This window comes from Eschrichtius robustus, chromosome 9 (genome assembly GCF_028021215.1).
Source record: "Eschrichtius robustus isolate mEscRob2 chromosome 9, mEscRob2.pri, whole genome shotgun sequence".
Classification (NCBI taxonomy): Eukaryota; Metazoa; Chordata; class Mammalia; order Artiodactyla; family Eschrichtiidae; genus Eschrichtius; species Eschrichtius robustus.
The window spans coordinates 67,541,887-67,686,065 of record NC_090832.1 but is presented as its reverse complement, the minus strand read 5'-3'; the positions used below and the strand labels follow the sequence as shown (position 1 = coordinate 67,686,065).

Sequence of the window (144,179 nt, the reverse complement as noted above, 5' to 3'; positions counted from 1 at the left end):
TTAGCTTTGCAATGGGGTTGTGAAAACTTGTTTTTATTTTGATTGTTGTGGGTTTGCACCCCTGGAGTTTCGTTTTGACTTTTCGGGTTAAATGAGTTTCAAAATGAAACTCATCCGATTGTCAAATTTTCCCCCTTGTTTTAATTTAAAAACTGGAGGCTCTCTTATTCCAGAGGTTCTGACTATTAGTGTTTCTCCAGAATTCCTCTCCTTTCTCTGTAGCAAGCTATTGCCCCTCGCCTGCGTGTTTAACACCTCTTTTCCCCCTTCTTAATGCCTTTAAAACAAAGAGCTGAGGCCAAGGGAACGCCCTTGGTTGACGGGTCAAAAGAGCTGAGCTCATATTCTTGCTCGTGGGTGGCGAAGCAAACTTGATCAGATCTGTGCTTGTTTCCTCATTGGAGAAATGGGATGCAAATAAGATCTTCTCTCTCTTTTTTAGGGTGCTGTAACCAAAAATCCAAGTTGAACTTGACTGTCAATTAAGGAACACTATCCCTCCTAAGTAAAAGTTGTTATTATAGGGAGGGATTTTATATCAAAATGTTTTTCATAAGCATTTGGAGCCTCAGGACCTGATGTTGGAAGCTGCGAAGTGAATTGCTACGCCCCCAGAGAGGTACAGCCTCAGACAGTTACTCTGACTGGCGAAGAGAAGAATGAATTATTAAGCCAACCTGTGAAGAGAGAATCGACATTCTATACTTTCTCTATTATCATAATTTATTGGGATTACTTTTTTAATGTCTGTTATGCTTTATACAAAATAGTTAATAAGCTACAACTCTATTCATCTTATATTCATGTCCTATTGCTGCTGTAACATATTACCATAAACCGAGTGGCTTTAAACACAACATAAGGCTTCCCTGGTGGCGCAGTGGTTAAGAATCCACCTGCCAATGCAGGGGACATGGGTTCAAGCCCTGGTCCAGGAAGATCCCACATGCAGCGGAGCAACTAAGCCCGTGGGCCACAACTACTGAGCCTGCGCTCTACAGCCCGCAAGCCACAACTACTGAGCCCACACTCCACAACTACTGAAGCCCACGCACCTAGAGCCGGTGCTCCGCAACAAGAGAAGCCACCGCAATGAGAAGCCCTTGCACTGCAACAAAGAGTAGCCCCCGCTCACCGCAACTAGAGAAAAAGCCTGCGCATAACAAAGACCCAACACAGCCATAAACAAACAAACAAACAAACAAACACACACAACACAAACTTATTATCTTCCAGATCTGGAGGTCAGAAGTCTGAAAGCAGTTTTCCAGAGTAAAATCAAGTTGTCAGCAGGGCAGTGATCTTTCTCAAGGATTCAGGGGAGAATCTGTTTCCTGCCTTTTCCAGCTTCTTACGGCCGCCTGTATTCCTTGGCTTGTGGGCCTGCATCACTGTGACCTCTCATAAGAACCTCAGTGAGTACATTCGGCCCACCTGGATAATGCAGGATGATCTCCCCATCTCAAGATCCTTAACTTCATGATGTCTGAAAAGTCCCTTTTGCCATGTCAGGTAACAACATACTCAAGGTTCCAGGGATTAGGATGTTGGCACTTTGGTGGGCCAGTATTCAGTCTGCCACAAGGTACAAAGGCAGGGACCCAACCTCCCAGCCCTCTGTTGATCCAGTACTTAGCACACACCCACATTGCAGCAGACACTTGATTACTACGTGTAGAATGAATGCAGGAGGTTATGCCTGCTCTTGGCAGTTCTACTCATTAGATGCTTATTGAGCACCTACTATGAGCCAGACCTAAGGGCTGCAGAGCTGTCTAGGGTCACAGACAGCTGAGGAGAAGACTGAAAGGGGCACAAGTGAGCCCTGGGTGTCCAGAGCCCGGGGAGCAAGGGCACCGTAGCAAGTCCGTTTGTACCCTTGCAATTTCTTCCTTTAATTATTGGCTGCTGTCTTATCTAAGCATTCTTTGAATACATCCCCTTGGCAAATGTGATTAATTATATTCAGATTTCTTTCTTTATTTCTAGTTTTTCCCCCCTGGGTCCTCTTCTGATGTGTTAAGGAATTTCTACTGGGAATTATTAAAAGAATCAGTGATTAAGTCCCTGCAGAACCTCCCCATCCCCACCATGTGCCCCACTCAGCGAAAGCTCAGGTGGCTCAAAGGAGGTCCAAAGTGCAGCTCAGAAACACAGAAGAGGTTAAATGGGTTTTCTGAGCCAGCCTGAGAACCTAAGCACTGTAGCTCATTGGTTTTATGTGTAAATGTATTTCAAATTTCAACTAGAGCTAATATACGTGTAACCTTTCAGAATACAACCCGTTAGCAAGTTATAGCCTGTCAGCTCGCGCACCAGTGTCCAGAACCTGAATCCCCTGACTCAATTCAGGACAACTCAGGTGAGTTACAGAACACCATGTGGTTTAAGGCCCTTCTACACAAGGTCTTCTGGGGTTTGGAAGGGCTGTGCAGGCCTTCTAAGGAAGCAACCCCGTCTCCTGTCTACCCTAGACGTGACTTCTGCATTTCTCCCCTTTCCCCTTGCTCTCCCTCTAGCAGTCTGAAACGAGCTAGAGGATGAGCAGCCAGCTTGGAGGAGGTCAGCAGGAGGCTGCAGATAGAGAACTCCAGAGGCTGCGGCAGCCGTGAAGGACAGAGGTGGGATATACCAGCTGCTACTGGCAGCCACCTCTACACATAGGTCACTCCAAAGGTCAGGCCTGTCTGATATTTGCAAACCCACATTTCCTGCCACGCTCCCAAGTACACCAGGCGCCTGCAGAAATCTACACTCACCCGTTTCTGAAAGGTTGATGCGTCCTCCCAGAGTTGGAAGGGATGCCTCTGTGGTTCAAAAGGTATGAGCTAAATTGGGAACACATTTGGTTCAAGTTTAGTCTTGAAAGCTTCTCCTCTTCAACTTCTCACGTCCTATTAGCTGACTGCACTCCTGAGCACGAACGGCTCTGTGCTGCTGCCCTTTTGAGGGTGGATGTGGGAAAAAAATAGAGTGCTAATCCCACACAACTGCTTTCAATTCTGCCCACGTGGGTTGGGAGTAGGAGGGCTGTTCACTCCGAATCTTTCTACACAGTTTTCAAAACCTGCATTTTTCCATGCTAACATATCTCTGCTTGTCGGCATCTAATTGAGTTCACACACACACACACACCCCTTGTGTTCATACACACTATTTTCTCAAAGGGAGGAATCAGCAAGCGTGAGCCGGGATGACCACTAGATGGCAGTATATGAAACACTCCTAAGGTGCTCAGGGGAGCGAAGTTTGAGGACCACCCAGAGCTGGGGTTCCCAGATATTAATCTGTAAAATTTTTTAATGAAGAAGAAGAAAAGGGGAGCGCTCTGTAGGTCTGTCAAGTTTTTATTTTTCCGGGGAACATTATTAAGATATAAATCAACTTCCACTGCTTCCTAAGAGAAACATTTTAACCATAGAGAAATAGGAAGGGCAGAATCTCAAAATTAGGGATTGTCTTCTCAATGTAATAAATGTCGTTTTATGAAAAACTCACCACATTGTCCTGTGTTCTCATTTTCATGCAGACCCGTGGAAGAGTCATCATGATCAAGCCTTTGGGAAATAACCTAGAGGAAAATGTGCCATTCCAGAGTGAAATCAAGATCCTCGCATTATCTTACTTCCAAACTGATCCTAAGACTTAAGTAGGGTTTCCATCTGGAGGCACAAAGGAGAAGCAGGGATTGCCATTCAGTCAAGCTGGGTTTGATAAAAGGCACTAGGGAAGCACGTGTCTAGACAAGCACATGGGCTACCTGCCCCCATGTTGGCTGCATTGCTGTTGAACTACCTGCCTCATGGTCTAGACTACCTCTGTCTTTGCCTGTGTCAGGCCAACCTCGCCTTCGGGATGGGCCCTGTCTAGCTGAATGTCGCTGAGCCAGGCCTCTGGGGACTTCCCGCCAGTCCCAGCTGGGTGGGCATCTTTGCATCTTGCTCTACCTCATCAAAGAATTTGCACTAGAACCCGAGTCCCCTTCTGTGGCAGAGCTGGGGTGAGACACTATACATGGTGAAAGAATGTGCTCACCCCTCACAGAGCGACACAGATGGTAGGCTTTCAATCCGAGAGACCCTCATGCAGATTCCATGGCTTGGATAGATCACTTCCCCTCTCTAATCCTCAGTCTCCTCATCTGAAGGTCGGGATCATGATGACATATACCTCTGTTAGCCACTGTCAGAGTAAAGGAGGTCATCTATAGTTAAGTGTATAACACAGTGCTTCCTGTGTGCTCAATATGCATTAACTAATATGAATAATATAATTAATTTTGGTGCAGGGTGCTCGTTTCTAGAGTTAGGCAGGCTAGGTCACACCCCAAAGATGCCCTTCTTTGCAATGAGAATGTTACACACTGCATTTTGGGAGAAATTAGCTCACCACCTCTGAGTCTCTGATTTCCTATTAACAGCACTTAACTCTGTAACTGGTCGCAACTGAAAGTGACCAAGATGTTACATAGCCTGAGGATTTGGTTTTGAGGCACAGAGCAGGAGACCTGGAATTTTCCTTCTAGGATCCCGGGCAGCCCTGCTTACTCAGAAGGATGGCAACTACTTAGTATTCAAAGGGTGGGCAGCCCCGTTAAGCATCTCCGTCATTCACTAATTCTACTTAATTCAGTAGAAGGTCCCACAGCAGGTATGTCTATGCAGATAGAGCAGCCTCTGGTGAGGTTGGAGAGCACAGAGAAAACTCCAGATAATCAGACACACTGAAACTGATACCACGACACAGGAGTTGTGGGATGACTCATCCCAGCCTGGTGTAGGAAACTCCACTTGTCACCGCCCGGGATCGTCATTGGTAAGGGGACCCTGGAAGGCTGTGCTTGCACTGCCACCTAGTGGTTACAAAAAGCAAGACTCAGTCTGGGAAGGATTCTGGACCCACAGACAGACCCACCTGGGCAATGATCACCAACATCCTCCTCACAGAAATGTTATAAGTTGAACATTTTATTCACAGATTTACAACCCAATTTCCTAATTTAATTTTATTTAATTTGATCACCCCGACCAAAGCACTGAAACGCTGTGACATTCAAGGTAGGGGCAAAAGCACCAGCCTAGGAGTCTAAAGGCTCGTTTGAGTCACTAGCTCACTGTTCAACTTTGGGGAAGTGGCTTAAATCTTCCATTTTCTCTTAGAAAAATGGAATCTAACAATACCCAGGGTTTAGGCGGCTGTGAGGTCTGAGTGTGAAGCCCCTTTATAAACCATATGGTGTTCTCCCCTTTCTAGCATCCTGCTCCTGCGTCCCCGGGATTCTGCCTCTTTGCATCCCGATGCCCACATCCCCGTTTCAGTAAAACCTGAAACCGTATCAGCCAACCCCTCTTCTCCCCCAGGAAGTGGAGGACCCCTCTCCCTTAGTAGTGCTGAAAATAGAAAGCACACAAAAACCAAACAAAAACAAAAAATGGGAAAGATCCAGCCCCGGATGTGCTTATGGGACAGTTAACAATGAAAAGAGTCAAGGGAGACCCCTGCCATTCACAGCCCGCATTACCAGGAGAAAACTTCATTCAGAGGGCAACGCACACCCTGAGGTGCACACCCGGACCCTGACAGGTCATGCTGCGTTTACACAGAGTGATGGCTCCCCAAGCAGAGACAAGCAGAGGGTTCTGCTTGTTCCCCAGCCTCAGCCCTGGCCCTGGGCCTGGGCCTTCCTGCCTGACCTGGGTGGAGGCCTCCTCAGAACCACTTCCTGCTCTGCTCAGCCCTTCTCTGATCTCTGAAATTCTCCAGGGATCTGAGATTCTGCACACCTGAATGGGCTCCCCTAGCTCAGCCCCCTACCCCTCATCTTCTGAGGGGCTGGCTGGGCCTCACTGTGTGTCCTCCATCCCCAGCTGACCTCTAGGGCAGAGGTCTCCAAACTTGATGATGAGGCACCCCTATCTGTAAAATCATTTTAAGCACACACCTCACTATGAATATTGATTTCAGTATATATATGCACTACTGTATTAATACATCATGTATATTATAGGACTTCCACAAAGACAGATATTTTAAAAGGATGAGAAATTAAAATATAATGTATATATCATCATCACGCCTATGCCCTGGAGTGGGTGCGGCCCCACGGGCTTAGGTTTTTTAAAATATATTTGTAAATATTCCCTACGAGCACAAAACACTTGAAAAGTTTTAAAAATTAGCTACAAGTATGTTTACAGACTCAACTCTCAGGAAGGATTTTGAAACTATCACTTAAATACATCTCCCAAACTTTGAAATAGAAATAGGATATATGAGGTGGACCCTCTCCTGAAGCCCCATCATGAACGCAGAGATGGAGGAGACCTCTGCCAGGAGGGGAGTCAGGCATGAGGAGGAACCATGATTCTCTTCGCAAATTACACCTTCCTCATCAGCCATCTCAGAAGACTGCGGCCATGCACGGTGAGAACCTCGGACACAGAGGCCAGCTTTCTTGCTTTGTGTTCCAGCATCTTCTGACTCTCCTGAGAGGACTCTTGTCAGGATTTGCTGAAGTAAGAGGAGCAGCCCTCCAGCAGCTACTAGACACAAGTGCTACTGGTTCATGTACATACATTGTGCCATTTAATCCCCAAAGCCATCCTGAGAGACAGGTGCGCGCCCTGCACTGCAGAGGGAAGCTGAGCTAGGAGAGGTTAGGTAATGCCCTCAAGGCCCCAGACGTAGAGTCTGCCTGCTTCTAAAGCCCCAGACTAATCGTACAAGTTCACAATAGTCAACTTTTGATAGTAATAGTAATATAAAATAAGTTGACATTTATGGAGTGCTTAATCTTTATAAAGGCTTTACTGCTGCATTTGTTCCTCACAAAAGCATTATGAGTTGATTGTATTATTTAAAAAGGAAACAAAAACTTAGTGAAGTTAAGTAATTTGCTCAGAGTTGCCAGTTCTAGAAACTTGTGGAAATGTGATGTTTGACCTCAAATTTGGAAACTGTAACCTCTACCTCCTTGTCCAAGTCAGTCCGGCTCTGCTGACTGGGAAGTGGGAAAGCAGGACCCAAACAGCAGCATTCGGGGTTTGCTGAAGGGTTTCTTCCACAGCTGAAGATTTCCTGGACCGGGAGGGGTTACATCAAGCAGGATTAGTTTGTCAGGTTGGCCGAAGGCCAGACAGAGCTGGGACTCCCTGCTCAGAGTCTATGTGAACCTCTGAACTTCTGTTTTCTTGCTGTGAAATGGAGGGGCTGGACAAAACACTCCCCAAGATCTCCTGACCTCTGACTTCCATGGTTCTATGATGGAATATGGACATTTTTGTGTGGGGAAGGGAAAGGTCTGAGAACAAAGATATGCCCTCCATTTAACAGGGATCCACCCGGCCTCCAGCCTGGAGGACGCCCACCTCCCCCGCTCCACAACCCCAACTGTGTTCTCCAACTTCTAAGCACAGGCTGTTTGTTTTTTTAATTGAACTATCATGTAAAACATCAATCCTTCATTTAATTCCTGAATTTCAGGGAAATATCCTTTGTTTCTGGAGACTCCTTGGTTTCAGCATGTGGGGTTGTTCCCTTGAATCAGCTTCCTTAAGAATATCAAGCAATGCTCACCTGGCCTTGTCCTCTGTGCAGGTTTTCTCCTTGACTCAGCAGCAATTAATCCAGAATTTTACTCCACAATGCGCCAATTTCCTGAGACCCAAAATTTGGGAGATGTATTTAAGTGATAGTTTCAGAATTCCTCCTGACAGTTAATAGTCTGTAAACACACTTCTGGCTAATTTTTTAAATTATTCTTTTATTTTTTATTTTTTTTGCCACACCATGCGGCACGTGGGATCTTAGGTTCCCCCGACCAGGGATCGAACCCGACCCCCCTGCAGTGGAAGCACGGAGTCTTAACCACTGGACCGCCAGGGAAGTTGCATTAGCTAATTTTAGAAACGTATCAAGTGTTTTGTGGTCATAGGGAATATTTACAAATGTATATATAAAAAAATCTAAGCCTGTTTATAAACTTCCCATAATAGTCTGTTGCCTCTAACCAGTAGCACAGGGCCGTGAATTCTCACTCATCCCCTAGATAGTTCCTGACTAAAGGTCAGGGGTCAGGTCTCATACATGTCTCATGTTTTGTATTTCTACAGCCTTGGTTCAGTGCTGTCCCTATTTGTTGAATTGAATGGATTTTAGTAAAGGAGTTCACAGGTTTGTTTAGTCTATTTGTTGCTGGACAGCTCTAATAGAATGTCATTCCCCAGCAGAACGAAGACATGTTTCCGGGTAATGCATTCCTCATAGCTGGGTAGAAGGGAGAGGAGCTCACCAGATCCTTACTGACAGGCAGCAGGAGGAAAGAACAAGAGTACTGGGAGCCTCTGTAAGCAAACGGTTCTGAAGACTCATCCCTGCTCACTTGTTGATATTTTAGCAGATACACCACACCAGCTGTGTGTAGTAGGAACTACCTACGTATGAACGTTGAACTGGGCTTCCTTGGCCCAAACTCAACTGGAAATAGAGAAAAAGTCTTCTTACACCATCCTCCACCTTAAAAGCAAAGATGTATTTTGTGTCTAATCTCCGGGAGCTTGTAGTTTTCCATTTGGCTGGATATAAGGGTCATTACTAGGTCTACATCCACTCCCCCATCTTTCCCACTATCTACTATCATATGAGCTAGAGATTCTCACCTTTAGATTTTATTCTATATAGAGCTCTAGTGATGAAGGAGGCTGATGAGGTCATTGACTTTCTTTGTCCAACACTGCAGCCACTAGCCACATGTGGCTATCTAAATTGAAACTAATTAAAGTTAAATAAGAAGTTTTAAAAGATGGTTTCTCACTGGCACTAGCCATATTTCAAGGGCTTAATGGCCACTTGTGGCTAGTGGCTACCATATTTAAAGCACAGAAGTAGAACATTTCCATTATCACAGAATTTCTATCAGATAGTGCTGGTAGACAAAAGCACTGATTTTAAAAACAGAGGAGAGATTAAACGCTTCACTCAAGGGCCTCGGCAGAACTATGAATGAAACCCATTTTTCCATACTTGAAAGCTACTCTTCTCTTCACTACACTGGAGGAGGTGTCATTTAAACTACCCAGGGGAGGAGTTTCTCAGTGGCATGTTAATACACATCATCACAAGTTAACAGATAGGACCATCTAGTCCTCCCTGGAAGAAGCCAGGTCAGGCAGTGTGGAGAGCCAGGAAGAATGAGTCACAGGAGATGAGGGTCCATCATGACTCAGGGCATGGGTCAGGCAAAGCCAGAGGCAGGGCGTGTGTCATCCACATCTGTATTTCCCGGCCTGGACCAGAGTTGGGACTCCATTGTGCCAAAGGAAACAAGAGGAGCCAGGGGTGGCCTGAGTGGCTGGGTATTAAGCCAAAGGACAGTTAGGGAAGACTGGAGAACTCTAACCAAGATCTTCGATAAGAAGAGAGTGTCGTTGTGCCAGCTTTTCACTCTGTCTTGTCTTGGCCCTCCAGATTTAGGCTCTGCTTACTGGGATGTACAACACCGTTCCGGAGTTGTTAAACTTTGCCTTAGTTCATATCCTAGGAAACTTGGTAATGAATTTCAACCCGTTGTGAAAACATAGACAAGGTATAGGTTAAAAATTTAGTTTAGTTTTGTCTTCAGTAGCTGTAGAGCTGAGCCATAGAAGGAGTGCAGGATGGGAATTCAGAAGACCTGGGTCTGTTCTCCAGCACTCTTTGATCCTGGGTACCTCACTTAACCTCAGTACCCTCATCTGTGAAATGGGACAACAGTAAGGATTTCTTGTCAGGATTGTTGAGGAGATCAAGTGAGGTAATATTCAAGACAATTCTGTGCAAAGCAGAGGGCTCTGTACAATTGTGGATTAGTTATCATCTTTATTATTGTTCCCTCATTTGGCACCTCTTTCACACAATTATGGTGCTCAATTCTGGGTGGCCACATTATCTTAGGTTTGCCAGACGTACGTGTTTTTCCCCCAAGATGTACTGTGTTTAAACAATCGATGGATCTACCTAACATCCTTATTTGAAGATGAGGTAGTCAGCCTATGTGGTTTTGTGAGCCAGCAAAGAATAGTTTAATGGTTCAATCAGCTCCTTGAGGAGCTACATGGTGCTTGAGATATGCCAAATAAGCAGCATGCAACCTCTGTGGGGAGAAGAGAAGTCAGCCTACTTCGTGTGAAGACACAGCTTCCTGCGGAGCCAGATGTAGCTCGCATTTTCCTCTTGCTTTTTCCCAATAGCAGTGCTCAGGGGGGATAAACTTTACTTAACCTAATTAATTTTAATCACAGCTTTCAAATCTCATACTGTGAAAAGAATTACAAATTGGAATACATTAATAGAAGCCATAGTTTATGCTGTAAGCTAATCATGAAATGTGCATTTACATTTTCTGCATGAGTTTGCAATTACCATTAAAATAAAATTCTGTTATATCCTTTTAAATTACCAAAATGTGAAGAACAGATTGAGCCAGGCCCATTTTTGTGCTAAATTACTAGAAGAATGTCTAAATTTCCAAGAATTAGACAGCTTCCTCCATTTGAGTTGCAGCGAGGAATGATTTCCAGTCATCTGCTCCAAGCTATTTCCATTTTTAAATAATAATCTTTTAAACTAATTGTGCAGATGTCTCACCTGCTTTAACAAGTAGTTCTTTGAGTTTAGTACAGAAGAAAAATTATATATATATATATATGTGTGTGTGTGTGTGTGTGTGTGTGTATATATACACATATATATGTCTGTATACATACATACATATGTCTATATACATATTAGGTGTATTTATATCTATACATAAGATCTATCTATAAGTTTGTTTTTAGGTTCCATGTAGACTTTTATGGATATAAGTATGTTAGTAAATGCTACCTTATTCCTCAAAGGATCGAGGCAGTTTAGAAGAAACAGAGAGGATATTAGAACAATAATAACATTAATAAAGAATTCATTCCCAAATTAGAATAGAATGGCAAGACATCGTCAGGGTAATATCACAGCTTCTCTGTGTGTAGGGCTCGGCAGTCTTTACCTCCTTCTACTCACTGCATCTCCTTTGGTCCTGAGGCAGGTACCACAGGTGCAGTCGTCTCCATTTCAAGGGTAAAGAGAAAGAGAGAGTGTCAGTGAGGAGGAGAGTGGGTCTTTCAGCTCCAGTCTGAGGCTCTTTCTATAGGAAGGCTCCTGGCATTTAGAAATACAATTTTTGAACTATGATAGCCCAACGAGGAGGAAGCAGTGGGCATAAGCAGCGACCATGTGCAAACTGCATCCTGATATCTGAATATTAGTGACTACAAAACGCTGGGGGGATGAATGCCCCTCCCTCATACAGCATGAAGCTTCAGCTGGTTTGTTTAGTTACCTGGCTGGACTCCTTTAGACTTTGGTTTCCTGGGAATATTTCATATCTAATTATGCCTGGAATGTTCCTAGTATATCGCTGGTTGGTTCTGCAGCAATGCACAGAAACAGCACCCCATAACAACAATAATAATAGTAACAGCAGCTCCCAATTACTGATCACTGTGTTCAGGACAATTTGTCGGATGACAGTCCTTCCCATTTAGTGCTCTGTCTTCCTTCTTCTCAGGCACATATTCCATTTCTGCCAAGATTTCTATCCAAGATGGCTTTAAGATGCCCACTAACCAGTTTGTCTACCTCTGCACATACCAAGACCATGAGGGCCGTGTTGGACCCCTGGCTGGCCTACATGGAGGCAGATCTCCTTCAGGACCAGGAGGGCTGGGCCTCTTTGTCCAAGGGTGGTCCAGTTCCAGATACCAGGTCTTCTTCAGATGCCGACTTCTCTTGACCTGCTTCCTCCTGACAGCCTGACACTCATGGCTGACATCACTTGCTTTTGGATTCAGATATCGAAAGACCCTAGCCTAGGGCCCCTTAGGCCCAGGCACAGGGCCTGGATCTCGTCCATCGTTAAAGCAGGCAGTGTGTGGTCCCTGGAAGACCTGGGCTTTCAGATCCTGCAGAGCTGGGTGTGAGCTGTGGCTCCACTGTGTGCCTGCTGGGTAGTCGGGTGATTCACTGAACTGCTCTGCACTTCAAGTGCCTCATCTGTGAGAAGGGATTTACAGTCTGCTTTGCAAGGGCTTTGGGTGAAGATGAATGTGACATCTATGTAAAGCATGAAGACAGTCCCTGGCACATGATCAGTGTTCATTGCCCTGACACTGAGGCTCTGCCTGGGCCCTTGTCTGAGCTCCTGCTTCCTTTTCTTGTGGCCCTAGTGTCTCACTTAATTCCTGTCACAGGAGCACTCTGGGCCTATTTTCTGAGCAAGTGCCAGCCCCATCTCACCATTTCTGCCTCCTTCCTCCCCACTTCCACCCTTCAATTCTAGGTCTGTGGTCTCTCAGACCAGAGGGCCTGGACTCCTGCTGGATGGGGCCCTGTGCCTGGTTGAAGGGAGGATCTGAATACGGTCCTCTGGAGGTCTCTGCGCTGAGCTGAGGGCAGTGAATCCCCTGTGGCAGGTCTAGGTTGGCAGGCTATCGGGCAACAAGTGCATTTGATCTCGCTACTCAAAGTGTGCTCCGCGGACCAGCAGCACTCGCATCACCTGGGAGCTGGATGGAAATGCAGAATCCAGGCCAGAGTCAGAATCTGCACCTTGACAAGATCTCCAGTGATACATATGGACATCAAAGCTTGAGCAGCCCTGGATCGCGCCTCCGCGTCACCTCTACAGGAGAACTCGGATCCTTCTTTCCAGGGTCAGCGCTGGTGTCTGCAGAGCCTCCAACAGGTGTGTGTTCAAAACATGCATTAAAGTCAAATTTAGTTTAACATTCCATGTAGGAGTGTTTTATTCTTCTTTCTAGGTTGTCTAAAGCAAATTTTTGAATCTCTTTCCCCGAGACCCACAGCGAATATAGGCTGCTGCCAGCTTGCTTCAGGTTAACTTGCCTGTCCCCACGCCACGCAGTAGAGTCTCCTGATGATACCTACTCCAGCCCTTTCCTATTCTGGAAACACAATCACACACACACAAACACAGGCATGCACACATACATCGATGCATACATATACATATACATGGACATGATCACATACATACGTGCACATACACCAGAGGCCATGCCATTTCCCACCCCTGGACCTGTTGTCTCTTCTGCCTGGGATGTCCTTCATGCCTTCTTTTGATTAAATTTTAGTCACTTTAAGTTTCATTTAAAGTGTCAGCTTAGCCAGGGCTGCCACTTTGCTCCCACAAGACCCTACAGAAGATGGCTGTGTGGTGGTGTTTCTACTGTCATCCCATTGCATTACAATGTTTTGTCTGTGGCTTGATCAGGTCCTGGAAACACTGAACCCAGCGAGGGCAAGGGCCGAGTTGTATTTATTCATCTTTGTATCTGCAACACTCAGCACAATGTCAGGCACGTTGCAGATGCCCCGAGAATGCTTACTGAATAAATGAAGTGGAAAAAAGCTGAGCTTGTTCTGGTGGCTTGGTGTTTTCTCCTTTGAAGTTTAATCAGAATGAAATAAAATTACTGCAGACTCCAAGCGTTTGGGGAAAATTCTGTAAAACCTTGCAACCCAAGTGGAAAAAACAGATCAAAGGGAAATTAGATGGCAATTTGTTTTAAAAAAATTTCTGCGGCACCATTTTAATTAGAGAATATTCTTCTCATTAAAATTAGGAACTCCCAGGGAAATACTTGGGATGTCCCTCCTCACGTTTTTCACCAGCTATTTACAGGGCCCACTGAGCAGTCTTTGTGAGGGAAAGCTACGAGGATGCAGCAATAAGACACTCAGCACTTACACAGCTCTCTACACTTTCCACAATTAAGCCTTTCACCCCCTCTTGCTCTGTGGAGAAGGCCAGCGTTGTGGACTGGATTTGATGGCTGAAGAGGCTCTGAGCATAAATGATGTGCTCAAGGCCACACAACTGGACCATCACAAGCAGAGCCCAGAGTTTTGCATCCTCTTCCCATGTCAAGCAGTTTTTTTCCCCAACCTCAGAGTATAATCCCGTTTGACAAATAATGTACATCACACCCAAAGGCTCTTCATAAGGAGACGGGATCAGTGTTTCTCAGAATTCGGGATGTCACAGATCAGTCAGATGATTGAAACTAAGTTTAGATTTGCCAACTTTTTACCTTGCTAATTAGGAATGCTAAGAAAATCTATGTTCAGAATTATGTTATAAAATATTGACATTTTTATTTTTATTTTATTTATTTATTCCTTTATTTTGGCTGTGCGGCTTGTGAGATCTTAGTTCCCTGACCAGGGATTGAACCTGGGCCACGGCAGTGAAAATGCCAAGTCCTAACCACTGGACCACCAGGGAATTCCCAATATTGACATTTTTAAAAGAGGAATGATCTCTGAATAAAGCCCAGCTTTTAAAAAATTGAATCCATTTCGCTTCATGAAAAACTCACCCCACTGTTGTTATTTTTCTCATTTCACAGCAGGCCAATGAAAACCAGCGATAGTTTGGAGTTGAGTTTGGGAGACACAGGCTTTGCCGAACTTTACTTGCTAGATCCACGTATTTTGTTGAAACCCCAAAGCCAAGCCTTTGTAGCAGAGAACAGTGAAAGGTCACCAGCTGGTATTCCACACCGAGGTCAGTCGCCTGCTCCTTACACAAGCGTGGCAGAAGGCACAGCTCACTCATGACATTACTTTTCTGGAGTTAGTGTGTTATGCCTCTGCTTTATGCTCCTTAGAAAGAAGATGGAAGACTTGAAGCCTTGATGTGATTTTTCCTAGTAGTTGTCAGTAGGATTAGGCTAAACAAGTCCCTACCTGAAGACCTTATCCCGTGGTGTACCCTACTCTTATTTTTGCTTTGTCCACACAAGAAAAATACAGAAGATAACTTAATGTTGAGATGTGAATTTGGGGGCTTATGTGCTAAGGGGAAAATTTAAAAAACAAACATAAACTCTATGAACATTATGAGGAAATTATGGAATAAAAAGTCTAAAAATGATTACCATGATTGGTTGAAGGGGGGGAATTGTAAGAGATTTTTATGTTTTCCAAGTTTTGTTCCTATACTTGTATTACTTTTAGAATTTAAAGTAGTTTTGTCATTATAAAGAAATGAGAAAAATTGAAAAATTACATCTTTACTGACTTTTAGGGATTGTCAATGAGATATTGTAAAAGCAGGTAGAAGATGAATCAATGTGCTATGGCAGGTTGTATTTTCCAAAGAGGGCACAATGGCATCGCCCCTCCATCAACCAATTGAGTATACCGAACGATGCAATGTGACTTTTGGGGCTACGTTGTAAAAAGCCATGTTCTCTGCTCTGCTCTCTTGGAATGCTGCCCTTGGAATTCAGCTGCCATGCTATGAGGGAGCTCAAAGGAGCAGCCCAGGTGGAGAGCCCACATGTGGACGTTCTGGTCAACAGCCCAAGTGAGGATCCAACAGCAACTGCCGGATAGTCAAGTGAAGAAGCCTCCAGATGATTCTTGCTCCAGCCTTTGCGTCTTCCCGGAGGAGGCCTCAGACACCATGAAGAAGAGACAGCTGTCCCTTCTCTGCCCAGGTCAAATTCCTGATCCATAGAATCCTTAATTCAAAGCATAATTAAACGGTCGCTTTATACCATTAAGGTTTGGGGTTTGTTACATAAGGAACACGTGTGTAGTATAATTCTTTTAGCAAAAGTAAGCAATCAAGGGCAAAAACAAAATCCCTGTACATCTACATATACGAAACATCTGTGTATACAAAAGAACTCCTGTACATATATATATGTAAATATATATTTACCTAAAAATTTTTATTGTGTTAAAATTCACATAAAATTTACCTCTTTAACATGTACAGTTTTATGGCATTAAGTATATTCACATTGCTGTACAACCATCACCACTATCCATCTCTTTATCTTTTTCCTCTTCCCAGATTGAAACTCTGTACCCATTTAACACTAGCTTCCCACTCTCACCTCCCCTCAGCCCCAGGCAACCACCCTTCTACCCTCTTTCTCTGTGACTTTGACTAATCTAGGTACCTCATATAAGTGGAATCATACAGTATTATGGCTGCCTTAGACCACTTAGCATAATGTCTTATAGGTTCAACCATACTGTAGCATGTGTCAGAATTTTCTTCCTTTTTAAGGTTGAATAATATTCCATTGTATATATATACCGCATTTTGTTTATCCATTCACCCATCAATGGACATTTGGGTTGCTTCCACTCTTTACCTATTGTAAATACTGTTGCTATGAACATGGGTATGCAAACATCTGTTCAAGTCTCTGTTTCCAATTCTTTGGGGTATATACTCAGAAGTGGAATTGTTGGATCATGTGGTAATTCTGTTTAATTTTTTGAGGAAGTATCATACTATTTTCCATAGTGGCTGCACCATCAGTGTGTAAAGTTTCCAATTTCCCCACATCTTTAACAACACTTCTTTTCTATTTTTTTCTTTTTCTTTTTTTAATAATAGCTCTCCTAGCGGGTGTGAAGTGGCATCTCATTGTGATATCTTTGATTTGTATTTCCCTAATGGTTAGTGATGTTGAGCATCGTTTAATGTGCTTATTGGTCATTTGTATATCTTTTTTGGAGAAACAGCTATTTAAGTCCTTTGTCCAATTTTTAAATTAGGTTTTTTGTATATATTCTTTTAAATGTATGTATACACACACACACACAAATATATATATATATATATATATATATATATATATATATATATATATATATATATATATATATAAAAACAGGGAAGAGGCAGAGAAAAGCAGCCAATGGCGTGTTACCTCAATGGTATGTGTTGGTGACAGAAGACCAGGAAAAGCGAGTCCTCTTTGCCTTTTATGTCAGGTACTGGAAGGTTTCACTTGTCACCAGCATGTGTCACTAATTGAATAAAGGAAAAAAATTAAAGAAACTACCAATAAAATGTCATTTTGCTTAAGTGTCTCAAAATATCTGATGAGGTTTTTTCAATAGTACAGCCAAGAAAAAAAAAAATTGTCTTGTGCTGACCCTCCAAGCTTATTTCATTGCTAAGATTTTAATGAGAAGACTTCCCTTCATTGTTCTAGTCGCAGATGCTTGGCCTGCGTTTTCCCACCTCCCTCCACCCTCCTCCCTTGTGGAACAAGCTCAGACCAGGAGAGGAGCCTCTCTCTCTTTAAAGAGACTATTTGTTTCCATGGTAACCTGCCTTCTTCATCTTCAGAGTTGTAAACTGGGAAATTCTATTAAAGGCTTATCCAAGCAGTTGCTTTTGAAATGGTGTCTGATATTAGCTCTTTGCTTCACTCACCTTTGCTGCCCAGTAATCTTTTGAATTTGGTGATTCTAGCAAATGGAGGAAGTAAAATGAAACAATGTGAAGCTGATTATAATCGGTCTGACTGGCCCCGCTGTGCACGCTCGTCAGGTACTGTCATGGGCTGTCTTATGGAGCACCCTGGGGGTCTGTGATTTCTGTGGCCCAGGCCCACCTCTGCACTGGTCTCTGGCAGCGGAGACCAGCATGCAAGCAGACCTGCGTGGAGAGGCCCCCGTGAGGTCAGCTGGAGAAGAGATAGAAACTAGCTCTGTTGTCAAAAATGACTTTGATTGTTAATGCATTTCAAGTCTTATCTCTGAGATTCTGCTATGGGCACGTGGAGTTCATTATACCCCTGCTGTGAAAGCAACTGTAGTTCAAACAGGTGCAAAAAAAGCAAGTAACCAAATTACATGAGGCTGATGATTTAAGATTTTCCAGGAGAACCTATGCTTGTAAAGCTTCATGTATTGACTCTGGGAATAGAAGGTGTTTGGGGGTTTTATTGACCAGTGTGATTGATAGGCATGAAATCTATATGGTTTTTAATCTCTGGATACTCAAATAAATGTCATTTAAATCAGTTTACAAACATAGAAAATACCTTGAAAGCTCTGTTCCTACTCAGGAAATGCAGCTATTTTATTCCTTTTGAAAGCAACTTCATTTGATTTTAGCAAAAAATAACATTCTATTGGTTTTCCTGTTTTTTTTTGTGTTTTTTTTTTAAAGCTAATTGTTGATTAATAGCTTACCTCTAACTTTTGAACACATTTGCTAGGTAAAATATTAATATTTAAAAATATTTAGATTGGGATGATGAAAAAGTTTTGGAGATGGATAGTGGTGAGGTTGTATAATGTGAATGGACTTAATGCTACTGAACTGTACACTTAAAAATGGTTAAAATGGTACACTTTATGTTATGTATGTTTTACCACAATGAAAATAATACTTGAAATTTTCCAATTGGAAAATATGAAAGTTTCTGCAGTTGCTAAAGAAAAGCCCATTAAGCAAAACATAATTATATGAGAGTCTCAGGTTTCTAGCTTCCCCACACACACTTTTTTGAAGTATAATTTAAAAATTAAAATCGTATAAAAGTTGTAAGGGGGCTTCCCTGGTGGCGCAGTGGTTGAGAATCTGCCTGCTAATGCAGGGGACACGGGTTCGAGCCCTGGTCTGGGAAGATCCCACATGCCGCGGAGCAACTAGGCCTGTGAGCCACAACTACTGAGCCTGCGCGTCTGGAGCCTGTGCTCCGCAACAAGAGAGACCGCGATAGTGAGAGGCCTGTGCACCGTGATGAAGAGTGGCCCCTGCTTGCCGCAACTAGAGAAAGCCCTCGCACAGAAACGAAGACCCAACACAGCCAAAAAAAAAAAAAAAAAAAAAAAAAAAAAAGTTGTAAGATATACAACTTGATGTTTTGCTATATGTATATATTGTGAAAAGATCATTACAATAAAGCCAGTTAACATATTCATCTCCTTACACAGTTACTATTTTCTTTCTCTCCTTTACTATTTTTTTTTTTTGTGGTGAGAACTTTTAAGATCTACCCTCTTAGTGAATTTCAAGTATGCAATACAATATTAGTTTTAGTCACCATGCTATACATTACGTCCCCATAACTTACACATCTTATACCTGAAAGTTTGTATCCTTTGACCAACATCTCCCCATTCCCCTCCCAGCTCACCCCAAGTCCCTGGCAACCACCATCCTACTCTGTGCTCCTATGAGTTTGACTATTTTAGATCCCACATATAAGAAAATATTTGTATTGTAGTATTTGTGTCTGGCCTATTTTGCTTATTAGCATAATGTCCTTCGGGTTCATCCATGTTGTTGCAATTGGCAGAATTTCCTTCTTTTTTCAAGGCTGAATAATATTCCATCTCACACACACACACACACACACACACACACACATTTATCCATTCATCTATGGGTGGACACTTAGGTTGCTTCCACGTTTTGGGTACTGTGAATAACGCTGCCATGAACATGGGTGTGCAAGTATCTTTTTGAGATTCAGGCTGCTAGCTTTCTGTGAAGCTTTCCTTTATCTTTAAACTTAGACTCCTGAGAAAATCCCAAATTTCACTTTCTTTCATCATATTCAGTTTTGAGTCATTTTGAATGTCTTTCTTTTCCCATGAGAGATAATAAAAGTACTATGTTTGGTAGCCCTTATCTCTAGAGACACTGTTTTATTTCTTCATTCCCAATTCTTGCCCTGGAGGAATTTGCTGTCTCACAAGGGTCATCAAAGAACACAAAGCATCCCAGAATTGTAAGGGGTCTCTGCGGTCAATGCGTCTGTGGTCCTACCAGGGCAGGCTTCCCTCTCCTGCGTCTTGGGCAGGTGGACATTCAATGTTGGCCTGATTACTTCCAGTGATGAGTGGCTCTCGACCTCACAGGCTGCCCATTCCACCTTTGTCAGTCTCACTTACTACACATTCAGTCAACAGTGTGTCCTCACCCTGTGGCGGGCACTGGGGATACCAAAGGGAACAACATGGACGTGGTCCTGCTCTCACAGAGCTTACATGAGAGCATTGTTCTTTTAGGCTGAAATCTTGTCCCCTTACCTTGGACCCATTTGTTCTGATTATGTCTGCAGAGTCATAAAGAGTGCACGGCATTATTTAGTGAGTGATTGCCATCGGCAGCCTGGAGGAGGTGAGGATTTGTAGGCATGTAAAGTGTCTCAGATCTTAATGAAGTGAGTTAAGCCAGGGGCAGTCACAATACAATCTTACCCTTGCTGCTTCCTGGGAATGGACTGCAGGGGAACGGGAGCAGAGGAGGGATGCAGGAAGAATGCGACCACAGCAGCTCAAGTGAGGAATGACAGTGACTTGGACTAAGGCTCCCTGGGGCTGTCAATTTGGTCCACATCCCTCCAGGGACACGCGGGCACATCATGACCACCTTGTCCCTTCCTGGTTCCTCGGGCTCGCCTCTCACCCTGCCTCTGCTCCAGCCATAAGGAAGGGCCCTCAGTACTTCTGAGTCCAAAAGGTATCACAATCTCTTCTGCTTCAGGCCTTTGAACATCTTACTCCTACTTCGGGACCATTTCTCCACTATATTTGCCTGGCCAACTTCTCTGCAACCATCAGCATTCAGCTAAGGCATCACTTCTTCCCAGATGCTGTCCAGTTCCCAGGCTACCCACAGGGCCTCCCTTTGGAGCTCCCTCTAGCACCCTGACCTCATACCATGATGGCTCACATCACAATGGGTGGTCCTTTCCTGTTTTACCACTTTGGTTTTTTTCCATTAATCTGCGATCGCCTTGAGGCAGGCACGCCTTTATCCTGGTGTCCCCAGTGCCATGCCTGGGGGTAGATGCAGGAATGCTCTCAACAGCCATGAGTCAGGACTCTAGGTGGCTCTCCTCGAGCTTTCCCTAGAGTTCTCAGTTAACATTTCTTTTTTTCCTGAAGATGTTCATTCCCACCCGCCCACAGATACTGTCCCTTGTCTTCACTTTTCAGAATCTCCATCCTTATCAAATACTAATCACATTTCAGTGCTCCAGACTTCTCGATGGTGAACAAGCCTCTCACCATTGCTTTTGTTCAGAAAGAGCACAAAATGGAAAATGCTGACATACTTTTCTAGGATAGTTTCCTTCCTTTTTAAATGACATTTCTAGTTCTTTAATCTGAAATTATCAGCTTAGAACGGATTTTAATAACGACATTACAGTTCTAATGGACATCTCATGCTCGCATTGCAAGTGCTTGTCCAGTTTTTACTCTCTTGAGGATCTGATTTTTAAAATATATTCATTTCATTGTTACTTGGGACCTTATACCTTTTTTCAAAACATTGGCCTTTGTCTCCCTGAGTGATGTTCAGACTTCAGCAAAATGTCAAGAGCCCAAGCTGCCTGCCACTGCACCCCACCTTGGCCATGCCCTAGCTGGGTCGCCTCAGGCAAAAGATTCCACCTCTCCGTGCCTTCTGTCCTCCTCGGGTATGAACTGGGGATAACAGTGCCTACCTCAGAAAGTTCGTGAACCCTGAGCAGGTTAATACTTGTAACACGCTCAGGACAGTGGCTGGTGTTTGCAGTGGCAACAAATACCTTCCGAGGGAGGGGAAAGAGAACAGGAGGAGCTGTGTGTGCTGGGGCAGCCGGGACCTCCCCTCCGCACAGGGCCACGGGCAGGAGGAGGACAGGCCAGCCGACGTCCCACATGGGAAGACGGGGCTCCACCTGGGGAGCGGGCTCCGGCAACACCCTTGAGAACGGAACCTATCTTTCTGAGCCACGGTAGCTTCAGGAGCTCTGATCTGATTGTCCTGGTGCTTTCCCACTGATCGAACAGATAAAAATAGTTTCTTGAAGGCCTAGGCTGTTTTGAAAATATCATCACCCACTGAAAAAAAGGAAAAAAAAAAAGAACATTCCCTGACATTATAGCTTTAACTTAATTTTCATAGCAGTTAAAAACTTAATTAACTTAAAACTTAATTAAAAACAACTGTTATGAAAAAGCTAAAATTTGGGACAGTCTGGGACAGTACCAGGAATACTTAGAAATGGAAAATACTTCTTTTGGATGATTTTTTCTTCAGCTAAGAAAAACTGACATGATTGAGCCATTGCTACTTTTTGCCTCTATTAACTTTCTCATTAACCTTTATTGGTATTTATATTGGTATTTTTATATACTTTATATACATTGGTATAATATTTTATAAAGAGCATTTATGCCCTGCTTGCCTCAAAATGTAGAAGCAGTCCATAATCTCACTATAGTGGGTAATAGGATGAGGGACTAAATGTAGACTAGCAACCATATAGGGGATGCAGATGGCTCAGACACCATCTACTCGACACCTGTGATTCTACTCAGGGGGCAGGACATGGGGCCAGACACCTTGCTGGGGTTTGGGAGAGGAAAGGTCAGCAAATTCAGCTGAAGGTCAGGAAGGCAGTTCAGCCAGGCAGGTGGAGCCTGGTGTACAGACAGCAGGGTGCCCAACAGAAGGTAAGGCAAGTAGCTGAGCTTGGAAAGTTCTAGCAAGAGGTGACAGGGTGCCATGAGCTCCAGAACAGAGCATCTGGGAACAGACCGTATTTGGATGTCAGATAAGCAGGAACCGGCCAGCCCAAGAAGCTTAGGTCAGCTGCTAACAGGGTCCAGATTCCACGGTGCGGGTTGGTGGGATTAGCGTCTGCAATGGCCAAGATCAAGGCAGGAATCCAGCGCTAAAGGGGAGCTGTCCTCCTACTAGGGCACCACCTCAGAGTCCTATAAGCAGTAAGGGGGCCCTGATGTTGAGTCCCTGAATGGCCCACACTCCCCGTCTGTGGACAGGACTGAGCCGAGCTGCATGGAGGAGCATGGCTGAGCGTGGTGGTAGGAAAAGCTATGTAGGCATCGTTTAGGCAAGCTTTCAACTGCAAGTTGAAAATTCGAGTTGCTGTGGCTTATTGCATAGGGACATTTATTGCTTCTGTCTGGAGAGTGTGATCTCAGGGTTGGTGGGGCAACCCATCAAGGTCATTCCCATCCTCAGCTCCATCATCCTGACATGTGGGCTCTCTGTCACCACTGTCATATGCTAGTTCTATGTATTAGGTCCTCACACTGGGTCCTATGCAGGAAGGAGACATGGGAGCAGAAGCCTTCTTTCTTCCAAGCCTCTGCTGTCTGGAAAGAGAAGGCCTTTTCAGAAGCCTCCTAGCAGTCTTCCCCTTCAACTGCCCATTGGCCTTATATAGGTCACTTAGCCACTCCAAGCAGTAACAAGAGCTTGAAATGCAAATCTTATGTTTCCCGCTTCTATAGAAGGAAGCAGGCAAGGGAGAAGCATGGTGGAGACAGTGGTTGCTGGAGATCTTTTTTACACAATTTTTTTTACATAAATCTTTCCCCCCCCTTCCCCCTTAATTTGAGCAGCACCCTAGAAAAACTTTCCCTCTTCCTTGTCAGAAGCACCTTAATTGCTTTGGCTCCTTTAGGAAAAAATGGTATGGATGTTCTCACAGGTTTACAGCTCACTCCCCTCTGAGAATGGCCAATCCTGACTCTTCAGGGTCAGGTGTTTTGCATATGAGCCCCCAGAACGCGTGACCCACGGTGAGGTGGGACACCAACGCCTGGACAAGGGGCAGCCCAAGAGAATACTACCTTACACTCTCTTTGAAAACTGTCAAGCCTTCCTAGGCCAAGGAGAGTCAATTTCAGGCAGTTGAGTTCTTAGGCCTCCTCCCTCCCCTTATGCCAATCCACGTCCTTAAACAGAAAAAGCCCAAGGATATAATGAAAAAAGAAGTATGTAACTATAAGGCAGGAAGAATTTCCTTACACACTAAGAGTGGGGACCCTTGAATGCTGAAAAGATCAGTTCTTCTAGCTTAAAATGGTCCAGAAAACAGTTGAGCAAGAGGGACATTTTAGGGTCCTTTGATCTGGAGGTACCCGGTCTTCAGGGGATGCAGAGATTATAGAACAGGGTGCACCCTGGGGAGAAATATATGGGTCATTGGGCGCTTTCAAACACATAATGAATCATAAAGTTTACCTCGCTTGTGTTCTTTCTGAAGGTGTTGGATGATATACTTCAGCAAAATGAGGGAGTAGATCATGAAACAGACAGACATGAAGTCCAGGAAACAGGGATCCAGCCCGAGAAAGCAGCGAAGGCGGGGCTCACAGGATGACAGCTCAGCACTGGCCTGGAAAGCACCAAGCCTCTGCGGCAGCTGGAGGAACTGAACTGGGCAGGGAGAACGTTGGCTCCACAGGGGAAACGGATCTGTAACTGTGTTTGAGAACATGAAAAGTTATTGATGGGTGTGGGTGATACTTCTGTTGGAAGCATTTATTTAAAAAGGTGATAAATCTACAGGCAAATGAAAAAAAGTACTAGGAGAAACATGTTTTTTAGAGACAGGCAATATAAGTATAGTCATGCTTTACTTGGCTCAGCAGTGAACACTAGTTACACAGTCATGATAATGTAATTTTGGCTGATTTAATCCAAAATTGTGATGTGCTATGTTGGGATAAAAGAGTAGGGGAAACTGAGAGCCGTGTGTGTAACGCAGCTAAATCCTCCGCAACCGTAATACAAAGTCAGAATTTTGGTATGCAAATTTGATAAATGAAGAAATAGCAGTATAACTTATTATTTACAAACATGGGGCAAATATTTAGAATGGGTTGAGAGCAGGGGGTGGGACAGCAGCTGTTCATTTTGTATAAGATAAATTTGATTTAAAGCTATGTGCACGTTTTACCTTAAAAAATTAAAACTCATCTTTAAAAATGCATTTTTAAAAAGTCAGGCAAACTGTTGATTTACTTGCTGAGGTGTGTTCTGCTCCTTTGCTCTGAGAATTCCTGCCTCTGATCTATGGCCAGGCCGCTGTGGAGGTGCTCTCCAATCATGACCCTTAATGAGCCCACCCAGCAGGCAGAAGTAGAGGAGGTGTCAGCATTTCAGGGTTGGTTTTGCCCTCTTGTTAAGCAGAGCCAAGTTCTGAGGAGTTTATTTTTTTAGGAGTTTTAATTAAGCTCAAATTGGGAGTGAAGGGGGAAGGGTTGGGAGAAGAGATGAAAACCCCGTTCCTGGTTACAGCATCCTTGTCACACATTACCGCTTACATAGCAGTGAGCCGCCCCACTCAGCTACCACGGGGGAAATTACCATATGAAAATATGATACTTGGATTACAAAAGGTCCTTGAATACTCCAAGTGATTAGTGTTCAGCTTAATCTTTAGGGATTAGTATTTATGCCAAGTTAATAACTGAAAGGATATTCCGTAAATGACTCATTTAGTCATAGTGTACATTTATGGTTTTACACAAATAATCACTACAATTTATGGTGATTAGAGTATTAAGTTCAATTTCCACTTATGTTTGGAGGCAGCTTTTTCTCTGAGCGTCCCTCAGGTTTAATACAGCAAGACTTAAAATGGGTCACACGTTGTATCTGGGAATGCCATTTTACTGAGAGAGACTCTTCCCATTGTGCTGAGCTTGCAAACGTGTCTCTGGAGCAGAGCAGCAGCAACTTGCCCCCAATCCAGGACTCTCCCTACAGTCCTAGAGGTCTTCCATGGGGAGCCTGACTTTTACTTTTGTTCCCAGAACGTTCACTGATTCCTAAATCCAGGTAACATTTTCTAAAGGCCTACGAAGAATTTATGGTAACACTGGTGTTATTGTAAATCAGAGGATTTAGAATCTTTTCTGAAAGAAGGAATCCACAAATAAACATTCAATTCTATTTTCCCCAACATTTTGAATCATTCTTCTCTCATCAACACCTGAGGTATAATGTGACAAGACGATATGAATCAGCCCTAGCAGAGAATGGGGAAGGTAATATTAAATACTGAGATTACAGGCATTTAGAATTGGATTTAGGCCATTCCCGTGTTTACCAATGATGAAACTTGGGGCCCAGCCTCCCACTTCTCCCAACAGCAAGGTGGCGTCCAGCCAGGACCAGAGCCAGTCTGCCTCCCAGGTCTTTGCCAGCTCTCACACAGCCAGCTACAACCCTCCCGTTTTCTGGCTCCAAGGTAAAGCTCATTTGATGACTGCAGCGTCTTCCCTACATCAAGGAGCGATCTGATGAATGCTGACGTTAAGACAAAGCAGAAATGTACCTATTACCACTACATCTATAGTTGGCATGCCTACCTTGGAATTATGAATAATACAAACTCGAGACGGTTATGTCAGTAAATAGTCTGACCTTGTCCCCATTACTTCAGCTCTTTTCTTTTTCCGCCTTTTCTTTACACTAAAAAAAAAAAAAAAAAAAAAAAAAAAACACTTAAAAAATAGACGGCTGTTCACCAAGGAAAAGTTAAAGCAGCATATCCATGTGTTCTTGAAGTCAGTTTGTAGAGGACAGTCCTGTGGGATGACATATCATGTCTTAATGGATAATAAAATGTCTCATTCCTAACAGCCAGCAGAATAAGAGCTCTTGGGACAAAGGTGGTACAGGAAATCTTTTAAGTAACAAATACTTAAGTCCCATTTGGCTATTTTTAAGTGTAAAATAAGATCTTTTTTCCCCACAGAGCCAAAGCACTGCGTCTGGGGGCACATGTGGCTGTCCCACGTTAGTGGATGGGCCTCATGCTCTTGCGCGGGACCGTCTGCTGAGACCTGCTCACATCGTCGACCAACCACCTCCACATGTGTCACTGTGACAGGCTCTTATTTAAGGGGAATGGCACGTTGTTCGGATCCTAAATGAAGTTCCAAGGAACAATTATAGCAATGCTGAAACATTTCAGGCAGCAAAACTGGCTCGGGTACTACCTTGTTTGGGCAAGGAAGGAAATTAAATGCAGATTTCCTGTACTTTTTGATTTACAGACCTGCCCAAAGACGACCAGCATTTCCCCCTTGCCCACGGTTTTGCTTTCTGTGGTTTCAGTTACCAGAAGTCAACCACAGTCCCAAATATTAAATAGGAAATTTCAGAAACGAACAATTCGTAAGTTTTAAACTTCAAGCCATTCTGAGTAGTGTGATGAAATTTTGTGCTGTCCTGCCGGGGACTTGAGTCACCTATCCTTCCAGTGTACCCTCTGTGACGTTAGTCACTTAATAGCCCTTTCCTCTGTCGGACTGACTGTTGCGGTATCTCCGTGCTCGTGCCCAAGTGACCCTTATTTTACTTAATGATGGCCCCAAAGCACAAGAGTAGCAATGCTGGCAATTCGGATATGCCAAAGAGAGGCCATAAACTGCTTCCTCTAAGTGATAAGGGTGAAAGTTTCTGACTTAATAAGGAAAAAAAAAATCATACGCTAAGGTCGCTAAGATCTATGGTAGGAACAAATCTTCTATCTGTGAAATTATAAAGAAGGAAAAAGAAATTTGTGCTAGCATGGTAAGTGTATAGTTAAGACAGAAAAAGCATCAAATTTGTAAAATAAGGTATTTTGAGAGAGAGACCACATTCACTTAACTTTTATTACAGTATGTTGTTATAATTGTTCTATTTTATTATTAGTTATTGTTGTTAATATCCTACTGTACATAATTTATAAATTAAACTTTGTGACAGGTATGTATGTATAAGAAAAAAAGGGTTCGGTAGTATCTGCGGTTTCAGGCATCCACTGGGCGTCTTGGAACGCATCCCCTGCGGATAAGGGGGGACTGCTGCACGTGATTCCTGTTGGTTTTAAGAAAGTCACTTAAGTTAGTATCACGTAGTTTGAACTGTGATAGTTGGCATGGCTAATACTGGAAAAAACAGACTCACCTGATGCCTTGTAAATGTGAGAATAAGCTGAAGTAGCTTTAAAACTGAGGCATCTCTCTAGTTCTTTCTCTGTTCTTTTGTCATGCTCATCACATTTTAGATGTATATTTAGTTAAGTATCTTTGTAGGAAACAGATTAAAAGTCAGAAGGGTTCTAGAGTGTCTGCGGAAGAAGTATCACCATTTTTCCTTCAACCACAGAAAAAGTTGCACACATTTTCAGGTTTCTTTAGTCTCTATTTTGAATTTAGTAAATGTATCAATCAATGACTAATATAGTCATTCCTGTAATAACTAAAGAAGAGGCAGGTATCCACAAAGAGAAACAAGCAATAAGGCTGCAAGGTAATTTCATTTTGTGAATTACTTTTGCTTTTCAGAAGATAAATATTCAGCATTTGCTCAATAATTTCTGGTGCTTTCAAAGCAATTATCCTGCTGCCATATGGCATTTACAAGATATCACTAACCATCAAATTACAGAATAAAGAATGCATTTCACTACTTGGAAATGTAAAAGTACCATGAAACTCAGATAAAGTTAAATAACCATTTGTTTCTCAGAACAGTTTCACTGAAAAAACTGACATGAAGGGCAGGTCATTTAAACAGTAGTTTTAAGTTTTAGTGGGACCTTGTGGCAGGGGCCTAAGATACACTGGAGCAGTGATTAGCCACTGATGGAAAAGGAGTACAGGTCCTGGTGGTAAGCAGTACACAGTCTGCCAATGCACTCTTACTTATGTCTATGGGCACCACTATACCAGGTAGGACCACTGGTAGGCACCTGAATGAGATACCATGTCAAATACTTTTTAAAGAAGATTGTTTTCATTGGTATTTAAAATATTTTTCTGCGTATTGTTTTGTGGTATAATCAACCTAATCTTTCCTTTTTTGAGCAAGCAAAAAGCAGCTACAACCTAAAAAAAAAAAAGGAGAAAACTTTAAAAAAATTACATTTATGAAGCATATTTGCTGAAAACCACCAAGTACTTACTAATGTTACTTGCCATGTCCATTCACATTTCTAACACCTGAAGCAATACATATACAAATATACTTACTTTAACAAACAAATGCAAGGGATTTTGTGAGCGAAGTATTAAGGTTCTGTGAGAACATAAAAATAAAGTGATCTTAAATGTTTCAGAAGATGGTAACATCGCACAATCAAGCAGGCCATACTGGACATACCTACAGCCCTCTAAGACCTACATTTGCCCTCAAAAACTGATACTGAAAGATTTTCAAGCATCACTAAAAATGGTCTAATTAAAAATTCCTGGGACTTCCCTAGCGGTCCCGTGGTTAAAACTTCACCTTCCAATGCAGGGGGTGTGGGCTCGATCCCCGGTCAGGGAGCTAAGATCCCTCATGCCTCGTGGCCAAGAAACCAAAAACGTAAAACAGAATCAATATTATAACAAATTCAATAAAGACTTTAAAAATGGTCCACATCAAAATATTCTTAAAAAAAAAAAAATCCTCTCAAAGGAGTTAAAATAACCCTTCGAGAGGAGAAAAAAGCTTAAAAAAAGTACATATTGTATCATTTATGTAAAATTCTAGAAAATGAGAACTACTTTATATTGTTAGAGAGCAGACCAGTGTCTGGGGCTTGGAGTGAAGGGAGAGATAGATGGCAAGAGATGAGAGAACTTCTGGAGGTGATGGCAATGACCAGGATGTTGGCTGCTGGGTGGTTTTACAAGTGTATACAATATGTCAAACTCAATAAATTGCATGCTTTAAATGGATGCAGTTTACCGTATAAAAATTATACCCCAATTATTCTTTAATAAGACCCCCACACCCGCAAAAGGGGCAAAAAACAAAACAAACCAAAAACAAGAAAACCTGGGCTAAGTCTCATTTTCCTGCAGAGTGGAGAACGAGTCTAAAGACCAAGCCTCACAGCCCCACGACCTGTAGTTCCATTTGCAGCGCATCCTTCAGGTATGTGGGTGCAGGGTGGGGCGGAAGACTGGAGATAACCTCACCCATCCAATAAGTGAGTGAAAGAGCCGAAGCACCTCGGGACTTGGTGAGCATTTTAAGTTACAGCGTAGCCAAGTGGCTTAAAACACAGACTTGGCTTTAAAAGACGAATATGGGTCTCAATGTTGGGTTTAAAAGTGGTCACAAAGTCCCTGTGCCTGCAAGTTTAAAGTTACCTCACGTTCCCCTTCCTTTGTTTGCCATTCCATTTTCCTTCATGTGGGCTGATAGTGGCTGCTGAGTCTCCAGGCATGTAATTCTGCTGAAATCAGATGATGATGGAAAAGCAGACTCAGGCACAAGTCTTAACCTTGAGAAGCCTATTTTCCCACCTGTGAAATGGGAACACCATCGAACTACCATGTGACTGAAATGGACATGTCACTTGGCATTAGCCACAGCAGCTTGGCTTGTCACAGGTGTCCAATAAATATTTGTTGAGGAATGAGTGAATAAGCAGGTACATTTACTAAAGTGAAGGCAGAGTTTATAAGAATGTGTGTGTGCACAGATGTGTTAGAGGGCTAGTAGGTTGATAAAGAAATGAAATACTTAATGTAATTTAGATAGACTACAAGAAATCAGGTTTCTAATGAGCAGAAGTGTAGTGATGTACACCGTGTTATACTTCATACAAATCAGGATTCACTGAAACTGTGAAGAGAATCCATTTAACCAAAAATTAGAATTGGAGGGAATGATGTATTAACTGGCCAATCACCCAGCCTCTCAAAAATCATGATTATGTTACAACAGCACTGAGTATTAGGATTACTGACTTTTCAGTTTTTATTCGATTTTGTATAACGTAAACATGCTGCTCGAGCAGAACACCTCACAGCTCATTTGCTGATATAAATCATTCACCATTTTTATGACCAAGTTTAGAGTAACAATCTGAATTTTATTACAAACAAAAATAAATCTAAAAAGCTTCCTTCAATTATACAGTATGCACAAGGACTTCTGCATCACATCATTTTACATAAAATGTTCTGCACGACAGAAGTAGAACTTCCTACCATTTGAAGAAAGGAGCTGACCACTGAAAACCACACACACTTACAGAAAGAAACAAAAGTTTCACAGGGAAGGCCTGTGATCTGGCTACAGGCAGGAGCTGAAACTAGGAACATAAAAGAAACTTGCAGAAAAAAAAAAAGACATTTGATGCTCTAAAATACTTCACCAAAAATAGTCAAACATTTGTAAACAGCTTTTAAACAGATCTCTTCAATATGCTATGTTGCTATAAGGTAAATATTCTTAACTGATTTTTATTTGACTCAAAAACCTATTTTTACTGCTGAGGAGTATTTCCCTGTAAGTCAGATAAAAGCTTTGTTTTCCTTCCCTGGAGGTAAAAATAAAATGTAATTAGGGCTTATTCAAGGATTGTCTGTGAATTTTTCAGACTGGGGCCTCTTAGATACTTGCTTGTCTGTTTGCTATTTCCACCCCAAAAAACGAGGGTTAGAATAAATGGTAAGACCAGAATTAATAACAAATTTGGCTCCTTGGTAATATCTCTGTTTGAAGGGTTGATGGGTGAGAACACTGATGAAACTGGCTGTGGATTTTAATCATCCCTGCTATCCTTTTCTCCCATCATCAAGGATAATAAGGACTTAAAAAATATGAGCTTGGCAACGCAAGTACTTAAAAACCAAGTAAGGCTGAATTGCACTCAGTGTACAGGACAGCTACAGTACTGAAAATCCCCAGGAACATACTGTAAACAAGCGAGCAAGTGTTCAACAGCCTTTTTTGCATTTGGCATCATGACTTAAAACTACTATTTTCTTCCATTTACTTATTTGGGATATTTTAATGAAGTGATTGCATGTAGTAATAACAATAATAAACTTTCTCTTTAAGTGTGTAGTGTATAGCAAAAACACATTCGTGACTAGAAATAAAATCTGAAATCTAAAATGATAAATCCTAATGGAAAAGTTCAGCCTTAGCATCCACGCTTGGCTACCTCATGCTCTGCGATAATTAGAAAAGTCTCTAAACATTGACTAGGTCCCTTTTGGTGGAGTGACAGATGTACAGACAAGCAGCAATACTATGGAAGAGTGAAGCTTTTCCTTAGAGTTATTTTCTGTGCCAATTTTATTTTACTATTAATACATTAAGCCTAATAACACTTTCAGCTAGGTAATTAAATTATTTGGGAATGAAAACCTCCTTTTATTTAAATGAAGTGATGGTCGATATTTATTTACCAGAAACTTTTTAATAATAGATTCTGAAGAAGCTAAAAATGACACAGTTTAGTACAAACTGTCCTTTACCTTTATTGCTTGTATACACAAGGAATACATTATAAAACTCAGTGGGAAGAAGAAAAAATAATGGAAGAAAAAGTTACCTGCTTTAGTATTTTTAAGAATAGTTTTGATAACTTCTTAGATCAACTTGCTTATCTGAAATAGAGCAAAACTACAATACAATCACAATATAATTCTAATAATCACAGCAATTATGCTTTCATTTAAAATTTTCTCTTCATAAAACATTAATGCTATAAAAATGAGGTCGATGACATCCCTACTTAAAAGACACCTTGTACTGGTATCAAAATGTAATTAATTTTAATACCAACTGAAAAAATAGAGCTTATATAGTTTATTATTTCAATGAAGTTTTATTATTACTTTTATTTTCAAAGTTGGTAGCAAAGTTACTGTTAACAATATAAATTTTCTATTTATAAGTGAAATTCCTTTAAAAGTGTTGAAAGGCAGCAGGCATCCTAGGGTGGGCTTGCAAGGAAAATCAATCATTCCAGTATCAATAATAGGATACTTGATGAATTTAGATTTACTCCTTTAACTTCCTCATTAACTTGTCCTGATTTGCCAGGTTTTTTGCTCATTTGGTACTGTAAAAGAAATCTAGGCCCAAGCCTTTTGGCTGGAGCAATTATTTCCAATTTCCATGATTTCTCTTCAGTTTTTCAAATATACAGTAGAACAATCCAATAATCATTGCAGGAAGGAATGATCATTTAAGCTGGATCATGTTCATTTATCTTTTAATTTCATTTGAGGGATATTAATATTAGAGTCATAAAAGCTTTACAGTTTCAGCACACATACACGCAATCACAGAATTAAAAATCTTTATACCTTTAAAAAAAAAAGGGTTCCATTTTGTTCAATGTATCATAGACAAAGTTTAGTCTAATGAAATATGCTTTTATTAAATACAGCAGCCGCCACTTACCTTTAAATATTTCATGGATAAAGTTCAGTACTGATCCAAGGATGCTGGCATCAAAGCCCTCACTCTCAACTATCCCTAAAGGTTCTGTATTTCTATAATGTACCACCAATTATTCTAGATTTATAATACCCTGTCTTTATCTTGGTATATACCATCTTTTGGAAAAAAAAAATTATTGGTTTTTTGAGATGAGATACAAGAACAAAATCATTCTTGAGGTTCCACCTCGAAAAAAAGACGATGATTGCTCATAGCAGCTAGTTTTTGATACCCCTTTTGTTAGGCTAGCCTTCACACAACGAGCATGCATATACAGCCACGGTTTACTGCATCTGTTTTGAAGTTGAGAACTGCTGCTTATTCAAGTACAGATGCCCCCATGTTATATAAGGAGACAGTTGAATTGCATGTCCACCATGAGAAAAGAAAATAAACGATGAAACAAATGCAGCAAATATAGGCAGCTGGCATTCAGAACACGCCAAAAAGCTAACACTCATGAATTGTCATTATAAGAGTTTTTCTTTCCTTTAAAAAAAAAGTCTTTCTTTGCATATTTTAAAATTTAACGGTCCCAGAGAATCATGAAGTGCCTTGTCGTTTTTGCTGCTGACTCCTGATGACCTCTAGTTGTTTTTTGCACTGCTGGTAGTAAGTAGAAAGGCTTTTGTTTTCATCTAAAAGCTTTTTATGTTCCTGTACCAGACGAGATGTATTTTGCTGGTCCTTTTCATCCTGGTCCAGTTCTGCAACTAGTTCTTGCCTAAAAACAAATACCACATATTACACACGATGGAAATATTCATACCTTAATAGCTGATGATGGGAGCTCAATTAATTAGAACTTTTATTCTGGGTCTATCATTATGCATCTGAGGTACACTACTCAAATATAATTATGGGCTGGAATGGAAACTATCATCTGTTCTTCTGGCGTAACCATACAAATATCATAATCCTTTTAATAAGCAACTGTACTTAGATAAGTAGTGAAAACAGATAAAATGGTATAATAAAAGTGGCAGAAATTTCATTTGGTATCCCTTTTGTGTAGGAAGGAAGAAAAAAAGGCTGGGAAGGGCTTTATCTAGCTATGCTTGAAAATAACACTTGAAGCTTTAATCATTCACATTCTACTTTTATACTCACGTATTCGTATTCATATTCTGAAACCACAATTCTATTTAACTACAGTGCAAAGTGGTAGCTAACAAAACATTTGCAAGCTAATTAAAATAGGTGCTATCCAACCTAAATCTCTTTCCTATTTTAAAATAATGAGAAGAATACAAAATACCACTTTTGAACCACTTACTCTTGCAAACGTTTTCGGGAAAAACCAGAGTCTTTTATAGGCTGATAATTTTTTTTTGTTTTTTAAAAAATTTATTTATTTATTTATTTATGGCTGTGCTGGGTCTTTGTTGATACGCATGGGCTTTCTCTAGTTGTGGCTAGTGGGGGCTGCTCTTCGTTGTGGTGCACAGGCTTCTCATTGTCGTGGCTTCTCTTGTTGCGGAGCACGGGCTCTAGGCGCATGGGCTTCAGTAGTTGTGGCATGCGGGCTCAGTAGTTGTGGCTCGCGGGCTCTAGAGCGCAGGCTCAGTAGTTATGGCGCATGGGCTTAGTTGTTCCGTGGCATGTGGGATCTTCCCGGACCAGGGCTCGAACCCGTGTCCCCTGCATTGGCAGGCAGATTCTTAACCACTGCGCCACCAGGGAAGCCCCCCAGCCTGATAAACTTCTTTAAGTGCCTTTTATTTGGGGGATATTATGTATTAGCTCCTAAAGTGAGGCTGCTGGAAATAACTGAATAATTAATGAAAAGTCCTCAAACAAAAAGTTACTAGTAACATTTCTCATTTAAAGTATTTAAAAATCAATTAAAACTATCATATTTTTCACAGTGCCCACAACTCACCATTTGTTTTCCTCTAGCACAGAACTCCTCTTTCAAATGATTAAAGTATGAAAAAGTATAGGTTAAGTGTAAGAAATACATATTCAGACATAAGAAATACAGTTTTTTTCTTATCATAAAGTGCCACAGAGTTCCATAATTAGTTCTACAGTTTGCAGACTCTAATACTTAATCTCCTATTTAGCCTTTAAAATATTAAGTTGAATTCATCTACATCACTGTATTAGTGAACTGTAAAAAAACTACCTACCACCATAAATCAGCTTCATAGGTTATTTCATGAAGGTCACGTTTAAGAAAACTGAAATACTGTTTTTTAAAGAATCTCAAATAGAGAAGTATGGAAATGGGACTGTATTTCTTTAAAAGGGGAGTAAAGCAGTCTCTGTATCTCCCAGAAAAATGCGTGTAAGTACAAAACTCCCTAGAAAAACACTCACAGATATGAAATAAAGCCCTCTAATAAGTAATTCTACTCTCCTAAACATACACCTGGCAAGAATATATCTACATATATGTTTCTAAGATAAAGCACAACTGAACATTAGTAAATCAAATTATTTTACCTTTGTCCAAAGAAACAATAAATCTTTGTAACAATAAATCTAAACAGCTTTTAACTTTAAAATTCTGAGAACATAAAACACATGGTTATGAACACTGGTTTATTTCCCTTAGTTATATTTTTCCTAATATAATAAGAAATAGTCAAAAGAGATGAGTTTTGCAGGGAAAATTGGCCGAAGGGTACTTAAAACTTAAACATAAACGTAGAGAAAATCTCCACGTTAGAAATATGCTTAGTGATTAATTCTAAAAATTATTAAGTTTTCATGTCTTTAAACAATATTGCACCTTAACACATTTTAAACTCAAAATACTAATGATTTATTTTTATTCATAAAAGATAACTTACTTTCTCTGTAATAACAATGCAATTTCTGTTTGGACTTTCATATATTCTTGTGCCATTTTACAGTGCTGTTCAAACACTGCCATAGATTCTTTGGAGTTTGGGCATGGTGCTAGAGGCTGAAAATAAATCAGGAATGTTAAAACATAATTAAATCAAACTCAGTATCTAACTGAGAGTTAAGACAGAGACTGTGATATATTTTTATAGCACTAAAGCAATGATCTTTTAAAAATAAGTGTCAAACCAGGCCTAGAAAATCTCAGTGCCCTTTTGTCAGCGTTAACTCAGATCTTAAATTTACACTTGCTGCTTTAACACTTTCTCGTTGTTACAGAGAACCATGACTAGAGTACTCTTGGCCTCTGGTTTTACATTTCAGGTTGCCAGACTTTATTATACTGAAAGATGTTTATAGCTCTCACACTCATGAGGAGACACTGAACTACATTACTTGTATTTTCAGTCACCATGAACATGCCAAAGTACCACAAAATCTATTAAGCAGAAATGAGCTTATATGGCTTTTACATTTTAATGCACTAAAAATAAAGAGCAAAATGCTATTTTTGGCAGTCTTGAACAAAGATATGAGTATTTCAAGATGATTGTTAGAACAGGAACATATGATTTTGGCAATTTTCATTTTGATTGACTTAACTGAGAATCAGTTATTTCGGCTTGATTTTTAAAAGTTTAAGGAGGTCAACTAAAAGCATAAATAAACGAATACACAATAACAGATAGGAACACAACCATCAGCTTTAAAGATAAACTTCTGTAAAAGGAAAAAGCAAACTTTGCTGAGAAAGTACTCCTTTACCTGTAGTTGGTGATCCAGTGTAAGATAAGCCATTGGGATGGAATTATCTGATCCATTGGTATCTGAAATTAAAGCATGTATTTTATTTATTTTCTGTCACAAATGATTAGAAACAAAAAGCAAGAAAGCATGCATGAGATAATGGTATTGTTTTTCTTAGAGTAAAATAAAAGTTATTGCCGCTGGTAATTTTTGAATTCTAAAAGTAAACAGAGGACATCCAATTACAGATCATTGGAATACAACCATACTCTCACACCTACAATTTAAGTTGGCTATAAGTTGAATAGAACACAGTATATTAAAGCATGTAAGCCCTTGTTTAATTAAAAACAAAAACAGTGATATGGGACGTTTATATTTTAAATTCAGTCGTAACTGACTCTACCTAATCAAATCCCACATTCTTTCTTTCCTTGATCATGCTAAGTTTACTCTAAGGCTGTGTCAACTCCGGCAACATCAGTGTTCCTTCACAGGGAAAGGGGGAAAGCAAGAGGCACTTTCTCTTCCAGTGGATCACCTTCAATTAGTATAGATTCTAACATGAGCTGCCCATCCCACTCCTCCCAATGAGAATCACTGCAGAAAATGAGCGATGTTATTGACGGGAGTATATTACACACATTGACAGTATGGAAACTGTGACTCAGTATCATGCCAAAAACAGTTAAAAGGGTTAATTCAAACAACCAGCCAATTTCATCACACTATTTGAACAGATAGGTTTTGTTTGTATTTCAAAAGAGGTAAAACTGCCATAACAACTTGCAAGAGAAGCATGGGATGGTTGCTTCCCAATATTAACATTTGTGTACAACAGTTCCAGAAGCAGGAAGAATCACTGTGAAGTAATATGGACTTTTCTACTTCAGAAGTAGCTGCTTTCCCATCGTTTATAATAGAGAACAAGTGAGCTAAACAAGTGAGCTGTTCAGCCCTTTTTCTGATAAGCGACTCCTTGAAAGAGTGGTGCGGATGAAGGCAGGCAAGGTCAGGACGGCCGCAAGGCTCTGCCTCAAGTGCAATAGGAAACCAAGACAGTTTGACGGTTCAGTAACCTCCTAATTTACTGCTGACTGATATTCTAGCTTCAGTTTTTTTTTAAAAGGCCATGAAGAATGTGCTTGCAAATAACTCCAGAAGCGAAGCTAAATCAGACCAAATGAGATAATGCATGTAAGGAATACCGTGCAGTGCTAGCTAGCCTATGGTGAGCACTCAACACACGGTGCTGGTGGTGGTTATTATTATTGTTTTAAAATTATTGTTATTGATACTAAACGAAGAATTGGGAAAGGAGGGCAATTTTAAACACTCAAGTTTACATTTCAGATTAAAAAAGTAATGTTAATCAAATACTGGAGTGCAATAAAGAAGGAATAACAGAGGATTGCCTAAGAGAGCCTTTACCCTAAAATTATATATTAACATAAAGGTTTTTCTGAAATGGCTAAATAAGAAATACATTTATTTCTCTGACGAAACCTCTCCCCACCCCATTACAATAGTTTCAAATAATGCTCCCACCAAACACTGCTTTCCACAAAATTAAACTGATTAAAAGTGACTTCCCTCTGACCTTACTGGAAAAATTAAGTGTCTTGAAAGAGTTTTTTCAACTTAATATTTCCACTCCTATTGCTCTTTCTTAAATCTTTGATACTTGATATATCCTATTAAATCAGTCCCCTATATCCGATACATATTTCAGAATTAAATATATCAGTGTTTCACAGTATTCTGGGGGTGAAAAAAAAAGTCCAGGGATTGTGCTAGTCAAACAATTTTAAAGCCCTTTGAGAGTGGGGAACTTAAGGTCCTTTATTGAATTTCATCTGTTCTCTGAAACCAAGACGTGAGATTTTCTCACTTAAACTGAAATTTAGCTTTCAGTTTCTGGTTACAAGACAGCAAGGCTATGCCACAAAAGTCTGTCTTTTAATTGCTGATCAAATGTAACCTCTTTTCCTAAATGTCCAGATTCACACTGATTTGGTTAAGTTAGGTGGAATCCCTTTTCTAGCCCCTTAAACACAATACTTATAACTATCTCATATTCTCTATGTGCTCCCTTCATGTGGAATGCTGTCTTCTCCTTTCTGCTTTATGACTAAAGAACAATAGTGACTAATCTCACTATTTTACAAAAAAGTCACAGACTATGCCAGGATTATGCTTATTTATAACTATTAAAACATTCGGTGTAGTAGTTTGTTATACAGCATGATGAATTTATTTTTAATGTGTCGGTATTATAACTGTAATCAGAATGCAAGCAATGGGGCATGTCTTATATTTCTATCTTTGCAAAGTACTAAGAACAGGACAAACTCTTGAGTGAATGTTCCCCCTGTGCACCGTTCCCCGCCCACTGTGGGACCCTCTACTGGGTCTAGGCATCTCTTTCACTAGCTGCTTTTGGGTATGTATGTCTTTCTCTATCCCCAATACATTCTAAGTAGAAACCCAAGAGTACTTATGTGTTATGATTATTAAATCATTGTGCTCTTTTTCTCTGAAAAAGCACAAAAACCTCTGCCCTTTTAAATTAAAAAATCTAATTAATTACATTGTTTTAACTTATGTAGGCACTTCTAATTTTTTTCTGGGTCAGTGGGCCTTCAAAGAAAAAGGTTTTACCTGTCTCTTTTCCTACAATTTATTCTGTTAGCTTGATTATCAATATTTTTCTTAGAAACAGTGCAAAGCTGAACTTCATTAATTATAAACTTAAACCAGATTCTCAACTTCTAAAATTGTATTCAAAATATTTAAAAACGATAACCACACATTTGCAGTGTATTTCAAGGCGAAGTCAAAATTCAGTTGATACTGCAACCTGGACCTATGTATGATGTCTAGCTATTGCTATTTTGTGGTATTTTAGGTCCCAGAAAAGAAACAAAATGCAGCAGTTAAGTGAGAGGGACTTAGGAGAATTTTGATTTTTCCCTCATGAATTCACTATCTGCCACACGTTGACTGGCATGTCTAGATTAGTCCAGGCTGAAGTGAGGAGACCCGCCAAATGCTGTAATGTCAGGGCGAGCACGCCCTCACCGAAGGATGTAGGAACCAAAAAGAGCTGACACTACCTGAATGTTAATGATCAAATCTGTCGAGAGCATTTCCCTGCCCACCTCTGAGGAGAAGTACGTCATGATAAATTCTGCACGTGTGCTGAGTAGTGGTGAATGTTCTGGATAATCCTAGGCTGTGCTGTGCTGAGGGTGCAACTTAGGAGTTTTTGCCGCCAATGAATTTAAACTTACTGAAACTAGTGAGTACACCCAAGGCTAAACATAGTTCTATCTTACATGACGTGGAGAAAAGCCACCCAGTTAATTTTTTAAATTAAATTATGAACTTGACTAAACCATGACAAGTATCTATAAACACTTGTAAGCAGAATTTTAGTTTGTAAAGACAGAAAGCTGACTTTTTAATTGCCACAATTAATAACATAGTTGACCTTATATAAAATCCCAAATTGTTTAATTTTCCAAGATCTAAGAGATCATCTTCCTTCTCTGACATAGTAACATATAGATAATTTTTACAGAAGTATATTGCTGTGTATTTATCAAGGTATCCCCTTAATGCTAAAGAAAAGTTAATTCTATTGTGGCACATAATTTCCTGCTTACCCATAATGAAACTATTCCCTTACTACCTTCAGACAGGCAGGTTTTAATACTAATATTTTGATTCTGACCAGTTAGTTTTTCATGCTGGGAGTTTTAATAACTCTTACAAGGCTTTTAAAAGTCTATTTAACAGAATATTTACGTAACTGAAATGAGGTCTCCCTCTCAGTTAAAAATGATTCAAAAGGTCAATGGTCAGAAATGTTTTTCTTATCAAGGTACATAATATCTTGTATTTTTAAAACAAGACTGAGATGAAGATGATTATTTTACCATTCTGGTTTTAGTTATCAAAAGATGAGAATTTACTACTATCATTGAGAAGGATGGATTGCAATAGGACAATCAGACTGAAATATCAAGAATAGAGTATCTTCCTATTTGAAAAAAGTCCCCAAACAAACCATCTTCAAAATACATGTTTAGTATCTGGGGGAAAAAAACACATGGGGCAAGGTAGTCTCTGTCTTAGCACTCAAAAAGGCATTTTAAAATTTATTGCTAAATATTTGATCTTATTAACAGGAAAATCTAAACTACTGTATAATGCCCGCCTTTGTAAGCATTAGAGTAATGACATGATTAAATGAACATAAACATGATAAATTCAACTTTATAATTATAATGAGGAAATAAACTGGTCACCTGTGGAATCATCAGGGGTCCATGGATGACTGCGAGCTGGCTTTTCTGAGGTTGGTCCTGAGGTAGTGATCATTCTGACGCTAGGACTGGATGACCTACTGCTCACCTGCAAGAAGTGACAGGAGGAACAAAGTGTGATTTTGATATGAAAACAAAAATAACAAGAGAAAATTTCCATTCTAAGACACAGGAGAGACTTCCATTTCTATCAGAAGAGGTCCCAAAACACTTGCAAAAAACAAATAAATCCTCTAAGAATATTAGATAAATATACATATGTTAAAAAAATGTATATGCACTCACATAAAATACCTCTTAAAAAACTGATAAGCTTGCAAGGAAGTAAGGGAAAAGCTCTGAGACCAGAAATAAAGTCTAGCAAGTGCTTAAGCTGCTAGCCCTGGGAATTTCAATTGAACCCCAATGGCATGTAGCTTTTGTTCTGACTGCCTGCAGCACTCAGAGAAACAGGCATAAAGTCTTGCGTCTTTGTTGGATGTGAGTAGGACTGGCGAACCCCCTGCTTAAAGCCAAAACCCAGGAAAGGCTTCACTCTCAGTAAACTAGGGAAAAAAACCTACCCTACAAAAGCAATAGCAGGACTTCCCTGGGGGCGCAGTGGTTAAGAATCCGCCTGCCAATGCAGGGGACACGGGTTTGAGTCCTGGTCCGGGAAGACTCCACATGCCGTGGAGCACCTAAGCCCGTGCACCACAATTACTGAGCCTGTGCTCTAGAGCCCGTGTGCCACAACTACTGAAGCCCGTGTGCCTAGAGCCCGTGCTCCACGACAAGAGAAGCCACAGCAATGAGAAGCCCACGCACCACAACGAAGAGTAGCCCCCGCTTGCTGCAACTAGAGAAAGCCCGTGTGCAGCAACGAAGACCCAATGCAGCCAAAAATAAATAAATAAGTAAATTTAAAAAAAAAGAAATTTATTATCAAGGTGGGTTAGCCTTGCTCAACAATATAATACAGCAAAAAATGATCATCAATAAACAATATTTAAATAACTAATGATGATGCAGACCACCTGAAGGCAAAACACTTGAAACTGAAGAGGTCTAGGATTACTTTACCCTGCACTGCATTCAGTTTTATATGCAAGACAGAGTGATAGAGTATATTGTGTGCTTTTGGAATCGGATCTGGATTCAAAACTTGGTTACAGCAATTACTGGCCAGTGTAAGGGAAGTAAAGACTTAGGTAAGTTCCTCTAACCCTCAGTTTATCCACCTGCAAAATGGGGCAAATAAAAAGTACCAAACTTATAGGGTTAAGATTTAAATAATATATATTAAAGGCCTGACATTAAAGGCACGAAATGGGTGCACAATAAATAAAAGGCAGCCGTTACTGTTGAAGTTCTCTAGTTGATCTGGGCATAAGTCTGATCTGCCCAAATAAGCTCCTGGGAGACTGGGCCTTTTTGGTACTGTCAATGCACCCTGGCCAACGGCTACCACAAACACACCGGTAGTGGAGTGAGTTGGGTTTAGTATTTGTTGCAGTGAAGCAAAGCGCTCACCCTGGGGCACTTTGGGGTGTAAGAGGGTTTTAGAAAGAGCTTACTAGAGGATCTGGGCTTTTGCTGAATGATCTTGAGGAGGCTCCAAGGAAAGAGGCGTTCACTCTAGATTGGCTACTGTCAGCAAGCAGTGGCAATTCTACAGGGAGGGCAGTCTAGAGTCAGGGTAAAGAAGCATCAGTCACTCATATCCGCTTGGAGAGGGCAATGTTTGTATTTTGTGGGTGGCACAGTGACCTTGTTTTTGTCTGTGCTTAGACAACACTATAAAATGGTCTTGTTTCGTCTCATTTTATCATGGTCTCAGAGTCACTTTGTCTATTGGTGTTCTGAGATATTCTTTATGTCCAGCTTCTAACAACACCAAGGCTTTAGTATCAGTTCCTGGATATCAGGGGCAGCTTTTTTCTCAGTATCTTCTCAAATGGAGGCCAAATCCATTACATGTGCTTAATGAGCTTCCTGAATTAATAAAAACCTTAATCAATTAATTTAAAAGTGAGTTGTATGTTGTGTGGATGCAATCTTTTACATGAATACTTACACAACCACTTTTAATTAAGAAGCTTGCTACGTTCACTATTCCTCCTCTCAATAGAAATGGCAGTATAAAAACAACCAATTTAATTTTAGTTGACAGATGAAAAGTTTAAGTGATTTTATTAAGATCAGTCTCGAATCAAGAGTCATAGCAGAAACTCTCGTCAGATCACTTTCCCCTATGAGATGTGGCAGTAAACTTCATTAGTAAGCTCTCTCTTTTCCTCTGATGATTGTACTGACTGGGCAAATACTTTTATGTTCTTTATCAATTTCCATGGCCAAAACAAACAAACAAAAAACTGCTATGCATCTGTTTAATCACTGCTTAGCCAGATTTTAAAAAGAACTATACCTTCAATTTTGAAAATCCAGATTATGCACATTTTTCTTCTTCAAATAATGAATGTTATTTTCAGTAGTAATTAAAAAGATTTAATGGTCATTTATCGTAACATTTTCAGGGGAAAATGTTTTCATAGTATATAAGGATTACCATTTGTCATTCTCACCCCAAACTGGATATTAGGCATTTTAAGTTTGTAATACTTAAGTAATTCTGAAAGAGCAGATCAATTTTAAAAACTGGCTAGACAAGGGCTACACAGCACCTGCTTTAGAATAGGTTTTACCACCATAACAAACTCCCCCTCACTCTGAATCTTTTGGAGTAGTCCATGACAATTCATGCAGGTGACCGTCCCACAATCAAAGTCTGCCTCAGTTCCAGTGTTTTATAGAAGAAAATGGTAATGATCAAAGTCTCAAGTAATACGGAGTTTGTGAGGAAATAAGCAAGGCTTGGTATGGTGAGGTCAGTGCTGAAATATAGCAATGCCTTTATTACAGAATACAGAGAAGAGCACTGGCACTGGCAGATGCTCCTGAACTGTCTCAGAGCAAGCCGCTCATTCCTAGTCAAAGGGAGAACACTTGGCTAGAGTTTCTCATAACTGGAATGTCAATGGCAATAGTAAATAGCATTAAAAAGACTGAGCTCGTCAAGCCTCTAAGGAATCAAAGCAAATACCAGATGTCAAGCTATCTGTTACTAAATGCCCTGCTTATTAATACTTTAAGTATTTGAGGGGGGAGAAAGTGGGAAACTTCATTCAAAACTTCTGGCGTCTCACGAAAGCAGATATACTGAAAGAGCTGCTATTAAATAAATAAAACCAAGATTTAAGGTCACCTAATATCATAAAATATATAATAAATTAATATGTATTATGTATATATATTATATGTACATATGTGTGTATGTATGTATTTGATTGTGTGTATGGGTATTGCGAGAAATAAAAATATTTCCAGATATAAATGAAGATCAAGGCTATCTATCATTTAAATATCTCAAGTGGTTTTGTTAGTTAAGTTAGCTGATGGCTAGAAAAGGTTTTCAAATTTTTATTAATGACTACAAAGAATCTCTAAAATTTCAAGTGTGTTATAAAAATGAAATAATAATAAAACACCTTTTAGATGAAAAGCACTAATACATTTTACCAAAAATTAAATCCCATTGTTTATAACATATAATCCTATAATTTTTCATGAATATGGACCATATGTGGTATTCTTATTACTTCAGATGCATGCTATAGTCTTAAAATTTATTTATTTCAGCAAAACTGAAAGTAACAACAAAACCTCATAATTAGTTTTCAATTCATTTTAAGAATGTGATATAAATTATATATGTTAAGTCTATTGACCTGAGTAACAGAAAAAGCAATGACTGCTACTTTTATATACTTGGTTGGTTAAAACTCTGCACTCGTCAGAAATGGCTTAAATTATAGCACTGTCTGGGTCATCTACAGAGAGGTAAGGGGCATTCAGAAGAACATCCAGAAATATAAAGATGAAGAATAAAAACCTGAACAACTGGGATAGAAGACTTTCTAGAGTTTATCCATCTGCTTAGTAAATACTGTCCTAAGGATGTTACACAAAAATATAAATCTAGGGGATATGCCGAATTAAAAGATGTTAAGAGTCCACCCAAGTATGTCAGTGCCTGTGATCCTGGAGGAGCTGACATCTTTTGGGGAGATATTTATTCCCCTCATTAGTAAAAAGGAGATAATACTAATGATTCATTTTAGAGAACAATGTTAATGACAAATTGTTAAATTACAAAATTGAATACTTCCTTATTAAAGCATATATAAAAACCACATAACATACATAGAGCACTATTGAATTAATCAACCTATTTTCACAAATTTTCCTTCAAGTTAAATCAATAATGGCATCTATACATTTTTTCCCTTAAGTATTTAAGTTCTGGTGATAATGAATTTCTCTATCATAATTTTAGTCAACTCATAAAACTAATTTTGCAGACTATATATATATATATATATATATATATATACATAGTATAGTTAATTCTTGATTTCTGCCCATTACTATTCTTCAAAGACAGAGAATTCAAATATTAAGTCTTACCTGACCAGGTTCTGTTCCAGTAACAGTCAAGTCTTGGATGGATCTACGTCTTGGCTGCCCGTTGCCTTTTAAAAAATAAAAGAAGTAAAATACTGAAATTTACTTGAAGAGACAATATGGGTTTAACTGCTACAGGAGGAAGTTGGAATCTTTTGCTCCTTGGATCTACACAAAATGTTTGTGAGAAAAATAAGTGAGTTTATTGCCTAAAAAAAAAAAAAGAGTGAAAGAAAGATGTAAGGAGAGGAAGAGAAACAGCTATAGTATTTTAACTCAAAAGTTGCTGGCCTACAACAAAGTATGTCCTGATACAATAACCACTCCTACTACACGAAGAGCTGCTGAATTCTCTTCTACCATCTTCTGTCATGTGTTTAAATAGATGAATGCTTGGGGGCTGGGGCTGATGACGGCATCTATTTCAAGGGCCTTACGTTACAGTTTCTACAGCAAGACAGCTAGCAGGTTGTAAGCCATGACTGACTTTAACCAACAGCAGTACCTGGTTTGATTCAGGTCCTGAAAGGATGCTTAGGCTTGAATTTATTACACTGAGTCACACTTAGCTAATCCCATTAGTCTTTGTCAGAATCTAGTAGTTTATTATTTGTGAACAACAAGTCTTAATTTCCTAGTGGAGATGAATGACTCTCATTCCATTCCCAAATATACAGCTTGTTGAAATGGGCTAGTGTGTTAATCCTGCTTCAGGAACGTCTATGCTAAAAATAATTTAATTAAAAATCAGTTTATGAAAGAACTCTACAAATGTAAGTCTTCAGTAAAACGGAATGAATTAAACAACAGCTTCACTCAGCACTTTTACTTGGGAATAGGGCTGTTTATACAGTATCTTCTAAGATGAGAGATCAGCTGTCTAAAAGGAAACACCAAGATATTATGAGTAACAGCTGACAAAAAAGTCAAAATTCTTTTGACTCTGAAAGCTATATTATGTAATTTCTTAACTAGTGGGCAGCACTCAGATCTTGTACTCGAATAGTTGTGGCCTGATTAGCAGACAGAATTCATTCTTAAAATTTTGTATTTCCATAACCTTCAGTATCTTATTTTAAACCAATCAGCAATATAAGTTAGCATCTTAATCAAGGTGACCCTATTGTTCTGCACATAAACTAAAAGGACCTTACAACAGAAGAATAATGTTTAATGCAATAATACGTGTAGTGAACAGAAAAACTCAAATTTACAGCCACCTTGAAAGTGTAACTCTTTTCTATTTAAAGCTATGTTTTAGAATTCTTTGCATAATCTTAACTCAAATTTACTTCGAGTTTCATTTTATTCCAAGCTCCAACTTTCAATTAAATTTGACATAACAACAAACTGCACATTTACTGAATCAGGCACATTAAGATATTTCTGTGAAAACTTTTAATTATCCCTGTTTCCCGGGGACAAAAAGGATCCCTACCACCATGACGAATAAGCAATTTCAGGCACATTTCATTCGACACAATCATTCTAAAATTAGCTGAGATGAGACAGGCTTGTAAAAGTGTCTGGAATTCTCTTTTTAGATTAGCAACATTTGTGAATCTCGGGAACCACCCAGCACACGTGTCTAAAAATCAGTACATCACCATTGCAATAACAACAAAAACAAGCTCCAATCTAGGTCAGGGAAGGAGGAAAGGGGAATAAAAGCTTTTAAGTAGGGTAAAGGAGAGCTGACAGTTAACAAATGCCATAAAATGAGAAATCTTCAAGCTACAATATGAGTCAAAGCAAGCAATACTAGGTAATGCATTTTCATTAGCATAACCATGGCAGAAACCATCTGGCAAACAGTTCAGACAAAGCAAAAAAGGACTACAATCAACAAATACTTGTTGCTCCAATATTAAGTTTTAAGTCATAATTTAGAAATATGAATGTAAAAAACATCAAGCTCCTATTATCGCAAATGAAAATTACTGGGTGTGTACTCAGTAAATTTAGATTGATTTTGAATTTTTTGGTAACTAAACACTAATTTAGAAACTCGCTAACTTTACACTTTTTCAGGGTTCTTTGATATGTGCATAACTATATTACACATGGCAGTATAAAGGAAAAAAGAAGTAGAAATGAGGGACAATATGATGTTAACAGATGCTTAATCAAGGAATATGAAACCTGTAAATCATGTCGTAAGTATTTTATTCTGTAATGAATTCTGGAACTTTCACGACTTCGGGTAGGGAACAAATGATATTTTTAAGAATAACTTTTCTAAGTAAGAGCAACAAAAGGAATACACTATAGCCCTAAGCCCCTCCCCCACCCAACAGGGTGGTTGGAATGGCAGCTGATAGGTTGATCATTTCTACCACACTAAAACAAAATCCATCTCTTCAAAAAGCTGCTCTTTTTAAGTACAACTGACTTCCTGAGCTGGTATTTGAAAGTCATCACAGAGTCTCTCCAGAGACTGCTGGATCAGGTCCCAGAGAGTAATTCTTGAGGTTTTTCTTATCGGTTTCCTTACCTTAACTACTTATATTTTCCTATGTTCCAACTTCCTGAAGACTCTCTTCATGTAAAAATCAACACATTTTCCTGGAGACATCTCTTAAACAAAATGTTGGAAATTCTGATATTCATAAGTTTTGAATACTAAAAATTATGGGACACTAACCTTATGTGTAAAACACACAAGATTTAAAAAATTCACACAGCACTATACACTGCAGGATTATACTAATGCTTCATGGTAAACTGAATACGTAATTTAAAAATATATGTTAACTGACACTGCAGAAATACAAAGGATCATGAGAGATTACTACAAGCAACTATATGCCAATAAAATGGACAACCTGGAAGAAACGGGCAAATTCTTAGAAAGGTATAACCTTCCAAGACTGAACCAGGAAGAAACAGAAAATATAAACAGACCAATCACAAGCACTGAAATTGAAACTGTGATTAAAAATCTTCCAGCAAACAAAAGCCCAAGACCAGATGGCTTCACAGGCGAATTCTGTCAAACATTTAGAGAAGGGCTAACACCTATCCTTCTCTAACTCTTCCAAAATATAGCAGAGAGAGGAACACTCCCAAATTCATTGTGAGGCCACCATCACCCTGATACCAAAACCAGACAAAGATGTCACAAAAAAAGAAAACTACAGGCCAATATCGCCGATGAACGTAGATGCAAAAATCCTCAACAAAATACTAGCAAACAGAAGCCAACAGCACATTAAAAGGATCATACACCATGATCAAGTGGGATTTATCCCAGGAATGCAAGGATTCTTCAATATACGCAAATCAATGTGACACACCATATTAACAAATTGAAGGATAAAAACCACGTAATAGTCTCAATAGATGCAGAAAAACCTTTTGACAAAATTCAACACCCATTTATGATAAAAACTCTCCAGAAAGTAAGCATAGAGGGAACCTACCTCAACATAATAAAGGTCATATATGACAAACCCACAGCCAACAGCGTTCTCAATGGTGAAAAACTGAAACCGTTTCCACTAAGATCAGGAACAAGACAAGGTTGCCCACTCTCACCACTATTATTCAACATAGTTTTGGAAGTTTTAGCCACAGCAATCAGAGAAGAAAAAGAAATAAAAGAAGTAAAACTGTCACTGTTTGCAGATGACATGATACTATACATAGAGAATCCTAAAGATGCTACCAGAAAACTACCAGAGCTAATCAATGAATCTGGTAAAGTAGCAGGATACAAAATTAATGCACAGAAATCTCTTGCATTCCTATATACTAATGATGAAAAATCTGAAAGAGAAATTAAGGAAACACTCCCATTTACCACTGCAACAAAAAGAATAAAATACCTAGGAATAAACCTACCTAAGGAGACAAAAGACCTGTATGCAGAAAACTATAAGACACTGATGAAAGAAATTAAAGATGATACAAACAGATGCAGAGATATACCATGTTCTTGGATTGGAAGAATCAACATTGTGAAAATGACTCTACTACCCAAAGCGATCTACAGATTCAATGCAATCCCTATCAAACTACCAATGGCATTTTTCACAGAACTAGAACAAAAAATTTCACAATTCATATGGAAACACAAAAGACCCCGAATAGCCAAATCAATCTTGAGAAAGAAAAATGGAGCTGGAGGAATCAGGCTCCCAGAGTTCAGACTATACTACAAAGCTACAGTTATCAAGACAGTATGGTACTGGCACAAAAACAGAAATACAGATCAGTGGAACAGGATAGAAAGCCCAGAGATAAACCCATGCACATATGGTCACCCTATCTTTGATAAAAGAGGCAAGAATACACAATGGAGAAAAGACAGTCTCTTCAATAAGCGGTGCTGGGAAAACTGGACAGCTACATGTAAAAGAATGAAATTAGAACACTTCCTAACACCATACACAAAAATAAACTCAAAATGGATTAAAGACCTAAATGTAAGGCCAGATACTCTAAAACTCTTAGAGGAAAACATAGGAGGAACACTCTTTGACATAAATCACAGCAAGATCCTTTTTGACCCACCTCCTAGAGAAATGGAAATAAAAACAGAAATAAACAAATGGGACCTAATGAAACTTAAAAGCTTTTGCACAGCAAAGGAAACCATAAACAAGATGAAAAGACAACCCTCAGAATGGGAGAAAATACTTGCAAACGAAGCAAGTGACAAAGGATTAATCTCCAAAATATACAAGCAGCTCATGCAGCTCAATATCAAAAAAACAAACAACCCAATCCAAAAATGGCCAGAAGACCTAAACAGACATTTCTCCAAAGAAGATATACAGACTGCCAATGAACACATGAAAGGATGCTCAACATCACTAATCATTAGAGAAATGCAAATCAAAAGTACAACGAGGTGTCATCTCACACCGGTCAGAACGGCCATCATCAAAAAATCTACAAACAATAAATGCTGGAGAGGGTGTGGAGAAAAGGGAACCCTCTTGCACTGTTGGTGGGAATGTAAATTGATACAGCCACTATGGAGAACAGTATGGAGGTTCCTTAAAAAAATTAAAAATAGAACTACCATATGAGGGGGAAAACTGTGGTGGGGTGGGGATGGTGGTGTGCTGAATTGGACGATTGGGATTGACATGTATACACTGATTTGTATAAAATTGATGACTAGTAAGAACCTGCAGTATAAAAAAACAAACAAACAAAACAACTAATACTAAACTTTCATTGGGTTATCTGTATGGAAATATGTTAATATAAATGTTTCAGACATTACGTGAAATTTCTAAAAATCTTATATGTTCTGGTATAATGTTATAAGTCATAATTCTAGTTATTACTTTAAAATGTATATCTCAGAAAAAACTAAATTTCCTTGTCAATTGCACTATTATGAACTTTCATCAAATCTTTAACTGTGGTCATTTTTAAGTCGTTTGTCAGTTACAGACAGTTCTGGGTGTACTCTGATGCTTTTGCAAATATGTTCCTATAAAAGGGTTTCATCTTCAAGGAATTCATAGAAAAGACTCTGACAAGTACAGGTTTCTGGTAACTGACTGTAGTGCTGAACTGAATGAATAAGCATTTTCACAACTCTAATGAAAAACTGATGAACTCATAAAAGTGCTAACAAAAGATCAAGATGAAAAAAAAAATTAATTACGTGGGACTGAGCGAACTGATGAGGATGATTATAATCTTTGTGACTTTCTGCTTGAATTAAAAAAAAAAAAATTCCACAAGGACTCAGAGGCAAAGAACATAGAAATCAATTTTCACTGCAAAGTAAAGGAGCTGTTACAGTGGAGGATTACTGGACTGAATGTCAATATTATGACATAGTATGAGTGTGTTTCATGTTTGGTAATTGCAATCATTGTTGCTTTTGTTGTGGTCAAAAAAAAAAAAAAAGAACTACCATATGACCCAAAAATCCCACTACTGGGTGTATACCCTGAGAAAACCATAATTCAAAAAGAGTCATATATCACAATGTTCATTGCAGCCCTATTTACAATAGTCAGGACATGGAAGCAACCTAAGTGTCCATCGACAGATGAATGGATAAAGAAGATGTGGCACATATATACAATGGAATATTACTCAGCCATAAAAAGAAACGAAATTGAGTTATTTGTAGTGAGGTGGATGGACCTAGAGTCTGTCATACAGAGTGAAGTAAGTCAGAAAGAGAAAAACAAATGCTGTATGCTAACACATATATATGGAATCTAAAAAAAAAAAAAAAAGACTGAAGAACCTAGGGGCAGGACAGGAATAAAGACGCAGACATAGAGAATGGACTTGAGGACATGGGGAGGAGGAAGGGTAAGCTGGGACGAAGTGAGTCACAAGAGGGAGGGGATATGGGGTATATGTACACATATAACTAATTCAGTTTGTTATAAACCAGAAACTAACACAACATTGTAAAGCAATTATACTCCAATAAAGATGTTAAAATATATATATATATATATATATATATATATATATATATATATATATATTTTTTTTTTTTTTAAAGTTGGCACAAGTTTCATATTCCTTTACTAGTTTCAACAATTCTGGCTGGTTTTTTTTTTTTTTAAAGATTTTTTTGATGTGGACCATTTTTAAAGTCTTTATTGAATCTGTTACAGTACTGCTTCTGTTTTTTTTTTTTTTTTATGTTTTGGTTTTTTGGCTGCGAGGCATGTGGGATCTTAGCTCCCCGACCAGAGATCGAACCTGCACCCCCTGCATTGGAAGGCCAAGTCTTAACCACTGGACCGCCAGGGAAGTACCTGGCTGGTTTCTTAGAATAAAGCCTCCTTTAGGGTGGGGTTTTTTTCCCCCCTACCAAAGGAAAGCAATTATTATTGATGAGTTTTGCTTTCTAATAAACCTACTTCATTAGGTTAGAGTTCAATTATTTAGATTAAAAAAAAATGATCTTGGTAGACCACAATATGGTGCAAAGAGACTACCTAAATATTCACTGTAAGGTTAGATGCACTTGCTTATTTAATTAGCCACAAATATAGAATTCTGCTGAAGGTGAGGTGGCTACTCTTGGCAGAAGTAGGTATAGTATATCTCAGTAGCGCTCTCCTTGGGCCTCAGTGTCCCTAAATAAAGGTTTACAGCTGTTAATGACACTGTGCAAGGTAGGAACTTGAAGATCTAGAAAAGCTCAGTTCTTTCTATCTCATGCTCTCTTCATATTGGCGCTGCACTATTTAAAAAGGGGAAGAACTGCACTAATAATTTACATACATACAGTTATAGGAATGTTTACAAACAGTATCTACTGGTTCTTGAACCAAATATAGTATTAGAAGGTTATATTTCCGTCCTGATGGAAAAAGCAAAGTGGTGCCCAGGTGTCTCTGCACAGTATCTCGGCCTCCAGCTGCCCAGCATTCTACAAGGTCCTCACCACTCCCCTCCACCCCCGGCACCCCCATCTAAATTACCTAAGATATTTGAAACTTCTGAAGGAGGAAAACAACACATAGGTATTAGAAAGCTAACTACCCATTTACTTTCTGTTAAATATTATGTTTGGCCCTTGGTCCTTTCTATATTCTACTTAACTATATATTAACATTTACTTTTGGAAAATACCCAATATACAATAGAGCTAAATGTACCTGACTGAAATTAAAAGTGAATGAATAGTCATTAAAATTTTCTCAGTTAAGAGATCTAAATGCAGCTGAAATCATAAGGATTCGTAACGTTTCTTTTCAGCTTCAAGAATATTATAAACAAGAAATATCAATTAAATTCAGGGACCTGGGCAAAAATATTTTATATATATTAACAAGATTGACTCAAAACATTTGCATATTCAATCTTCTTTATCAAATCCTTAAGAACAGTATGTAAGACAGTACGTAATGCTCTTTGGTCAAAGCATTCTAAAATCCAAGTAAAAGAACCGAATAAACAAAAATCCATGTTCTTATTAAAGTCTTAAAGGGAAAAAAAAATAGAAACATTTAAAGCAATCCAATAGTATGCCACCCATTCTTTTTTCTTCAAATAAAAGTAATACAAATTAAAATGTACTGGTTGAAAAGGAGAAAGGATTATGCTTTTAAAACTCCAAGTTTTAATGGAAAACATTTAAGAAAGCCTATTTCCTTTCCTGGAAGTCTTATAATGTTCAATAAACAAATGGATTAGAAAACTAGATCAAATGGTTTAAATTCTGGGCAAGAGACTTCTACATTTACATTAACTTTGCTTAGGTAGCACACCGTTAGTGGGCAGGACCTTCTTCACAAATGAAGAGTTAGCAAAATGTCATACTCTATTGGTAATTTGCTCATAATTAATGTGTCTTGCTTGGTAAAAAGGAGCCAGATCGATCTATAGCCACTCTCTGTGGGCAGGGGAAAGTGGAAGGAAGGTTTATCCATACCAAAGTTTGCCAATACCTCTTTAGAGCCAGGGCCAAGGTAGAAGGGGTACAAAAAATTGTGTAGTCTGATCCATAGGAAGCCCTGAGGTATTAAAGGTTCATTTTTGCACAACCTGAGAGACTGTTAAATTGATGAATATTGGTGTTAGCTGTAAGTTGCTTGTTCTTCCTCATTTGTTGGTGACAGAGTGTATAATAGTGTTGAAAAGCAGGCAAAACACAAGATTTAAATTTGCTGACCTATGACTAGGTTAGGCATTTTAGTCATTATAAAGATGTATTAAAAAAAAATCTTTAGAGTAATAGTGTGTATTTAAAAACTTTTAAAACTTGGTAAGGTTTTAAAAAATGCAAGAAACAACAAACACTTCAGAAAAGATACATTTGTACACTGCCAATAAATACACATAAAAATTTACGTGATGCTTAAATGAGCACTCCTACTAAAAAGAGGCCGTTTATTCCAAGAGGTACATTAGACAGTATACTGCACTTGGCCAAAGGAAAATATTATTGCAACTACTTATCCATGACAGATAAGATAAAAAGTACAGCTATATTTAAAAAAATGCTTACAAATGGGATCCAATGCTAATTAATGCCAGTTTGGATATATCAAGAAGTATCTGGTAATATAACCACAGAGCTTGTAGGGAAACCAACCTCGAGGAAAAAAATTCTAGGAGGTATTAAAAAACTTGGGGGAATTAAATTTCGTCCTCCTTTACAATTAAAATGGCCATGTAAGACATGTGAGATATTCCCAAAGCACGGATTGTATCTTTATGTTTAACTTAAAAATATAACCTAAGAACAAATTAATGTTTAGCTTTTATGTCCAATTGTTTCAATTCCAGTGCTTGCATCCTTTTATTAAAGGAAGTGAAACTGATTAGGTTAATGTTTGAATATCTGGGAAAAAACCCCAACAAGAATATTTAATGAAATGTATTACCGAATAACATTTCCATTTGAACAGCATTGTTACTCTGGCAATTAAGAGCAGAATTAAGCTTTCCTGACTCCGTTAAGTATCCAATGTCATAAAAAAGCGTCTCCTGGCTGAAGAGCTCACTTAAATTTAATACGAACCCGAGTGAAGTGCAAGGCAGAGTTATTCTAACTTCTCTGACTCAAACAAAACAAGAGAACACGGATGTAATTTGGCATCAGAAGATCTAGGATGGGATCCTGGCTGTGTGACTCTGGGAAAACCATTCAACATCATCAGATCTAAGATTTTCATCTGTAAAATGGCTATAATTTTATCTGATAACCTAGTTATAAGACTTACGAAGGTTAATTAAGATGATGTGCTTTAAACTACTTTATGGGCCACACAGCACATCTAACGAGGGTTTCTCAACCTTGGCACTGCTGACACTTGCGGCTGGATAATTCTTGCCTGTGGAAAGCTGCCCGGGACATTGCAGAACGTGTAGCAGCATTCCTGGCTTCTGTCCACCATATGCCAGTAGCACCTATCAGTTTTGACAATCAAGAATGTTTCCAGATGTTGCCAAATGTCCCCTGGGGGGCAAATTCACCCTGGAGGAGAACCACTGAGACTATTATTCTTTCTCCTCTTCTCTCTCCCTCCCTATCTTGTACACCATTGGCTATTTCACCCACTATGTGTGGGTGTATCTGTTCTTAATGCTTACCCATAAGACCCAGGTTAAGATGATTGTGCCATGTGCCTAAATTTTCCTGATTCCCTCAAACGTTTAAAGATAATCACAGCTCAGCAGTATGTATGTTTAAATGTTGCCACTTCCTCAGTCAGAGTATTATTCCCTTACACTTGGGACCTTTCAGTGTAGAGGGAAAATGATCCTAAGTACTTTGCTAATTTTGAAAGCAGCTCATGACTCAATAAATAAAATTACTATGTGAAGAATGGGTTAACGGTATTCTCTGAACGGCAACAGTGAAAATGTTGTAAAATAAACCACTTTGATAACTAGAATAAAAGTTAATTACTCTATAAATAAAATGGTTTTGTATAGACAAAATGGCCCCTAAGAATTGTATAACTTATACTTTACACATATCTGTTATATACAAAGTTTACATGTATCATAGTTCCTAGCTGCTGGAGCTCAGTAATAGTTTGTTCATTTATGTAATAGGCACATATTTATTAGACACAACGTGTGAGGCACTGAGCCAGATACTGCTGGTGCCATCAATAATAAATCACAAAGGCATGGCCTCTATCCTCAGGTTTCAGTTTACTGGAGGAGAAAAGAACTACTAGGCATTCATATATAATCCAATACGATGCTAAAAGCACAATCACAGGCAAAGGACAGTGTGCTGGAGCATTCACCTAACTACGCCCATGATTGTGCGGGGAAAACTGTATTTCCCTGTCAAAATTTCAGGGGAAGAGGTGGAGGAAAACCTAAAGCAGAAGGGTAAATAAATGATGATTTTGATAACATATATTAACCAATACTGAAGGTCACATATGCCATTTAAGTTTCTATTGAAAATGGTGATTTAGATGCATCTGTGAAATGATCACCATAAGAAATAAAAGCAATTTGCCAATATGAGACACGGAGATACCATGTGTGAGTTAGGTATAAAAACACGTAATTTGCAAGAAGATTCTCCTGATAATACACAGGAATCAGAACTGACCATAATTCTTTGGCAGGATACCAAACAAAACAGCAAATCTCATTTAGTTTTACTTCATTTCTGTTTTCCAGGTTAAGGCAAAACGGTATTTAGCAACTCTTTTCTCAACTTCATATTTCACTTGCTCCCAACAGAAAGAGGCTGGGATAGAATGCTTAGAGGGAGCCCCAAAGTAGTAACGAAGGAAGGAAAGGAGCGAAGGACAACAAATATTTTTAAAGGATCGTTTCCTCTTTCTGCTGGGTGCAAAAAAGGTCTGGGTTCAGCTCTTCCGCTCACTTAAAAGATGAGAGGAACTTGGTGGAATTCTGGACTGGTATTCTCCCTTCCGTGAAAACGTTCACTTTACCTTCTATTTTATCCTCAGTTTTGGAGATGTGAGGTTTCCTGCCAAGCCCACTTCAGTGTAGATAAACGTATACCGTTTTTAATCTGTCTCCCTAATGACTGCATGCAAGATATCTATTTTCACGTTCTATTAAATTGGAGCAAGAAGCATTTTTTAAGTACCAGGGATCATTATTCCAGTTCCACAGCTATTAGACCGACTCAGGTGGTCTATGATACCTGATATGACGATCTCAGGGACATCCAGAATGTTGCCAAATGAAGCAGTTTTACGGTGGCCCCGTTTAGGCTTGGAAAAGGCTGCAAAAACACATATATACAGTATACATGCAAACAACTACAAATAGTAATAGAAAACGATGAACAAAAACAGAATACTTTTCAAATAGTTATGTTAATAACACTTCATGCAGAATGGCATGCAGAACTATCTAACTTTTCATCCATGCTTAGAAAAGGCGTGATTAAGGAGCAAACAACTACCAATACAAGATGTTTCACATACTGGCTTTAATTAGCAGGAAAAAAAAATAGGGCCGAGACAAACAAAGCTGCAGGGTAATGAGAAAGCTAGATTTCAAACATGTTCATAGAAATAATCTACCTAAGTAAAACCACTGAAATGCAATGGGGGGGGGGGTCTAGGATGAAACTGGGAAGGAAAAGAGGAGTTAAAAAGAAATAAGCTGCCATATTTATTTTAAATGAACAAACACAGGAATGTATGTCCAATTAGGTGTTTCTTGAAGTGTGCTATAAAGTAAAATTCAGTGATTAAATGATAATTACTGAATCAAAGTATGAAATGTTTATGCTTTTATAATTATAAATATTTGAACATACTTCTGGTAAACTGAATATTTATTGTAGTTTCCCAAGTTTAGGGTATATTCCTGCTAAACTTGAAAAGTACTGAAAGGCTGGAAAATATGAACCTTTCAAAGTAAGACAGTTCACCAACGGATGTTCAACCATCTGTTTTACATTTAGGCAGAGAAAGGATAGGGTAATTCAAATGTGTGTGGTTATCTTTAATCTAGTGAAATACCACTTCTGTAAAGAATACTTATAAACCAGTACCTGACTAAAAAATTGACACGAGAAGATATAAAATTACTGTTATTACATTACAGAGCATTTCCTGTTTTAGGGTAGCAACCACTATTTGGCAGGTCTAACTTGAATGATATTCCTGAAATGAAAAAGGCTGCCAAAGTGTAAGCATGTGTTCCTGTGTACACTGTTCATTGGACACTACGCTGCGACACCCCGACTCCACACAGAAACGCTTGACTCATGGAGGCCAGGAAAGCTCGACAGTGGCTGGTGACCTCCATTCAACTTGATCGTTTCTAAAGACCCATCTGTGTGGCAGAGACTCCTGGTCACCAGCTCAACAGAACCCCAACTTTACTCAGGACAGCAATGCTCCTAGATAAAAGATTGCAGATCCTTCCTTCCCATGGAGCCACAGGGCTCTCCCTTCCCATCTGACCCTATCACTATGGCCAATGACATCTATGTGGGAGTTGTTAGGAGGGACTTCCGGGAAAGCTCCTTAAAAAAGCCTGGGCATGTGCCCTTCCCCTAATTCTTGCTTCCTGATGCCAGGACTGTGGATGTGATGATTGGAACTGTAATAGCCATTATGGAGTACAAAGTAACCTTCAGGATGAAAGCCACACAATAGGGATTACGACACAGAGAGACAGAAGAAACCCAGTTACCTAATGATCATGGAGCCTACCTCCAGATTTGTTTGTGTGTGAAAAATAAAGCTTATATGTTAGACACTGTTATTTTGGATATTATGTAATATCTAACTGATTCTAATGCTAACTGATAAAATAAGTGGTTAGTTGAAGACAAGTATAGTTAGGATGGTCCTCTGGACAACTTCTTTCTGAAAAGAGCTTCACACAAAATGAAAATATTCTATTTAGAAAAAAACCATAAAGACCTAAAAAAAAGAGAACAAAAACAAAAAACCAACCAAACAAAACCCAAAAACCTGGTTAGCTAAGGTAAAAAAAAAAATAGGCTAATACACTTGGAAATATACTTGTATACACATATGTAGTTAAAAGACTAGAGGTAAATACACAAAAATGTTGTGTTTATCTCTGAGTGGGACAATTACGGAAGACTGGTATTTTTATTTGTTTATATTTCCACCTTTTCCACAATAGAAATGTATTTGTAATCAGTTCCTCTCCACCCCTGGGGGAATCAGAAAGAAAACAATTTAACCCAGCATTACTAAATGAACCTGGTTAGAAAAGGTTAGAAATTTACTCAGGTAACAAAACATGTAATTATTTTTGTGCTGACCAGTCTTTCTGACAAAATGGAATATAAATGCTAGCTTTTTCAAGATCAAATAAAATTACCGTGATCTTTTATTTTACAATTAAAAGAATCAATCATAAACTTAGCTACTTTTTGCCACTGAAAGTAGGAGCAGCAGCAGATAGTAAGGCCAAATTATATTTGGATCTGGAGTACATTTTCCTGCTAATTTCAAAGCAAAACATCTGCTATTACTTGAGTTCAGCACAAAATTCTAGTAGAATCACTCAATCCTCCAAAACATCCTGGTTTTGGCAAAATGTCAATTTCTCGCTTAGATTTTCAGCTTGTGCTTGAGCTGAATTACATTTGATAAAATCTGTAATTAGGAAGGTATATTTTATAATCCAAATAATTTTACAAATCATGCTTTCCTTATTTGGAATTTGAGACACTTTTTGCTAGAAGCATAGGAAGTATATTGTAAACTAACTTCCTACTTTAAAAAAAATTTAGGACGCGCACAAATAAACCACTGACATTCCCACTACTGAAGCAATTGAAACTACCATTTTCACTCCTCTTTAGACTTTTATTTTCATTTTACCTGTGGTTGCAGCAATTCTGGCTTCTATTTCAGACATGTCAGCACTCATCCTCTTGCCTTCAGAGGTTGGGGGCAAGCTCTCCACACTGCTCCCACGAGAAGCTCCCAAGCTCAAACGTCCAGATTCGCTCTGTTAAAAATACAGGTCAATTTGAATTACTACAGCTCTTTATATTTAAAAATCCTGGACAGCCTAGAAGGAGGAATATACCAACTGGGATTCTTAGGGGTTCTGTTCTGAAAGAAATAGAAAGTTTTCAGGGAGAGGGAGCTGTAAGGCTGAGGGAGAACAAGCTGCAGATACCGGCCTTTAGGATAGGCTGGTCACTAGAGCTGGGAGTTAAATGCCCCGAATATTGGTTAACCTAAATGCATCGGACAAGATGAATAAAATCACTCCTTAAAATGTTTTAAAACCAATAATAGCAAAAATATAATAAATCTGGATAATATGAAACGAGAGATCTAAAACAATTCCTGTAACTGGGAAAGGAATATGCATTTTACGTCTGTAACCATCAACCGTTCAAGTTAGGGATCACTGTAAGGCGAGAGTTGCACAAGTGGCAAAGGCAGCAATCATCAGAAGGGGAAATGATTTGACTGGTAGTGAATTCTAGAAGAAAATCATTACACATCTCCACTCTTAAGCTTGCCTGTCTGTTTCAGGAAAAAGATTCAGGACTTGTATAGTGGAAGATGAGAAACAATTAACTTGTTAGTATAATGCTCATGACTACTGGTTAGGTTACCAAAAGATTTTACTTCTAGTAACAAAACAAACCTGTTGTTTTGCCTGGTTTTTCAACAATTTTGATTCTAAGCGTTTAATAGTATCATTTGTGGCAGGAACTTGCTCCACATTAGTGTCGCTTTTATTACTGGTATTTGTAGAAGTGATGTCCATGAATGAGCCTAGGAAAGCAGAAACATTTATGACTACAGGTTGGGAATAATATAGATGCTTCATTCAATAAGATGCAACCTAAATTCTTTTCTAAACTAGCAAGACATAAATAGAAATAAAATTGAAGACTTTTCAACCTAATGAAGATACCCAAACAAACCCATTTTAAATGAAATTTAAGGACGGCACAAAAAGGGAACCAAAACGCCTAGTCTCCAAATAGTCAAGGATGACTTTAAGGTTTTTAGCCTGAGCTAGGAGAATGGAGTGGCTATTAATCAAGATGAGGAAGACCACGGGAGGAATGACTTTGAAGTGAGCACAGTTAGGAAATGGTAATTTTGAGTTCCTAGTAGATATCAAGCAAGTAGTTGGATATATGAGTGTGGAGTTCAGGTCTGGGAAGGAGCAAAACTTTGGCAAATACATGGTATACAAAGCCATGACACTGGATGAGATTACCAAGGAAATGAATTTAGATAGATAAGCAAAGAGCCAAATAACTGAGCCCTGAGCACTCTCACGTTTATAGGTTGGGAAGATGAGGAATAAACAGCATAGGAAACCATGAGAACAAGTGACCAGAGATGTAAGATGAAACCCAGGCTGGTATGGTATCCTAGAGATCAACTCAAAGTGCTGGAAGAAGTAGAGAGTAATGAACTGTGTCAACGGTTGCTGAGAATCAAAAAAGATGAGAACTGAAAAATCATTCATTTAGATTTTAGTAATGTGAAAATAACTGGTGACCCTGACAAGAGCAATTCTGGAGTAGTAGTATAATAAAAGACTGAATGGAGTGGGCACAAGAGAGAATGGAAAGAGAGAAGCTAGAGAAATACAAATACAGACTACAGCAGTCCCCCCTTATCCTGGGGGGATACATTCCAAGATCCCCAGGTGATGCCTGCAACCCTGGATAGTACCGAACCCTCGTATACTGTGTTTTCTCTTATACATATATATCTATGATAAAGTTTAATTTATAAATTAGGCACAGTAAGAGATTAACAACAGTAGCTAACAATAAAATAGAACAATTATAATATACCATAATAAAAGTTACACGAATGTGGTCTCTCAAATTGTACTACCTTATTGTACAAATTTAATACCTTTTCCATCTAACGAAGCACTTATCCTGCACCGTGGCTGTAACTTTTGCAGTTTGAGGTATAACAGCAAAACCAGCACAAATTTCTTTTTCCTTTGTCACAATTTCACAGATAGAAGTTCTTACTGCAGATCTTGGCAACCTCAGCATACGAGTTTTTTTTTCTTTCCTTATTAAAGTTGAGAATTTTCACCTTTTCATTTAGAGGAGGCACTTTATGGCTTCTCTTTGGCATATCAGAATTGCCAGCATCATTACTCTTGTGCTTTGGGGCCCTTATTAAATAAAATAAGGGTCCCTTGAACACAAGCACTGTGATACCTCGACAGTTGATCTGACAACCAAGAGGGCAGGATACACTGAACAAAGGGATGATTCACGTCCCAGGAGGGATGGAGTGAGATTTCATCATGCTACTCAAGATGTCTGCAACTTAAAACTTATGAATTATTTAGTTCTGGAATTTTCCATTTAATATTTCTGGACCACAGTTGACCAGGGGTAACTGAAATCACAGAAAGTGAAACCGTGGACAAGAGGGGACTACTGTATATATGCTCTGGGAATGATCCCAGTAGAAAGGCTAAAACTGATGATGCAAGAGACAGGGAAGAATTGCTAGGAAGAGCAGATGGGATCTGCTGCACAAAGGAGACAGGCTTGCCTTTGGCTAGGAGCACGGATAGTTCAGCCACAGGAACAGAAGAGAGTGCAGAGTAGAGGGACAGATACAGGCAGCGGGGAGAGTGGGCTGGGGGAGCTTTTTTTAAAAAACATTTATTTATTTATTTGGCTGTGTCAGGTCTTAGTTGTGGCATGTGGGATCTTTTGTTGCTGCGCTCGGGCTTATCTCTAGTTGTGGCATATAGGCTCAGTACCTGCGGCACGTGGGCTCTCTAGGTGTGGCGCTTGGGCTCTGGAGCGCGCAGGCTTAGTTGGCCCACGGCATGTGGGATCTTAGTTCCCCGACCAGGGAACAAACCCGCATCCCCTGCATTAGAAGGTGGATTCTTAACCACTGGACCACCAGGGAAGTCCCTCTACTATCTTTTTTGATGACCACAAACTACGGAGCTGAGGAACTCCTGAACTAAAACACAGCTTTTTAAATAAGAGTCGCTGTAGATTGTTCTACAAAGACCAAAAAGTAGGGTGTTCACGATAAAGGAAATACGCTGTTTTATATATATAGGTATGTATGTATGTATGGGTGTATGTGTGTGTATATATACATATGACATATATATATTTATATATATGATATATATATTTACAATATATATATATTTACAATAATTTCTGATACTATTTGATCTAGCAGTATCTAAGAACTATTTTTCAAATAAAGAGTGACATTCACAGCAATATAATATCCAATCTTCTTATATATAACTGTGTAAGAATTTCAAGACTTGGAAACAGGTCTTCAGCAACTCTTTAATCTGGGTACCTGCATGAACAATGGTGCACCTGGAAATTCAAATTGCAGTCAATCTGCAATTAAAATTGCAAGTGAGGACATCATTCATTGCTTCTTGATTATAATTTCATGGGAATAGAGACACAAAAATTTAGGTTATTACTGTTCTACTCTATCCATTTACCTGTACTGGTGGCAGAGTTGCTCTGTCCTTCATCTGAATACTGACATGGGTATTGTAATGGCTCATCTGCTCCTGGAAAGTACTATATATATAAAAAGTAAACAACAATTTAAACTTTCTTTAATACAAATTAAATCTTGCGAAAACTAACTTGAAAGGTACATTTGAATTACTTCCTTTTCGAGATTTGAATGTAGCAAAAATTGCTGCTTTATTTTCATTAAGGGATACATTGAATTTGTAAATACCTAAGGTTTTGATTTTACAAAGACAACAATGTGCTACTCTTCTGAATTTCAACTATTATCAATGCCATGTATCTACCTACATATCTATTTACACAGTCTAGATAGTCTTAAGAAAACTGCCAATATTCCTCCAGAGGAACATATGAAATACAGTAGTATCATTCCTCATAATTATATGAAACATATTTATGTTCTCACAGCAGTGATGTAAACCTCCAAATTGTTGAAATGACTTAGTCTGACAACTGAAACGGTATGCCATAATTTGTTAGAACCAATATTTTAAATATCAAGGACAGATTATGAATGTCCCTCTATGAACTAGAGATAAAATACTGGATATATCTGTCGGATGAAAATTAGAATTTAGGGAAAAAAAGGAAGGTTTTCTTCTCAAATTACACAAAGCACATAAAAGCACAGTTAAAACGTGAACAATTTATGTAACCCGAAGTTTTAAGGTATCTGAGCTGTCTTCTTATGAACGTATCTTCAGGTCCTAGGATTCTATATATAGCTAGTATCCAAGTATGCAGTTAAGCTTTAATCAGATTAGTTCAAGCTGGTTTGCCTAAGTTATTTTCAATAGAATGAAAAAACTAAATTTTTGGCCATTTAGAAAATTAATCGATATTTAAAGAGCTTGAAAGATTCTTCTACTTAGCAAATTGTTCTGAAATTAGGCACTTTCATAAGTACATAAACTTTTTAAAGTCAAGGTACCACTTGATAGATTTGTTAGTGCACCAAAAACCAGAGGCCTAAAATTATTCAAATAATTCTAAAAGTGTTTGATTTATAGATTAGGAAATTCTAATAATCATTTAAAACGATCCTTCTAAATTCCAAAATTCTACAGAGCCTAGAAGAAAGTTTAATTTTTTAATGGCAAATGAAACGCTGAAAATATGCAATGAAAAACCAAAAGGTAAAAATCACTTAGATAAATGTGTCTGGGAATGCAACCTCTCTATTGCACTACATAAATGACTGCTTGATAAAGATCTCTACTGAAGAAAATTTAAAACTTAGCAAGTATTAGAGTCATAAAATAGCTAAGTCCTGTAAAGGCTTTAGAGATCACCTAATTCAACTTCTCTCACATTACAGATAAGGCAACAGGCCCAGAAACAAACACATCTGTCCACTAAGTTAAGCAGAAGGAAAAAGCACGTCCAGAAACCTAGTTTTGCCATCTTTCAGTTATAAAGAACTAGTTCTTTTTTTTTTTTCTTCAAAATAACGTTTCCTCCTCTGATTATATGAGTAACGAACACCCATTCTAACGTGGAAAATACAGATAAGTATAAAGCAAAAAAAGAACGATACTGTCCCTTTACTTTAAAACCCCCTTATAAGTCAGTATATATAAAATTCCCTTAAACCCAAAGCCCCTCAAAAGAAGGATTATACCCGCATTAAGTGAGTCATTATTTTCACAATTTCCTCCATTGAAGGGCGCTGAGAAGGATCTTTAGACCAACAACGAGTCATCAGGCTCTCAATGGGCTTAGGTAAATTTTTGATCAGCGGTGGTCGAGTACCTACAATTGAACATTAGAGGAGGGGAGAAAAGAATGTATTTACTCAAAGAATGGTGTAAGTTTTTTTAAAATATGTATTTCTGAAGTGTTATTTATTTTACAGATCTTGTAATTTAAGATTTTTTTAGGAGGACTAAAAGTACCTTTTTTTTGTCCTTTGGATTAACATTATATTTTCATAAAGTAGAAGCTACACCTTTTGAGAAGCCAAATTAAAATTTTTATATACATTATGACTGAGAGTTAATAATATTTCATTTGCTATAAACACTCTTTTAACAAATAATAATGGCTTAATGTGTATTTTATTAAGAATAAAATGGTGGCTTGAGGTAATCTTATTTGAACTATATTTTCAGATTTATCGTAACAACTTCAAATGTGTTTGAAAAATCATCTTCCATATGTCAAAAGTCATCAACTATGGTGTTATACTCACTGACCTCCAAATGGCTCTTTTGTGGGAGACAGGTCTTAGGGTTGCTGTGAATCAATCATTTCACAAGCTGAAAACTGCCAATTTTTGTGTAATTAACAAGACTGTAATATCATTAGTAAGGTCCCTAACTTAACGAAGGACTCAAGTATAATGAAATCTTTGTAAATTTATCAATTAATAAGTTAGTTCTTTTATTCCTTACTTCATGGACATTCAATTATTTACTGACAATTGACAGAAAAGAAAACAAACTGTCCTGGTCAATGCTCTAGCATTCTCTACAATGACAAGAAAGGTAGTACAATGAAAGGTAGTATAGGAAACTGGTAAACACACTTGAGATTACTCAGATGACTGCTTGACATGTCTAAGAATGATCAAAATAGTGAGGCAGATATTTATTTCTATCACATGTGGAACAGTGTGTTAAAAATGCCATTAATCAGAATAATTATAATCAAGTGATAGAAATTAAACAACAGAGAGTGATGTTAAAAGTTAGAAGAAGGTTAAGCGATTTCCCTTCATGAAAAGTTTATTTTCCCAAAGCAACTGGGAAGTAACTTGATTAATGAGGATGCATTCTAATACCATGAGCGGTCAGAAACATTGTAACTACAGGTATAAAAGGAATAGGAGGGATGAAAGACATTGTGTCCATAAATCAATATAACTTAAAAATATGGGCATTTGAGCCAGAAAGATCCGGATTTAAATCCCAGCAACACCACTTACGAATCTTGTGACCTCGGGCAAGTTACTTAACTGCTCTAGGTATCAGTTTCCTAATGTGTAAAATTGTAAAGTGAGGCAATAATAGTACTCGCCTCATAAGAATGAATGAGAAGATAAAAAGAAAGACTATGTGAAGCACTTTGTGTTTTGCCTTTATGAATAGCTTAAGTAACAACCCTTATTACAGTAAGTCCCCTACATACGAACCCTCAAGTTGCGAACTTTCAAAGATATGAACCTGCGTTTTCTTAATTTAATCTTTAAATTTTATTTTTTCCAACAGAGTCCAGTCCAGTGCTTCTCTGTCGCCTCCAGAGAGCCAACCGAGGTAGTTGGCTCTGGCTGTCTACTGATGGCCTTTCCCTAATGAGCACAGCCAGCAGACCTTCTCAGCTTTGTGCAAAGCCAGGACTGCTCCCAGCCCTTGCCCGTTTTTAGAGTAGGGGGGAGGGCTGGAGACTGGTAATAAGAAATTGTATACTTTAATATTAGGGATAAATGGTCTTCTTTAGGGGAGAAACAATTTCCAAATAGGAATAAAATATATAAAATATATTGAAGAAAAAATTTTCACAAACCATTATGAACAGCCCACATGATACGGAAAGCTGGGCCACCAATTTCATCAAAGGGTTTCCGACGTGTTATCACTTCCCAGAGGATAATACCCCAGCTGAAAACATCACATTTTTCACTGTAATTGCTACCTAGAAAAAAAAGGTAGTAAAATTTCAAGACTTTTTCCCACATGACTAACAGAAGCAACTGCTTTCATAAATTTTAAGAATGAGCATCATGTACAAAAACAAGAGAATGCCACATGTAGAGCTGAGAAATTACTCTTTCTAAAGACCTCAAGTCTTTGCAATAAATACATTTTTAAAATGAGTTAAGTATTAATAATGCACTAAAAAACCCACTTTAGAACCTGGTCATTTTTTACCTTCTCATCAAGAAACACAGACCTTATCTTTTATTTATTTAGACTTATATTTTCTCTGGGACAAAGTATAAAACATTTGTACACTCCTTTCTATAATTTCTTAATCTTAAATGTTCTTCTCCCATTCTCTTGATGGATAATACTACTATCAAAGCAGAAAAAATTTCTAATCTAGTGTTAAGATTTTCTTTTCAAAATATCTGGTGAGATAAAATTATTAATTTGCAAACTTAAAAATAAGTTGTAAGCAGGAAAAACTATGAATACAAATTTACAGTAAACAGATTATGCAGCAAAATTTATATGATTACTAAGTTGGCTGGTGAATCAGCACAATTAAATAGCCAAACAAACAAACCCCCCAAACCCACGAACAACCCACTATAAGAGTGACCAATTATTACAGCAATAGCTATGCATGTACTTTACAAAGGCACTAGGCAGTGCACTGTAAGAGTTACAATGACTTTACAATCTGATTTGGGCTACAGGTGCTGACATCTTTCAGAAATGAAGAAATCTACATAGCCTAACAGTCTGAGCTTTGTTGCTCTAAACAATTAACAGCAACTTTTATTTCTGGGTTCTTTTGTATAAACAAATCTTTCGGCTCTCCATACTACAGTAATAACTGTGTTATTTTAACTCAAAGAAAGGCACATGAAGTAAACAAATAATTTTAAAACAATGCCAATTATATGCATTCTGTATACAAACTTGAAAACAGGCGGCATTATTTAATTTTATATAATTTAACACTTGCTTGTCCACTAACTTTTTAACTGAATTTTGTGGCAAAATAGCTCCACTCAAGTGACCAGCTGCATAGCAAATTTTTTTCTCTTGGTGGCTAAAAACAAAGAACAAAAAATTTTAAATTCATCAAAAATAAAGAAGTCAAAATCAGAATCTGATTACTAAATGTTTCTGAATTTTATGCGCTTTCATACTTCCTAACGTATGAATCACACATCTTCAGTTCAAGTTTTCTCATTTAAAAGATAAGTTGATGTTTGTGATGTTTTTATATAGAAACCTCATATGCAATTTATGGATTACTCTTTTAGAACTTCAGTAAGACACAGAGATGTAACACAAAGTAAGCATAAGCTTACCCTTTACTTAAGGTTCTTAGTATCTTTACTTGTGGTCCTTGCATTCTTTCTAAGGCATGCTCATTTAAACTTTAAACTGCTAATTCTTAATCGCTAGGAAACCAACACAAAGCACAGTCGATCCTCATTATTCCCAGTATTGTTCTACAAAGTTGCTGTGAACCTTGAATTACTGAACACTGAATCATCTGCTCCTAGGGGAATTACAGGGTTGGGCTCCTATACTGATCAGTTGACATTTTTGTCGCCTGATCAATACATAACCTTGTTTTATGTGTGTTTCTGTTTAAAACACCTCATTTAATATAAATTGTTGATTCATTAATATTGAACTCATGGTCAACAGCACTGTAATTCATGCCTGAATGAAGATTAGCTAGCACATGTATTTTCTCTGTAAGACACATCACAGCCTTCTGATACTTAGGAACACTAGAAAGCACTTCAGTATTACTCGTAGAGGCCATTTTAAACGGTGAAATCATCAACACAAAGCACAAAAAAAGGAAAAAAATGAGGCACTAAATACATCACAGAAGTGATAAAATAGGAGAACTGATACAACAGGGCAGAGCATTGCCTTGTTTGACCTCAGCTGGGAAGGTGTGTGTTGGGTGACTCTAAATTTTTCCCTGCTTTGTGCACGCCTGTGAATGACTATGAAAGAATTATGAGTACTGATTTTAGGATACAAGTAGGCAATTTTGCAGTTATGGAACCTGAGAATGAGGATCAACCGTACATATGCTTGAACTTCATAGAGGGTGCTAGACAACGTGAATCTTGCTGTGAGATTCAAGATCTAAGGCTATATTTATTTAATACCTCCTTAGACTTTAGTATATATCTTATAATTATATACTATGCAGAAATAAAACCATGGAAACAGGGCAAAGCCATAAACACACTGGATTTACATGGAGTAATAAGGCAGATTATCAGTCACATCACGCTTTTGCCATTTTACCTTCAAAAACTTCAGGTGCCATCCAAGCAGCACTCCCCTTATTATTGGTCATGTGTGTCTGAATGTCACAGGCTGTACCAAAATCACAGATTTTTAAAACTGTCCCCCCTGCAACCAGCAGCAAGCTGTTTTAAAAAATAAAAGGTTAAAGACCAATATTTGATTCTACAATAAAAGAAGAGACATTTGTGGAAACAGAAAAGGTTAAGCAAAATGTCACCATTCAACTTCCGTGAAATGTTACCCACTCACCTATAACAGCTTAATAATACAGAGGAGTATCAGCAAAAATTGACCTTAACCTAGTTCTCCTAGGGAGACTGCTAGACCCAAATTTTGATGTCTCCATTTCTATCTCTGTAATTTTTCGTGACTATGCTTCTCTCTGGGCCAAAATAAAACATGGGGTTTAAAAAACATCTAGCAAGTGAACATTATGGTGTCCTGAAATGGGAGTGGATGGATATCAATACTTTCATAAATTGTTCGCCCCCTATACTTAACCTTAACCAGTGTTTTTCAAGCTACAGGCAGAAACCTAGTCATAAAATTCTAGATCACAGATCTGGAAACCTACATCACAAAACCAATTCAGTAGACTATGACAGCATTTAAAAAATAAACTAGAAAATATCAAAGTGCATCACAATTACTAAGATTAAACATTGTTTCAGGAAAGTTCAGTTTCAGTTCTATATACATTAATATGTACACACGATAGATTGTGAAGTATTTCTTACTGTGGATGATGGTTCTGAAGTTTGCAAACCTGCTTTGCTCTTATTAACCTTGCAGTGAGCAGAAATGAGTCTTTAGCCTAACATAGCAAGACTGGTTAGCTGTTCACTGACCCTATTTCCTTTCTTCTCTGGGTACATTTCTTAGCCTTCTGAGCAATTACGTATGGCTATATGACAATTCTAGTCAATAGAATGTGATGTACTTCACCTCCAAGCCCGGCCCATATGAACTCTCACATATATAAACTCCTTTTCCTTTCCCCATATGTCACTGAAGGCACAGGATTCTGAACTACAAGACAGAAGGAATCTGGAATCCTGACCCACCATGTGAATCAGGAACATTCACTTTGGACTTCACGAGCAAAAACCAAAAACTTTGTACTTTAAGCCATGAGACTTCAGGGCTTATATAACAGCGTCACTGTAACCAGTGTGAGAAATGGTATTGAAATGGGTGTTGCTATAACAAAAATCTAACATATTTGGTATTGGTTTAGCAGTAGGCAGCAAGAACACTGAAAGTGGAAGCTGGAAAGAGAGAAGATCCATGTAATGACGTGGCAAAACATTTGGTAAAATGTGTCTCCTGTGATGATTTGTGGCTTTAAAGGACTGGAAAAGCTGACTTCCTCGACTCCAAACAGCAGGAAATAAGATTCACAAAGGCCCATTAAGACAGCATTGCAGCAAAGAACAAATGAAGAGAAAAGTACTTCCCATCTCAGCTTCATGGCCTCAAGGTGCCTCCATTTAGTTGAGAAAAGGCACTGAGGCCAGGAATCAAATAAACCAGGCTCAAGATTTTGTCTAAGAAAGAACTGTGGTAGTATTAGTCACAGGCACATGGAACTGGCTGGCACCTGGGGGATCAAAAGCCCACGTCTGAGGAAATTATACTGCCAACGGAAACACAGGCCTGGAATAAAGAAGCTTCTGACTGTCGTGCAATGCCCTCAGGACCCCAGATGTGCAGACGGAGGAAGCAGGCTATGAAAGCTGGACAGCTTCTGAGGAGAGTATATGGCCCAACACCTACTCCTGACACTGCTACAGAGAATGGACAAGGAGAAGCCTACAAAAGGGTGAAGATAGGAGTCATAAGCAATGGAGAAAGGAATTCCTCTCTTAGGGCAGGATCAGAGTCTGATCAAAATACAAACCTCTCACAACTCCAGGGCAGAGGGACCAGAAAATGCAGGACTTCATCGCTACAGACCAGTAGCTTCTGTATGTTTCTGTTGTTTCCTTTTCCCAATGGAGCCTTTTACTGATGGACCTCTCTTCTACCATTTTGTGTGTGTGTACGTGTGTTGGGAGGGGTTAGGTGGGGGGGTGACAGATAACTTTTCTTTTTAATTCATTTGTTTCCAGACTGTGAGGAGCTACATCCAGACCTGTTGGAGAGGACTACACAGCATCCTGAGATCCTGGACCGTGAGCCAGGTGGTGACTGGAAGATGTTTAGCTGGTAAAGGGCAGTAAGTGGTTCTACTTGTGTGGTAAGAGTAGTAGAGACCACAGGCGGATGTGGCTGGGACTGACCAGCTGCTCACCAAATCCATCCCTTCTTCCTCTGGAGCACAGAAGACATTTCCCAACCTCTCTTGCAGGTAGGTGTGGCTAAGATTGAGCTGTGGCCACTGCTATGTGGGTAGAAGTGACATGGGTCACTCCATGGGTCTGGCTCCACAAACCTCTCATACATCAGCTTCCTTCTCTTTACCTGCTGGCTGAATGCAGAGGTCCCCAAAGTCCTGGAGGATGGTAGAAGTACAAGATGGAGGGAGCCTAACTAGGCCCTTGAATGACCATATGGAAGGTCATCTGTCAAACAGGAATATGTTTTGGATTTCACCTGAGTCAGAAATAAATTTCTGCTGTGATAAGCCTCATGTTGGCTATAGCAGCTAGTGTTAAAACAACTACTATACTCAGCTATTAGATTCTCTTAGGGAACTGGTACTCATAGTCTTAGGTTTTTCATATCCCAATGCAACTTGGTACTCCTATAAGAACTGAAATATATAAAGATATCTGAAAGTGTAAAAAGAACCATGAACATAAAAGATAATTTTAATTATATTATTAAAAATTAATTATACATTTAAAAATATAAATCACTCTCTACATCATTACCTAAAAGGCTTATAGGCATGTGGGTTATTCTGCAAACCAGTAGAAACAATTCTTTATTCTGAATCCCTTCCAACCATCTTCTCTTAAATGCAAAAGAGGTACTACTGTTTTATATAGCCAACGTTTATTTTAATGTATGTTTACTGATTTTATTTCACTATTCCTTCTTGAATCTTATGCTCGCCTTAGGTAATCATTTTCTTTCTTCCCCAAACACCTTTAATGAAGGTCTACTTACGATGAATTCACTCAGATTTTGTTTCACAATATCGTAAATGTAATTTAGGGCAGGTACACAATTCTGAGAGCTATTTTTTCTCAGCTCTGTGAAGTTACGATTCCAGTCCTCTAGCTTCCATTGCTGGTGTTGAAAAGTATACTTCAGTCTAACTGTCAGTCCTTTGCAGGTAATCTCTTTGCTGATTGAAAAATCTCCCCTCTGTTTTTGCTGTTCTGTAGCCTCATTATGGTGTGTCATAGGGGAGATTTCTTTTCATTTATCCTGCTTAGAATTCATATCTTTTATTTGGAAAATTCCTGGCTAACCCCTCTTGAATTAGTCTCTCCCCATCCTATTTTCTTTTATTGGAATTCTAATTCTATGCTGTTAGTCCTCCCTTTCCTTCTCCCCATGTTCCTTAACCTATCATTTTTTTCATTTATTTGTCTGTGGTGCATTCTGGGTAACTGCAGATATATCTTACAGCTCACTGAATCTGTCACCTATTTCATATCTGCCATTTAAAAATTTTAATTATTTCTAAATGTTTTATTTAGTTCTTTTGGCCATGTTGATAGTTTTCACTCCTTGCACATTTTAATTCCTTCATTTCTGTAAATAATTTGAGCATATATATTTTATACTCCATATTTGATAATTCCAAATATCTGGAGTCTTACTATTTGAGGGCTTTATTCCATTTTGTGTTATTTATGCTGACTTTTACTCATGGTAACTTGCATCCTTATGGGTGTGGTAATTTTTACTGTGGCTTCCTATTTGATTGATCTTAATCTGGAAAAATCCTAAAGACCTGAATTGAAAGTATATGACTTTACAATAGAGTTTCAGTCACCCTGAATGCCCTGAGACACCACCAATCTCAAAGCACTTTTAACCTGTCCTGTTGGGATTTTTTTGATTGGGCAAGTAGAGCAAATTCAAACTCACAACAGCATGAGGGGAGACTCTCAGTTAAAAAAATAAAAGCTTGTCTAGTCAGAAAATGGATTTTTTTTTTCTAGTCAACTTTTCTTTTAGTTCTTCCGTCCAAGATACTGAACTTAGGCAGAGGTCTCAGTTCTGCTCCCTCACCTGGTACAGAACAAAGGGTCTGCAGCCCGTTACACAGAAGCCGTTAAAATTTGGGCCTCTACATTCTTGATACTGGCAGAGGCTCACAGGAGAGCCCTTGGCTTCCCACTCAGGGTTCAGTTCTCTCTATCTTTTGGCTTAATGATTCCCTTATTTTCTTGTAAGATCACCTATGCATGTAAAAGGATGTTTGTTGTAATATGTAGCGTCTCTGGGTGCTTGCTGTAGGATGTTTTTTCAGTTTATCTGGTTTGCCATATTGCTGGAGTGTCAAAATTCTTATCATGTGAGTATAAGAGTCCAAGCTATCCCTGTGAGCACACACAGGATGTTAGATTTTAAATGCATACATATCATGGCTTAAATTTCATGTGCTTCTCAAAATAAGGTATGAAATTTTGCCCATACATTAGTGTATGCTGGGATAAGTGGCAGGGAGCCAACAGAGTCCCAGGTTAAAGCCAGCACATCTCCTTGGACCAACATTTTTACTCAACTGTAAGTATCTTTAACATCCTAACAGTGACTTCAAAACAAATTGCATAACACAGGAAGTCGAATGCAAAATTCTTATGCAACTTTCCTTAAGAAGGCTTTTTAAGCTCTGTCCCTACTCTCAGACTTACTCAGGTTATATATATCATAACTTTGTTCTGGGGGGTTACGAGGGTAGGGGGGAAAGCTGAGAAGCACCAATTTAGGAATTTAGGGCCTTACAGAATCTCAAAAATGTCAACTGATTCGGCAGCATTGTATTTTCTAAAAACAGCTCTATAAATTAAATCTTCCCAGTCTAAGACTGCCCATCAGGCCAAGAAGAGTTTCTATTTTAATAACTCACTTTAAGAGGTAGTAAGAAATATTATTTATCCATTAAAAATAAAGAGGTAAATATCTGTATATAGTAATATGAAAAAAAAGTCCCAGTAAGTGAAAAAAGCAACATTATGTATAGTGTAATCTATGCATGCTTAAAAAACAAAACAGTGCTTATCTCTGAGGATTGGAAATGGGAGGCAGAAAAGACTTACTTTACATTTTTAAAAATAACAACATATACATAATTAAAGAAAGTAAAGTAAAAATAAACCAATATAGAAGAAAGAAAACAACTGTCCTTATTTTTAATGTCCTTATTTTGAAGATGTTACTAAAAATGTTCAATCCCAAAACCATTTTTATGTTTAGAGTATGTGTGTGTGGTAAGAGTATAACCCTATCATGATTAAAATGACCCAATAAAAGATTTCCAGAAAATTTTCTGAACTTAAGATTCCAACTCTTCTAGGTGCTATATTACGCAAATATAATCACCAAGTAGCATACTCTTATTCAGGTTTTCCTTTTGATGACAAACAGAAATAAAGATGGGTAATATAATTTGCATCATCACATTGTAGTAATATTCAACATCGGGTTGGGGATTCATTATAATTTCAATTAATAAATTCTTTGTAAATAATTTTGTCACAAAATTCTAACTGGAGAGATTACTTAGAAAGTTAGTTTTCTTTTAGTCCAACATGACTAAGATAAGCCAGATAAACTACTATTCACATCTCCATAATGCTACAAATACTTCTATGATAATTTAGGTGGAAAGAATGTTAAACGCAAATTACATGCACTTCAACAAACAAAAAATTCTTCCTTGTTTTATTGCTGTTAAGTTCTTACTACTTTTAACCCAAGATAAGAATTCGGTAACTGACTTCCTTGTTTCATCCTGGTACACTCAAAATATCACAATAATTTTTCTGAATGACTTTTATATTATTATTGCTATAATTAGTACTCCTTTACTCATAAGACTTTGGATGAACTTGCAAAAGATAAATAAAACAGGGGCACTAGTGCAAGTTGATACTGTATAAAACACCTAACCACATCATCAGGTCCCTTCTTTATATGCCATTCTGAGGAACTCTTCCTGACCACAGAATCAAAAGGTTTTCCAGTGACAATAAGATACAGCACATGCATTTGTATATACAATTATATATGAAAGCACAGTCATTCCCAAGAATTTTCTTTTCCCCAGTACATTCTGAAAAATCACTTCTAATTCTAAAGCCCAATTTGTATGCTGGGTGCCCCACAGGAAACGTGCAACACTACAGGATGAGTCCAACCATAAGGATGCCCAAGAGAAATGAATGACCTAGACAGACCAGACCTCTTCTAAATATGTTGATGGTATTTATTAGCAAAAGGAGAGTCCCCATCTGTAGATGATTTTGGTAGGACGTATCTGGTCTGTCTAAATACGTTGGTTAAATAAACCTAACATTTGTGGATTTTGGGGGTATGGTTGGATGGAGAATGGAGTTAGCTGTTTAAGCTGTGTAATTATGGAATATAAAAGATGTTAAAAAACTAAAATAACTTTTTTGTGAGATATTTTAAAGTATATTGTTTAATAACTCATCAGTTATTCTAAAGCCAAAAAGGCCCTAACGCAGACGGGTGACTTTCGGGAGTTGCATCTAATGGTTTCTGGCTCCTCCAGGAAAAGGATGCTTTGCCTGTGCCTGATACTTGCCTGTATCCTTTAAATCAGCCAGTTTGTTGCTGGATAAGAGCTATGATTTTCATGAGTTTGCTTTGATAATTCAACTCTTTTAAATGGGGGGGGGGGGGGAAGGGGGGGAATGGAGGACACAATCTCCAAAACTAGGAAAAAAAAAAAGTGCTTTCTTCTTTACTAGCCAAGACAGGTAGCTGCAACAACAACCTCAGGAGTCAAGTTAAAAAAATAAAAGTATCATAAATCTAGGGCTTAAACATTATTTGACCAGGGACCTGGGGAAAGGGAAATCAGTTTAAGCTTGGAGGTGGAAATAAGGTACACTAACTAGCGAGAACAGTGATTCCAAGAGTTGAAACCTATGTAGAGTGTATCAGATTAGATAGGAGAGTGAGAAGTTATACCCAGAAGGGATGCTTTAATGCTTTAAACCAGCATCAAGAGAATGGAATACTTGAGACTGATTTCCTAGGGGATACCTCTTATCTGAGGACTGATGTGGTGGCCAGGGGTAGAGGGGAAAGAGCATATGGGGACTTTCTACTTTCTCACAGGTGGACAGAGAAGAAAAAAAATAGAAATGGGGACAAAAATATGTGTTTTCTTTAATTGTGTACCCACAGAAACAAAAAATCCACAAAGTTTTAGCCTTTAAAAATACTTATGTAGGGAAATTTGAAGTTCTTTCAAAGTCCCAGAATCCTCAATATGGAGAAATCCAGAATATTTTCAATTTCTACTCAGATGTGCCAGCAATGCCCTTTGCCTTCCTCTGAAAAGGCAAATAATAACCACTCTGCATATTTGTGTGTAATGTCGACATTGTGCTTATTAGGGATAGAGTGGGGAACAAGACAGACTTCTCTCTGCTGACATAGAACTAACTATTTAGGGAAAGCAATACATACCGTGGGCACAAAATAGGACTTACAGACTAACAGATTCTAGAATTACGCTAATCTAAGGTAGAAGTTATTAAAAATAAAAATTCAACTAAAATAAAAACCCCACTAAAGACAACATTCTAAAATGCAAGCTTAGATAAATGACTAAATGATGAAGGTGAGTTAAAAGTAAACAATCTTAAAAAAAAAAAAAAACAAACATTCTTGAGCAAGCCAAAAGGGATGAGAGAAGAAAAACTGATGTGCAACGACCAGCTTAAATTAGGGAGTGGGTAGGGGATGGCAAGAGAGAGAGACACTACATTATTAGAACTTACTTTGGTGGTTTCAGGTCCCTGTGAATTAGAGCTTTGGGTTGCATGCTATGAAGATAAGCCACTCCTTGGGAACACTGTAAACACCAACTCATTGCGTGGGCAGCAGTGTAATATGGCAATGGTTCAGCACCATGCAGCACTGCAAAAGAAAGGCACAAACTAAAAAGAACTTTATTGCATATAACAAAAGACACAAGGTGAATGCAAGCACTATCAGAACACACGACTGGGTATTTTCCTACACATGCTCCCATCGGTCCTGCTTTTCATTCTTTTCTGAATAAAAAGATGGAAATAGTTAATGATTTCAAATGGATAACTACCACATAAATACCTAACATTTAATAGGATTCCATTAACTGTTATACATACATTCAAGTAAAATTAATATACATTACCACGTTTTTTCATATTGACAGATGCAGTCCTTCACACAATAATATAAATTATAAGCAATGTGATGACATACTACTATAAGAGAGATACAGAGAAATACTATGGAAGGAAACAAAATGTGCATCAAGATGTTTACAATTATGCTTTCTATAACAGCTAAAAACTAGAAATAGTTCAACCAAATAAAACACGGGAGTATTAGATAGCCATTAACAATGACGATCACATGAGCAGGAAATATAAGTATTAGTTTATATAAAATAATGTTAATTTAAAAAATAAAATGCTACAATTTATTTTATATAAATGCTGTGACAAGAGAATATTTATATTTGTTTGGTGTTTCTTACAGTGAAAGGGTTAGGTTAGCTCTGCTCTATAAAGGTAACTAAACGATACAGTTTCCTTTCATTGTTATCAAAATGACATATATACACTAACATGTATAAAATAGATAACTAATAAAAACCTGCTGTATTTAAAAAAAATGCTCTGTGAAGTGAGTTTTCACAATTTTATTTTTGGGGAAAAAAGCAAAATAAAGCAGAATAAGGATGTGTGGTTAAAGAGTTCTAAAAGAGGAGACTGAAAGCTAAGAGAGGGCAAAAAGAAAAAATTAAAAGTATGAAGATATTTTAAAATCTATTTAAAAAGCAAGTTTGACTTTACTTAAATGCTTTTAACATTATGCAGAGCACCATCAATTTAAAAGATTGATATCCTTAGACTTCTAAATTTCACATACTAATGTTGTAGCATCTTGTCTTTTCATTTTTAATCTTTAGCAGATTTCTTTTTTTAATTACCTCCTTTTGGGACTCTGAGGATAAACTGTGAAGAACATTAAGTAACTTACAGTTTATATTAAAAGCTTTTCAATTATTTCACTCTACTAGATAAAGACAGGTTTAATGACACTCACCATTATACAAGGAGCCCCCTTCAGCATATTCCATCACAAGACACACCTAAAGGAAACATATGCCAGAATAATTAACCACAGAGCTATAGCATCTTAGGGAACTTGAGAGATAACTTAGTTCAACCTCTGATTTTATAAATGCATTAAAAATCATTCTTTTGTCCCCTACTATGTGAATAGTGCTAGAGGAAATAAAAGGTATCTATGATCTAAGACCTTGTCTTCTAGGGGACCACTGTCTAAGAGTGCAGACGTACATAAAAACATAATCACGAGATCTTTGGTGACTTTTTCCAGTGCAAATGAACAGGTGCTGTCATAGGATATTGTAAGCCTCCTAAGAAGATGAGGTTACTGGATAAGACCACCTAAGACAACTATTCTCTTATATTGTGTTGCTAACAGATTAGAAACACATACAGTACAATTTTTTTTTTGAAATGACAGATCAAAATAGCTTCATAAACTACACAGCTGCACGTATCTGCCACGTCATTTCTTATAGACAGAGTATAATGAAAAAGTGACAAACTTACTGGATTCAAGCAGGCTCCATATAGCTTTACAATGTTAGGATGGTTCACACGGGATAACTGCCGAAGCTGTAACAAATTAAGGTTTCTTTTAAAAAGTGCTAACTTTTAACGAAGTGATCTCACAGTATCATTCAAATCTTAACATTGTACAAAACATTAGTGTAATCAATCAGCAATCACTGTTTCCTATGTAGCAGGCATTGTGGTCCTAAGTGCCTGCCCAGAATGGCACAGAATCCCTGCCCAGAGCTCTCACAGTTTAGTTGGGGGAGAGTCATGTACACAAATAATTAAAGCAATGTGCCAAGTGCTATAACAGGAGTTATGTACACGGCGTAAGTACAAATTAGAAGAAGAAATTAACTTTGTCAAGAAATGTTAGGATGCCATCCCCGAGATGGCACTGAGCTGAGTTATCCAAACCAGAAGAAGCCATATCATCATCATCATCATCATCATCTTCAAAGGTGATGGTTGAATGAATAGCCGACCTACTCTACGCTGGGCACTGGTGGGCACTTTACAGATATTGTATAATTCTCACAACTGCAAGGTAGGTATTATCATTTTCATTTTAAAGATGAAGTACCTTTAAGATAAGGCTCAGAGAAGGTTAAGTGAGCTGCTAAATACCCTAGAGTTAGCAAACAGTACAGCCAGGGTTTGAACCTTGGTCTGACTTAAAATCTGCATTCTCTTCCCTCCATCTTCTATCTCTTTGATTAACTCCCTCTTCTCCATTCCCATTACCACTGCCTTAGCAATTCCAACCTGAACCACTGTAGTAATTACTACAGCCTTCTCCTAACTGGTCTCCTTACTTCCAGTTTTATCCAATCCAATCCAATGATTCATATGGACGTCAGTGAGGGGTTTGGCTGTACTCATTTCCCTTTCTCCACATCTCAAATTTCTATTAACATATCCCCCCAAACTGCGCCTTGCTCTCTCTTCTCTTTCTTCTCCCCCTTTTCTGCTTCTCCCCCTTTCTTCTTCCTTTCCTTCTCTACTACCTACATTATACTGCTGGCTCATATGAAGTCCACTAAGGTAAACCTTTTTACTACAATACAGCTACTTAGAAAGCTGTATTTTTCTACAGCCAACATTTGTAGATTTTCAGTCCTAATAGAATTAATATCACTATTTATTATATTTTATCTCATTAAGATTCACTACTGAGCTTCAGACAGCAGATTATTCAAGCATTCATTCCTGTTCCCTCCTCAAATACCACTAAGACGGTAAAGGTACTTTTTTCAAGGCATAAACTCAGAAGGATGAAGAGAATGTGAAATGAGAAAACAGCACATATTTTTGGAAGTTGGACAGCAAATGACTAGCAATAACTGACACAGCAGACCTAAAAGAAATAAGAAAAAGTGAGAAGCAACCAGATTTATCTCACAAACCTTCCAAAAGGTAGAGGAGTGGTGGTAGTACCAGGTATCTATTCATACAAGCTAATAAAAGAGCAGAGATTGCTTAAAAGTTAGACCAAAGATTCCCTCCAGCCCTGACTTCAAACAGCTTAGTGACTGCCTCTTTACTGTCTCAAAGATTAGAGGTTGATTCTTTACAGAAGGTGTAATACCTTCCTAAATATAGAGATACATATTTAATATAGAGATATAGAGATAAATACAGAGATAGAAATATAATAATACCTTCTTTAGTGAAGGTGTGAGTCTCTGGATTGGGGGATACCACATAAAACTAAGGGATGAGCTCAAAGTAGTTGCCTCTGAGAAGCAGAAAACTTGATGTGAGGAGGTACGGGGATTAACGTTTTTTTTTTTAGTAAGAATACGTGGAGAACCATTTGACAATTTATCAACAAATTACATGTGTACATAACTTTGATGAGAAACTTTTTTTCTCCAAGCTATTATGAGCTTTTTGACTCTGGATTACTAGCCTTTAACACATATTTTTACCTAGTTTTAGGAAACTGCCAATACAACAGTATACGATCAATGACCTCATATAAACCATAAACAAAAATTGTGAATAAGGCAAGATAAAGCCAGACTCCTGGAGCATACTACTATAGATCATCTTTCTTCATGATGACATCAAACCATTCATCAGCATTTCTCAACTCATTCAACTAATTACAAAAATCCACTTCATCATCTCACAACTAAGTTCTCATTTCTTCATGTTATACATTAAAAAGTATCATGAAGTATATTTTGAAATTATAATTAAATAAAATCACAGATATAAATTCAGAAGGTTTATAAGGTAAAGACCACTCATCTATTGGCCAATGAAGTTAAAAAATGATAAAACCATTGATTTATTGAAATACTGTGATCTAATATATAAAACAGCATAAAAGAATGAAGCTGGTAATACAATAATCTCATGATTATCAAATTCTCCTCCATCATCAAATATGTAAGAGAAGAGAGTTGTAAATTTTCGTGCTAAATGAGAAAAACCAATTTGAAATTGTTTTTCCTTAAAATAATCTCATTCGAATTTCTAAAAATGTTCAGTCAAAAATGAAAGCATAAAATTTCCCTTCTTAATTTTAGATAATGGGAGAGATTACCATTTCTTTTCTATTTTAAAATTTAAATTCTATGCCTTGAAATAGATCTGAATTACATGGAAGAGATTGTATTTTAATTCAGGGATGAATTCATTTATGTAGCTAAGTCTCTTTTCCCCTAATTTTTAATCAGAATTAAGAGTGTGAATGAAAAAATGTTCCTATGGCATTCCCTTTGGTTCAACCAAACTGCTGATGTTCAAGCATACAGAGAAATGACAGCCGAGAAACATTTTTTTTCATAATATTAAATTCACAGAGTATCTTAGGTGAAGAACTACACAACAGAAATGACACTTCAACTTACCTCTACAATAAAAGCTTTCCTCTCAGATTCACTTTCTATTTGTTTAATAGCAACATCTTTTGCTCTCCACTTAGCTTTGCATACTACTCCAAAAGCTCCTCTTCCAACGACCTTTAAAAAAAAAAAAAACAAAAAACCCACGAGAATCAGAAAAAAATAACAGCCTAATGCATAACACTGAAGCCAATCTGAAAGATTTATTAAAGAAGATTTTTAGAAATCATCACGATCTGGATTTGCCACTGAGCAGGTATGAATTTACATTAGAGTGAGGAGATAATGAAATGTACTATCTCTGTCTTTGAAAGTTTATGGTCTAGACATCTCTTCATTCTCAAAACCGAAAACAAACAAAAAAGACAGAGACAGAAAACAAATTAAAACAGGCAAGATGAATGAGAGAGCAGAGAGAAGATGGCTTGGAAAAAAATAAATAAAAAGCAGAAACATATAATCAATGTTTTAAGCTCTCATATTTATGAAATTAAAAAATAGCTTTTAAATAATTCAGTGGGGGTAGGGAGTAGAGGGGAAAGGATAAAAATATAGATGATAAAAAACTGGCCACTGTGAAGGACAGACAAAACATAGTATCATATTATACAATGGAATATTATTTGTCAAGAAAATGGAATGAACTACTGATACATGCTACAACATGGATGAGCCTTAAAAACACTACACTCGAGTGCCAGACACAAGAGATCACATATTGTATGATTCCAGTTATATGAAATGTCCAGAAAAGGCAAATCTTTAGAGGTAGAAAGTAGATCAGTGGTTGTTTGGGGCTAAGAGTGGAAACTGGGATTAACTGTAAATGGGTAGGAGGAATCCTACACCAAGGTGATGAAAATGTTTGAAAACTGATTTCTGGTGATGTTTGTACAACTTAGCAAATTTATACAAATCATTGTACACCTCAAATGGGTAAATTTTATGATATGTAAAATATATCTCATTAAAGTCACTTTTTTTAAAGTTAAAAATAAAAATTGATGATATGTTGCATTATTGTTGAAGCTGATGGGTGGCTCATGAATTCATTCCTCTCTCAGGCTATTCGACTTTTATCAATGTTTGAAATTTGCCAAAATATTAAAACAACAACAAAAGAATAGCTTTAGATACTTGTTAGAGCAAAATCATTCTACATTATCACTGCAAATGACCTTAATTAGGTGCCATCTACTCCAATCTTTCAACTTCCAACAGATCTAAGTACTTCCTTAAGCAAAAAATCTAATTCCCTGTACAGCTCTCATTTATGATGTACTTTCTATATAGTAGGCACTAAGCTAAGTGCTTTACATACATTACATCATTTACACAACCTTAGGTGACAGGTACTAGAGGTATCTTCATTTTACAGATGAAGCACCTAGGTTTAAAGAAATCAACTAACTTGCTCAGGGCTATGTAGCTAGTAAAGAGCAAGTGCAGTCTGATGCCAGGAAGTCTAACACCAGAATGTTAGAGATCCTGATTTGTATACATATATCTGTATTATATGTCAGAAAGGAGCAGTGATATCTTCTCTTGGAGGAGGAGTCTTCACTTTAGGCAAACTTACATGTACAGGGACTCCTTGTAGAGTAAGAAAGGGGTGCTTGTAACTACCAGGAGTTGTAAACTGAGGTGGATGGCCATTCTAGCCATAGCTCAAATTCCACTTCAAACATTACACAAAGCAGTATGGACTTTTCTCATGTTGCTTAATGTATAAAACCACCCAAATGGTTAACATTAATTGAATGCCTATCATGTGCCAGGTACTAGTCTATGTGCTTTCATGCATTAACACATTTAATCCTCCTCCATTAAGGTAAGTAGTAAACTGAGTCAGACGGTTGCAAGTTGCCCAAGATCACAGGGTCAGAGAAGCCAGGATTTGAAGCCTAGAGTATGTAATAACCAATTCACTCTATATTCAGCCTCTGTATGTCATTAACTTAAAGGAATCTGGGCTGTCTTTCCTTTAGTGACTTTCCCTTTTTCCATTCCTAGCCCTGGGTGCTCAGGGACCTCCTGCTTAGGCTCTAGCCCTCCTCCACAGCTCTCATGAGGGAAAGGAACCAACGTCAGTTATTTGGACTTGTCATTCAGTTACTTTAACATGAATGGTTATTGGTTAAACCTGGTACCATCAGAATAACAGAAAAAGCACACCTAGGATCTGGAACCTAACAGTCTTGAGTTTAAATGTAGGTTCTGTCTGCCTATTAGCTACCAATACTGGTAATGTCTTTGAGCTTCTGCTTTCTCAACAGTAAAAGGGAGATGCTTACATTTTCCTCAGAGAATATCTATAGTGTTCATAAGTCAAAACCAGGCATTTTCTTCAATACTACAAAAGAATAATAAGTGCTTGGAGTTGGGTATGAATCAGTTTCAGGAGCTATACTCCTCATTTCTCTCACAATTAACCACGATGAATAGCAAACAGGTCCTAAAATGAATTTCAACTTTATGACAATGTCGGCTAAGAAAGCATGGATGGAGACCAGCCAACCTATTGATATTACTATGAAATAATGATTGTGAAGTAATTTAATATATTCTTCAATTATATATTTACAAATACATCAAAGCAACTGGTACTTGGTAGGTCTCCTCTTGTTTCATTTTCCTATTCTCAGAAATGTCCCCGCAGGGATTCCAAACATTGCATTTGTGGATCATGCATCTGTTGTAAAAACTGTGTAAGGTGTGCATGACTAACTGTGAAGCACAAATGCCACCTAGTGCTGAGATGATGGCTGACTCTGAGTTTGCAACGTAAAACTATGGTAACAAAATGTGGGCAAGCAAGGACATGATAAGCTTCCTCCCTTTTGTTTAAGAAAGCAATTTTTTGAACTGTCTGAAATACAAACAGGCATATTCATGTAAGATGAGAGCCCATGTACTTAAGAAGCCTCCACTCACATTAGGGCCATATTATATTTCACATGTATGGTGAAACAACAGATCTAAAATGATAATAAAGTAAGTCCAAGATGCCCAAGGTTGTACACATAAACTGAAATACATGATAGAAAAAATAACTGCTGTGAATTCAAAGGTTAGAGGCACAGAGTCAATGCTTAACGAATTATATTTATGTGTATCTAATGATTCTGACCACCAGTTCCAAGGTGTGGAGGGGGGTTTCCCCACACTCCCAAGCAATTCTCAGATACCAGCTGGACGTCCTACCATTCAGCTCAATTCTGACATTATCCACCTGGAGAGAGCATCAGATGCCACAGGTTAAGGGCTCAGTTCTACCAGAGTGCTCCCCCTCCCCCTTGAGAGGCCAGTCACAAGCCAGGTTATCTGTCACCTGTGCTTCTGATAACCAGCTATAGACTGGAGGTACCAGTGACCCCCTCCCTTGGGTTTGATTAATTTGCTCAAGTGGTTCACAGCACTCAAACACTTTACTTATTAGATTACCAGTTCACTACACAAGGATATAACTCAGGAACAGCCGGGCAAGGTAAGCGGAAAGGGCACGGAGCTTCCACGCCCCCTCTGTGCCCCACTTTCCCCCAATCCTCACGTGTTCACCAACCTGGAAGCTCTCTGAACCCTGTCCTTCTGGGTTTACACGGAGCTTTATTACAGGGCCATGAATTCAACCTCCAGCCCTTCTCCTCTCCCCAGAGGTCAGAGCGGTGGGACTGAAAGTTCCAACCCTCTAATCACATTGTTGGTTCTCCTGGCAACCAGCCCCATCCTTAGGTGTGGTCCAAAATTAACCTTGAGACATCTTTATCTCTCTCTTCACTTATGAAAATCAGAGGGTTTGGGGAGCTGTGAGCCAGGAACCGTAGACAAAGACCAAATATATATATGAGAAATATATTTTGATCATTTGAATGGCTAAGTACCTATTTCTTATAAATCACCATATCACAGAATCAAAATGTGACTTCTCATTTTTTCAAACGGCATAAATATTAGGGGTGAAAGAAAAAAAAATATATAAAGAATTGATTCCTGCCTTTGTGGGATGAAAATGAGGTAGAGAAGAAATTCAAAACAAAACAACAGCATTGAAATTTTTTTAAAAAACACTTCCCGGCTGAAGAGAGCCAAAGGTGAGAGTCCATGATGGCGGCTTTCAGGACAGACTTAGGGCTTCAAGGGCAGGAAAGACCTATTCCCGCGTTCCCTCCCTCCCAACTTCTCACTGAGATCCCCAGGAGGAAGCAGCCTCACAGGATATGCTTTGCCAACATGGGAAGCTGCAAATGAGTAAGTGTGGCAAGGGAGACAGTCAGAGGGAGGCCCTACCCAGGTTCTCTCAGCCCCGACAGTACAGGGAAATGATACAGAAAAACTCTTGCCAAGAGAAAAAACAAGGTAACTGAAAACTGAAGTCTTCTGACTGCAGGAAGGAGGCTGTTGGATGGTAGACAGCTCAAATACAGGGAGCTAAATGCAGAGCTCAGCTGAATTTCAGAGGATCAATGAAAGCCAAAGGGGAAGGCCTAGTCAGCAAGCAGGGAAAAATGGGTAAGACCTCCTGCTTTCGAGGGGTGAAGTGAGGCTAATGCCAAGAGAATGATGAACTTCATTTCTTTACTCCTTAAACCAATATTTCTTGAATGTCTACTATATCCAGCTACCATCTGGGATACAAGAGATACAGCTGTAAATAAGACAAAGGCCCTGATCCACGAGGAATGTACTTTCAATTTAAGGGGGGCGGGGAGAGAAAAGAAAAGACAGTCAGTAGACAAAAAGATGAATAAGAAAAATATCAGCTTGTAAAATAAATGCTGTGTAGAAAACCAAAAAATTGAATAATGTGACAAAGAGACTGGTGAAACTTATGGCTGGATAGTATGAAATGCCATCTGAGGAGGTTACTAACTTGATATTTGAATGACACATGGAACCAAGCAAAGAAGAAGAAACAACTAATGTAAAGGCCCTAAAGGGGAAAAAACCCCCCTCATTTCCTATTCAACAATATTTGAACCCCATCTATAGACTAGGCGTTATCCTACGCATTCCAGACAAAGAAGGGAACAAACCAAACCAAAATCCTTGCTCTAACTACTTATATTCTCGTGGAGGGAGACACATAAAGAGGAAGCAAGATTTATTAAAAAAAAAAAGATATATTTTAGAAACTAATAAGCGCACTAAGCAGAAAAGCAGCATAATTGTGTGTGTGTACACGTGCGTGCACTACCCCACCCCAGTTTTAAACAGGATAGTCCTGCAAGGCCTCACTGAGAAAGGTGATACTTTAGTGGTGACCTAGAGGAATAGTTGGAGTGTTTGGTGTGAGCAGAGCATAGTGGGAAAAGGGAAGAGTGATGCAAGATAAAGGTGGAGATGGCATTGACATATACACACTACCAAATGTAAAACAGATAGCTAGTGGGAAGCAGCCGCATAGCACAGGGAGATCACTGCATAGCACAGGGAGATCATCTCGGTGCTTTGTGACCACCTAGAGGGGTGGGATAGGGAGGGTGGGAGGGAGACGCAAGAAGGAGGGGATATGGGGACATATGTATACATATAGCTGATTCACTTTGTTATACAGCAGAAACTAACACACCATTGTAAAGCAATTATACTCCAATAAAGATGTTTAAAAAAAAAAAGATAACGCTGGAGAGACAGGCAGACTGGATCCTGAACGGCTCTTGGCACCATGAAAAGGAGTTTGGATTTCAGTCTAAGTAATGGGAAGCAATTAGAGGAATTTAAGGAGGAATGTGACATGATTTTGCATTAAAAAAAAAAAAATCATTCTGGCTCTAGTGTGAAGAATGGATTGTAGGGAAGCTAGCGTATATACAAAGAGAGACCAGGTAGAGGCTGTAAAAGTAGCCCAAGCAAGAGAGAAGAGCTTCGAGGACAAGGCTGATGGTAGTGCAGAAAAATGGGCAGATCTGGGATAGGTTTTAGAGGTAAAGTCAAAAGAGCTTGCTGATGATCTGCATGAAGGCAGGACAGGTGGACAGGAAAAGAGATGAATCAAGGATAACGTCTAGACTCAGCACCAGTTTGATGAAGGATAAGAAAGACTGGAGCAAGCAGATTTTCCTTCTTTTTTTTAACAGCACAGAGTTCTGATCTAGTCATATAAAGCTTAAGATGCCTATTAGATATCCGAGTGGAGATATCAAGAAAGTGGAAACATGAGTCAGGGAGAAGTCAGGCAGGAGATGAAAACTTGGGAGAGTCATCAGCATTTAGTTGGTACTTCTAGTCAATCAACTGGATGCGGTGACCAAAAAATAACATGTAAATACTGGGGTCCCAGAACTGAGCTTTGAAGCACTTCAACATTTAAAACACAGAGGAGAAGGAACCAGCAAAAATTGAGATGCAGCAGTCAATAAGGTAGCAGGCAAACCTGGAAAGTGTCACAAGAAGCCAAAAAAAAAAAGAGTTTCAAGAAGAAAGCAGACATAAAAACAGCAAAAGCATTAAGCCAATGGCTCTCTAAGTGTGGTCTCTGGGCCGGAAGAATCTGCATTGCCTGGAAATTTGAGAAGATGTAATTCTCAGGTTCCCACCCAGAATTACTGAGTCTGAGGGTCGGGCCCAGCAATCTGTGTTTGAACAAGGCCTTCAGGTGATTGTGATATTTGAGAATGACTGTATTAGGTTATATTAAAACCATAATTAACAGTGAGACAAGACACTTCACTGGAAACCATGACATAGACCAGAGAGCCCTCCCTTGCTGAAGTTTTCCATAAATAATATGGACATGACATCTTGGGCAAGAAGAAAGGAAAAGGAGAATTCTTGTGAGCAACCTAATGTTTTTCTTGACACACAGTAGATCAGGGGAAAAGAGTGGCACAGATGGCAAACTGCGACACAATGGCAACTGAGGTAAACAATGATAAAACTAATATTCAAACTACAAAACACTGAAAGGAAGTCACTTTTTACTTACTACCAAATTTCTAATTCAAGTTCACAATCAAATATGCTTTTTGGATTGCATTCATATCTTAGTAAGGTTCTTTGACATATTATCATTAACAATTAGTTTGAACTGACAGCTTTCCCCAAAGATCAGTTTTCACCAAGAGTGTAAAAAATGGTGCACATCCAAATTACAAGTATCCCCTCCAACACACACATCCATCCAAAATGGTGAACCTAGAAATAAATATTTCAGACATTTTTCACAATCCCTCAGCTGTAAAAATAGAAGAACAGAGGAACGCAAAGAGAACTTGGTTTTAAAAGGGAAATCAATTTAGAAACATTTCCTTCTGAATTTATGAATGTTTTCTAAATTAAAATGTTCTCAGATTAATTCTCTTATTATATGTAGCTCTCCCCCTACGGTTTAGCCCTCATGGTTTTGAGTCCACAACTTTAGTCTCATGTAATAAAGCAGATTTAAATTTAATTTCTTAATAAAAAGTACAGAAGAATAAGAGAGATGATTATAGAATATTTCCATGCAATTAGTATTAAAAGGCACAAAAACCAAAATCAGAAATTGGTGTATGTGTTTAAAGAAAGCAACTCCTTTAAAAACTAATTTAAGATGGAAGACTACTCCAATCCTTTATTCAAGTCAGGTTTTTAAAAACAAAAAACCACCTAAACTAAAACTACATGGAAAAGCATGTATGCCACTGTGCTCTTAATTTACTATGAAAAACTATTTATAGAAAACCTTTAGATGCTAGGCATTGGAGTTACAAGTGTGAATAAGACAGGTTAAACTTTGCTGGGGGGATACATAATTTTGGTTACTGGTAAGTGCCATGAAGGGTAACAAAAATGACAAAGGTCTAGGTTGCTCAGGGAAGGCTTCTCTAAGGAAGTAACATTTGAAGTGGGACTTGAATGGTGAGGAGTCTGCCATTTGAAGTTCTGGGGGAAAGAGCATTCGAGGCAGAGGAACAACTGCAAAGAAAATTCATCTTAGTATCTTTCCCAATCTATGATGCTTACTTCATTCAAAATGTAGTTTCAAAATCTTTCCCACTCAATGGAGCCTTCTGTGATAAACTCTACTTTCAAATTATGGGTTAAGTGCTCAATTTACACTACATTCATAGTTTTAAATTTGTGGTCCTGAAAATCTAGTCTCACAGTAAGTCAAAGTTTTTAAGGAGAGAATCCTAGGATCCTTCTATTCATCTTCCATAATCTTAGCAGTATTATCCACAGAAGACACTGTTCATTAAATGCTCAAGACCAACTATTATAAAGGAAATCAGTATTTTGTTTCCCCATTCTTACAATAAGGTTTGGTTACAGATTACTTCAGAAAGAACCGAAGTGACCCTGTAAATCCAAATGGAAAGAGCAAATGACTCAGGAGTGAGAAATTGCAAATTCATTTCCTGGCTCTACCATTTACTTAGACATGAGGCTTCTGGCAAATCAAACTCTATGACCATTTGTCAATATCTGTAAAATGGGGGTATCATTTGCCCTATTTAACCAGGATTAGTCAGTCACAAACTACAGTCCACACGAGATCACGATCACTGTCCTTAAAGCTTACTGTGGAAACACAGCATAAACACTGCAAACAATAATGTGTTTTCATTTTAGAACTGGAAGAGACCTTAAATGATCTTGTTCAATCTCTCATTTTACATGAGAAATCAGAGGCCCAGAAAAATAAGGTGACTTGCTCAAAGTTACTGAAATACATCATGGCAAAATCCGTATGGCATCGACACTTTCTAAATACCCAGCCTACTGGGTATACTTTTTTACCACACCACACTGCCTTCACCACTTCTTGCAAGCTAGTCCACAATGTGCATACCTCACAATTTATTCCAACAGTCTCTACACTCAGATCCACAATGACAAAAGCTAAATGACTTTAAAAAAAAAAGTACCTACATAGGTTCCTGATGCTGAGACCTGACATAATTTGATATCAGAATTGAATTTAGGAAGTTCCACGCTGATATTACTGAGTCCTGATATTAGAGATATTAGAAATGTAAGGCGTAAAATCAGTTGATGCCTTAAAAATATGCACCTACGAAATGAGTGCATATTTGGCCTATCGCTGGAGTATTTTTTTTACATAGTTTCCAACTGAATTGATATAATGCTGATTCAATTACACTGTTATTTGAGAAACAGAATACGATTTTCTTTACTTATACACAATATACTGGTACCACATAAAATACTGAAAGCAACATAAAATACTTTTTGTTTTCAGTCACCTTTCTCTGTTCTCTTATTCATGATTTTAAGCTAGAAGCAGAATCTAAGTTAAGAAATAGTTACTGAGTGCCCTGTACCCTAGATTATATAACACTGTTTTAATGTGAAAATAAAGAATATAATGAAAATTATGTAACAGTTTTAACATTAGAAAAGTCTAAATTCAATCTTTAACATGAAATTAAACTGTGTAATAAAAAAGTGAGAAGAATAAAATTAGATGACCGCCTGACATTAGAAAACTTCAGCTACAAACAAAAATTTACTCCTCAGGAATGTCCTAAAAATACCAAAGAAAAGTTGAAACATCAAACATCATCTAAACTGAAGGAAGGGTCTTTGGAAACAGAACCTCAATCAGAAGTTAAGTGGCTTCGGAGGAAGAGCAGTAAAATGATAAATGACACCTTAGTAATCAAGAGTGTAAAATGCTTTAGAAAGTAGTGTGGGAAAACTAAGGTGGTAAAAATCAAATGATGTAAGTCTGTGAAAGCATTTGGAAGACCATGAAGTACAAGTTATTATTATATGACAATCTGTAGTCTACAAGCATAGCAGTTCACCACAGAGCAGACGTAAATGCTTATTTAAAAACTGTAATTCTTTTATACTGACTCACCAAATTTTCATTCTTAAAAAAGAAAGAATGTTAACCATGAAAGCTGGATCAACTATCCAATTCTTAAAAAGGAATTTATCATAGCCTCAATAGAACACACACACACACACACACACACAAATTCCCCCCTCTTTCCAAACTATGGATCCTTCTTTTAGCCATGTGACCGTAAAGCAGGTCACTGTTCCTCTCTGTAACTCAGTTTCCTAGTAATGTGTGTCAGGCAGTGTTGGGTGTTTTGCATGTATTACCTAATAAAATCTGTTATACAAATAAAATGAACTAGAAATTATTATCCCTATTTTACAGTTAAGGAAATGAAAGCTCAACAAAGTCAGTCAGGAGACTTGCTCCAAATCATACAGCTAATAAGTGGCATAGCTGATATACTGAACCTTCATCTAACTCCTTCCAAAGGCTTCGCTCTTCCCACTTACACTATCTTGTAAAATGAGGTTGTTTTCAGTGACCTTTAAGGTTATTTTATTCAAGTAAAAATATGATTAAATAATCCATTATTCTTCCAAAACATGTATAGAAAAAAAAAATATTTGTTGAAGGATAATTATCTCACTACTTTTAGCTTGCCACCACCTAAAAATAATTTTGAATTTTTAGAGTAGAGGTAATTGAGAGTCTGTAATATAGGACACACAGGGTTCTTCTTGGTGTATGTAATGTAAGGTGTTTAGTACATTTTAAAAATGATAAACAAATGGTAAATAATAGACACAATTTTCAACCAAAGTTTTAACACTTTCTAAAGTGTATCTTTACATATATACAGATCTTACTTTTCTAAATTTTGTGGACTTTACAACCAAACTGTGAATTTGAAAAGAAGCAGTGTATTAAAGGCACATTATTACCTTGCTCTAAAATAATTTATTGCAGAATAAGAATGGATTCGGGTTTTCTAACAGCGATTTTTGGTCTGATATATTCTGGTTGTCACCGAAATCATTAGTTATCTCTTCAGAATATGCTACTTGAAACATCTTTTCATCGTATAGCAGTCTACAGTACTAAAGGTGAAGTCAATCTAAAGTAGTCTAATTGAAGGCAGAACATTTACTATTACGACTACTGCTCTATGGAATTGGCTAAACTGAGAACCATTCCGTACTCGGGGAAAAACTGTGTTAGATCTCAGGATGTATTAATTTATCAAGCATCCATAGAACACCCACTGGGCGCCAGACGCTGAGCTGGAAGTCGAACATAATAAAATCCTTGGCCCTTAACAACACTATGCCTTAGAGAACCAAAACTCCAAAACGGCCATGGTCTTTGATGAATTTTACTACTGAACAGATTGGAGAACTGGTGGACCACACGACCGCACCAGTTCATCCTTCTCTGTTTGAGACGACCCAAATCCAAGCACCGGAATATCAAATTCAAACTCAAGAGTGCCGAAGTGAGGAAAAAAGAGAGCTATACCGGAGCAGGTGAACGCGGAGAGTCCCCTTTACACCCGGTCTCCGTGGGGTGTGGGGACACCCGGGTGGACCCCGCGAAACAGAGGGGTCGAGGAGGCACCTTAAGAGTCGGGACCAGGAAGAGACCTGGACAGGCCGGGGCCGGGGCCGGCGCCTCCGTGCCGGGCCTCGCTCACCTCTTCCACCTCGATCTCCTTGTAGTCGATCTCTTCAAAGTTGAGGACTTGGGAGGGGGCTTCGATCATCTCACCGGCGGAAGACGAGGAGGACGAAGAAGCGGCGGAGGCTGTAGACATGATCCCTTGCGGAACCCGGGGGGCCAGGGAAGGTTGCGGCCCGGACAGTCCGGGGGAGACCCGCGTCCACCCGCCTCCGGACCGACCTTCAACCTGGAGCCACGGCGGTCCGTGGCGGGGACAGAGGCTGCGGCCACAGCCGAGTCCCGGCTCCGGCTCCGCTGCGTTTTCCTCCGTCGGGCCCCGCCCACCAAACTTCCGGTTCCGGCCTAAAATCGGAAACCAGAGGTGGGCGGTGAGCTCAAGGGAGGGGAGGGGAGAGTTTGGTGACAGAGACAGAGAAAGGAAGGACGGGTTGGGGGGTGGAGTGGGGGAGGGTGAGAGGCTAGCTTGGACCCGTTGGACAAATTTCGCGAGATCTTTGTTAAAGGGCCTCAGCAACCGGAAGATACCGCGAGAGCTGGCGCGTGACGTAATTAAAACGCGCGAACGGAAGTGGCGCAGAGCATGATGGAATATCAGTATGGTTGGTCCTCTAGGAACCAGCGGGAAAGATAAAACCTATCTGCTTCGTGAACTATGTTGTGACCCCGCTCCCTTTTCCCTCAGAGACCTGCAGACGGACGGTAGTGTTGGCTTGAGTTTTTGTGACGAAGCTTACTTTTCAGTTTCACCCCTAAGGTAAACTGAACTATTTCTTAAAAAGCCTTGGAAAATGTGTTTCCCTCAATGTGTTTGGAAGGAAGCGGTTGCTACTGTTACTTTGAGCCAGTCCCTGATGCTATGAGAGATTCTAAAGAAAATAATACATAGCGAGCCAGCGCGTGTAACCTGATTAACACTATGTAGCCTCACGAACAGAAGTTAATATTAGGTAAGGTAGATACTTATAATTTGGCATAATTTGTCGTTTATCTGAATTTATGGGGTGTATTAATGGTACGTGTCGGAGTGCAGAGCACTCTGCTGGATGCTTTACAATTATAGTTTAATCATTAACAGTAGCCTTGCAAGTTAAATATTTTTGTTGCCATTTTCAGGACCTGAGAAAATAGGCTCAGAGTAAAACAATTACGATTCTCACAGGCTAGTAGAACCTAAGTCCGAATATCTATAAGGCGGAAAGTAATGCTGGTGTTGTATCAATACTATCAACACAATTTTTAGTTTTAAACTAGCTGTTAAACTTTAGTCAGTTTGACCTGAAGCCTAACTGGGAAAATTGGAGTTAGAGATGAAGGTTTAAGGACCAAGGATGAAACCCTGGGAATGTCAAATTCTAAGTCTCAGTATGAGACCGAAAAGGAACTGGCGAAAAAGTGGGGGAATGGTGATCGGAATATCACTGTAGGAGAGCTTTTCAGTTAAGGAATAGCCAACCAAATAAATGCTGTACAGAAGTAAGTTTAACTAGTTTGGGATTGCAAATAGGTCATTGAATATGGCAATTAAGAAGTTATGAACTCCTGGAAAACATTCTGTCATTTTTTGCAGTTTTAGTAACACTCAATGATAGTTTGGTGAACGGCTAAGAGAATGAAAGAAAGAATAATTTCTTCTCACAGCACAATCTCTGGATGATCTTACCCAGGGTCTTGACCACTTTTATGATGATAACTCCCAGTTTCTCCCACTGTTCAAATTTTTCCTGAATTCCGGACCTATTGGACATCTCTATTTAGATGTAATGTAAGCACCCAAACTTCAAGATTCCAAAAGCGAATTCAGAAGTTATTACCCACGACAGATATATTCTTCCGTGTGCATTTTCTGTCTCCATGAAGGATCCCATCATCTACTCAGTTGTCCAAGTGAGAAATCAGAGCTTTATTTCTACATGTGAAGTGATGCTTAGTGCACTAGTAACCAAATAGAAGCATATTAAATCAGTGGGATAACCATTTTTACCTGTCATTTTTTTACTCAAATTCCCAAACTAGGATGGTCACCTCTTAACCTTGTCCTTTCACTCTGCAGGTCATATCTAATTTCTCTTTTTACCACGTTGATCTTAATACAATGGATGCTACCAAGTGGGAATTCAAGATATACTTATTATATGTTCTAGCTGAATGAATAAGTTTTGCCAGTCCTCACTTTCCCTGGATTGCAAGATCTGTTTTCTATACCTTCAGTTTAGGACTAGAATCTTGCTGATAAGGGACTAATCACTACAGCCGTGATGCTGTTATGCTTGATTTTTTCCCCCCAAATTTTGTTAAGAAAAATATCAAACATACAGAAAAGTTGAAAGAATTTTATAGTAAACACCTATATACTTACCACCAAGATGCTATCATTAACATTTTACTATACCTGTTTTATCATGTATCTGTCTATCCATCCACTCATATATCTGTCTTATTTTGTTGGATGCATTTCAAAGTGAATTTCCTACATGATCTTGAACATCTACCCCAATACTGTACTTCTCCTTCTGTGTTTTATGCACCAATTTGGACTTCTGATATTGATAGTAATCTAAAATCAATTCTTGTCCTATTTGCTTGCAGATTTTCTTCCTTCCTTCCTTCCCCCCTCCCTTCCTTCCCCCCTCCCTTCCTTCCCCCCTCCCTTCCTTCCCCCCTCCCTTCCTTCCCCCCTCCCTCCCTCCCTCCCTCCCTTCCTTCCTTCCTTCCTTCCTTCCTTCCTATCTGGCACCTCTTCACTAGCTTCTGATAATAAAGTCCCAGCTCTCAGCCCTGCTTATGTCTCTGGCTCTAGTCATCCCCAAGGTCCAATCTACCCCTCCCATTCTGTGCTTTGACTTTATGAGCCGATAAATTACCATTTTTCATTTAAGCTGATTCAACCTGTATTTTTGTCACTTGCAATCAAAGAATCCTAAGCAATGTAGTTTGAATCCAGAGAAATGAGGGAGGAGAATTTGTCTCAGTTTACCTCAATTTTGACTTTGTATTCCTTTTAACTTCTTTAACTTTCACGAGTTACAGATGAAAGCTTGAACCTCACAATTTCATGTCAACTTCAGTCACTAGTCGATTGCCTCTCCACAAATTTCCAGAGATACACATCAAGCTATTTAACTGGTCTCCTTGAATTCCCTCCCAGTTTGAGGACTCTCCACCGCCCCTCCTCATGTCAGTGTCCTAATAACTACTCTCTAACCTTCAACTGTCTTCAGTTTTAACCCTTTTATAGTACCCAGGGGATGAGGGCAAAGAGTTTTGAAATCCATTTCTCACCATCTCTTTGCATGTTGTAAGTGGGATTCTCATCTTACTTCGCTCATTTGGGTTATGAAGGTTTCTGGCACCTATTTTCATGGAGGCTTAGCAGAAGCGGACTAAAATAGTTTCACTTTAATATTCTGTTGCAGTGCCATGTGTCAATATAATACCTCAGAGAAAGAGTTCCATATTTTATCTGTTAATAGGACTTTTGTGAAGAGTAACAGGAAACTCAAGGTAACATTGCTTAAACAATAAAGAGGATTTATTGGCTTGGTTAAGTGGGAAGCTAAGAGCTAGAACAGGCTTCAGGTGTCATTTGTTTCATAAACAATGATAACATCAATAATTTAGTTTCCATTATTGTCTTCTGCTTTTTGTGGTATTTGCCATTGCTCTAGAACAGAGTTTGTCAACTTTTTTTTCCCCATTATTGATCCCCTAAGGAGCCTTTTAAGACTTTTTCTTCATGGCCCCCCAGCATTTTAATACCACATATATATTGTGTATATGTTTATGTACTGTATGCATATTTATGCTTTATACCTAAAGAGAGTAAGTTTTTTTTCTCTCCCCAGTTTTCACCCCCTGGGAAATGATATCACCCCCATTAAGAATGCATGCTCTAGCAGTTTCATTTTTCATATGAGATCACGTTGTCCAGTACAGTGACAGAGAGCATCTCTTTTGGTAGCTGTTTCAGAAGAGCAGGGAACTTTAAGCCCTTGGCAACTGTACCCTTGAGTGAAGAATGGGGACGGGCGTTTAAGGTTGCGAATGTCTTGTTTATCCTAGATCCAGGACTCAAAGAGTCATGAGCTTTGAGAAGGAGGAGCTGCTAACCAGAAGAAAAATCTAGAGACTTTTAAGAGGGGCAAGGCAGGGAATGGTTGCTGGGAATGCAACCAACAAATGTTCATTATTCATGTCTATTCAGGTTGAGCTCTATTCTTAGAAAGTGTGTCTTTACTGCCTGTTCCAGAACCAAGCTAGCCCACCCCAATCAAATAGTATTCTTTCCAGGAAGTTCAGAAATAGTTTTCTGCTTCATTATATTCAAAACTGCAGTATGCAGAAGATAGCCAACCCCTTAGCAACTCAGTGAGTGGCTGAATGGAGAGTGGCTCCCCAAATTCCTGCATTTCTTTGATGTTTGGGTTTATCCCGTATTTTCTACTCCCCACATCTTCATTCTAGGTCTTTCACAGTCCATGGGGCTGCTGGGAGGGTTTTAGTTCCAGGTGCCCGCAGTGTGGCTGGTCAGAGAGGGCTTGCAAAGGTGGGGTAGAGGTGCAGCTCCAAGGCATTCTCTGACATGACACATAGCTGACATTTCTGTTTGCAGCTGATGTTCTTTTTTGTTCCTGTCCACTGTGCTAGCTGCAAGGCAACTGATTTGATGGTACCCGTGTGTCCTGCAGATAAAATTTCCATCATTGTTTTTGAAATACTTGATATGAAAAAGTTCAGCTGGTTTCAAAATCCATTCATGTTATTGGAAGGAATTTGAACATTATATTTGCTATTTAAATAACAGGAAGAGCTGTTAGAGTTTTAAAATATGATTTCAACTGTTGTAAATTTTAAAATGGTTGTAAAAATATTTAAACACTTTTTTCATTTCCTTGTATGAACATAAGTTCTCTTAGATAATGCCTATCAGGAATTTGAAGAGTTCATCTTTAAAAAGTCTTGATCAGGATTGATAGTAGACATTTCAATGATAAACGCTTATATTAAAAAGTTATATTTATGAAGGAAAACTTATAAAAAATTCCTCTTAAAATTTTGAAAAATATATTTGATATTTATAAAATTCCAGTGTTTAACATTGTAACGCTTTATATTTATTTATTTTTCAAAATTACAGTGTGAGAAAAGCAATTTTTTTTAAGTTAAGCCCAAATAGATGCTTTAAAATATTTTCCAGTTTATTCCAGAGTATCTTACAATATTATCATTTTCAACCTGTGCCATGACATGAAAAAAGTTTGAGGAGCACCAAGTTAGGAGGCTGTTGTGGTAGTAACAGAAGTAATAGTGGTTTGAACAGTGTAGACAGCGGCCATAGGGGTTATGGATAAATGGATATGAGAGATACTGAGCAAACAGAATTGGTGGTATGTGGGGGAAGGAGGCAAAGGAAAGGGCAGTGTAAGGGGTGATTTCCAGATTTCTTACTCGTGCAGCTCAGATGGGAAGGGTGCTATTTTCAGAAGCAGGGAAGACTGGAACAAGGTTGGGGGAGAAGAGAGTAAAGAGCAGTTTAAGACACTGAGCTCGAGGTGCCTGTGAGAGTTCCACGTGTCATTATCAAGTAGGCAGCTAGTCTTACGGAAAAAGACAGTGCTAGAGAAATAGATACTGGCCTGCTGATGATAATTTAGGTCATGCAAATGGATGAGATCACCTAGGGAAGATGTGTAAAGTGAGAAAGAATAGGAATTAAAGCAGAGCCTTAAGGGATAAAATGTTTAAGGCGTGAGTGGAGGCAGAGGAACTGCCAAAAAAATTTGTGGAAAACTAAAAATTATGATGTTGTGGAAATCAAGATAAAAGGGTGTTTCAGCGTTGCATACTGTCAAGAAGCTAAACATGAGAAAAACTCAGGAGTGTCCATTGGATTTGGATCTTGCCTCCTGAAGGTTAGCCAAGGCGTATCTCTTTGTGGGGAGGGTGTGTGAATGGGCTCAGATGGGTAGGTTGGGTTGTCCACATGTGAGGGTGTAAGGTTCCTTGCAGTATACAATTGAGTCCAGAATAGGAGGGGGCAGGGTAGGTCAGGAGCTCATATCACCACATTCTTGTGAAGGTATGTAGGAGGATGGAATTTGTTGCCTTTACCAGTTATCTTGAATTAGAAGTTATAAATATTTTGACGTATGGTATATGAGCCTCTACTTGTATTCTTGCCCTGGACTCCACAAATGTTAGAAGAAGGCCTGTTTTTATATATGTTAGGTTTCTATTCCTATGTGCTAGTGGTCTACATGTAGATGTTTCCAACTTGCATTTGCAATTTCTCAAAATTTCCTATAGATGTCTCTTATCACGTAGGTCTCAGCTCCATCACCTGCACTCAGCTCCCCACCCCTTCACTTTTTATCCATTACTCAATTTTATTTTATTTCTATTCCTTTACCTATCTGACATTATCTTATTTACTTATTTGTTGCCTTGTTTATTTTCTGTCCTCCCACCCCCTCCCCACTCCTACCCATTGGATGTTAGTTCCACTGAGACAGGGATCGATAGTAAGCCTTGTGTTCACCACTGTCTCCTCAGGATTTAGAACAGCACCTGAAACGTAGACACTTAATAATCTTCTAAAACCTAAATGAGTATCTACATTCCTAAGTAAATGCTGTTTAATTTGTTTCAGGTAAGGAATAGGTTAACCAAATATTTCCTGTAATACCATTGAGGGAAGATTTAATAAACAGCTAAATTGATATAAAAGCAGCATACCAAATTATTTATCATGGAGATTTCTTAAGTAATTGAGAATTTTGAAGGTGCTTTTGTTCTCCTGGTCAATTTAAATCTCTCTTCAGTCTTAAAATTACTAATGTTTAAGGTAATTCTCTTTCTGTATTTTGCAAGGGTAAACTTTAGTTCTTCTTTCCCAACACTCACTACTATTTAATCCATTTGAATTGTCTGTTTATTAAAATTTAATAATAAGGTGTTATTGGGGCACTAATGATTGCTTTCAGTAGTAACTGATATTTTAACTAAAACATGTAAAATCAAGATAGACATTTTTATTTTCTGAATTTCTGAGGCAAGCTTAAACATCCTGATGTACCTCAGCATCAGCTTTTTTTTTTTTTTAATTAATTAATTAATTAATTATTTTTGGCTGTGTTGGGTCTTAGTTTCTGTGCGAGGGTTTTCTCCAGTTGCGGAGAGCGGGGGCCACTCTTCATCGCGGTGCGCGGGCCTCTCACTATCGCGGCCTCTCTTGTTGGGAGCACAGGGTCCAGACGCGCAGGCTCAGTAGTTGTGGCTCACGGGCCCACTTGCTCCGCGGCATGTGGGATCCTCCCAGACCAGGGCTCGAACCCGTGTCCCCTGCACTGGCAGGCAGACTCTCAACCACTGCGCCACCAGGGAAGCACCTCAGCATCAGTTTTTAAAAGTAGAAACTTAATCAGATAAGAACATACTTCAGCAATAGTCTTCATAGAAATAGTGCTCTTCACTACAAAAGTACATTCATTAAATGTTTTATTTCACAAGCTAATATGTCAAATCAGTGTTCCTAGATGGTCTTTTTCAGAAGAAATTCCAGAAGCAATTTGGCTTCATTTATGGGAATAAATAAGGGTGTTTCATTTCACACAGCCTCAGGGAATCACAAATTAAAACTTTCCACTAAAGTGGATGCCATCTACTATTCATTATTTCAACAAACAAACCACTCCACTCTGCTGAAGTTGCAATCAGGGTAAGGGATATATAGCGCTTGAAACCTGCAAGGCTGAGAGGGCCTAGTTTGCATTCTTATTCATAAGCACCCCGTTTCACATTTTCCTCTGAGTTTCCCAGCACCCCACAGAGCTCCTCTCAGGGGCGCAAAGCTCCATTAAGTAAATAGAGGCTCGGTATTTAGAAGCCATCTCTGGGAATTCAGAGTGTTCTGAGGGGAAAACTGGTACTATCAAGATTAAGGTATTAATGAAAAGTTCTGTTAAATTTCTGTCCGGATGCTAATTAATCTTCTAAAAATTGTTAATTCAATTATGTAACGCGCTTAAACTTTAACACATGGTACAGAAAAAGTAACAGGGTATTTCAAGTATGCCCAGAGGCATTCAGAAAGTTAAGGGAGGTAGTCTAAACAGAAAATCATACCCCAAAAGTGTTTTAGTTTGATCTTCAGTATTTACTTGTTCTATCACATTTGATAGGTTTGGGAAATCAGTATTTAGTGCTTAGATATTTGAAGAAATATTGGAAGTATTAGAAGACATTCAGGAAGTGGAATTTTGACAACTATTCTTTAATGGAATCTACCTGAAGTGCAGAAATTTTTGTATGGATTATTAAACACATGCTGGTAGTGTTAACTTGAATTGTTAAATAAAGAAGTAATCTGGTAAGTCTTTAATATTTGAAGCCTGACTAGCCATACTAACTGTCAGTATTGAGTGAAATGAGTTATGCTGTATTCCTATCAATATTAAAATATTTTGTTTCTGTTAATAAGGATGTGAATCATATCGATGTTGTTAAATATAAAATGTCATTCCATCTCTAAATCTTAATGTATTCCAAATGGTGTGTGAAACTGTATAGTACAGTGCCTAGAAAATATGTGGTGTTCAAAAATGTTAATATGAATGAAATACTGTATAAAGGCATAGAAATAGATGACATGATGTGACAATAAAAGTTAGTCACAGCCTCCAGATCAATGAGTTTACTTCTGGAGATTCTGATCCAGTAGGTCTAAGATGTGGCTGAGGCAACCCGAGTTTCTATTTCACAGCCCAGTAGGAGTTGAGAACCGTTAAGGTCACATACAGGCAGCAGCATATATTTTAATAAATAATTTTAATAATTCATTTTGAAGAACTGAAAATTATTGATAACATTTTAATCTTGGACCCATTTCCCTGTTGTTTAAAAGAAGAAAGTTAATGGTAGTGATTCTGTTCTGATTTCTAGTACATTTCTTTTAACTAAAGTTGAAGACTGTTTCTAGTAGGGTCCATGGGACAAAAATTCACCTTGGTGAGGATACCTTGATCTTGACTGTAATCTCTGGTTTTGCAAATTCAGTGACTCAGTTTTAGTGATTCACTCAAGGGATGATTAGCCTTTTGATTCCTCCTAGCCAAAACCACTAGTGACCATATGAACTAAAAAGCTAATAATGTATGCTAGTCCTTCCGAGGAAGGGGCTGGAGAAAGGGAGTCTAGTTAAGTGGGGGACAATTACAGTAGATTAACAAAAGGAGGCTTGAGAGGGGTGTTGTATTTAAAGAAACTGGTCTTGTTGTGATGAACTCACTAGTGTCCTATAATATCATTTTATCAACCTGAGCACTATTTAAAAAGACGACAACTAGCTTTGTAACCATAGGAAGGCATCTTATTTTAATGGGTCCTAGAGGGTCTTCGTAGAATCACCAAAGCCTATTTTCCTGAAAGCATAGAGTTAGATTACTAATTCTAGGCTTCTATTGTGCTCTTGAGCTAGATTCTATTATATTACTCATTGTAGCTGCTAGACAGTGCAGTTCTAGGCTTCTGTTGAGCTATCAGATATTTAGATTTCTTTGGGGCATAATGGGGCCCCTTAAAGACAAATGATTAATTGTAATCTTATTTGTCTGAAGAATATGGGCCTTCCCAGGAAGAAGAAGGCTTTTTTATTCATTTATTTAATGAGATAATTATACTTTAGGATTGCATCACTATGATTTTCCTAATAGTATTCTCTTTCTTTTCTTATCTGATCATTTACTACTGATTTTAAGGCCAATTATGCTTAAATTTGGGGCTGGTGTGGTGAGATTCTTTGGTTTCAGAGAGAAGAAATTGAAGTTGAAATTTAAGGAGAGTGAAATATTTTAACGAGTGGAAGGTCAATTAATCCTCAGGAATGAATCCTCAAGGATGTTTAGGAATGTGGTCATACTATAATGAATGCATCAAATGTAATATTGTTATACTGTACGCCATTAAATAGAAATTGGTAATTTTGGGAGGATGAAAAATAGCAAATATTGTCATTCAGTTTATGTTAGAGTTTTAAATCTCTAAATTTCTTTAACTTTTCTAGTAAATACTACCAGTTTCCTTGATAAATGGCAATTGCTTAAGGTTAGTATGTCATTATCCTGATCCAAACTGGATGCAATTCACTGCCTGAAGGGCAATTTTATTCCGAGATCAAATTAAGCAATTCTTGATCAATAAGTGAGAGTAAGTTTTACACCTCCTCATATATGCATACAATTCAAAAGTTTATTAATCCATATAAGCCATCTTCATTAAAAGAAAAACAATAGCATATTTGAATTGACATATGGTGGTTATTAAACATAACAAAAATGGAGTCATCTTTGGTTTCAATTTCATATAATATTGCTTACCTTAACTTTCTTGCTCAGAATTGATTTCTACCTTTTTCTAAAGGACTCATATCAACTTTAATAATTGTCAGATTGATCCCCTTAGGAAAACAAAGAATGTGTTATTTCCTGTGTCTCTAGCTTAATTTATTTAAAAAAGATATCATCAGAATTGATAATTCACCTCCAATTGAAGCATATTGAACTGGCATGCAAATGATTTCTGAAAGCAACAAAATTTAGCTGTAGGACCATAATAAGATGTGAAATCTGGATTAAAAATTTAGCCTTTAAATGCCATTAGATCTTGAGAAAGAATGTGGGTGATTTAGGATATGTGGAGAACAAGAAGTTAAATGACTTTATTTCTTTCAAGATGCTTTTTTACTTTAGATTTTTTATTGACTGTATAGTTGTGTTCATATTAGGGAAAATTGTTAAGGTTTAATCTGTTCTATTATTCTTGATACTTTATGGCTAAAACAGAGTATGTGACTATCTCTTATGGAAGAAAAAGTGCTGCATAAAAGCTCTCCCCTCTTAGCTAGGTTGTCAAAAGTGAAATTTAGAAAATAAATTAATATTCAAAGCTCAGTGTAACTGGGCTCTTATGGCTGTGTGTGGTATTCTGGTGTATCTGTTTCTGAATAGTTGAGTCCTAAATCGTTTATTCACTCCCTCATCAACAACAGTGATTTATTGAGCGTAGACAGTAGTGGCCGCTATACTATAGTGCCTTTAAAGGCTATTTAGCCTAGTGCTAAGAAGTTACAGTTATATTTTACTTTCATATCCTCTCTGTATTCTAGGGCCTCTTCTGCTTACATACCAATTGCTGTTACTTGCCTGGTGTAGCAGACACTGTGAGTACTCCAACTTATCCCCTCAGATTCTCTTACTACTTCCACACATGCCAGCTTGACTTCCAGGGGCCAGCAACTACATCTCTGTTGGGGGGCTAGGCTTGGGTTGCCAAAATCCATTTTGTCCACATGCTTGGGTAGGCTGAAAGTGAATGGGAATTAATGTCCCTCAGGTGATGGCCCTTAACCCAGTGGACCTGTGGCGTAAACGTATAAATTCCCAGGCTCTTCACCCCTTTGCTGGAATAATTCTAGAGCTTCTCTGTAGTATCCACTGGGGTAGTTGGCTTAATAATACACCATGTATTGACTTCCTTTCATTTTCTATGTCATCTTCCCATTTCCCTGTTAGGGTCACTGTTCTAAATAAGCTATGTTGCATTCAATCCCTGTTTCAGGATTTGCTTCTAGGGGAAACCCAACTAAGAACTTGTTATTCTCCTAACAATCCAGGTAGAATCTTGGTTGTGGCAGTACAAGTCTACAAAATACAAATAATGAGTAGGATTTTTGTATCTTTTTTCAGGCCTGAAAACTATATACCCCAACATATGACTGGCAGAATCTTTCTGGGTATATTTGATTGTAGATTCACATTCACATAAATACGTATTGGATTAACTGGTTTCATTTTGAGATCACAAAGTGATCCACCAAATTGTTCACTTTAAATAATGGAAATAACTGGATAGAGTGATTATGTATGTCTTTCTTCAGCTGAACAAAATTTATTGAATATCCACTATGTGCCAGGCACTATTCCAGGCTTTAGAGATATAGCAGTGAATAAGACTAATGATTACTTAGTCTTACCTGTCTGCCCTCATGAAAGCTTGAAGTTGAGCTTATTTTATTGTTTCCAGCTATATTTAGATGCTGTTCTGCAAATGTGTGCTGTTCTTGCAAATTTTTTTTTTTTTTTTTAACTTAGTTTTGGCTGTGTTGGGTCTTAGTTGCGGCACTCAGGATCTTTTGTTGTGGCACGTGGGCTTCTCTCTAGTTGTGGTGCATGGGCTCCAGAGTGCGTGGGCTCTGTAGTTGTGGTGTGCGAGCTCAGTAGTTGTGGTGCGCGGGCTCAGTAGTTGCAGCGCACGGGCTTAGTTGCCCCGCGGCATGTGGGATCTTAGTTCCCCGACCAAGTACTGAACCCACGTCCCCTGCATTGGAAGGCGGATTCTTAACCACTGGACCACCAGGGAAGTCCCTGTTCTTGCAAATCTTAATAGTTGTTAATAGAAGGTTATTGGTTTTACACAACGTGTTTAATTTTTTCTCCTAGTTCTTGCATTGCAAGACTCAGAGTTGTAATACGTTTCTTCTGTCATACTTTTCTATATTGATTGCTGCTTACTGATTTTGCATATCTCATTGGTCTTAATTAGTTCTTTTTTTTCCCTCTTCAGTTTCAGTCATTCTCTTTCAAGAATTCTCTTTCAATAATGACTTTTCATTATTGTAGAATTTTGTTGTTTCAAGGTGTATTTTATTATTACACTGATCCCATTAAGGTTGACATTTTTCAATATTCTCATATTTGGTTCAGCCATATTTTACTTAAGATTTTTAAAGTTTTTTATTAAGTATAAAAATGCTCAAAACTGAATACATTTTTGATTAAGTCAATAAGTGGTTCAAAACAAGTAGTTCTTAATACTATACTGAATAGTATATTATCAGTTTGAAATAAGCTTTCCACATTGTGGCAATTTTCAACGTAATTTAAAAATATGTTAAGTTAAAACTTTCTTAGATATGCATAAAATTCTTGTAAATGGTTACTGCCTTCCTGTCACATGTCAGGGTAAACATATGTAAATTCTCTACCATATATAAATTAAAAGCTATGTTTTTTTCATGTGCATGCATTGCTTGGAGTGTTCACCTGAAACTTGCACTCAGCCAAAACTTGAGGAAACATTACAGAAAGCTTATGTGTGTTGTCTGTTATTTGAAGGTTTGTACTCATATAATATGTGCGTTCCTTAAAAAAAATATTACTCTGTCTCAGAAACTTTCACATCTTCTCCTCTCCGTCTTGACTATCTCTGCTCCCTGATACTTCACGTGGTCACAACTTAAATGACATTTCCTCAGAGAGACATTTTCTCCCCACTTAGTTTAAAGTAGATCTCCTTAATATTCTATCAAAGAACCCTATTTTTCATAGTATTTGTAATAAATTCTAATAGATATATGTATAAGTATTTGTTTTTTAGTGTTTATTTACTAACTTTCCCACCACTGTAAGCTCTATGAGGTCAGAGACTATATTTGTTTTGTTCACCACTGGATTACTCAGTGCCTGGCATAGTGCCTAGCACACTAAGCCTAGGGACTTAAATATATTTGTTGCATAACTATGTGGCTTGACCCAGGCTCTTGAGATGTAGCTTCTACTGTCTTAACCCTTTTTTGAGCCTCATGCCTTCCAAGTCAAGGACCCTTTGTGCCCTCTCCTTTAGCTATCTATTCTAGGGGTCATTCTGGTATAGCAGTCATCATCTATTTATGTGATAGCCTGGGCCTCAGGCACCAAACTGGGAGAGTGATCACAGAAACCGAAGCAGAAACTCCACCCTTATAATTAGAACTTCCCAGAGTTGAAATTGAAAGGGGCTGGGTAATCCCAGAAGCCCATTGATCATCACAGGGGCTCCAATCCCAAGCATGACTGTGGGCAGAAGAGGCTCAGGCAGCAACCTGGAAGCCAGTGATGAGATTGGGAATATGGGCAAGTGTGTCAGCTTCTAAGCTATGTTTTGGAGTATGATGTGTGTATGAGTTGGCAGGGGTGGTGGAAGGTTGTATACTGGACAACTGTATCTGTTTTCATACTGACTGCCTAACACATGGAATATCTGGATAAGCAGGAAGAGGTTAGAGAATCACTGTAACCTGGGGTGCTGGGAGATGCTCGGGGAGTCAGAGGCAGGGAAAATATGAGCTGACATACTGATCTCGCCTATTCCTATCCCATTCTGGTTCTTTGTTGGTTTTAAATGTGGCATAGACACTTCCTATCTTAGCCTTCTCTGGTCCCTTTTAGACTTCAGACCTTCTTAGATGCAAGGAATTAATTTTTCTCCCCACCATTTTATTGTGAAAAATCTCAAACATACAGCACACTTGAAATAATTTTATTGTGAACACCTATGTATTTACCACCTAGATTGTATCAGCATTTTTTATTGTTTTATCACATCTCTGTCCATGCATTTAGTCTTTTATCCACCCATTAATACATCTTAATTTTTGGTGTATTTATTGATGAAAGTATATTGCAGGCATTGGTACATTTTCTCATAAATACTTCAGCACTCATTAACAAGAGTTCAGTATTTTTTACATTTTTTTTTCCTCTTGAGGTAAATTTTACATATGACAAATGCACAGGTCTTTAGTGTACATTTGTTGAGTTTTGATAAATGAATACATCTATATAATCTAAACCCTATTGAGATACAAGACATTACCATCATCCCAGTAAGTTCCCTCATGCCCTTTCCCAGTCAATTCCTGCCCCAACCCCTAGAGGCCAGGGCTGTTCTGTTTTGGTTTTTAAAATCATAGTTTCAAGATGTTGATTTGTACCAGTTAGTATCATTAATGAGCCCTCAAATAATCTTTCTTCAGTTGTTACCTGTTCTTCTCATGATTCAAATAGGAAAGAGCTCTGCTTCCAAAATTTGAAATCAACCAAAACTGGAAAAAAAAAAGAACCTGGCACAGCGCCAGCTTTGTAATGACTTTCTCTAGTTAGGCCTAGTGTTATGCGATCTAATCCATGTTTCCTCAGGGTGCAGGAGACACAGAATAAAAATAGGGTCAAAGGTCACAAGGTCACACTAACAGAAACAATACAGTATTTCTCTGGTTATCACCTCCCCTCCATTCTCCCAGGTCCATTCTGAGGTCATTCTGGCCTTTTAAATTCTTACCAGTCTCCAAACATGTCTCGCATAGGTTTCCTAACACGACCCAAATCATTCCTCTGTGTTGACACTAGCTTGTTACACTTACTTGGGTCAAACTGGTACTCCTAAAGTCTCTGCTAACCTAAAGATAAATTATTTTCCAGGAGCACCCTTGGGCTCTTTCATAAAGAGAACATTGGTGGCCAAATCTCACTTGACCTGTAGATATACTTAGACACGTCTAAATTTTCTGTGGATTCATGGCTCAGCTTCATCTTGGTGTCTGTTGCTACTATCACAAATGACATCCTTCAAAACTAAACCATTGGTAAGGGCCATACCTTTTTTCTAGCCTTTACTCCTCCAATACAATGGGAAACGCTTTATTTTTTATGTTGGCCTTTAGCTTTCATACATTCCTTTTCATGTATTAAAGTACAGACTTTCATACCTTAAACATTGACACACCCACACTACCTTCTGTACACTGAATTTGGAGTCTTCTAAACCATCTTAGCAATGATTTTGAAATAGTGCAGGGTTGGCACTAACTGTCAGCCAAAAATTGAGCTTCACCTATTTTCTTGGCCTAATCCAAGCAGCAGTATTTATTTAATATTTGAATATCCTGTTATATTTTATCCTTATTTGAAAATGAATTCACAATAGAAGAATGAAAGGGCTGGTAAGAAACAAAGGCCTAAGTATCTTAATAACACATTTGGGACAAAGATTAAAATTATTAAATGAGCTGAAAGCAGCGATTTGTCAATCTCAGAGGTTCATTAGACTTAAGTGGCTAGTCTATATGTTGAGGTATATTTTTTAAAAAAGAAAGGACATATTGGGATGCTTTAGAAAGATACCATCAAAGATTAGGTCAAAAAGGTAAATATAATGAGAGATTTTGTAACATTTTGTAGCTCTTTGAGAAGAAAACTCTGTTAAAGTAGTTTATTATATTGTAATTTTCCTGCTACTATTTATCACAATTTATAAATGATAAACATACTAGGTGATTATTTATCCAGTGTAGATTTATCCCAGTACACTATAATCTCCCTGAGGATTTTTTTTTCTTTTTTTTAACCGCATTTCCATAAGAACCTAGCAAAATGACTAACACTTAGATGGGTTCAATAATTGTGTTGAATGAATTAGTGAATTTGTGTAAATATGCCTATAGAAAGCTACTCTGGTTTTGGACTGAAAGATATGCATATTTTAAATATTGATAGACAGAATCAAATTGCTCTCCAAAAAGCATAGATTCCATTCTTGAGGCATTGGGAAAATCTGAAAAGGATATAGGTTTGTTTTCTTGTGAAGAAATTAATAGGCTAAAAAAAAAAAAAAAAAAGGAAAGCCCCGTTTTATTGTGTTTAAAATGTTGGGGTAGAGAATTATATTGTATTGAGAAATTGTGTTTTAAAATTTTGGCTTCTTATAGGTTGGTAGTGTTGTTACTCTGGGGTCTAGATGTTGGCCAGGTGGAGAGTAGGAAATGTATTTTAGATAGAAGGAAGAGCAAGTGCAAATATACAATATAAAAGCAAAAATCCAAATATTCAACAATAGAGATGAGATTAGATAACTTGTATACATCCATACTTTGGATAATGAATGAGGTAGTGCTGTAGGTACTGACATAGAAAGATATTATATTATTGAGGGACAAAACACAGGTGATATGATCCTGTTTTCTTGAAACAAACACTCAGTGTGGGTGTGTGTTTGCCCACACAAGCTTGTATGTGTGCCCACAGAGAAAAAGTGTCTGGGAGGGTACAAACCAAAATGTTAACTGTGTTATTCCTGGGGAGTGAGTGGTTTGGGGTTGAGATATAGAGATTTTTAATTTAATATATCGATACCTCAGTTTTACTTTTTTTTTTTTTAACAGTCAACCTGTATACATTTTGTAATGAACTATTTTCTAAGGAAAAAAGAGAATGCGGTATGTGGAAGCATGGTGGGCTGCTCTTAAGGTGCATTTGTTAACAAACGTGCAGGAAGCATCAGAACATTTCTTACGGCAATTCTTTACTAGACTTATACAAAATAGGTAAGATTAGATTAGTGGTTTTCTAACATTTCTAGAGACATGGAGTCTGTTGTTTCAGCTCAATCATAGGCAGAATTCCTGTGTGTGAAAACGACGAAAGCAGAGTCAGTTGGTAGAAGCTGGGAGTGAGGGGCTTCTCTCGGTGTTCCCCTCCCCTTATAATCTTTTGACAGCCCCTAGGGCTCTGCTGAACACAGTTTAAAATACACTGGTCTCTTCCTGGGATGCTTTTGATTTAGTCCTTCCTGAAGGTCAGAGGGATATACCAGCTCTGTGATTCTAAAGCACAGAGAATAAAGAATGTCTACAGGTAACCCCGGAATTCTCTCTTGCTTTACAGAAAACACGTTTTGAGCAGGAAACATTTGTATCATGTAAGATATTTCCAGATGTACAATAGAAGAGAAACATTTTTTATTTTGCATTTCTTGGCTTTGGAGTCTTATAATCTTACTTCTTAAATTCCAAGCCCTATGATCTATGCCCTTTGTATATTCTGAAGGTGACTAGAACGGCTTTGTTAAACCAACAGTTATGGGTTCTATAAATGTCTGGCTGCTCTGCCAGTCTTAAATGTAATGAGACAAATAGCTTAAAAAAATAAAACATTACTTTGTATTTATCTAAGAATGTGGCTTTTCCGGGTCCAAGCAACTGAACAAAGAACTACATTTTAAAAACCCATGAATAGTATTTAATAGTGAAATTTAAACCAATTTTTTAAAGAATTATTCTTCTTTTAGTATGTGCACATAATTTTATATTTACTGTTTTGTGCCTAACATTTGATTTCTGGAATTATTTGTAGTACTAGAAGCACAATTAATATCATACATATATTGATATGTTTAACTTGTTAATAAAACTTAAAAGTTATTTTCATATAAACATGCTAGTGTGTTTAAAATAATAGAGAAAGCATATTATCACATTTTATTCACATAGACCCAAGTTTTTATTAATGGCTTTATTTATTTTTATTTAAAATGTGTGTGAGTGTCTATATAGTAGAGGGAAATAAAACAACCATAATAGAGAAGATGAAAAAAAAAATCTCATGTCCCCACAAGGTGGTACTGTGGTTCTTTTACTCTTTCAAAAATCTAAGCATAGAATTGATATTTCTCCACTTGTTTTCCTTCCCCCAACATTTTATAAGTGATCTTCAATTAGATTTTAATGAAAATGAGAAATAATTTCAAAGGAAACTTGATACTTTTCGGTTTGAGGTAACTGGCAAGTAATCAAAAATCTCTATTTAGCTTTAGCTTTTTTCTTTTTAAAAAATTCTTATACAAATTTTGGTTATAGTTTATGGTATTTTATTTATACTCTTTATACTATATATACTATGATAGTGTAGAGTGGTTTTTTGTTATAAAGAAATAATGTATTTTCAGGCATCTTTAAAATGTTTCAATAAATGGGCATAAGTGCAGCTCAGTTTTAGGCAATTCAGTTTCCTCTCTCTTCTAACCACTCACTAAGTAAGAACTTGATCTAAATCTCGGTTTTATAGGTAAAAATTAGAGAACATGCTTTAAAAAAAATACCACTTGAGTGTATCTTGTGCTCTTTTTACGCTGTATCTTTCAGCGTATTTGAAGATTAAAAAATATGTTTACATGTAAGTATGGAACATCATGTATGAATTTGCTTGTCTGTTAGTAAAAATTCAAGACGAGTAATTCAGGACTGGGTTCCGGTTTCAGCTTCCAGGTTCCGTTCGCGGGTCGTTTGGGGACGGTTGCTGAGCCCTTGAATAGATTTCTGGGCCCGGCGTCGAGGACACGGTGACAAAGAAGCCACCGCGGCCCCTGCCCTCAGGGCAGCGGTGGTCTCAGGGGTCCCGCAGAGGAGAAATTTAATGGTTGGAAGTAGGGCGAGGGGACTTGTTTCTTGAGACCGTGTTTACACAGTAAGCCGAGTCCTTCCTTGACTGCCCGATTATTTGGGGTGGCCCGGGGAGGGGGCCGATGGAGATTATGGGCATTTGTCTTGGGGACCCCAGGGTGTAGGAAGTGGAAACAAATCTTTGATGAATTTGTTGGCTACAATAATGAGTCTGGGAGGAAAGGGAGAAATGAAAGAAGAGAAGAAAGAGGATTCTTCGAGAAATTGGGGAGACAAAACCAAGGGAAAACTTACACGATGAAAAATGATAGTAAAAGCCAGAGGAAAAATAAGGCAGAAAACAGAAAAGAAGAAGCAGAATCGAACGAAGACGGGGCAGGGCACTAGGAGCTCGAGGCTGGGCATCCATCCTTTCATTTCATCCCACAGGGAGCCCGCGGAAACAGCATCTTCGGTCCCGCTTAACGGGTGGGAAAACATCGACCTTAAAAGGTTGGGTAACTGCTCAAGGTCACCGCGCTAAGGTGCAGAACCCAGGATTCTCACCGCTCCTCGACCGGGATCTGAGCTTTGGCCGGATCGCGCCGTCCGTCCGGGAAAAAGGACTAGCAGGGCTGGTGATGCGCGGCCCCGGGCCGGGCTGGAGCCGCCGCACCAGGAGCGCGCCGCGGAGGTGGCCGGGCGGGGAGAGGTCATTACCTCCCCAAGCAAGAGTGCTTCTCAGGGGTGCGGTCCGGGGCCTCTCCTAGCCCGAGTCAGGGCAGAGGAGCGAGAAGAGAGCGGCCCCGGACTTCGGCGAGGTGAGAGGCGTCCCATCCCTCGGCTCCCCGTTGCGCAAAGGCTCTTCGTGCATCGCACTCAAGGTCCCCCAGCCACGCCATCGCGGGGTGCCCCCCTCTCTTGCGGCCTGCAGCACCGAGGGCTGCGGGCTGGGGCTGCACGGGGTGAGTGCTGAGTTAACCACACGCCTCGGGGCTCAGGAACCCGGCGCGGACGACGGTTCCCAGCGCGGGGCTCAAGCTCCGCGGTGGGGCGGCCCTGTCAATGAGGCTTGACTCAGACCCGAGGAGATCGCGGGTATTTACCAACCTAACGGCAACTTACGGGAATATACAGATACATAAGACTAGGGACGTATGTACCTCATAGGGGGTAAAAACAAAACAATCACAAGGAAGAATAATACCCAAACGGTCTGCACTGTAAATGGATGCAGTTTCATGTTCTGAGCACCCTTTTCGATGAAAAGCTCCTGCCAATCCTTAGTGATTATTCAATGATTATTAATTGACGAGACACCTTTCACCTGAAAATGGCTTGTCTGCATTGTCTTCCTTCGCAGAGAACTGCGAATTAAAGTTTCTTTGTTAGAGAGAACAAAGAAGAATCCAAATTATTTTAAGGAGGCTTAACATTTGACTTGGCAAACCGTTTTGCTAGAGATCAACCTTCGCTCTTTGACTCGCCCCCTCTCTGTCACAGCCTCACTGCAGAGCTGTCTCTGCAACAAGGCTAATGCTCTGGCAGGTTTGCGCCCGCCCCCCTTTAGAGATTCGCAATTTAAAGTTAAGAGGACATTTAGAAGCCTCATAATACAGCCTTTTACTTTCACACGGAAGGTAGGCGAGGCCTGAAGAAATTAAGGCCATCTTGTAAGTTTGTGCCATAGCTGGCGGCCAGACCCCACGCCCCGCCCTGGCGCTCCCCTTTTCGGTCGGAGTGGTGGCCTGACGGCTCCCGTGGCATCGCTTCACCTGGCCCCGCACCCTACGCTCATCCCCCTTCCTGGGAGCCCAGTAAAAACTTCCTTCTCGAGTGTCTGGAGAAGGCAATGTCTTCTTTTCATTTTAAAAATTATTTTCTTTTGCTGTCAGATTCATTCTGACATAGATCAGGGGTGGAAAAGTGTGTGGTATAGAGTCATTAGTAAATCCATCTCGTTTTTTGTTTCATTTGACAGCAACACATTAAATTAATCCCTGTCCAAAAGAATCACATTAAGGGAGCTGTCAATGCTAATCCCCAGCTCATTGTTGCTACCTAGCTCAGGGTTGACTTTAATAGGTCGCGCTGACATTTGTTTCTTCAGAGGCACATTGGTGACTTCATCCAGACCCAAATCTATTCTCATCAAAAGTGGAGCCACCCGCAAGTTTTCTCAGACCCTGAATTCTCTGGGCTTCTAGCTTAGGGTTTGGGCTCTTGTTGGAAGTGTTGATTCACATTTTCACCTTAAACTGGGTAAAGATGGTTATAACAATAAAAAGAAAGGTAGAGTCCTCCCTGAGTAAAACAAAAAGCTGAGTTAAAAAAAAAATTTTAAAGTAGGATGATGATTGTTCTTATACTTGTTTTTAGCATCCTATATTAGCTTCTACAGTTGTCTATAGACCTGATTGTATACAAATGAGATTTAAGATAAGAAAAAATTAGAAAAAAATAAAATGGTTGAAGAGTAGATTACATAGACTAATAAAAGGGGAGAAGAGGCAAGGAGGAGAAAACCTTAATAGAGTAAAAGATCTGTAGCAGAAATGGAAGAAAAAAAGGGAATTTACTGGTAAAGAAGAATAACATCTAAGCAGTAATTTGGATAGGAAGAATTTAGGCAGTACAAAAACTAGGAAAAAATACATTACAATAAGATTAAAACATTCCTTTGACCAACATTTAGAAACTATGATTATAAAGTGTTTTCTTTAAATGTAATCTCTCTGCCTGTCTCTCCCCTGTCTTCTGTACCCACCCCCCGCCCCCTGCACATTGATATAGATTATCCAGCTTTGTGCTTATGACATTTATGGATTCCAGATCTGACAATCATATATTAGCCTTTGTCTGGGCGGCTAAGAGAAAGCAGAGGACTGATCCAATCTTAAATCATTTAACCTGTTCTTAAAGTATGCTTCCCACCTGGTTATTCTTATTTTCATAGAGATTTGGCAAGGTTTTTAAGATGAAATGGGAGCTAAAAATCGAGAAATGGGCGTCCATTATTTAACAAACTTATATTGAGTGATTAGTGTACAGATACTACAGATTTGCTATATCCATATATACTAGAAAAGAATTATGAATATCCTGTTTTTAACTAATTGAACCATACTTTTTTCATATTGCAAAGTGATACTGTAAATCTTTTTGTCAAGTGAAAACTCACCTCTGCCTCAATATTTTTTTTCCTGAAAATCTGTGTTTTCAAGTAAGTGTGGCACAGTTGTACCTCTTACTCTCAGGATTTTAGTTATTTTTATTTTAGTCTACTTTTATTACAGTTTTCATTTCCTTTTGCTCCCTTAACGTCCTCAGAGTTATCTCTGGACATAAAGATTTTAAAGTTACTTTCATACAATCCCTGTAAAACACAGTTTCACTGAATTTTTTATTGAAGGCAATTTCATTTATTTGAATGATTGAACAACTGAGGTTCATTCAGAGAAAATAGGCCAGGGTTTTGGTGGTCCAAACAATAAGACTGCAAAGGATCAGTAAGAAAAGAACTATGCATGCATTCAGGAATCTCCAGACAAATGCCAGGAGTGTGAGGAATAAGAACTTAGGTTCATATTGCATCAGTGGATTAAGACCTAGCTGACATTTTAGAAATTGGTGGGTTAGAGCAGACCTGAATGGAATGCTGAAACTCCAGGGACTCCAAACTTAACAATGCCTTGTACTCAGCACAATGTCTTGTACACAGTAGGCACTCAGTAAGTAATCTTTACATCAATAATGAATGTGTATGCAACACCTGCATGGAGGAGGGAATGCAGGACTGGATGAGTACAGATAGGAAACAGAAGAGAAGGCCAGAGATGGCAGAGTTGGACTTTGTTAGTTGTAGAAGTGGGCATAGTTGGTGGTGCTTTGCTGGGTTGCAGTGACTGAGGAGCTGGCTCTGTGGGGATCAAGGCAGAGGGTAAAGCCAGTAGACAATAATGAAGTGGATATATGAGCACTTAGCCCTTGGAAATGTATTCATATGCCCTGTTCACTGTATTCATGGTCAGATAAGAGCTTTGCCTTCAAGGAATATGTATTTCAAAGGAAAAACGTATGTGTCCAAAGTTAGATAATTCACTATGTGGAATGATGTTGTGTCAGGAAATGACTTTAAGTGATTGAACTTCTGAGTGTACCTCATGGTTCCCCTCTGTGTGGTCTAGAAGAGCTCCTCCCTCTCTTCTCTGCTGGATGGGTGAAGCAGGGAATGCCCTATGATGAACTGTTGGTGGTGGATCCCAAGGCCACTGGTAGAGGCTTGGCTGGGATCTGGGGGGTGTTGTTGGTTTGGTGGTGGCTGCAATGGCAGTGGGGTTACAGTGCGGGGAACTTTCTGGTAGAGCAAGCCCTCCGTCATTCTCTGTAGTCTCAGGCCATTTCCTAATACCCTCTTCCCTCCACCAACCCCCTACAGTTACTTTCTTCACTGGCCTAAGGGTTAGTCTGCCTGTTTTCCTTTTCCACGTCTGTCTCAAGTGCTTTTTGTCTGGGTTTTCTTCATCTGATGGTGGAATAGAGCCCTTATTCACTGCTTTTGCCCCATCTCCCATCTGACCTCGAGGCAAACAAAGCATTTTTGGTTTTTAAAAAGAATTGTTTTTATTAGTAATAATGGGAGTGGAGGGCACAAATAGAGGTGAAATGGTACCCCCATTTTTCTTTTATACACTTAGATTTTTAGGGAAACACATATATATAAATATAGAAGGACCTGAGTCAGAGGCTAAGTTTCAGACTCCACTTCTCTAGACATTTGTCACGGGAGTTGGAGTAGATGTCTGGGAAGAACGGGCTTCTGAGAGGATAGTGAGGATTTGGACAGGGGTGAGGGCACTGCCGGCGATGTCACAGCTTGGACTGCGTGAGGTAGCGACAGGGAAGAGGAAGCCAGCTCCGGGGCTTTTCCCTCCGCTCAGCTCTCCTCACTTGCTATTTCTTCTGAACCACAGGCTCCCCTCCCGGGACAGCAGGGAGCAGGGTGAGAAGTCAGACACGCAAGATTGTTTCTAAGTGTTGATAATTTTCTCTGAGCTCTTGATGGCCTCTCATTACCGACATTTGGCATATTTCTGTGATATTGTTTTCTGGGTTAGTAGACCAGGCTGTGGAATATAAAGAAGACCCAAGGCGGGAGAGAAAGGAGGTGTTTGAACTTATATACTTTTAGTTTTGTTCTATTGCTTCTAAGCCTTTAGAAAAGACTGTAACTGACAACAACAACCCATTTTCAAACTTAATTTATAACTGTGCAATTTAGGTAGAAGGCCCCTGGGCAGGTGTGGAAACTTTTTTCTGTGCCTGCCAGGGTACCAAGCACACTGAAAGCATTTAACAAATAATGATAACAATTTAAAGCAATGGGAGCATTGGGTGTATAGGGAGATAAGAAACTGGAAAACTGGGGCCCACTAATAATTAATGATGTCTCAGGAGGTGGTCCCAATGTTTTTGGATTTTAAATCCCCTTGTTCAATTTCTTGCTGGAGTGAATTCCACACAAAAAAGAATACTCTTTAATTTGATACTTAGTCACTTCGGTGTCCTGCCCTGAGCTGGCCAAGATTGCATATTCTTACGAAAATATACGCATTCATAATCAGTCTGATAATGTTGCTTCCCAGGGCTTCTAAATGCAAAAGCAAGCGATCCTATACTCAGATATGTGGCTTCAAAGTCATAGGATCATCTGAGAAGTTTGCGTTTCTCATTTTTCACTTCTTATTCTTGGAACTGAAAGGAAAACAGCACCATGAAAACTTCTAGTTAAATACATAATGAAACAAGGCCCGGCACTGGCAAGTTAAGACTTCACCAGGAATGAATTCTTGTCCTTTTATGTGATAGGCTGAATCGACAGACATTTTAATAAAATGACAGGATAACTCGAGTATGCCTTTGATTAACGCTTGAATTACCAATGATTTTGATGCCCCTTGTGCTCACATCCTGAAGATTTGGAGTCTGCCTTTATTTATGTGGGTTAAGATATTTAGAGACCATAAGAAAGGCTACCCTAAGGGTAGATCAGAAAGAATGCAAAGTGTGTCTTCCTTGCCTACCATCCCTTCTTCCAGTGTGTTCTTTTCCTATGTCTGGTGCATTGCTTAGCACCAGCCTTGGGTTTCGTTTAGACTTTCCTTCTCCCCGTATCAAAGCTTGTGATTCTTTGCTTTTCTGAATTGACTCTACTTCATTTTATATTCTGCTTTCATAATATTCTTGAATCGTTCCTCTCCTCTATATCCTCTTTGCCATGGTCCAATTTTGAAACTACACCATCTCTTGTTTGAATTACTGAAATAGCTTCTGGAGTGGTGCATTCAGCCTGGTCTTCTGTAGTCCATCATTTGCCCTGCTGTTAGAGGGTTTTTTGTTTTTTTGTCTTCATCCTAAAACACAGGTCTGCTTTAGTTTCTCCTCCAGTTAAAAATTTTGACACCACACCTCCTTCAGCTATTGGATAAAAATCATATTCCTTGGCAAAGCATAAAAAGTACTTTGTCATCTAGTTCCTGGCTATCTTCCCAGCATCATCAAAACTTCCCGCCCATGGATCCTTACACGTGTGTCTTTATATGGGCTGCTTTGCTTCATCCATACCTTTGAACATGACAGTCTGTCTGCTTGGATTGCATTTTTCCCTTTGTTTCTTTGGAAGATGCCTACCTTTCCTTCAAGACTCACCTTGAAATTACCTTACTGTGTTAGAGATGGCAATTATTTTCTCATCATCCACACATTTTTAGAAAAAGAGAATCTATTCTTGGATTGGGGTAGGATTAGGTCAGATTCTCTTTCCAAGGAATTGATATGGGGATGGAAAGAGAGAGTGAATTAGTTGGCTGTGGGTGTTGGATGAGTAAGGTCTTATGGGCTCAAGCATTGATGTGGTCATATGTGTAAGCCAAGAGAGCTGATCTGTAAGGAAAGGTAGTAAAATGGGCAGATTGCAGGAAAAAGCATGTATAAGTGATGTGCAAAAAATAGGGAATGAGTGGTGAGCTGTCTTGGTTCTCGTTGGCTTGTCAATCCCTATTGGAGTCCCTCCTGAGGCTGCAGTTGCCTTGTAGACACTTTTAACTCTTTATGCTAATACCTTCTTTATGTAACTTGACCAACTGAGTTTCTGTTCCTTGTTATCAAATGATACCTTATTAAGATTCATCATGTACTAGATAAAATGATTGTGTGTATGTCCGTCTTCCCCACCAGACACTGTTTTATTTATTTTGAGATTTCCAACAGTTAGTCTCACTCTGGTAGACTGACGATATACGTTTGAATGAATGAAAACTAACCTCAGTTTTTCAATGCCTTTTCCAACAAAGAGCCTATGAAATTACGAAGTTGGTGTTGCTATCATAGTCGATGATAAAATGTTAGTTCTTCCAGTAAATATTTTTATTTTAATAAGGGCCTTCTGGAATCAATCATTTGAGGTACAGGAAAAGCCATAAAACTGAGAATTTATCAGTATTGGATTTCATGGGAGGTATTTTTGGATCCTTTCAATGTCTCTAAAATTGTAACATACCTTTGTTCGGGGCCAGCCGCAGGAGGAACTGTCTGAGGGACAGGAGGACTCCTTCCCTGCAGGGACTTCATCAGTGGGAACCAGGACTGGGACCTCACTGCCCAGAACTGCATTTGCTTCCTTCCAAATGGTTTTATATAAGCACAGATCATCCAGGAAAAGCAGAAATAGTCTTAGTGAAACCAATCAAAACACCAGGTTACTTGAGGTAATATCATGATTGGGAAGTTCATTTTGCGAATCAGTATGTTGCTCTTTAGATATTGTTGTCTCTAATAATACATTCTCCTACACTTTCTGTGTTGGTGTTACTGGTCAAATGACACTTCACAGATGTCAAATAAACCTTCTTTTCTATGGCATGCATTAAAGAGGATGTTTTCATATTATATCTGAGACTTCTTTACAGGAAAATCAAGTGGAACGGATCATTGAAATTAGCCTGAGATGAATGTTTCCCTTCCTCAAATTTAACCTTCCAAGATTTTTAGGTCATATAATTCTTGATCTCCCCTTTTAATCGTGAGAGGTACATTTTCACCCTCCTTTCTTCCCTCTTTACAGTATTATATTATTAAGCTCCCCCCTTTTTTGGTCGGTTAAACCAGGGACGTGAAACTGTCATTTCTCAAGCTGCCATCCTCTTTAACTGGCATTTCTTTTGGGGCAGATACCTTTGAGAACATCAGCCTTAACCAGGACCAAACGCCTGTTTAACACAAGGCTTCTTTTAGACAAATCTTTAAACAGGGAATACATCCTTTATACTATTTCTGGTAAATGGGCTGGCACTAAAGGCTAGCTTTATTTTGAGGACTTAATAAATAAATTCTACTTGTGGTTTAAGGTGGTGTTCCTTTTAAAGTTAAATATAATAAGGTAGAGGTGCAGCGTGGGCATGCTGTTGGATAAATACTTTAAAATGTTAGTAATGTGCTAAATGAAGATGTTATTACTTCTCGGGTTTGATATTGTCATTCTGTAGTTATCATGCAATGACATAGGACTCTTCCAAATCTATTTTTCATCCCCATATTTAAGAAGTTCAGTTAATATTTGTTTAGGAGCGATTGCTCACGAGGCTAGGATTCGAGACTGGTCAGCTTTTGGGGGAACCTTAATTTAATGGTTGAGTTTAAGGAAAGGGGAGAAGCCCTTTCTTCTTGCCCACTCCCCACACTGCCTCACATCTAGTGGAGAGAAGAGGGAGTGAAAGCATGTAGGGAAGAAGAGAGGAAGAACCGAAGGAGAATGAGGGCCCAGTTCCAGAGAGATTGTCATGCGTTTGAACAAGTGAAATAAAAGTAGCCCTCCACATGTAAGTTCAAACTGTTTATTTAAAAATAAAAAAGCCATCAAATTGTGTCATCTTGACCAAAGCTAGTAGCTCTTTATAATATTTTAGACTTTATTTACAGAACATTCAAATATTTCTTTCCATTTATAACCAATATATTTTAACAAAACTCCTCATGTTTTACGTGACCTGAAAGGCCATCTAATTTATTTTCCTAATTGTACAGGAGAACAGCTAAATAACCCATATTATAATTAGGGTGATTACATACTTTACTGTCCAAATCTGGACACTGAGAGTAAAAGAAGTTGCTATTCATAATCCCCCAGGGCAACAGGTATAAACTGGGAAACTAGGATTTATGAGCACCTTGATTATAAAAAAATAGAGACTAAGATTGCCAGGTGGTTGAGTCATTAAAATTAGTTTTAATTGCCTTTTTAGTGTTCTGCCATTATGACTGAGGGAAAAAGTTAAATAGGCCATTCTAAAAATAGCTAACATTTTTTGATCACTTATGTACTTAGCATTATTCTGAGCATTTTATTTATAAAAATATGATGAATCCTCACAGTAACTCCATGAGGTTGCTACTCTCTTCCGTATTTTATAGAAGAGGAAACTAAGATCTGGAGAGGTTAAATTACTTGTCCAAAGTCAAAAAGCTAGTAACCAAGAAAGCTGGGATTCAAACCCAAGTATTTTAGCTCCGGAGTCCATGTCTCAATCATCACCTTATTCTGCCTCTCATACATCCAGCATCCATGGTTGTGGAGGCAGGTCTTGAACAAGCATTTTGTAAATAGAATCTAAAATTGCAAGATGTTATTTAGCTTTTTTAAGATAATAAACTTTTTTTCTTTTAGATTTTATCACTGTACTTGACCATTTTGCAAAAATATAATTTTTCCATCTTACTATTAAAATAAAAAAGAACCCTCCAGTTTTAAATTAGAAGGGAGATCAGAGGTTATCTAATTCAATCCCCTTCTTTATAGGGTGAGCAATCAAGGATCAGCCTCTTTCATGTCTTGTGTAAGTTCCTTGGGAACACAAACAGAACTGGAACCCAGGTTTCCTGTCCCTCAAACTGCAGCCCTTTAAATAGTTTTGTATTCACTTAAAATAAGAAAAATTAAATAACATATATCGAATACAGAATGTTCCCTATAAAACTAATGCTGAAAGATAAAAGCAGAAATATAATTCAGGAAGATGTATTTTTTTCTCTAACAAAATAACACATTCCTGTTATGCACACAAAGTACCAGCCAAAATCAGCAAACTGCGTAAATAATTCTAAATTCTAATCTTGCTCCTGTCACTGTCTTTGTGCAGTATTTGGTAGGTCAGTTCACCTCAATGACAGTTACCCCATGTTTATAATAGGAAAAATAATGTCTTTACTTTCTAAGGCAGGGATAAGGCTGCCTTTTTTTTTTTTTTTTTTTTAATGCATTAACTGTTGGAAGGGACTTGCAAATTCCATGTTATGAGCATGCTACCACGTTTTGATGAGAAGCAAATTATCTAAAGTACTAACAATAATGGTTAAACAAGGCAGAAAATCTTTAAACATTGTAGTCTCTGTTTATGCCTTTGATTTCAATTCTGTTCTTCTGGATAGACAGAATTAAATAAATTTTCTGTATATATGTTTTTCTGTCTTGACCAAATTCTTGTTAGAAATAAATTGTGTTGTAAAACTACAATAACTTTCCTGAATTTAGTAGGCGAAGCTAAATCATTCAAGCAATTTCTCCCTGAATCTCCTTAGCTTGGTGGACTATTGCCATTGGTCACATTAACTGGGTAATTACTACATTTCCATTACTTTCTGTTATTACAGCTGAACCAAAAGTAAGAGAGCATGTACACTGAGGGTAAACTGTGAAAAAATAGCACTGTATTTAACTTTTTCAGTGTACGTATGTTTACATTTTTTAGAGGTTAGGGGCAGACTTTCATTTAAGGTTAGAGAAGTAAAAATGAAGAACCAAAATAATCTATTTTGGACTAACAGATTTTTTAAATTAAATGCTTAAATTATAATATTAGAATAGGTATAACCCCAATCTGTATTTCAACTTCAGCAGATGCAAGAATTAATTATAGATATCATTAAAAATATTTGATGCTTTTTTTTCATAGGAACTAACACTTAAATCTATTTGAGAAGGTCTGTTTGCTGTACCTCGTTTGCATTATCTATCGTACAGAATAAACAAAATGCATATTTTTCTTGTTATTTATTAAAGACATATCCATTTTAATCTTGAAGGCATAGGTTCAAGTCAAAGAAGTATTTTTTGAATAGAAATAAATATTCCTGGCAGTTAGTAAGTTGGCACTTCTTTTATGGTTCTGATTATATTTTTATTTCAACCATTAGAGGGCACATTAGTTCAAGAAAAATTGAACAAAAAGCACAGCAACAAGAAGAAAATAGGCTTAGAAGTGGTAGGCAGAGAAAATTTATGTATTTAACTATGCTTATTTTCACTCATTTTATTGTCATTTGCAACATAATTAGTTCTTTAAATCTGAAAAGAATTTAAATGCATATAGTTTCACGTAAGAAATAACTCTTCACTTTTTATTGCTAGCTACTACTCCTAGAAGAATGACGTTGGCCTGGTTGAATTTGACGAGGTTGACTATTATGTGACCAAGAAGGACATAATAAATCATGACCCTTGAAGAACATCCTGAGTTCAAAGGTATGTACAATTAGGTTATTATGAAGTAAGTAAATGCTAGTCCCTGGTCTCGTAGTTATTAAAAAAAGGCACCTAATTGTGAATGAATGCAGCTTCACCGCAAGTATTTATAACCTTTACAATTTGGTACAAATTACAGAGAGAACAATGGATGGCCCCAGAGTGAACACAGGGCTTTATTTCACTAGAAAGCCTTGACTGGGGTCATAAACTGCAAGAGGGCAGGCCTCTCAAGTGGCTTATGAATGACTGCGGAGTTTCAGAATGAGTTCATTTGTTTTCAATCTACAGCAAACTGTTATTATTTCTAATGTTCAGTCTTTTGCTCTAAGGCTGCAGGTTTTTAATCTATAGAGGCTGAAATAGATACTAGCTAGTATTTAACAATAATGCTTATATTATGTTAAGTGGAATGAATGCTTTACATGATTAATTCATTAACTTAGTTAGTAAAATTAATTGAGCACCTACTAACTTTCAAGTCCTGGCCTGTCTTCTAGGGAATAAAGACAGCTTAATACATTGTCCCAGACTTGAAAATATAATTTTTTTATTGCCCTGTGATTTATGAGAAATAAATCAACAAATAACTGTAGCATATGATAACTTTATATATTAGTGGGAAAATAGGAAAGATTTATCAAACCTATTATAAAAATATTTTACATTGTATTTTTAAGGGAACAGGGGTTAGGCAAAATCATTAGTATATACTATCTTCAGTTTAAGACTGCGGAACTTCTCTGGTAATATTTTTTTCTGAGAGTCAGTTATACAATAAATTGTAGTAATTAGTAGCATAAAACAAGGTAATAATGTAATTAAAACCAAAATATTTACTTGCTATAGAAGATACGTTTATGCATCTTAATTCTGCTCCTTGCAAGCTAATAATACTCTATAGGAATTTCTGTGTGGCTTTTACATCTGGTGGTTGTGGAATTAGCATGTGCAAAGAGAGCTCAGAATTATGCTTTAATTATGATTTGAATGATGATTTGAGTCTGAGCATGAGTTGTCAACAGAATCGTGAGCTGGGGGAAAAAGAGATAAGGACTGTTAGTGGGATAAAAAGTATATTTGCAGTCACTTACTTTAAAGTGCCTTTTGTTTTAAAAGAAGTAATTAATGGTTTAATTAATTAATTGGTTTAGATTCTTGATTTTAAAGTTATCTCTTGGTTGCTAAGATGAAACTTTTTCAAAATTACTACACGATATGCAATGACAGGAACATTTCGGTTGAAAGGTAGAAAACATAATTGAAAAACTAGCTTTTGAGTGCCTGCTTATCACCCTAATTGATAGCAGATGAACCTGAGGAATTAAATGTTGTTGTTCAATAAAAAAAAAAGTATTTAGCTGGATTTCACATTATGTTGCATAGTTTCCTCTAAAAGCTAAACATTATTGCTAATGTTTTGATACAATACTAGGCTTTAAGTGGAGCCTGGTATGCATTAATTATCATAAAGCAATCATGAAGTCAAAATTATATGAAAAAAATAGATCCAGGTATAACATCTAAAACTCTTTTAAGGTTTGGGTAACCAAATTAGGGCATTCATAAAATTCATAAAAACCATCCATAAAGAATGATGTTTTAGATGTATGTTTACTGGTATAGAAAACAGTACAAAACAGGCTATATAGTATGAGACCCACTACTGTAAAAAAAAAACCCCAAGATATATAAGAATGGAAAAATCAGAAAGGATATACGCCAAATGTTAGCAGTGGTCATCTCAAGCAGTGGGGTTATGGAAGATTTTCATTTTTGTTAGGCATATAATTAGAATATGTTAGTATTCCAGTTTGCCTAATGTTTAGCAGGAAAATCTTCATATGACTTTAGAATACAACTGTGTACTCTTGCAGATATTTAGTTGGTCCTAACATATATTTACAATTCCTATTTATGCATTTATCCTGTTCTTGTATTTACATATTTTATTATAACAAGTATTACAACTTTAACTAACATTCAGAAAGAATGAAAGGCAAGGAAATAGATCCACATTTTACCACATTTTGAGCCTGCACATGAGGAGGATGATAGACCTATAGGTAGTGGTTGATCAAACTAATCACCCAGGACAGAAAGTATGACTTTCCTTTAAAGAAGGATGATGGGTCAGCTAACACATTGGCTGCCTATTTCTATAAGGCTGTATCCCTTTGAGTGAGGAGAAAACATGGTCCAATTGTTCTGCTCAAGGAGAATTTATTTTCTGATTTCTATTTAAAAGAATAGTAGCTTTTGGCAGGTGTATTTTCAGGGGCACTGTTCACATTAGTGTGAACAGTCGGACCACTCATACAAAACTCAAATGAGTGGATTTGCGTGGAGGTTAAGCAGGAATTTCCAGCAATAGGAAGAGCAGAATTAGCCTCTAAATTATTTACTTGAGAAGAAACACAGCCCCCCCCCCACCCCCCGCCAGATATACATATGTATCATAGTGCTCTGGGGCATCTGTACTGTAGGTCAAACAAAATCAAGCTATAACAGAAAAAAGATTGCTTTGCTAGTTGGGATTAATAGCTAATCACGAGGCGAGCATTTAATAAGTTGTTGGAAGTAAATGTTATAAAATCACAGTTTAAGGGAAGAAGTTATGTTTCTGGAGACACAGTAGTAAGCTCCTTTCTTCCCTTTCTGATTAAACGAGATACTCTAGTGGGGTTTTATTTTTTCTGCTTCATAGCCAGTCTTCATTCTGACATGTGGAAGACAGCTTTTAACTACTAGTGAATAATCAATTTTCTGTCACAATTTTATTAACAGTAAGTAATTAATCAGTCTCACAATTTTATTTAGAATGTTGGTTCAAATATCTGGCTGTAATTTTTTTCAGCCCAAATGAAAATTTGTAAACCATGTTTCAAATTGGTCCTATAACTGACGAACTGATTTTCTTGAGAGAGAAAGCTTAGCAAATTTTCTAATTAGTGCTAAGACCTGATTTTCTTTGGCTCACTGCTTCATGTATTGCACTTCTTCAAATTATGCTGTAGGAAATGTCTTTAGAGGTTGGTGTTTTCTATTGATCTCTACAATTGTTCTCAGTAATTTAGAAGTTAACTGTGCAGTGATTTTTCAAGAATGCGCTGGAGCCTTGAGTCAGCACACACCCCTCTCCACCGAGCCCGGGGGCAAAGATTCTTGTAGCCCCTCTTTGGCTTCAAGAGTTAGGAGTGGGACGCCCGGACTCCAGCTGTCAGTTCATTTCCTCTGTGTAACTTTCCTGTTCTTTCAGCCTGCAGTTCACGCCTTAAAATCCTCTTCCCTTATAAGCTGAGAAGGGATTTGTGCAGTGTGAGCTTACCTGAGAAACTAAAGATGTCATTAATTAGAAAGGTGCTTCTGGGCAACAGGAAATTTTTCACTGGAAAGGTTTCAAATCTAAGAAAGTAATTAATTTCTCTGTGGAAAAGAATCACATTTTTCTCTTCTGATGTCCTTCTTTACTGCAATTGAATGGTTTAACGCACGACAGAGGGAATAGGACTCCTCTCTCATTAACCCTCACAGTTTGGCTCCCTCTTTTCTGTCTCTTTCCTCTTCCATTTCAGCAGCAGTGGTGCCTTCTAGGGATTTGGGGGGACATTTTATTTTCTTTTCCTGAGGAAGAGTTAAGGAATGTAACACAGTAAGTATTTTTCTTAATGTGCGTATACTGTCAGAAGGAGTTTTTAAAAATGAAATATTCCTGTTTACTAAAAGAAAAATGGCAAACTAGGAAAAATAGTTACAGTAAATATGATAAAGTTTTGTTAAAAGGAAAATGACAAGTTGCAAATTTAGCTGCAATAAATATGATAAAGTTTTGCCATCATAGGTGTACTATGATGATCCAAATATGGGGAAAGGACATGAGCTTATATTTCAAAGAAGAAACAGAGGGATCGAAAATCCATTGTTATTAACAATCAAAAATTAATATTGAAACAAGATACGTTACAAAAGTTTATGTATTTGGGTATGTATGTGTCAACATCATCATTATCACTGTCATCTAGTATCAGTACGGACTCATGGATTCCTATTTTGTTCAATAGATTATAATTCTTACTGTAATTATTTCCATCTCAAATTGACCCAGATTGGGTCAGTGGGAGGCCCTTCAAGCTGGCTCTTGTGTTTTTCTTGACATGCTTCCATCATTATTTTGAGTGCTTTCTTACTTTCTGGCATAAAAAAGATGTTTAAGGCTGATCTTAAATTCTTCCTGCCCCAGACCTGGAATCAGTATTTCTTCAAGGAGCTCGTGCAGAACTTGTGTGTGTATTTGTGTATTAGAAACCATGAGCTGTTGCTGAGACCTCTGCTTTTAATCCAAATTCACAAAGCTCTTTACTTGCCTTTCTTCATTCCGTATTTACCTGTCTCTTCTGCACTGAGAACTCTGGCTTCTGGCAACATCAGTGCATTTGCTCATTTGCTTATCCCTTCAACGCACATAAAATAGTTTAAGAATTCATACACCTTTGCCACCACGAAAACAAACCTACTAAGATGAGGTCCAGATTTGTTTGCTATTCTTTTACTCCATGGCTGGTGTTCAAAAGTAACTTTGGTTAGTTCTTTAATTCTCCCACAGTATGCTTATATTGTTTAAAATACTTTTTGGATCACTTGTTTCTGTTTGCATTTAATTTTGTGGTTTTCCCCATCTGTGTTGATTAACTTTTATTTTTTTGGCTATATAGAACATTAACATGTTTCCAAAAGTATCCAAAAAGGTATAATCATGTATACTCAATCCCTCCTCTATTCCTTTCATTTTATTGTCCCAACCTCTTTGTAGGTAACTAATTTCATTGTTTTCTATTTTATCTTTTCTATAGTTTTTCCAAAAACAAGCATATTCTTATACATTTCCTACTTTCCCTTCTTTCTTAGACAAAGGCAGTATACTGTATACACATTTTTGCACTGATATGAAAATCACTGCATATCAGTTCATAGATATTCTCCTTATTCCTTTTCACTGCTGCGTGATATTTCAATGCATTTTTGTACCATAGTTAATTCATTCAATTTCTTATGTTTGGGCTCTTGGATTTTTCAGTTGCAAATAATGTGGCAATGAATAACCTCATATTGTTGATGTGTAACTTCTTGGTAAAAATAGTAGAAATGGGATCATTGGATTGGAAGGTAAATGTGTTTGCACTTTTGTTAGATACTGTTAAATTCCTCTCCATAAGGGTTGTATCATTTTGCATTACTCTGGTGTTGTATGAGAGTGCTTTTCTTCCATAACTTCATGAACAGAGTATATTGTCAAGCTTTTGCATTTTTGCCAATTTGATGGTAAAATGGTAGCTCAGTGTAATTTTAATTTTCATTTATTTAATGAGTAAAGTTGAACATCTTTTCATATGTTTAGAGTCATTTTACAATCTTTATTTTTCTGGTGAATTGACTGTTCATGTCTCTTGCCTACTTTTCTGTAGAATTTTTGTTCATTTTTTTCCTCATTTCTTTTTATATCAGAGATATCAGCCCTTTACCTGTGATATATGTTACCGATTTTCTTCCCAGTTTGTCATTTGTCTTTTGATTTTGTTTGTGATATTTCAAGTCAAGCAAATGTTTTTTTTAATTTTCATGTAGTAAAAATATCAATTTGTCTTTATTGCATCTGGGTTTTGAGTTATTATTAGTTAAGTTTTCCCCTATAGCAAGATTATAGGGGAATTCGTGTGTTTTCTTCTAGTGCTTGTGTTGTTTCATTTTGTTTTAATGTATGTTTCGAGAATGGATTTAATTTTATCTTTTCATCACCCCAGTAATTTGAGATACCACCTTTATCATATACTAAATTTCCATATGTAGTTGGGCTTGTTGCTGCACTTTTTATTCTACTTGGTCTGTCTGTTCACACATCAGTAGTACACTCTTCTACAGTATGTTTTAATATCTCGTAGGGTTAGTACCCTCTCACAGCTTTTCTTTTTCAGTGTTTTCCAAGTATTCTTGCATGCTTATTTTTCCATATGAACTTTAGGAGTCCCTTGTTTAGCTCTAGAAGAGAATTTGTAGGTATTTTTATTGGGATTGCATTAAATTCATGAATTAACTTTAGGGGAGAACTGACATCTTGATGATGTTGAAATGTCCTAACCAGAGCAAGGAATGTCTTTCCACTTAGGAGTGCTTTGTAGTTTTATTCATATAGGTTTTGAACATTTCTTGCTAAGTTTGTTCTCAAGTATTTTATCTTTTTTGTTGCTGTTGTAAATGGGGTTTTCTTATCCATCATATCTTCTGTTTATTGTTGTGTATAAGGAGGTTGCTGATTTTTGCATGTTAATTCTGTATATTCCTACCTTGATTAATTCTTTAATTTTGTGAGGTAGTTTTGTCATTGATTCCCTAGAGGTATGTAGGTATATTAAAAAGTCCTCTGTGAGTTCCAGTTCAAGATGGCAACACAGGAGGCTCCTGAACTCACCTTTTTGCTGGCACACCAAGTCTACAGCTATATATGGAGCAATTTCCTCTGAAAGAAATCTAGAAACTGGTTGAGTGACTCCTACATATTGGGTAAACAAGAAGATATTTACATTAGGATGGATATGAAAGGCTCAGACAAACTTATGCCACAAACCCTACACCTGGCACAGGGACAAACAATCAGGAGGGAACTCACAACTCCCAGCTTCTCCCTGAGGATTGAAGGGTTTGGACCCAACATCTAGCATCCCAATGTTGAAGACTTCCACCTGAGGGACAGGCCCCCCAAACATCTAGCTCTGAAACCCAACAGGGCTTACTTCCATGAGACCCACAAGACTATAGCAAAGAAAGAAACAGTTATTAATGGGAACACAAGGACTCAGTATGGCTGTTCCCCCAGGGCTCAGCACAGAAGGAGCAGACAGAATCACCTATCTTCCAGTCTGCCCCTGAAAGAGGCCTATTTACACACTTTAAAAGCTGCTGCCTGAGGGTCAGGCTCTAATTTAGCACACTGGATTATTATTGTAAATGACAAGTAAATAAATAATAATTATTATAAATGATTATGATCCTCCCCTGAGACCTGGGAGGCTGGTGGGCACTGTCTCCACATTCTCCCTCTGCCCTGCTCCAGGTCACTGGTGTCTCCCTGGAAGGAGCTTGTGCACACCTCTGGTGACCTAGCTTTTATGGCTGCAGATCAGAGGATGAAACACTTGATAGTGCATCTCTGGTAGCCAGTAGGGCTTGTGGTCATGGACCCCACAGGACAATAGCAAACAAAGAAAAAGTTCTTAACTGGCTATCCCCCCAAGGCTCAGTGCAGAGAGAACAGACAAAAATGCCCAGCCCCCAGTCTTTCTTTAAAAGCTGCTGCCTAAATGTCTGGCTTCCCATCAGGTGCTGACTGAGATCCTCCCCTTTGGGACACTGACAGGTCTTGGCCCAACTTCAACTTCTGGGAGTTCTCAGAACAAAGGAGGCAACTTGGACAATCACAAAGGTTCGAGAGACAAACAAGAGTTAGGGCCGGGTTATAAGTTTCATCTCCTACATAAGACCACTGCATCAAGATGGAGAGGTGGCTATTTTATCTAATGAACAGAAACCAACACAGAGAGTCAGGGAAAAGGAAGAAACAGACGAATATGTTCCAAACAAAAGAATAAGATAAAACTCCAGAGACAGGCCTTAATGAAGAGAAGATAAGTAATTTCCCTGATACAGAATTCAAAATGATGGTCTTACAAAGGCTCACTGAGAGCAGAAGAATGCATAAACAAAGTGAGAATTTCAACAGAGGTAGAAAATGTAAGAAAATACCAAACAGAAATTACAGAGCTGAATACAATAATTGAACTGAAAAATTTTTTAAGGGGTTCAAACTATATTTCAAAGCTATAGTAATCAAATCAGTATGGCTTTGGAATAAAAACAGACGCATAGATCAGTGGAACAGAATAGATCTCAGACATCAACCCATGAATATATGGTAAACTAATTTTTGACAATGGTGCCAAGAACACACAATAGAGAAAGGATAGTCTTTTCGATTAATAGTGCTTGGAAGACTGGACAGCCACATGTAAAAGAATGAAACTGGATCCCTATCTTACACCATATACAAAAATCAACTAAAAATGGATTAAAGACTTGAACATAAACCTGAAGCCACAAAATCCTAGAAGAAAACATAGGGGGGACGGACCTTCAAGAGGGTGGAGGAGTAAGACGTGGAGATCACCTTCCTCCCCACAAATACATCAGAAATACATCTACACGTGGAACAACTCCTACAGAACATCTACTGAACACTGGCAGAAGACCTCAGACTTCCCAAAAGGCAAGAAACCCCCCACGTACCTGGGTAGGGTAAAAGAAAAAAGAAAAAACAGAGACAAAAGAATGGGGATGGGACCTGCACCTTGGGGAGGGACCTGTGAAGGAGGAAAAGTTTCCACACACTAGAAAGGCCCTTCACTGGCGGAGACGGTGGGGGTGGGGGGGAAGCTTCAGAGCCACGGAGGAGAGCGCAGCAACAGGGGTGTGGAGGGCAAAGCGGAGAGATCCCCGCACAGAGGATTGGTGCCGACCAGCACTCACCAGCCCGAGAGGCTTGTCTGCTCACCCGCCGGGGCGGGCTGGGGCTGGGAGCTGAGGCTCGGGCTTCAGAGGTCAGATCCCAGGGAGAGGACTGGGGTTGGCTGCATGAACACAGCCTGAAGGGGGCTAGTGCGCCACAGCTAGCCGGGAGGGAGTCCGGGAAAAGGTCTGGAGCTGCCGAAGAGGCAAGAGACCATTGTTTCGGGGTGTGCTAGGAGAGGGGATTCAGAGCACCGCCTAAACGAGCTCCAGAGACAGGCATGAGCTGTGGCTACTAGCGCGGGCATGAGATGCTAAGGCTGCTGCTGCAGCCACCAAGAAGCCTGTGTGCAAGCACAGGTCGCTATCCACACCTCCCCTCCGGGAGCCTGTGCAGCCCGCCACTGCCAGGGTCCCGTGATCCAGGGACAACTTCCCCTGGAGAACACACGGGAATGCCTCAGGCTGGTGCAACGTCACGCCGGCCTCTGCCGCTGCAGGCTCGCCCCACATTCTGTACCCCTCCCTCCCCCCGGCCTGAGTGAGCCAGAGCCCCGTAATTCGCTGCTCCTTTAACCCCCTCCTGTCTGGGCAAGGAACAGATGCCAGAGGGCGACCTACATGCAGAGGCAGGGCCAAATCCAAAGCTGAACCCCAGGAGCTGAGCGAACAAAGAAGAGAAAGGGAAATTTCTCCGTGCAGCATCAGGAGCAGCGGATTAAATCTCCACAATCAACTTGAGGTACCCTGCAGCTGTGGAATACCTGAATGGACAAGGAATCATCCCAAAATTGAGGCGGTGGACTTTGGGAGCAACTGTAGACTTGGGGTTTGCTGTATGTGAATGACCAGTTTCTGATTTTTATGTTTATCTTAGTTTAGTTTTTTTTTTAAACATATTTATTGGAGTATAATTGCTTTACAATGGTGTGTTAGGTGACAAAGAAGACATCATAAAGTTGCATAAAGTAGAAACATTGCAAACAACACACACTGACCAGTGAAATTAGAAACGAAAAATGCAATTAAAAATAAAGGCCTTCCAACTTAGAAACAATTTTTAAATTTTATTAAACAACTCATTGAAAAAGTGAAAGAAAATATAAACAGAAATTATCAAACTTCTGAATAATGTAAAAATGAAAAAACTACATGTGACAGAGTCTGTTGGATATATTTAAGGCAGTGATCAAAAGAAAATTCATACCCTTGAATACCTATATTAATTAAAATAAAAGAATAAAAATAAATGAATCTACAATTTAAAAAGGTACGAAAAGAGTGATGAATAAACCAGAAGTAAGCACTAACAAGGAAGATAAAGATAAAAGTAGAAATTAAAGATGCAGTGAATTGGGAAAAAAAAAGATCAAAATTTAAAAATCAAAGTTCTGGTTCTTTGGTAGAAATTGACAAATTAGACAAATCACTACTTAAATTAATAAAGGAAACTCAAGGGTTTTTTTTTTTTTGCTGTTGAGTTGTATGAGTTCTTTATATATGTTAGATATTAATCTGTTATCAGGTATGTGATTTGCAAATATTTATTCCCATTCCAGAGACTGCCTTTTCATTTTGATGATGGTTTCCTATGCTGTGAAGAAAATTTTTAATTTGATATAATCCCACTTATTTATTTTTGCTTTTGTTGCTTTTGGTGCTAAATCCAAAAAAATCATTGCCAAAAAATGATGTCTACAAGCTTACTCCCTATATTATCTTTTTTTTTTTTTAACAACTTTATTTGAGTATAATTGCTTTACATTGTTGTGTTAGATTCTGCTGTATAACAAAGTGAATCAGCTGTATGTATACTTATATTCCCATATCCCCTCCTTCTTGCATCTCCCTCCCACCCTCCCTATCCCACCCCTCTAGGTGGTCACAAAGCACTGAGCTGATCTCCCTGTGCTATGCAGCTGCGTCCCACTGGCTATCTATTTTACATTTGGTAGTGTATATATGTCAGTGCCACTCTCTCACTTCGTCCCAGCTTACCCTTCCCCCTCCCCGTGTCCTTAAGTCCATTCTCTATGTCTGCATCTTTATTGCTGTCCTGCCCCTAGGTTCATCAGAACCTTTTTTTTTTAGATTCCATATATGTGTGTTAGCTTATGGTATTTGTTTTTCTCTTTCTGACTTATTTCACTCTGTATGACAGATTCTAGGTCCATCCAACTCACTACAAATAACTCAATTTCGTTTCTTTTTATGGCTAAATAATATTCCATTGTATATATGTGCCACATCTTCTTTATCCATTCATCTGTCGATGGACACTTAGGTTGCTTCCATGTCCTGGCTATTGTAAATACTGCTGCAGCGAACACTGTGGTACATGACTCTTTTTGAATTATGGTTTTCTCAGGGTATATGCCCAGTAGTGGGATTGCTGGGTCATATGGTAGTTTTATTTTTAGATTTTTTTTTTTATAATTTTTTTTAACATCCTTATTGGAGTATAACTGCTTTACAATGGTGTGTTAGTTTCTGCCATATAACAAAGTGAATCAGCTATACGTATACATACATCCCCATATCTCCTTCCTCTTGCGTCTCCCTTCCACCCCTCTAGGTGGTCACAAAGCACCGAGCTGATCTCCCTGTGCTATGTGGCTGCTTCCCACTAGCTATCTATTTTACATTTGGTAGTGTGTATATGTCAATGCTATCTCCACCTTTATCTTGCATCACTCTTCCCTTTCACCATTTGATATTACGTGGAGCCGGGAGGTCTCTGGTGGACCGATGACCTGAACTCGGCTCTCCCACCTCAGAGGCTCAGGCCTGAAACCCGCCCAGAGCACGAAGACCCTGTCAGCTACATGGCCAGGTACATGGAGAGTTTCTTCCGTTTTGGGAAGTCTGAGGTCTTCTGCCAGCATTCAGTAGGTGTTCTGTAGGAGTTGTTCCACATGTAGATGTATTTGTAATGTATTTGTGGGGAGGAAGGTGATCTCCACATCTTACTTCTCCGCCATCTTGAAGGTCTCCTCTCCTTAGTTTAGTTTTCAGCGCTTCTTATCACTGGTGGATTTGTTTATTGCTTTGGTTGCTCTCTCTTTTTTTTTTTTTCTTTTATTACTTAAAAAATTGTTTTATTTTAATAATATATTTTTAAATTTTTTATTTTAATAACTTTATTTTATTTTATTTAGTTTTCTTTCTTTTTTTTTCCTCCCTTTTCTACTGAGCCGCATGGCTGACAGGGTCTTGGTGCTCGGGCCGGCTGTTGGGCCTGAGCCTCTGAGAGGGAGAGCCGAGTTCAGGACATTGGACCACCAGAGACCTCCCAGCCCCATGTAACATCAGTCGGCGAGTGCTCTCCCAGAGATCTCCCTTTCAATGCTAAGACCCAGCTCCACTCAAGTACCAGCAAGCTCCAGTGCTGGACACCCCATTTCAAACAACTAGCAAGACAGGAACACAACCTCACCCATTAGCAGAGAGACTGCCTAAAATCATAATAAGGTCACAGACACCCCCAAACACACCACTGGATGCGGTCCTGACCACCAGAAAGACAAGATCTAGCCTCATCCACCAGAACAAAGGCACCAGTCCCCTTCACCAGGAAGCCTACACAACCCACTGAACCAACCTTACCTACTGGGAGCAGACACCAAAATCAACGGGAACTATGAACCTGCAGCCTGCGAAAAGGAGACCCCAAACACAGTAAGTTAAGCAAAATGAGAAGACAGAGAGATATGCAACAGATGAAGGAGCAAGTTAAAAACCCACCAGACCAAACAAATGAAGAGGAAGTAGGCAGTCTACCTGAAAAAGAATTCATAGTGATGATAGTAAAGATGATCCAAAATCCTGGAAATAAAATGGAGAAAATACACAAAACGTTTAGCAAGGACCTAGAAGAGCTAGTGAGCCAACAAACAATGATGAACAACACAATAAATGAAATTAAAAATTCTCTAGAAGGAATTAATAGCAGAATAACTGAGACAGGAACAGATAAGTGTCCTGGAAGATAAAATACTGGAAATAACTAATGCAGAGCAAATAAAGAAAAAAGAGTGAAAAGAGTTGAGGACAGCCTCAGAGACCTCTGGGGCAACATTAAATGCACCAACTTTCGAATTATAGAGGTCCCAGAAGAAGAAGAGAGAAAGAAAGGGACTGAGAAAATATTTGAAGAGATTATAGGTGAAAACTTCCCTAATATGGGAAAGGAAATAGTTAATCAAGTCCAGGAAGCACAGAGAGTCCCATACAGGATAAATCCAAGGAGAAACACACCAAGACACATATTAATCAAACTATCAAAAATTAAATACAAAGAAAAAATATTAAAAGCAGCAAGGGAAAAACAACAAATAACATACAAGGGAATCCCCATGAGGTTAACAGCTGATCTTTCAGCAGAAACTTTGCAAGCCAGAAGGGGGTGGCAGGACATATTCAAAGTGATGAAAGGGAAAAACCTACAACCAAGATTACTCTACCCAGCAAGGATCTCATTCAGGTTCGACGGAGAAATTAAAATCTTTGCAGACAAGCAAAAGCTAAGAGAATTCAGCACCACCAAACCAGCTTTGCAACAAATGCTAAAGGAACTTCTCTAGGCAGGAAACACAAGAGAAGGAAAAGACCTACAATAACAAACCCAAAACAATTAAGAAAATGGTAATAGGAACATACATATCGATAACTACTTTAAATGTAAATGGATTAAATGCTCCAACCAAAAAACAGAGACTGGCTGAATGGAAACAAAAACAAGACCTGTATATATGCTGTCTATAAGAGACCCAGTTTAGACCTAGGGACACATACAGGCTGAAAGTGAGGGGATGGAAAAAGATATTCCATGCAAATGGAAATGAGAAGAAAGCTGATGTAGCAATTCTCTTATCAGACAAAATAGATTTTAAAATAAAGACTATTACAAGGGACAAAGAAAGACACTACATAATGATCAAGGGATCAATCCAAAAGAGAATATAACAATTGTAAATATTTATGCACCCAACCAAGGAGCACCTCAATAAATAAGGCAAATGCTAACAGCCATAAAAGGGGAAATCGACAGTAACACAATCATAGTATGGGACTTTAACACCCCACTTTCACCAATGACAGATAATCCAAAATGAAAATAAATAAGGAAACAGAAGCTTTAAATGACACATTAAGCAAGATGGACTTAATTGATATTTATAGGACATTCCATCCAAAAACAACAGAATACAGTTTCTTCTCAAGTGCTCATGGAACATTCTCCCGGATAGATCATATCTTGGGTCACAAATCAAACCTTGGTAAATTTAAGAAAACTGAAATCGTATCAAGTATCTTTTCCGACCACAACGCTATGAGACTAGATATCAATTACAGGAAAAGGTCTGTAAAAAATACAAACACATGGAGGGTAAACAATACACTACTAAATAACCAAGAGATCACTGAAGAAATCAAAGAGGAAATAAAAAAATACCTAGAAACAAATGACAATGAAAACACGACGACCCAAAACCTATAGGATGCAGCAAAAGCAGTTCTAAGAGGGAAGTTTATAGCAATATAATCCTACCTCAAGAAACAAGAAACATCTCAAATAAACAATCCAACCTTACACCTAAAGCAATTAGAGAAAGAAGAAGAAAAAAACCCCAAAGTTAGCAAAAGGAAAGAAATCATAAAGATCATATCAGAAATAAATGAAAATGAAATGAAGGAAATTATAGCAAAGATCAATAAAACTAAAAGCTGGTTCTTTGAGAAGATGAACAAAATTGATAAATCATTAGCCAGACTCATCAAGAAAAAACGGGAGAAGACTCAAATCAACAGAATTAGAACTGAAAAAGGAGAACAGCTGACACTGCAGAAGTACAAAGGATCATGAGAGATTACTACAAGCAACTGTATGCCAATAAAATGGGCAACCTGGAAGAAATGGAAAAATTCTTAGAAAAGCACAACCTTCCGAGACTGAACCAGGAAGAAATAGAAAATATAAACAGACCAATCACAAGCACTGAATTTGAGACTGTGATTAAAAATCTTCTAACAAACAAAAGCCCAGGACCAGATGGCTTCACAGGCAAATTCTATGAAACATTTAGAGAAGAGCTAACACCTACCCTTCTCAAACTCTTCCAAAATATAGCAGAGGGAGGAACACTCCCAAACTCATTCTACGAGGCCACCATCACCCTGATACCAAAACCAGAGAAAGATGTCACAAAGAAAGAAAACTACAAGCCAATATCACTGATGAACATAGATGCCAAAATCCTCAACAAAATACTAGCAAACAGAATCCACAGCACATTAAAAGGATCATACACCATGATCAAGTGGGGTTTATCCAAGGAATGCAGGGATTTTTCAATATACGCAAATCACTCAATGTGGTACACCACATTAACAAACAGAAGGTTAAAAACCATGTGATTATCTCAATAGATGCAGAAAAAGCTTTTGACAAAATTCAACACCCATTTATGATAAAAACTCTCCAGAAAGTAGGCATAGAGGAAACTTACCTTAACATAATATAGGTCATATATGACAAACCCACAGCCAACATCGTTCTCAATGGTGAAAAACTGAAACCATTTCCACTAAGATCAGGAACAAGACAAGGTTGCTCACTCTCACCACTATTACTCAACATAGTTTTGGAGTTTTAGCCACAACAATCAGAGAAGAAAAAGAAATAAAAGGAATCCAAATCGGAAAAGAATAAGTAAAGCTGTCACTGTTTGTAGATGACATGATACTATACATAGAGAATCCTAAAGATGCTACCAGAAAACTACTAGAGCTAACCACTGAGTTTGGTAAAGTGGCCGGAAGCAAAATTAGTGCAGAGAAATCTCTTGCATTCCTATACACTAATGATGAAAAATCTGAAAGAGAAAGAAGGAAACACTCCTATTTACCATTGCAACAAAAAGAATAAAATACCTAAGAATAAACCTACCTAAGGAGACAAAAGGCCTGTATGCAGAAAACTATAAGACACTGAGGAAAGAAATTAACAGTGATACAAACAGATGGAGAGATATACCATGTTCTTGGATTGGAAGAATCAACAGTGTGAAAATGACTATACTACCCTAAGCAATCTACAGATTGAATGCAATCCCTATCAAACTACCAATGGCATTTTTCACAGAACTAGAAGAAAAAATTTCACAGTTTGTATGGAAACACAAAAGACCCCGAATAGCCAAAGCAATCGTGAGAAAGAAAAATGGAGCTGGAAGAATCAGGCTCCCTGACTTCAGACTATACTACAAAGCTACAGTAATCAAGACAGTATGGTACTGGCACAAAAACAAATATAGATCAATGGAACAGGCTAGAAAGCCCAGAGATAAACCCACGCACATATGGTCACCTTATCTTTGATAAAGGAGGCAAGAATATACAATGGAGAAAAGACAGCCTCTTCAATAAGTGGTGCTGGGCAAACTGGACAGCTAAATGTAGAAGAATGTAATTAGAACACTCCCTAACACCATACACAAAAATAAACTCAAAATGGATTAAAGACCCAAATGTAAGGCCAGACACTATAAAACTGTTAGAGGAAAACATAGGCAGAGCACTCTATGACATAAATCACAGCAAGATCCTTTTTGACCCGCCTCCTAGAGAAATGGAAATAAAAACAAAAATAAACTAATGGGACCTAATGGAATTTAAAAGCTTTTGCACAGCAAAGGAAACCATAAACAAGCCAAAAGACAGCCCTCAGAATGGGAGAAAATATTTGCAAATGAAGCAACTGACAAAGGATTAATCTCCAAAATATACAAGCAGCTCATGTAGCTCAATGTCAAAAAGACAAACAATCCAATCCAAAAATGGGCAGAAGACCTAAATAGACATTTCTCCAAAGAAGATATACAGATTGCCAACAAACACATGAAAGGATGCTCAACATCATTAATCATTAGAGAAATGCAAATCAAAACTACAATGAGGTGTCACACCAGTCAGAATGGCCATCATCAAAAAATCTACAAAGAAAAAATGCTTGAGAGGGTGTGGAGAAAATGGTACCCTTTTACAGTGTTGGTAGGAATGTAAATTGATTCAGCCACTGTGGAGAACAGTATGGAGGTTCCTCAAAAACTAAAAATAGAAGTACCCTATGACCCAGCAATCCAACTACTGGGCGTATACCTTGAGAAAGCCATAACTCAAAAAGAGGCATGTTCCACAGTGTTCATTGCAGCACTATTTACAATAGCCAGGACATGGAAGCAACCTAAGTCTCCATCAACAGATGAATGGATAAAGAAGATGTGGCACATATATACAATGGAATATTACTCAGCCATAAAAAGGAACGAAATTGAGTTATTTGTAATGAGGTGGATGGACCTAGAGACAGCCATACAGAGTGAAGTAAGTCAAAAAGAGAAAAACAAATACCGTATGCTAACACATATATATGAAATCTAAAAAAGAAAAAAGAAAAAAATGGCTCTGAAGAACCTAGGGACAGGACAAGAATAAAGACGCAGACGTAGAGAGTGGACTTGAGGACACGGGGAGGGGGATGGGTAAGCTAGGACGATGTGAGAGAGTGACATGGACATATACACACTACCAAATGTAAAATAGATAGCTAGTGATAATCAGCCACATAGCACAGGGAGATCAGCTCGGTGCTTTGTGACCACCTAGAGGGGTGGGAGGGAGACGCAAGAGGAAGGAGATATAGGGATGTATGTATACGTATAGTTGATTCACTTTGTTATATGGCAGAAACTAACACACCATTGTAAAGCAGTTATACTCCAATAAGGATGTTAAAAAAAATTATAAAAAAAAAAATCTAAAAATAAAACTACCATATGACCCAGCAATCCCACTACTGGGCATATACCCTGAGAAAACCATAATTCAAAAAGAGTCATGTACCACAGTGTTCGCTGCAGCAGTATTTACAATAGCCAGGACATGGAAGCAACCTAAGTGTCCATCGACAGATGAATGGATAAAGAAGATGTGGCACATATATACAATGGAATATTACTTAGCCATAAAAAGAAACGAAATTGAGTTATTTGTAGTGAGTTGGATGGACCTAGAATCTGTCATAGAGAGTGAAGTAAGTCAGAAAGAGAAGAAAAAATCCCGTATGCTAACACATATATATGGAATCTAAAAAAAAAAGGTTCTGAAGAACCTAGGGGCAGGACAGCAATAAAGTTGCAGACATAGAGAATGGACTTAAGGACACGGGGAGGGGGAAGGGTAAGCTGGGACGAAGTGAGAGAATGGCATAGACATATATACACTACCAAATGTAAAATAGATAGCCAGTGGGAAGCAGCTGCATAGCACAGGGAGATCAGCTCAGTGCTTTGTGACCACCTAGAGGGATGGGATAGGGAGGGTGGGAGGGAGACGCAAGAAGGAGGGGATATGGGGACATATGTATACATACAGCTGATTCACTTTGTTATACAGCAGAAACTAACACAACAATGTAAAGCAATTATACTCCAATAAAGTTGTTAAAAAAAAAAAAAAGATAACATAGAGGGTAAGCTTGTAGACATCATTTTTTGGCAATGATTTTTTTAGATTTAGCACCAAAAGAACAAAAGCAAAAATAAATTAGTGGGATTATATCAAATTAGAATTTTTCTTCACAGCATAGGAAACCATCATCAAAATGAAAAGGCAGTCTCTGGAATGGGAATAAATATTTGCAAATCACATACCTGATAATAGATTAATATCTAACATATAAAAAGAACTCATGCAACTCAACAGCAAAAACACCCCCTTGATTTTCCTTTATTGATTTAAGTAGTGATTTGTCTAATTTGTCAGTTTCTACCAAAGAACCAGAACTTTGATTTTTAAATTTTGATCTTTTTTTTTCCCAATTCACTGCATCTTTAATTTCTACTTTTATCTTTATCTTCCTTTTTAGTGCTTACTTCTGGTTTATTCATCACTCTTTTTGTACCTTTTTAAATTGTAAATTCATTTATTTTTATTCTTTTAATTAATGTAGGTATTCAAGGGTATGACTTTTCTTTTGATCACTGCCTTAAATATATCCCACGGACTCTATCACATGTAGTTTTTTCATTGTTACGTTATTCAGAAGTTTGATAATTTCTGTTTATATTTTCTTTCAACTTTTTCAATGAGTTGTTTAATAAAATTAAAAAATTGTTTCTAAGTTGGAAGGCGTTTTTTATTTTTAATTGCACTTTTCAGTTCTAATTTTATTGCATTCTGGTCAGTGTGTGTTGTTTGCAGTGTTTCTACTTTATGCAACTTTATGATGTTTTCCTTGTCACCTAACATATTAACAATGTTGGTGAACTTTTCATGTGCACTCTGAAAGAATATATTTTTTATTTTCAAGGTTAGTGTTGTATTTCATATATATATTTTTAAGAGACATCCAATAATTATATTGTTTCTATCTTCTATGTCCTTATTTATATTTTTTCTTTGGTTTTGTACTGAAAGTGAATTTCCATCTCTTTCTCCTTGTATCATCGATAGTTTCTGATTTGCGTAGGTACTTTATGTGTTATTTGGGGCATAGGTATTCATAACTATCCTATCTTTGTGAGTTCTGGCTTTTAGCATTATATAGTGCTTTTATTTTTCTTGAATGTTGCTTTTTGGCCTGAATTCTACTTTATATTAGGATTACAAACCCTGCTGACTTATTGTTTCCATTTGGGCACTCCTGTATCCCGTAGAACCTTCCTTCTTTTAGTCTTCCACTTTTTGTTGTGAATCTTAAACATCCACTGTATATCAATGCCTTGATTTTTATTATCCTTAAAAGTCCTTAAAATAAATTCTTCTCTCATGTTATGCTACCGCTACTATACGATCTATTTCTCCTCCTTTTTATTTAAACTTTTCAAAAGAGTAGTCCTCATCTGCTGCCTTTAATTCCTCTCCTCCTTTTTATGTTTGTACTCTATGCTCTTGTGCCTGTGTCCATAGGACTTATCAAAATGTCTCTCTGTACTGTTACCGATAACTTCCAAATTTCCGATTCTAACAACATTTGTATAACTGGAATTCTGTAGTTCCTTGGCTTCTATACCACAGCACACACTAGTCCTCCTTTTGGTTTTGTGATTGGGCCTCCCTGGCTTCCCTTGTGAACTTTGTTCAGGGGAGTGACCAGAGGGATGTATCCTTAATAACTCATACTAATCTTTTGCCTAGCTCAGTGCTTGGAGTAGAGTAGAAGCTCAACATTTTCAGAAATACTGCATAAGTGAAATAAAACCTGTCTCTAAACTATGACCTTCAATGTATGACCTGCTGTAATTAAGCCCAGCTAGGGCTGTAGACCCCAGTTACTCTCTAGTCTCATCATTCACTTGAGGGACATTTAAAATTGGTAGATTTCATAGGTAAGTATGGATTTCTTCCTTCTCTTGCTTGATGTGAAGCTGTGACAACACTGAGCTGGCATTTCTTTAGAGCAACCTGTCATGGATTTGAGTAGCTAATGCTCTCTTATGGATAGGCATGTACTCTGAAGTATGACTTGATTCACTAATTTACCTTGCCTGCCTGGGGCATTTTAATTTGGACCTCCTAGTTCAACCTGTTGTCTACACCCAAATTTTATGCTACCTCATGATATCCCAAGGAAGTAATATGGTCCGGGGTAGGTGTCTGGTTAGGAAAAAAAGGACTTGTTATCCTGAACACATTTACTTCTAACAATTAAGTCTTCCATTTATGATTATTGGTTGACTTAGCATGTAACCGACTTATAAAGAACTTTTGGAAATTTTAATCCAGG

General features: G+C 38.3%; 1 protein-coding gene, 1 long non-coding RNA gene and 1 other non-coding gene across 4 annotated transcripts; 1 reads left to right on the top strand and 2 right to left on the bottom strand.

The window, feature by feature from the left end:
* Positions 1-14,248: 14,248 nt before the first annotated feature.
* On the bottom strand, positions 14,249-14,320 carry TRNAE-UUC (transfer RNA glutamic acid (anticodon UUC)). The gene has a single exon. It is a non-coding gene; the product is annotated as a tRNA-Glu (tRNA).
* A 15,971-nt stretch (positions 14,321-30,291) lies between these two features.
* Positions 30,292-93,576, bottom strand: MAP3K7 (mitogen-activated protein kinase kinase kinase 7). 2 transcript variants are annotated; one of them, XM_068551444.1, is made up of 17 exons: positions 93,253-93,576; positions 81,833-81,943; positions 78,966-79,031; positions 78,430-78,475; positions 77,112-77,250; positions 69,169-69,293; positions 66,722-66,850; positions 64,839-64,969; positions 63,178-63,259; positions 60,337-60,467; positions 59,553-59,682; positions 56,876-56,956; positions 45,289-45,353; positions 40,765-40,870; positions 36,470-36,531; positions 35,650-35,765; positions 30,292-33,575 (listed from the first exon to the last, which is right to left on the bottom strand). In XM_068551444.1, the coding sequence occupies exons 1-17, from the start codon at positions 93,370-93,372 to the stop codon at positions 33,395-33,397; spliced, it is 1,821 nt and encodes a 606-aa protein (XP_068407545.1). In that variant the 5' UTR covers positions 93,373-93,576; the 3' UTR covers positions 30,292-33,394. The 2 variants fall into 2 exon arrangements, with proteins under 2 accessions (XP_068407545.1, XP_068407546.1); XM_068551445.1 differs by lacking the exon at positions 56,876-56,956 and having other exon boundaries at positions 30,294-33,575; positions 93,253-93,575.
* Positions 93,577-93,830: 254 nt separating this feature from the next.
* Positions 93,831-123,812, top strand: LOC137769707 (uncharacterized). The gene is made up of 3 exons (XR_011075042.1): positions 93,831-93,993; positions 104,398-104,451; positions 123,725-123,812. It is a non-coding gene; the product is annotated as an uncharacterized lncRNA (long non-coding RNA).
* Positions 123,813-144,179: the final 20,367 nt, after the last annotated feature.

Excerpts from the sequence above, each read along its gene's own strand:
- MAP3K7 (XM_068551444.1), bottom strand. The coding sequence starts at position 93,372 with ATGTCTACAGCCTCCGCCGCTTCTTCGTCCTCCTCGTCTTCCGCCGGT. Across the intron at positions 81,944-93,252 it reads AGGAGATCGAGGTGGAAGAG|GTCGTTGGAAGAGGAGCTTT; the intron begins GTGAGCGAGGCC and ends TTTTTTTTAAAG. Across the intron at positions 59,683-60,336 it reads AAAACCAGGCAAAACAACAG|AGCGAATCTGGACGTTTGAG; the intron begins GTTTGTTTTGTT and ends TATTTTTAACAG.